At 45.0% G+C, this 121,814-nt stretch overlaps 4 protein-coding genes, 1 long non-coding RNA gene and 2 pseudogenes across 16 annotated transcripts; 4 read left to right on the top strand and 3 right to left on the bottom strand.

Moving 5' to 3' along the window:
- Positions 1-9,072: 9,072 nt before the first annotated feature.
- On the bottom strand, positions 9,073-30,905 carry LOC129833725 (SUN domain-containing protein 1-like; annotated as a pseudogene).
- A 4,085-nt stretch (positions 30,906-34,990) lies between these two features.
- On the top strand, positions 34,991-35,762 carry LOC129834549 (uncharacterized). Its single transcript, XR_008756280.1, has 3 exons — positions 34,991-35,076; positions 35,259-35,356; positions 35,452-35,762. It is a non-coding gene; the product is annotated as an uncharacterized LOC129834549 (long non-coding RNA).
- Positions 35,763-35,787: 25 nt separating this feature from the next.
- On the top strand, positions 35,788-37,623 carry LOC129840405 (HEAT repeat-containing protein 1-like; annotated as a pseudogene).
- Positions 37,624-38,042: 419 nt separating this feature from the next.
- On the top strand, positions 38,043-55,591 carry LOC129833978 (arginase-1-like). 11 transcript variants are annotated; one of them, XM_055899236.1, is made up of 23 exons: positions 38,043-38,472; positions 38,613-38,756; positions 38,911-39,150; positions 39,360-39,477; positions 39,549-39,611; positions 39,726-39,872; positions 40,016-40,130; positions 40,348-40,464; positions 41,888-42,035; positions 42,145-42,308; positions 42,445-42,574; positions 42,656-42,760; positions 42,910-43,067; positions 43,292-43,784; positions 45,981-46,086; positions 50,679-50,790; positions 50,950-51,022; positions 53,311-53,485; positions 53,615-53,774; positions 54,372-54,466; positions 54,569-54,673; positions 54,810-54,946; positions 55,034-55,591. In XM_055899236.1, exons 16-23 carry the CDS (start codon positions 50,683-50,685, stop codon positions 55,195-55,197), a joined length of 1,017 nt encoding a protein of 338 aa, XP_055755211.1. In that variant the 5' UTR covers positions 38,043-38,472; positions 38,613-38,756; positions 38,911-39,150; positions 39,360-39,477; positions 39,549-39,611; positions 39,726-39,872; positions 40,016-40,130; positions 40,348-40,464; positions 41,888-42,035; positions 42,145-42,308; positions 42,445-42,574; positions 42,656-42,760; positions 42,910-43,067; positions 43,292-43,784; positions 45,981-46,086; positions 50,679-50,682; the 3' UTR covers positions 55,198-55,591. The 11 variants fall into 11 exon arrangements, with proteins under 11 accessions (XP_055755211.1, XP_055755049.1, XP_055754885.1 ...); XM_055899074.1 differs by having other exon boundaries at positions 39,360-39,611; positions 43,292-43,446; positions 43,626-43,784; XM_055898910.1 differs by having other exon boundaries at positions 39,360-39,611; positions 43,292-43,446; positions 43,598-43,784.
- Positions 55,478-67,665, bottom strand: LOC129833808 (prolyl 4-hydroxylase subunit alpha-1-like). The gene is made up of 15 exons (XM_055898655.1): positions 67,498-67,665; positions 65,651-65,757; positions 65,323-65,419; positions 64,378-64,529; positions 63,729-63,866; positions 63,111-63,359; positions 62,547-62,758; positions 62,250-62,426; positions 61,584-61,654; positions 59,261-59,360; positions 58,655-58,708; positions 58,392-58,457; positions 58,121-58,189; positions 57,904-58,000; positions 55,478-57,733 (listed from the first exon to the last, which is right to left on the bottom strand). The coding sequence occupies exons 1-15, from the start codon at positions 67,512-67,514 to the stop codon at positions 57,663-57,665; spliced, it is 1,677 nt and encodes a 558-aa protein (XP_055754630.1). The 5' UTR covers positions 67,515-67,665; the 3' UTR covers positions 55,478-57,662.
- Positions 67,666-68,014: 349 nt separating this feature from the next.
- On the top strand, positions 68,015-73,499 carry c1h10orf88 (chromosome 1 C10orf88 homolog). Its single transcript, XM_055898747.1, has 6 exons — positions 68,015-68,883; positions 69,309-69,506; positions 71,389-71,458; positions 71,652-71,852; positions 72,105-72,469; positions 72,905-73,499. Exons 1-6 carry the CDS (start codon positions 68,723-68,725, stop codon positions 73,110-73,112), a joined length of 1,203 nt encoding a protein of 400 aa, XP_055754722.1. The 5' UTR covers positions 68,015-68,722; the 3' UTR covers positions 73,113-73,499.
- Positions 73,500-79,157: 5,658 nt separating this feature from the next.
- On the bottom strand, positions 79,158-113,017 carry htra1b (HtrA serine peptidase 1b). Of its 2 annotated transcripts, none has more exons than XM_055898340.1 (9): positions 112,338-113,017; positions 102,845-102,944; positions 100,449-100,653; positions 83,649-83,843; positions 82,086-82,118; positions 81,379-81,514; positions 80,743-80,800; positions 80,547-80,642; positions 79,158-79,790 (listed from the first exon to the last, which is right to left on the bottom strand). In XM_055898340.1, the coding sequence occupies exons 1-9, from the start codon at positions 112,792-112,794 to the stop codon at positions 79,622-79,624; spliced, it is 1,449 nt and encodes a 482-aa protein (XP_055754315.1). In that variant the 5' UTR covers positions 112,795-113,017; the 3' UTR covers positions 79,158-79,621. The 2 variants fall into 2 exon arrangements, with proteins under 2 accessions (XP_055754315.1, XP_055754399.1); XM_055898424.1 differs by having other exon boundaries at positions 81,400-81,514.
- Between the last annotated feature and the right edge of the window lie 8,797 nt (positions 113,018-121,814).

Raw genomic sequence — 121,814 nt, 5'->3', positions numbered from 1 at the left:
TAGTTAACCACCTAATCAATGATCTAAATTTAACCTTTTCGTAATACCCAGAACTGCCAGGACATAGGATTGTTTAATCCTGTATCTCTCAACACATTCACAAAAATATTAATGGCCTCTAAACCTTCCAGCTGCCTACTGGACCCTATTCCAACTAAACTACTGAAAGAGCTACTTCCTGTGCTTGACCCTCCTATGTTGAACATAATAAACATCTCCCTATCCTTTGGATGTATACCAAACTCCGTAGAGCCTCTCCTGCAAAAGCCAATTATTATTTATTTTTTTACTATCGGCCTATATCGAATCTCCATTTCCTCTCAAAAATGTGAGAAAAAGCTGTTGCCACTGCCTTCCTGAAGACAAATAATGTATACAAAACGCTCCTGTCTGGTTTTCGACCACATCATAGTACTGAGAATGCACTCATGAAGGTGGTAAATTACCTTTTAATGGCGTCAGACCAAGGCTCTGGATCTGTCCTCGTGCTCCTAGACCTTAGTGCCACTTTTGACACCATCGATCACATTCTTTTGGAGAGATTGGAAACCCTAATTGGTCCACACAGACAAGTTCTTGCCTGGTTTAGATTTTATCTGTCGGAAAGTTATCAGTTTGTCTCTGTGGATGGTTTGTCCTCTGACAAATCAATGGTAAGTTTTGGTGTTCCTCAAGGTTTTAGGACAACTGTTGTTTTCACCATATATTCTACCTCTTGGTGATGTCATTCGGAAACACAATGTCAACTTTCATTGCTATGCGGACGACACAAGCCTGTGTTTCAGACATGAGGAAGTGGATGGCGGAAAATTTTTCACTTTTAAACTTAGACAAAACAGAGATGCTTGTGCTAGGTCCTAAGATACAAAGAGATCTGCTGTTTGATCTGACAATTAAATTGGGTCGTCTCAAATAAAACTGTGAAGGTCCTCTGTGTTACTCTGGACCCTGATCTTTCTTTTGACGAACATATCAAGAATATTTCAAGGGCAGGATTTTTACATCTTCCTAATATTGCAAAAATCTGAAACTTTTTCTCAAAAATTAATCCATGCTTTTGTCTCTTCTAGATTAGACTACTGCAATGCTCTACTCTCCATCTATCTGGATAAAGCACTAAATTAACTTCACTAAATATGGCAGCTAGAATCTTGACTAGAACAAAAACATTATATCATATTACTCCAGTGCTAGCCTCTCTACACTGGTTTCCTGTTAAGTCTAGGGCTGATTTCAAGGTTTTACTGCTAACCTACAAAGCATTACAAGGACTTGTTCCTACCTATCTCTCCGATTTGGTCCTGCCGTACATACCTACACGTACGCTACGGTCACCATACACAGGCCTCCTTATTGTCCCTAGAATTTCTAAGCAAACAGCTGGAGGCAGGGCTTTCTCCTATAGAGCTCCATTTTTATGGAATGGTCTGCCTATCAATGTGAGAGACGCAGACTTGGTCTCTACCTTTAAGTTTTTACTCATCTCTTCTGTAGGTCTTATGATTGAGTGTAGTCCTGTCCGGTTTTCGCCCCCTCTGGCTCTTGTGGTGGACAAGAGTTTTGTGGGCTATACTCAGCCTTGTCTCAGTGTAGTAAGTTGGTGATCTGTTGATATCCCTTCAGTGGTGTGGGTGCTGTGCTTTGGCAAACTGGGTGGGATTATATCCTAACTGGTTGGCCCTGTTCACCAGATGTGCTACCTTGTCGTGCTGCTGCTCCAGTTTCAACTGTTCTGCGTGCGGCTATGGAATGCTGACCTGTTCACTGGACGTGATACGTTGTCCCCGACCTGCTGTTTTCGACCCTCTCTCGCCCTCGCTCTCTCCCTCTCTACCGCACCGGCTGTCTCGACCTCTGAGTATTCAGCTATGGAAAGCCAACTGAAATTTACTTCTGAGGTACTGACCTGTTACACCCTCGACAACTACTGTGTTTATTATTTGACCCTGCTGGTCATCTATGAACGTTTGAACATCTATCTGGCCTTTTAATGGCCATGTACTCTTATAATTTCCACCCGGCACGACCAAAAGAGGACGGGCTACCCCTCAGAGCCTGGGTTTTTTCCTAGGTTCATGTCTTTTGAAGGGAGTTTTTCCTAGCCACTGTACTTCTACATCTGCATTGCTTGCTGTTTGGGGTTTTAGGCTGGGTTTCTGTATAAGCAATTTGTGACATCTGCTCATGTAAAAAGGGCTTTATAAATACATTTGATTGATTGGTCAGCAAACATGAATACATACAGTACCAGTCAAAAGTTTGGACACACCTACTCATTCAAGGGTTTTTGTTTATTTTTACTATGTTCCACATTGTAGAATAATAGTGAAGACATCTAAACTATGAAATAACACAAATGGAATCATGTAATAACCAAAAAAGTGTTTTATAAAAAATACATTTTATATTCTTCAAAGTAGCCACCCTTTGACTTGATGACAGCTTTGCACACTCTTGGCATTCTCTGAACCAGCTTCACCTGGAATGCTTTTCCAACAGTCTTGAAGGAGTTCCCACATATGCTGAGCACTTGTTGGCTGCTTTTCCTTCACTCTGTGGTCCAACTCATCCCAAACCATCTCAAGGGACCATGATTATCCACAATAGTATTGAAGACATCTGCAAAAAGGCTGAAAGCTGAATCAGGTTCAGGGATAACGGAAATATAATCAAGATCACATGTAAAAAACCCTGTTCACTGAAGTTTTTAAATAGCCTCTTTGTGATGACACATGGCTCAGATTTTTGTATTCTCACATCTCTAACACAAACAACTGGGTAATGGTCTCTAGTTTCTTGCGTGAAGACACCAGTAGAAACACACTGAGTATACCAAACATTAGCAACAGCTTCTTAATATTGAGTTGCACCTCCCTTTTTACCCCAGAACAGCCTCAATTCGTCAGAACATGGACTCTACAAATTCTTGATACACACGAGAATCTGTTGAGCGTGACAAACCAAGCAGCGTTGCAGTTCTTGAAACAAACAGGCGCGCCTGGCACCTACTATAATACCTTGTTCAAATTCACTTAAATATTTTGTCTTGCCCACACATACACGATCCATGTCTCAATTGTTTCAAGGCTTAAAAATCATTCTTTAACCTGTCTCCTCTCCTTCATCTCCACTGATTGAAGTGGATTTAACATGTGGCATCAATGAGGGATCATAGCTTTCCCCTGGTCAGTCTATGTCATGGAAAGAGTAGGTGTTCTTAATGTTTTGTATACTATGTATATTTCTCTGGTGTATTTGTTAAAATAAGATCAATCAGAGTTGACTTTGAAGGATCTTTAGGGTTGGGCCGTGTAGGCTTAGTCACCAGCTGGTTTAGGTTTAGTCAGGTTTTTCATCATTATACGTCTTTTAGATTGTCTGAAGCCTGCATTTACCAATCATAATTTAGGTCACCCAGGATAATAACTTCTGATTTAGTAAAAGAAGACAACTAGTTAACTCCTCAAGTGCACAAAGGTTAGCCGAGGGAGGACGATAGACCCGTATAATAGTTATGGATACATTTTTCCCAAGACAAAGGCTTGAAGATAGTAGCAAAAAAAGTTGGCAGAGGTAAATGGATTTCAGTTAATAAGAAACAGAGAAAATATGTTTTATAAGAATGGCCACTCCACCACCTCTACCCTCTCTGTCAGCACTGAACACATTATAACCCTCAATATTAAAGCTGCAATATGTAACCTTTTGGGCGACCCAACCAAATGCACATGTTTATTATAGTTCTGTAATGCTCATTGAAAGCAAGTCTAAGAAGCGGTAGATCTGTTCCATGTTTTGTTTTTTGAGTCTTTTACTTTCGGTTTTGTACACCAGCTTCAAACAGCTAAAAATACAATATTTTTGTTTAAAAAAAATATACACTGCTCAAAAAAATAAAGGGAACACTTAAACAACACAATATAACTCCAAGTCAATCACACTTCTATGAAATCAAACTGTCCACTTAGGAAGCAACACTGATTGACAATACATTTCACATGCTGTTGTGCAAATGGAATAGACAAAAGGTGGAAATTATAGGCAATTAGCAAGACACCCCCAAAAAAGGAGTGATTCTGCAGGTGGTGACCACAGACCACTTCTCAGTTCCTATGCTTCCTGGCTGATGTTTTGGTCACTTTTGAATGCTGGCGGTGCTCTCACTCTAGTGGTAGCATGAGATGGAGTCTACAACCCACACAAGTGGCTCAGGTAGTGCAGTTCATCCAGGATGGCACATCAATGCGAGCTGTGGCAAAAAGGTTTGCTGTGTCTGTCAGCGTAGTGTCCAGAGCATGGAGGCGGTACCAGGAGACAGGCCAGTACATCAGGAGACGTAGAGGCGGCCGTAGGAGGGCAACAACCCAGCAGCAGGACCGCTACCTCCGCCTTTGTGCAAGGAGGTGCACTGCCAGAGCCCTGCAAAATGACCTCCAGCAGGCCACAAATGTGCATGTGTCTGCTCAAATGGTCAGAAACAGACTCCATGACGCGCCGAGCATGTGTCCCTGGTGCGCAGGGTGCTTGGTCGCCTGTTGGAGCATGATCTATATGTCAAGGCTGAGAAATGCTTGTTCTTCCAACAATCCATCTCCTTTCTAGGGCATCAGATTTCCACTTCAGGAGTGGAAATGGAGAGCGACCGCATTACAGCCGTGCGTAATTGGCCGACTCCAACCACGGTAAAGGAGGTGCAGCGTTTTTTAGGGTTTGCCAATTACTACCGGAGATTTATCCGGGGTTTTGGTCAGGTTGCAGCTCCCATTACCTCACTGCTAAAGGGGGGACCGGTGCGCTTGCAGTGGTCGGCCGAGGCGAATAGGGCTTTTGGACAACTGAAGGCTCTGTTTACCTCGGCGCCTGTGTTGGCTCATCCGGATCCCTCTTTGCCATTCATAGTAGAGGTGGACGCATCCGAAGCTGGGATAGGAGCAGTGCTCTCTCAGCGTTCGGGTGTGCCACTGAAGCTTCGCCCCTGTGCTTTCTTTTCGAAGAAGCTCAGCCCGGCGGAGCGAAACTATGATGTGGGGGACCGAGAGCTGTTAGCTGTCGTAAAAGCCTTGAAGGTGTGGAGGCATTGGCTTGAGGGGGCTAATCACCCTTTTCTCATCTGGACTGACCACCGCAATCTGGAGTACATCCGGCAGGCGAAGAGACTAAATCCTCACCAGGCAAGGTGGGCCATGTTTTTCACTCGTTTTGTGTTTACGCTTACTTACAGACCAGGCTCCCAGAACGTCAAGGCAGACGCATTGTCTCGGCTGTATGACACAGAGGAGCGGCCCATGGATCCCACTCCCAGAGTCGTGTTTGGTGGCGCCAGTAGTGTGGGAGCTGGACGCGGACATTGAGCGGGCGTCAGGTGCAGAGCCCTCTCCTCCTGAGTCTCCAGCTGGTCGTCTGTACATTCCGTCTGCTGTCCGCGACCGATTGATTTATTGGGCTCACACATCACCCTCCTCTGGTCATCCTGGGATAGGTCGGACGATGCGCTGTCTTGATGGCAGGTACTGGTGGCCCACTTTAGCTAAGGACGTGAGGATTTATGTTTCCTCCTGTTCGGTGTGCGCCCAGTGCAAGGCTCCTAGACACCTACCTAGAGGTAAGCTTCTACCTTTACCCGTTCCTCAACGGCCGTGGTCGCACCTGTCAGAGGATTTTTTGACTGATCTTCCACCTTCACAGGGTTACACCACGATCCTGGTCGTTGTGGATCGGTTCTCTAAGTCCTGTCGTCTTCTCCCTTTGCCCGGTCTCCCTACGGCCTTACAAACTGCAGAGGCCCTGTTTACACATGTTTTCCGGCACTATGGGGTGCCTGAGGATATAGTGTCTGATCGGGGTCCCCAGTTCACGTCAAGGGTCTGGAAGGCGTTCATGGAACGTCTGGGGATCTCGGTTAGTCTTACCTCAGGTTTTCACCCCGAGAGTAATGGGCAGGTGGAGAGAGTTAACCAGGATGTGGGCAGGTTTCTGCGGTCCTATTGCCAGGACCGGCCGGGGGAGTGGGCGAAGTTCGTGCCCTGGGCAGAGATGGCCCAGAACTCGCTACGTCACTCCTCCACTAACCTTACCCCTTTTCAATGTGTATTAGGGTATCAGCCGGTTCTGGCTCCTTGGCATCAGAGTCAGACCGAAGCTCCTGCGGTGGACAATTGGTTTCGGCACGCTGAGGAAACCTGGGAGGCAGCCCACGTCCACCTTCAGCGTGCCATAAGGCGCCAGAAAATTGGCGCAGACCGTCGCCGCAGTGAGGCCCCGGTGTTCGTACCAGGGGACAGGGTCTGGCTCTCGACCCGAAACCTGCCCCTCCGCCTGCTCTGCCGGAAGCTGTGTCCGCGGTTTGTGGGGCCGTTTAAAGTCCTGAGGAGAGTGAACGAGGTATGTTATAGGTTACAACTGCCCACTAATTACCGTATTAACCCCTCGTTCCATGTGTCTCTCCTCAGGCCGGTGGTGGCTGGCCCGCTCCAGGAGGCTGAAGTGCGTGAAGTTCCTCCGCCTCCTCTAGACATCGAGGGGGTCCCGGAGTACTCTGTTCGATCCATTTTGGATTCGAGACGTCGGGCGAGGGGCCTTCAGTACCTCGTGGACTGGGAGGGGTACGGGCCGGAGGAGAGATGCTGGGTTCCGGTGGAGGACGTTTTAGATCCTTCCATATTAAAAGAATTCCACCGCCTCCATCCGGATCGCCCTGCACCTCGCCCTCCGGGTCGTCCCCGAGGCCGGTGTCGGGGGGAAGTAATGTCACGACTTCTGCCGAAGTCTTTGCCTCTCCTTGTCCGGGCGGTGTTCGGTGGTCGACTTCACCGGCCTTCTAGCCATCATCGATCCATTTTTCATTTTCCATTGGTTTTGTCTTGTCTTCCCACACACCTGTTGTCAATCCCATTCATTACCTGTTGTCTATTTAACCCTCTGTTTCCCCTCATGTGTTTGTCAGAGATTGTTTTATGTCAAGTGTTGATTCTTGGTGTATAGGTGTGCGACGGGTCCTCGTACCCATGTTTATTTGATATATGTATATTCTCGTGTTTGGAGCATGTCATGTGGACATTTATTAAAAGTCTCCATTTACACTTCGTTTTACTCTCCTGCGCCTGACTTCCCTGCCACCTATACACACGACGTTGACATTCTGCATAGTGCATCTTTAATATCAGAGTCCAGAATATCCCAAGAGTTCAAAGGTTCAGTCAATACCAGAGTGTCTGGGTTCATCTGCATAGCCCAGTCAATATTATAAGAGTATAGAATATACAGTGTATATAATAGTATATTTTATCACCGCCTCAAAGATTATATCACAAAAAGCTTATTGTGGTTAAACTAGAATTTCTATGCTGTAGTTCATGAGTTCATCACCGGTCCACTGATGGCGCATTTCCAATGAGGATTTACCCGTAACAGATGATCTTATATACAGTATTGACTAGATGCTCAAGTGGCCAGTCTAACAATGAAATAAGCTTCTTAAAAAATGGATGGCTGTCTGGAGCCGGCAAGATCAGGTGGAACCATTCTAGTCAACGAGAGGGCAGACACGCTGTGAACAATCGGCACAACTCAGATATAAAGTGTTTTTTCTCAAAGTTGCCGGGATGTCACGTGTCCTACTTACATCAGTACACTCGTAAAAACCTAAACATTAAACTTCTATTTGATCAAATAAGCCACACATAGCAACTAAGCCATTCATTTTTTTGTTAACTAAATTCAACACTCTCATTGACCTCCATACAAAAACTCCTCGCTTGGTGAGCGGAAAAAACGTCAGCTGCTGGAGAACACAGATTTTGGGCCCAGTTATCCCTCTCGCTTCGCCTCTTCCTCTCTGCACCAATGTTTAACCCAGAAGGCTCAGACTTTTGTTTCCATGTATGCAGGCCATGTCTCAAATTCAAATTACTATCATGTTACCTTTGGTGTGGTTACATAAGACAGGTTACTTAAACGAAAGTAGGGTTGGTGGGTGTATGAAGAACGTCTAGCAACCCAATGTTTGCGAGTTAAAATCTCATAACAGACAACTTTAGCAACTACTCACTACTTTTTAGCTATTTTGCAACTACTTAGCTAACCCATCCACAACCTTAACCCTTTAACCTAACAATGCTAACATTAGCCAACATTGGGAACAACAAATTGTAATTCGTAACATAGCATACGCATTGCAAATTTGTAACATATTGTACAAATTGCAATACATAACATATAAATTATCATTCGTAACATATCATACGAAATGGACGGACATTACAAATTAATACCATTCCAAACGTAACATATACTAATTTCAGTGCCCAGTATTTTCGTTGACTATGTTATGTCTACCCCGGAGTCCAGGTTGCACTAGGCCATGGCTCCAGCAGACCTGCTCTGACTTGGAGCCAAGGTTAGGCCACTGGTACTTTTCAGCATGCTTTTACATAACAATGGCTTACTGTGAACATGGGTTTACATCTTCGACGGTTAACACCTTCCCAAAAAGCAACGGTCTTGATTATGCAGTTATTGATCCTGCTCTTCACAAGTCCTCATCTCTCAGCCCTAGATATGGAAACACCTCCCTAGTATAAAAATCAGGGTGTATACACTAGTGTAACACTGCTGTTACAGTCAAAAAGCAGCATGAGTCGCGTTCATTGAGCAGCTCATGTGAGAGAATATAGCTACTCTTTGCTATTGCTGCCCCTCCCTTATTGTTGAGTATAGCGACCCCTACTGGGCGAGAGATACTACCACCCCAGATGACAAGCTATGACTAGGGACTGCTGCATTTGAGAATTATGCACCGAGCATTTTCTCTGTTCAGTCTAGGATATAAAAACTGTCCATATAGCATTATTGCCATTTACTGGACTGGACATGATGGGTCAGAATCTGTGTGAATGGGGGCACACTTCAGGAAGATGGGTGGAGAATCAGACTTTAACCAAGCTGTGCCTGTGGGACATGATAAAACAAAACAGCCACATTTTTTTGAACTTCTCAGCCTAACATTTCCTTTCAAAGTTCTTTAAAAAAAGCAAAAATACTTTTTAAAATAAATGACCGTTACTTTACAACAACTGGAAATGAAGGTCTTTATTTGAACATTTCTTACAAGTTACAAAAGACAAAAATAAAATTATATTTAAAAAAAACACCTGTATAGTCCAAAGCCAATTTTACAAATAGTCTGAAAAGCCTTTACAAAATATATTACACAGATTGCTGAATCAGTAAATCGGGACAAACAAATAAATAATGAGATTTACAACTGGGCACTTTTAGATTATCGATAAAAGGTTAATGGTCAAAGCCTGATTTCTGTGGCTGAAGGGACCAGTGCAAGATATCCTTAACTTACTTGAGCAGTAATTCCCTTTAAAAACAAACTAAATCAACATTTTAATAACTGCAGGATATACATCTTTCAAAGCATTTGACATTAGTAGACTTAAAATGACATACTATTGACAAAATGTATACTATTGACAAAATGTACACGTTCACATTATTCGTAAGAGAACATGCTAAAACCTGGTTTAACCATGTGCGAGAAGGGGCTCAACACGCAATAATCCAGTTTGGTCTCAGAATACGTTTAGCTCATGTCTAAATAGACTGAGAAAAATGTACTTGAAACATTTTTCAACCAGTAGTAAAGCACTGATTGTCATCCAATACATTTTTGCATAATGTACCTCCAGTCATCTGCAGAACATTCAAATGTAGGCAGGGTGGTCTGCTCTGTGCCATCAGTTGATACTGGGCTGACCGTGCACTCTGATACGGTAGAGGCAGGTGTACTCCGTGTGTCCCCAGTTGGACAGCACCCGAACCTCAATGATCTGATAGGCTTTATCGTTCTCCTCCTGTGGATAGATAGCAAAGGACACTCAGTTTACACTCAAGTAGCAAGACCTATAACTTGCCAAGTCACCATCTCTAATAGTGCTAGAGATAAATGCCATGTGGACAGTGTCGGGAAAGCTACTCTGAAATCATAGTTTACCAAACTACCAATTACTTAAGATGCTAAAGCAAGCTAAATATACTGTAGTTGACTTAACTAAAGCTACTTTGAAACAGTAGTTCACTACATCCAAGCTACTTTGTGATATGATAATCTATCTAAATCTGAAATGTCATTGACGAACAATTGCAAGAACAGATCACTCTGGAATCAGATTTTAACACAATGTGTAATTGAGCCTATTAAACACAAAAATGTGTTTTCAAGTGAGAATTGGGAAGGTCTGATAGCGAAAAAGGACATTCTTGCATATTTCATTTTCTTTTTGCAAAGACAGTGTGTAGTTACAATAGTTAGTTCCTTTTTTGCTGTGTAGCAGTATAACTAACTCCTGAAAAAAAACACCAAGAATTGAATTAAGTTCATCTACCACCAAGCTACTGCAAAATGTAGTTAAACAACATGTAGTTCACTACTCCCGAACACTGCATGTGGACTACTTACATAACATCTACATCTGACCAATCAAGCCCGTTGAGGCAGTGTTGAAGTGTACTTACGGTGACGGGATAAGTCTGTAACGCGTCCCCATCCTCCTGGTAGGTATAGCTGCCAAGTAGCTTACCCTCCTCCTGGTATTCATCCTCCAGACCCTGGAAACCGACGACACGGTTAGAAAACAGCAGAGAGCCACAGCAGTAAGTGTGTCAATCAGTACTGCTTCACCAGAGCACATTCACAGTAAACGTGACTGACTTGAGCATCTGCTAGGTGTTCTTCTGAATGGCTTGTAAAGACAGTAATAACCAACATGTGAAATGTTAAATCGGGTAAGCAGTGTGGCTTACATAGACGTTAAACTGGCGCGGGGCGCTGTCGATGTTGCCTGTTGGCGACATGTCTTTGGGGATGTGCTCCAATGAGAAGGCAGAGGGCACGATCCTCATGGAAAGACGCATCACCAGGTAACCATGGGAACCCTGAAACGCCCAGCAGTTCCCTGGATGGACGTCAGGCTGCAGTAGAAGGGAGAGAGAGAGCATTGATCAGACCAGTGGATGAATGGGTTGGCTAGGCAGTATCAGGAATTAAAACGCTCCCAATATAATCCATTAATGTAATAAAAATCACCAAGCCATCAAAAAAAAGACTAGTCTCGTGTGGTGACTTGAGTCGTACCTGTATGACCACGCGAGGAGACTGTGAGAAGTACCAGAGTGGGAGGCCGAACAGACTCATCAGTGCCGTCTTTGTCTCATACGTCTCAGAGCAGCGAGTGCCCAGGATGTTGCCACCTGCACACACGTAGCCATGATGTCACTTTCACGACCGTACACAAATGTCAGCCACCCTCACAACGAGGGCATAGCTGAAGCCAGTCACAGCAGAAACAGTGTACTGTACAAAGCCAAAACAGATCATTCTAAATAATAGGCAGTAGACAAACAGTCAACGTAGGTCTCCACACCCCGCCACCACAACAGCTGTGAAACTTTACCTCCAGACTCCAGAGCGTAATCCACCAGGCCAGTCCGATCCTGGGAGTAGAGTTTCAGAGCATTCTTCACCATCAGCTGCACATGCTGGAGGAGCAAGAGGGGAACAGGGTTGTTGGGTGAGGAACTGGAATAACGCAGACAGACAAGAAATAAGTCATTTAGAACAACAAAACACTGAATCTAATTTAATTTAACAATATTAAAAAAGTATATATGGCCTCCCGAGTGGCGCAGCGGTCTAAGGCACTGCAACGCAGTGTTGCGGCGTCTCTTCCGGCTGTGACCTAGGCTGTGTCACAACCGGCTGTGACCGGGAGTCCGATTGGGCGGCGCTCAATTTTCCCAGCATCGTCCGGGTTAGGGGATGGTTTGGCTGGGGTAGGCTTTACTTGGCTCATCGCACTCTAGTGACTCCTTGTGGCGGGCCGGGCACCTGCAAGCTGACATCGGTTGTCAGTTGAACGGTGTTTCTTCCGACACATTGGTGCGGCTGGCTTCCGGGTTAAGCGAGCGGGTGTTAAAAAGCGCAGCTTGGCGGGTCGGGGGACGCATGACTCGACCTTCGCCTCTCCCGAGCCTGTTGGGGAGTTGCAGCGATGAGACAAGACCGCAACTGGATATCACAAAATTGTGGAGAAAAGGGGGATAAAACTACAAAAACAAATTATTCAACCAACAAAAACGACAAATGTTTTTTCTTCACAAAATCGCCAAAATCAAACAACCTACCTCCTCGGACATCCCGGCCCCAACAGTGTGCATCACGGTCTGAGAGACAGTCTCAGTGCTGAGCATCTCCTGCCTGGCCCTGCTCTCCTCAAGCTGCAGGCTCACGTTCTGCAGGATGCTGAGCTCCAGGGAGGCCAGAGAGGTCTGCAGGTCGGCCCCGCTCACATAACGCTCAGAAAGCCACTGCAGTAGCGACTCAGGGAGTTCCTTCTCCCCGGGTTCGGAATCTCCGGCCTGCTCACTGCCATAGAACAGGATCCGCAGTTCCCGCCTCACCTGGGGAGACACCTGCTCAGACACCTGTCACAACCACAGAGGTCAAGGGTCAACAGAGCGGATTTATATAAAAGATCTTCAGGAAAAAATATTATGCTGAGATTCAGTCAGATATAATATTGAGTGTCTATACAGGACCAGCTATTCAAAGGAATGGAAGAGGCCATCTGGAAAGGCACATACTGGAGCAATGCATGTATAGAACAGAGAGAGAGAGCGCAAGCAACTCACCATGTCATGGAGTTTGTCCAAGCGGTCACCCATGCCCTGGCATCCCATCACCCCCTGCAGGTCCTGCCTAATGCTCCCCAGTGCCGCCTCCAGGCGTTGCACCTCCGCCAGCAAGGCATCATGGGACTCACTGTCCACACCCACAATCGAAGGGCACACACAGGGAGCAATATTAAACACCACTCGTGATTTCATTCAACTATTACAATCCAAAGGCAAAGGGTTGTGTGCTGAACTCACCTGACTGGCGCAGGAACTGGCGTGGCACTGGCAGTCTCAACTTGCCTCCTCTGCACCTCCTGAAGACATCATCAACATAACATGGATATATGACAACAAATACATTTTATACAGGTTCTACAGTAAGTACAGTCTGTACATTTATATAAAATATTTAACCTCTATTTAACCAGGCAAGTCGATTAAGAACAAATTCTAATTTACAGTGAGGGCAAAAGGCCTTCTGTGGGGACGGGGGCTATACATAGAACGTAGTATAGGATCTATGGATGTGTACCTCTGTCTTGGCAGCCAGTGTCTGCAGTAGAAACTCTAGTTGAGCAAGACGAGACTCTTGGCCCTGCTGCTGCACCACAACCTGCTCCTGCACAACACAGGAAGAGATTAATGAGCACCACAACCTGCTCCTGCACAACACAGGAAGAGATTAATGAGCATCACATCCTGCTCCTGCACAACACAGGAAGAGATCAATGAGCACCACAACCTGCTCCTGCACAACACAGGAAGAGATTAATGAGCATCACATCCTGCTCCTGCACAACACAGGAAGAGATTAATGAGCACCACAACCTGCTCCTGTACAACACAGGAAGAGATTAATGAGCACCACAACCTGCTCCTGTACAACACAGGAAGAGATTAATGAGCAGAGGTAAAAAATAAAAAAAATAAAGTATATATATATATATATATTTTTTAAGTTACCCAAGTAAGCGGACCAAATGATATACTCATTTACTTTTCATTACAAGCACAATTACTATCTGCTCCCTGAAATGGACCCCTGACTATCCAACCTGGAGAATCACCTGTTCCCTCTGCAGTGCTGCATCCTTCTCCAGCTCTCTCCTCAGTAGGGTGAGTCTCTCCTCCAGCAGGCCAGACACCCACAGCCCCATGCCGTCCCTGTCCATCTGGGTGTCCAGCTGCTCTCGTAGAGAATGGTAGAGACCCAGCACTTCTCCGTGCTGCTGCTCCTGCCTCTGGCCCCTTCCCTCCACCTTCTCCCACAGTTGGGCCAGCCTCTGCTCCAACTGGGCCAGGTGCTCGGAGTCCACAGACACGGCCACACTGCCTGGCTGTTCACACACAGGGGAGGGGGATAGGGGTCAGGTCAGCTATACAGAGTATCCGGCCTTATCCATAGAATTGGAAGGTCTTAAGGAAGCTGACAATTATGTAATGGTTGATTGAATACGTGCATCAACACCCCTCCTACCTGTGAGACAGCTGGTGGTGGTGGTGGAGTCATGGTGGACTGCCCGTCTTTGGTCTGGACTTGGGCAGAGGTGAAACTGAGGGGGTAGGCCGTCCTCCACTCAGTGACGTTAACGGCAGGCAATACAGACAGCAGGCTGGACGGACCCCAGTGCCACAGAGCTGGGAGAACATCGAGAACGGAGGATTTAGGAGACGGAAGAGGTCACAGTGGGTGATTGTTCAGTACTATGGATAAGCAGCAGGAGAGCTTTGGGATGGACACCGAGAGCGGTGCTACTCACCCAGTAGGATGAGGAATGGGAGCAAAATCAACAGGAGTTTGAGGAGCTTGGCAGGGTAACTACGACAACAGAAAAACACTTGTTAGTGTGATCACATATTATGGAGCTCCATCCACTACCACATACAGGTCACTGGCAAAATAATGGAAACACTTGAGTACATTTTATGTTGGCGTTTCCTTTAGTTGGGCAGTTACCGGTTCCTTGAGTATTACTCTCAGGCCCAAGAGACTCACCGTGTCAAGACGAAGATGTTGAGCAGAGAGAGAAGGGTAACCAGATGGTACCATCCAGTCCCAAGCCACCAGAAGACCCCCGTCGCTGCCTTGCCTGTACACACAAAGACAGACAGGGAGCAGATTAGTGAGCGTTCTTCAGGGGGCGGGAGGGGTAGACGAGGCACGTAAACACAGCACTAAGGATTAGAGAATCAAGTACATTCACCAGATGAGATAAGAGGCAAGGACATAAATGCAGTGCAACAGGTTACGGGGTTAGTTAGTACAGACAGAGGCGATAAAGAAGGCTGAGCAAAAGTGTTCTCTGTCAGCGTAGATGCACAGTACAGCAGAGAGGAGCCTTTTTCAAGGAGAGCACAGCTTTAGCAAATCGCACCACTCCAATCAAACTCCTGTACAGTGTGACAAATCGCTCCCATTCTTGGCACCGACTTTAAAATGCCCAGAGACAGAAGCAGCAGGCAGAGGGGGGGATCACTTCTGCAGACAGTCTCTGCAGTTTCCTAGCCTAACGCATGGAGCAGTGAATTAGAAATGACGAAACGCAAAGGAAATGAGACAGGTAAGAATGTTAAACGGCAGTTAGTCATCTTAAATGGGAAAAGGTTAGAGAGATAGATATACTCCAAGCCACCATTCTAATGGGTTTCACGTTAGGTAGGCAGACACACAAACTAGCCATGGGGAGACTAGGACTAGGAGGTATCATGCAGGGGTGTATGTGGAGGCTGGTTACACACGGCAAAATTATGACCTGGGGACCTAACTGCCAACCAGGGAACCGACAGCATCCTCCTCATCACGGCCCAGACAGCTGAGCCTGCCTCCTGCCCAACCCACAACACACTTGAGCCTGGGGACCAAAACATAACTTTGTCTACTTACATACAACAGTAAAATAAGGACTAAATGTAGAACTCGTTTCAAGTATATCAGGATAGGCCAGAGTTTGCTGGATTAATAGGTAACCTGTGTAAACAGCGGCGAGCCACAGTGCTCCCAACACGTGGTGTGACCGGGAGGCCCATGTGGTGTTGGTTGCGTGTGTCTCTGCGTGCTGCTTCCGTTTGCAGTCATCACCTATTAGCATCAGCAGGGTGGATGAGCAGCAAAGGCAGAAATTAAACATGAAAATAAAAATGTTTTGAGAGAGAGAGGTAGGCTAAAAAGGCAGGTAGCCTAGCAGTTAAGAGCTCATGGCCAGTAACCAAAAGGTTGATGGTTCGAATCCCCGAGCCGGCAAAGGTTGAAAAAAACTGCCGTTCTTCCCTTGAGCAAGACAGTTAACCTCCCAACAACAACAACTATTCCCCGGCGCCGAAGACGTCGATTAAGGCAGCACCTCTCTGATTGAATGCATTCAGTTGTGCGACTGACATATCCTCTACCAAGAGTACACTAACAAAAAGTACGTGGCAGGTGTGTGTCGTCACAAAGGTTACATAGGCTTACATGACAAATCACACCAACTCACATTCTTCTATTATTCACAGAAAACACATCGCCTTGTAGTACATAGTCAAGGGTTCATGCACAAACAAAGATATCGGTGTGGAGGTCAGTTACTCACACAGAGAGCCAATCAGATTCATGCGCTTCCCGTCAGTCCCCAACTCCTTCACATGCATGCTTCCGCAGTAGCTGGAGAGAGCTGCAACCAATAAGAAAGAAAATCAGATAAAAACTAGCACAGCTACATATCGGTCGAGCATCCCTCTTTCCCTTTCTTCACCTGAACGCAGGCCGAGAGAGCGAATTTGCATGTCACCGGGGCAATAGCCAAAGCGAAGGTAGCCCATTTGTTTGGGAGATAGAGGGTGAAATCTGTGGGGTAAAAGTGCCATACAAACAGCCGAATAGGAAGGTGGAGTGATGTTAAAAGGAGTGAGAAAGCTGTAGGCAGGAAAAGCTGTGTTAGTGTCAGCCTCTGTCCCCCTGTTGAGAAAGATAGAGGACAGTCAGAACCTGTCCTGCAACCTCCAGTGTCAGTGCCGAGTCAGTACAGTGCAAGAGATTGGTGGACTGCAAGCAGGGGTATTCCTAACATCAAGTTTCAACCAGTGACAACTTAGTACAGTCCCATGCAAATCATGCAACACCTGACTTGTGGATGCCCAACCCCGATGAATAATCTTTCAGCCTTTAAAAAAGCAAAGTGGAATACCTCCATTAACACATTTCCTGCCCCCACTGCCCATCTTCAGCAGAGCAGCCTGTATGAGCCCAGTCACTACAGACACTGTGGAAGCAGCTGCCCTCCTGCTATGTTGCAGACTGGTGTCGAATACTGACCACAGCCCACCGAAAGAGACAGAGGATATTAAAAGGGAATAATCCGGCCTCCCGAGTGGCACAGCGGTCTAAGGCACTGCATTGCGGTGTTACTACAGCCTGGGGTTCGATCCCAGGCTGTGTCATTACCGGCCGTGACCGGGAGTCTCATTGGGCGGTTGACCTAGCGCCGTCCAGGTTAGGGGAGGGTTTCGCCGGTGGGGGCTTTCTTTGGCACTCTAGCGACTCCTTGTGGCGGGCCTGGGTGTCTGCAGGCTGACTACAGTCGTCAGTTGAACGGTGTTTCCTCCAACACGTTGGTGGGGCTGGCTTCCAGGTTAAGCGAGTGGGTGTTAAGAAGCACGGTTTGGCGGGTCATGTTTTCGGAGGACGCATGGCTCGACCGTCGCCTCTCCCAAGCCTGTTGGGGAGTTGCAGCGACGAGACAAGATCGTAATCACGAAATTAGGGAGAAAAAGGGGGCCAATAATCCAGATTGTATAATTATGTTGCACTTTAGCAAAGCATTGTCAGATTTCCTGACAGCCTATGCAAATCATGTGGTGGTAGCCTATCTCAGCACTACGCCGCTGTTAAGAATGCAGGAAAAAGTTGAGATCCAACTAAAACGTTGAATTATCCGCTATCATTATTATTTATGACACAAAAGTGGGACGCTGCAAGGCAGATATGAGAGAGAGAGTGAAAGGCAACGCTGGCGCTTTAAAGACAGCAAGAAGCCGAGCCGGCGCAGAAGCTGATACCTTCTCCATTCTTGTGTGTCCTCATCAGTACACTCTTTAAGAGCAGTGAGAAGACGTATGCCACAGAGGCTGCTGCCCTCCTGCTCACACGCACACAGGTGTCCGAGACGGACACCAGCAGACCTGAATCAAATCGATTCAACTTTATTGAAAATGCACAAAATCACAATGAATGTCAAATGTAAGAAAATGAAAATTGACATACTTGTGCATCAGCAATGACAACAACAACAAAAAAACACTGTGGATGATATGCCTTCAAATGGAATGGGAAGGAAAAACACTCCCAGATACAACACATGCAGTACTGAGCGCATTCATATTATAGTACTTGGCTCTCACCCGTTTTGTGCTTGCGGCTCTTGTCCCTGGCGTAGACCATGGAGGGAGGGGACGTAGAGGGGGCTGTCAGGTCCTGGTAGCTGGTGGCAGAGCAGGCACCAGTGGAGGACGAGGAGTAGGTGCTTAGAGCCTCATGTCTGTCCGAGGGGATAGGGAAGTCCTTACAGAAGCTACCATTCACCATGGAGGTCTGGGTCTGTACAGAGTTAATGTCTCCGTTGGTCCCACACATACTGTGGTCTACCTTCACGGTCCGCTCTGTAACGCACAGACAGATTTGATAATGAAACACAAAATTGGCCTTTTTTTAAAAGGAATCCATTCAAGACACTGATGTCTCAAGCATGACAAGTAATTGTGATCGATAAGGTCGAAAAAAAAAAAAAAAGACCTTTATCTTCAGAAGCTTCATCCAAACCCCAGAAGCTGCCGACCAGCGTGCGCTCCTGGATGCACGACTTGTCCAGCATGGAGGCGTCACTGGCGGTCACGCTGCTGTTGTGCTGCTGGGAGCCATGCTGGCTCTTACGGGGCGTGGTGCAGAGCAGAGACTGGGAGCAGGAGACAGAGTGCTGCTGAGACCTCCTGCTCTTCAACCCCCTGGGAGAGGGAGAAGTGAACAGTCAGATTAGACATGGAAGCCACACGCAGGCCCAAATCCATAGAAAGAATCCCAGGGCAGCAGCAGCATCACTTACTTGGACTCTCTGCGACTGGCTCCTCCTGCGCTGAAGGAGGCACCGTGGTACACGTTGTGGTTCAGATTAGAGTCTAGGCTGTCGTCGCCATAGAGACCAGTGATAGAGTGCAGACGCAGGCTCCGCCGAGACATCCTGGGAGACTCGAAAACACTGGAGTGATCCTGTGCTCCTTCTCAAAGTCCAGGGCTGTTGTTAAGAAGCTAGAGCTGGGAAAACAAGGACGAAAAGACAGGAACGCATTTAGATGAACATTCATATAATAAACATTTAATTTTCTAAGCAACAGTGAATCATTTGATTGGCAACATCAATGATTCTAATTCTAACATCATACGTCACGCAAAAATACCAAAATAGAGCCTAGTATTTAACTTCCTCTTCCTCTAGCATGCAGACAAAGCATGGAAGGCGCAATTGTTCCCCAATGGCAGCAAACATCTTAACGTAATGGCACTGTCACCCTCTGCTAGTAGTGCAAAGCTGAGAGGCTGCGGTTGTTCTATTCCCCTGTCACCACACAGGGCTGGTTTGACAGGAAATGAGCACTGATGCTCCCCCATCACAGTAAAGAACACAGGAAGAGAAATGAGGCCACATGTTGGGGCCTTCTCTAGACATGGTGATATTACAGCAAGAGTTGGGGACCTACATCTACTGGCAGCTGCTATAGACACACTTCTCCCATATTCCTTGCCCAGATTTCAACAGAGATGAGTTATGCTCAACATAGCCCTGCCAAGAAAAAGAAAAAAAAGAAAACTGTTGTTGCCATCTCTCAAGGAACAATCTCTGGCATTCATATTGTTCGCCTTTGAAACCGTTTCTAAATCTGTACACGCGACTGATACCAGAAACGATCATTGGGCTAACTGAAGTCCCAGTTGGGAATAGCACAACGGTAGTACAACGTAGCGGTAACTTTCCATATAACAATGCATGACAGGCTATTACAGCCTGAAACCTAATCTCTATAATAAAACACACACACACACACAGAGCAAACAGGAGTAACCCTGCCTGCTGTCTAAAAATAGGCAAGCGCACAGACAAAGAACATAATGAAAGAGGATGATACATACAGATCCCCCCCACATCACCCAGCTCTCCAGAGTCCACCTCTCGTCACCGTCGCTCATCCCAGGGAAAAGCAGACAAACATCACAGACACTCACGCGAGACAGGGGAGATCAGGCAACTTAACACTACTTAATACTGTATGTAGCCAACGCTTCGTGTTTACTTCCTGTTGCCAGCGATAGACAAGCCTATTAGAGATTAAACTCCCCCCTCCCTTATCCTCTCCTCCTGTCTCTACAAAACAATTACACCAATCTATGAATTATGCACTTTGACATGATGAGTGATGTCAGTCCTTAGGTACACAAAAAGGAGGAAGAGACTTGTTTAAAAAAAAAAATTATTGTGAAAAAAAACACAAAAAAGTTACATATTGGGATGTTCTTTTTTATGATATATTGTATTGCAATATTATTTTTGCACTAGTAGTGTGTACCTGCACCAAAACTCCATATTTTTTTCCTCCATAACTTTTTCAAAAATAGAGAGCCAATTTGTTTAACACTTATTTCCATGACTGATCAAAACTCATTTTCATGGCTGTCTCTTGTTGCTCTGCAGCAGACATGGTGAGCAATATGTTTGGAACATGATCGTATCGCAATACATATCGTATCGACACCTAAGTATCATATCTTGAGGCCCCTGGCAATTCCCAGTGTCCACATCAGTGTCCCAGAGCTTATCTAATATGATCTCATACACGAAAGGAGAAACTCTCCAGGGCCCTTGCCCATGTAAAAAACAACAACAAATCACCCTGCTCTCCGGTTCTTTCCCTCCATGTCTTTCTATTCATGTCCTAAATTAAGCTGAAAGGATTACAGAGGGCCTTGGCAGAGCCAATTATGTGCTTTCCGCTGCATTGTCTGTTGCCCCTCCTGCCCCCTGCTAGGGGCACTCTATGCCCCTCCGTGGGACAGCAGTGAGTACTCAGCAGTCTCACCCAAATCCCCAGTCTGGGGTCTGGGCCAGGGGAGCCAGGCCCAGGACAGCTGCAGTGAGACCAGGCTGATGGGTACAGCAGTCCCTCTTCCTCTCGCACTCAGGGAAAAAAGTACAAGACATAATTGTCACGGTTCTTACCCATCAGCTCCTGCACACACACCAAGTTGGTTATAGTTCAGACTAGAGGTTCTCAGCTCCAAAAAGTTGCACGCGGACAGACCCCAGGACAATCAGACCCGGACGGACCCGACGACAACAAGACCTAGACCCGATCTGTACCCTAATGGACCAGTGACAAAAACAAAACAAAAAAAATGCTCTCTGTTCAACGAATAGGTCTTTATATGTTGGCTAGGCCTTATATAAGTCAATTCATAGGCTATGCAGAGCAGTGGTCAGGTCCATTCGGCTGTAGTTACATAGACCCAATGACAAACAAACATGACCCGACCCTGAGGGAAAAGTTTGAAATTTGGACCTGGACCCGTGAACACCTCTGAAACAGACATTCAATCATGACATATGACGGTTACTTGATTCCAAAACATAGTGAGTATGTTTACATGCACACTAATAATAATTTGATATTAAACTGATTATGGCAGTAGTCATGTAAACTTAACTCTGCCTATTAAGGTTATAATCGAAATAAGCAGTTTAAATCGGAGTTCCAGCGTTGGCGCAAGCGTCCCTCTTCTCCGCGAGGGAAGGGAGTTCAGAAAAACTGAAATTATGCAATTTAGAAATAGTTTTCACGTATAGGCTTCCAAAAATAACATGGTGGCTGTTGTAGAACGTTTCTTTTGATTGGCAATTTCCTTAAACCAAACTATTATATTTCTGATGATTCACAATATTGATTGTGTGCATGTAACAGTACAAAACAGAATAACTCAATGCCATTCTCGTTGCCTGACACACTGAATTCTTCCGTTGCTCTATCATTCGCTACATACTTCAGTCTGCCATAATTTAAAATTGTTTGTGGTGACAAACAGGATTGTACAAAACAAAGTAATCAGCGATTGGACCAGTATCAAAAGGCAATGACATTTTCAAAACGTTGCTTTACCCACGTGTGTTCTGGCCCAACCCATCAGTTTCTGGACCCAATCAGACGGTTAGAATGGGTTTGCGTTCTATAAGGGTCAGGGGGGCGGAGTCAAATTGCGGTGAAGAAACAAACGAGCGTGGTGTGGCGTTCCGCCGGAGCAATGAGTCTGGGTAACCAGGCAACCATTCTTGGTCTATCACAAATTTTAGGGTTAATCGATGGTCCAACTCCCGAAAATGCTAAATAGATCATTAGGGCCGATACCAGTATCACGATACTTCTTAGGCAAGGAAACAAAACACGAAGCAGATTTTAACTTATTTAGGAAAGCAGCCCTCATGTTGGAAAGAAACATGTCACATTTATTTTCCAAGCTATAGCGCACAATATTTTACATACAGCAGTTTTTTTAAATGACCGAAGAGTTTACCTCATCTCACCACACAGATCTACATTTATTTCCAAAAACATGTCTATAATGAAGTATGCCCAACTGTTGTCTGAGAAGCTCTTAAAGCATATGAGGAGGTTGTATCAGGTCTTACTCTTCACATAAGAAAAAGACCAATAAAGAATGAGAAATACAATTACAGAATTCACGATTTAGAAAGAAAACGCAGATTAAATAGAGATGTAGACACCCTTACACAGTTGAACACTTTGAAGCTTGAACTATAGCTAGATTACAAAATGGGAAGTCTCCTGGTGATGATGGATTCCCAGTGAAATTTTACAGACAATTTAATCCCAAATCACTAAAGCCTGTTACATATGCTAACAGCAGCTCTAGAGAAAAATGTACTTACCCAATCACTGTTTGGCTACAATCACCCAATTTAAAAAAGATAGATAAGGATGGATTGTCATTGCAGAACCTTCCGCTCAGTTTAATTTTTGAATGTGGATTATAAATTAATTGCTAAGGTATTGGCTTTTCGCATAGAAATAGTACACTGAACAAAAATAAAACACGTAGTGTTGGTCCCATGTTTAATGATCTGAAATAAAATACATTTTTACACAAAGCTTATTTCGCTCAAATTTGTTTACATCCCTGTTAGTGAGCATTTCTCCTTTGCCAATATAATCCATCCATCTGACAGGTGTGGTATATCAAGAAGCTGATTAAACAGCATGATAATTACACAGGTGCACCTTGTGCTAGGGACAATAAAAGGCCACTAAAATGTGTAATTTTGTCACAACACAATGCCACAGATGTCTCAAGTTGAGGGAGCGTGCAATTGGCATGCTGACTGCAGGAATGTCCACCAGAGCTGTTGCCAGAGAATTGAATGTTCATTTCTCTACCATAAGCCGCCTCACGACCACAGACCATGTGTAACCACGCCAGCCCAGAACCTCCACAACCAGCTTCTTCACCTGCGGGTCTCGTCTGAGACCAGCCACACAGACAGCTGATGAAACTGGGTTCGCGCAACCAAATAATTTCTGCACAAACTGTCAGAAACAGTCTCAGGGAAGCTAACCTGCGTGCTCTTCATCCTCACCAGGGCCTTGACCCGACTATAGTTCGACGTTGTAACTGACTTCAGTGGGCAAATACTCACCTTCAAATGGCCACTGGCATGCTGGAGAAGTATGTTCTTCACGGATTAATTCCAGTTTCAACTGTACCTGGCAGATAGCATGTAAGGAGTCATGTGGGTGAGCGGTTTGCTGATTTAAATGTTGTGAACAGAGTGCCCCATGGTGGGGTTATGGTATGGGCAGGCATAAGCTACTGACAACGAACACAATTGCATTTTATCGATGGCAATTTTACTGCACAAAGATACCGTGACGAGATCCTGAGTGTCACGTTCTGACCTTAGTTCCTTTGTTTTGTCTTTTGTTTTAGTTGGTCAGGGCGTGAGTTGGGTGGGTAATCTATGTTTTCTATTTCTGTGTTGGTATTCTGTGTTTGGTCTGATATGGTTCTCAATCAGAGGCAGCTGTCATTCGTTGTCCCTGATTGGGAACCATATTTAGGTAGCCTGTTTTCTGTCGGGTTTTGTGGGTGGTTGTTTTCAGTCTTTGTGTGTCTGCACCAGATAGAACTGTTTCGGTTTTCACTTTGTTGTTTTTGTATTTTGAGTTGTTCACTTTCATTAAATAAGATGAACAATTACCACGCTGCGCATTGGTCCTCCGATCCTTCAAACTTCTCCTCCTTAGGAAGACGACAGCCGTTACACTGAGGCCCATTGTCGTATCATTTATCTGCTGCCATCACCTCATGTTTCAGCATAATGCACAGCTCCATTTCGCAAGGATCTGTACAGAATTCCTGGAAGCTGAAAATGTCCCAGTTTTTCCATGGCATGCACTCACCCATTGAGCATATTTGGGACGCTCTGGATCGACATGTAAGACAGCGTGTTCCAGTTCCCGTCAATATCCAGCAACTTCGCACAGCCATTGAAGAGGAGTGGTACAACATTCCACAGGCACAGCCTGATCAACTCTATGTGAAGGAGATGCATGAGGAAAATGGTGGTCACACCAGATTCTGACTGGTTTCCTGATCCACACCCCTACCTTTAAGGTATATGTGACCAGCAGATGCATATCTGTATTCCCAGTCATATGAAATCCATAGATTAGGGCCCAATGAATTTATTTCATTTGACTGATTTCCTGAAATGAACTCAGTAAAATCATTGAAATTATAGCATGTTGCATTAATGTTTGTTCAGTGTAATAAAAAAAACTTGATTCACTTAGATCAAACAGGGATCATAAGGAGTAGGATTTCTTCTTACCAGGAACTTGAACTTTCCAAAAGTGGCAGTATCATTGTATGCTGAAAAAGTATTCGAGAGTGGAATGGACATATTTGAGGGCAGTCTTTAAAAAAACACACACGTTCGGTCTGGTATTTATTTCCTGGATTGAGCTATTGTATAAATCCCCCAAAGCAGGTAGAAGTACAAATGGACTAATCTCAGCTCCATTTAAGTTAAGAGGAACAAGACAGGGATGCCCTCTGTCCAGTTATTTATTTTCTTTAGCCACGGAACTCCTAGCATCAATAAATCAGAACCCATTGCTCAATCCTGGGAATAGAGATTGGTGGATAACAACATGTGATATCATTGTATGCAGATTACATTTTACTGTATTTATCTGAACCAGAACATTATGTCATAATTTCTTTTGTAACTGTTGGACACGTATGGTACTGTGTCAGGATTCAAAGTAAATTGGGAGAAAATTAGAAAGTGGGAATAATTTCAGTTGACTTTTCAAACTTGGAAAGTAGATTTCAGTGGAATTGGACAAAGGCACATGCCATGGGTGTTTTGATACCAAGCAATTTGGAGGAGGCCTATAAAATCAACTACTCTCCTTTACTAGATAAGATTCAATCTGATGTTCAGAGATGGAGAACTCTTCCCATTTCTATGTTAGGTAGGGTGAACATATCACAACGGTTGATTCATTTAGTCCAAGCCTTACCAGTTTCAGTTCCATCCAACTTCTGTAAGAAAATAAATGGCCTACTCTCCAATTTTATTTGGAATGGTAAGAACAAGAGCCAAATTGAATGTTTTACACTTACATTAAAGCTGGAGGTCTTGGACTGCCTCCTATGAAAATGTATTACTGGGCCACACAACTGTCTTCACTTAAACAATGGACAGCAGACTATCCTTGTGCTTGGAGGAGTATTGAAGCCATAAATGTAATGCCATATAAATAAATAAATATTTATATATATTTATTTCACTACTTTGGGTTTGTCCAAGGCTTTAAAGAAAAAAGACAACCCAATGATTTTCATTCAAATTCGGGAAAACGTACATAAATTCATGAAACGGAATAAATCCATAGCGCCAGGCATTCCTTTTTGGACCAACCCAACATTATCTCCAGCATTTAAAGACAAATACCTTTAAGTCCTGTTCCCAAAGTGGCATCATACATTTTGAGCATATGTATTATAATGGCTCTCTTTCATTAAATAAATTACAAGAAAATGTGGGTATGTAAGAGCAATTTCTTAAAAAATTCTTACAACTAAATAAAATCTTGAAAAAAAATACAAAAAGAAGCTGCAATGCCAAAGTTGACTGCAAAGTTACAGTGCATTCGTAAAGTATTCAGACCCCTTGGCTTTTTCCACATTTTGTTACGTTACAGCCTTATTCTAAAATGGATTGAATTGGTCCCACACCCCTCAATCTACATACAATACCCCATAATGACAAAGCAAAAACAGGTTTAGACATTTTTGCAAATGTATAAAAAAATGTAAGGGAAATATATTTACATACTTATTTACATAAGTATTCTGACCCTTTACTTAGTAATTTGTTGAAGCACCTTTGATTACAGCCATGAGTCTTCTTGGGTATGATGCTACACACTTGGCACACCTGTATTTAGGGAGTTTCTCCTATTCTTCTCTGCAGATCCTCACGCTCTGTCAGGTTGGATCGGGAGCATCGCTGCAGCCATTTTCAGGTCTCTCCAGAGATGTTAGATCGAGTTCAAGTCCAGGTTCTCGCTGGACCACTCAAGGACATACAGAGACTGGTCCCGAAGCCACTCCTGCGTTGTTTCGGCTGTGTTCTTAGGGTCATTGCCCTGTTAGAAGGTGAACCTTCACCCCAGTCTGAGGTCCTGAGTGCTCTGCAGCAGGTTTTCATCAAGGATCTCTCTGTACTTTGCTCCGTTCATTTTTGCCTCAATCCCAACTAGTCTCTCAGTCCCTGCCGCTGAAAAACATCCCCACAGCATGATGCTACCACCACCATGCTTCCCCATAGGGATGGTGCCAGGTTTCCTCAAGACGTGACGCTTGGCATTCAGGCCAAGGACTTCAATTTTGGTTTCATCAGACCAGAGAATCTTGTTTCTCATGGTCTGAGAGTCCTTTAACTGGAGCTTCCGAGTGGCGCAGCGGTGTAAGGCACTGCATCTCAGTGCTAGAGGCATCATTACAGACCCTGGTTCAATCCTTGGTTGTATCACAAACGGCCGTGATCGGGAGTCCCATAGGGCGGCACACAATTGGCCCAGCATCGTCCAATTTAGGGGAGGGTTTGGCCTTCATTGTAAAATATGAATTTGTTCTTAACTGACTTGTCTAGTTAGGTAAAGGTTAAAACTCCAAGCGGGCTGTCATGTGCCTTTTACTGAGGAGTGGCTTCCGTCTGGCCACTCAACCATAAAAACCTGATTGGTGGAGTGCTGCAGAGATGTTTGTCCTTCTGGAAGGTTCTCCCATCTCCACAGATGAACTCTGGAGCTCTGTCAGAGTGACCATTGGGTTCTTGATCACCTCCCTAACCAAGGCCCTTCTCCCCCAATTGCTCAGTTTGACCAGGCAGCCAGCTCTAGGAAGAGTCTTGGTGGTTCCAAACTTCTTCCATTTAAGAATTATGGAGGCCACTGTGTTCTTGGGGACCTTCAATGCTGCAGAAATGTTTTGGTACCCTTCCCCAAGCCTGTGCACAATCCTGTCTCCAAGCTCTACGGACAATTCCGTCAACCTCATGACTTGGTTTTTGCTATTCCATGCACTGTCAACTGTGGGACCTTATATAGACAGGTGTGTGCCTTTCCAAATCATGTCCAATCAATTGAATTTACCACAGGTGGACTCCAATCAAGTTGTAGAAACATCTCAAGGATGATCAATGGAAACATGACACACCTGAGCTCAATTTCGAGTCTCATAGCAAAGGGTCTGAATACTTATAAAAAATAAAATAAAAACATTTACATACATTTGCAAAAATGTATAACCTGCTTCCACTTTGTTATTATGGGGTATTGTGTGCAGATTGAGTAAAACAAATATTTTCATAAATTTTAGAATAAGGCTTTAACGTAACAAAATGTGAAAAAGGGAAGGTGTCTCTATACTTTCCGAATGCACTGTAAATCATTTCAAATTCCTTATATTAAGCAAATGTGCACAATTTTCTTGTTTTATTTACAGAGTCACGGGCACACTCCAACACTCAGACATAATTTACAGATAAAGCATGCGTTTAGTGAGTCTGCCAGATCAGAGGAGGTAGGGATGTTCTCTTGATAAGTGTGTGAATTGGACCATTTTCTTTTTGGATGTCAAGGAAAATGTATAGAGTAAAAAGTAAATTATTTTCTTTAGGAATGTAGTGAAGTAGCTGTTCTGCCTGCGGTTATGGAACCGCCACCTGTCCCAGACCTGTTGTTTTTCAACTCTTAATGATCAGCTATGAAAAGCCAACTGAAAATTATTCATGATTATTATTTGACCATGCTTGTCACTTATGAACATTTTTGAACATCTTGGCATAGTTCTGTTATAATCTCCACCCGGCACAGCCAGAAGAGGACTGGCCACCCCTCATAGCCTGGTTCCTCTCTAGGTTTCTTCCTAGGTTTTGGCCTTTCTAGGGAGTTTTTCCTAGCCACCGTGCTTCTACACCTGCATTCTAGCTGTTTGGGGTTTTAGGCTGGGTTTCTGTACAGCACTTCGAGATATTATCTGATGTACGAAGGGCTATATAAAATAAAATTGATTGATTGATTGAAGTAAAAGTAAAAATTGTCAAAAATATAAATAGTAATGTAAAGTACAGATACTCCAAAAAACTACTTTCAAATTATTTTTACTTAAGTACTTTACACCACTGCTGCAAAGTAGGCTTACCTGGCAGAAGTATATCATGAGTAAGTATATAATTTGTATCTATTACTTGTAATTTGGTAACTTTGCCATAAAATGAGCAGCAGCTGTACAGAAAGAACCATTGCTAGACCGGCAAAGACAGCACATTCAGCACTCACTAGACTCGCAATTAAAAGGGCCAGATGCAAAATTAGAAGGGGATTATACAAAAAAAGGTCACATTTTCTTCCAGACCTAAAAAAAAAAAGACTTACGGGATTTAACCATTGACTTGGACACAAAACATCCAATTGCATTGTTTCTATGAACAATTGTACATTTGAGAGTGATTTATAAAAAATGAATGTTAACCTTAAAATAAAACTGAGAAAACAATTTACGGAAAAAAAATCCGATTGTTTTGGGCCCCCCTTAGAGCTGTTTTTTAAACATTATTTTAGCAGATATATTGACAGAACAGTGCACTATTTTCACTTGTACACCAAGGAATGGGGGAAGAGTTGCAGGGGATAAAAGAGAAGAATGTGCCTATTTGAAAGCTAAAAAAATAATAATAATTGTAGCTCCCGACATGTTTCATTTAAAAAAAAGTAGCGCTCATGCTAGGAAAGGTTGGAGACCGCTGGCCTAAAACTACCCAATCAAAATATTATCTATCCCTCAGGATTAAAAGTGGCCACAAGAGCTGGCAGTTATAAACTGTTAAAATTCCAGTCATTAAAAATCTTAATTCCAAAATGTCTAACCCCCAACAAAGTGTGAGAAATAGCTACTAGTGTTGCTTGTTCTTTCCTCCAGAGTTTGCAACTCATGAAGCTACACACAATTATCTTTGGTAAATTGTGAAGGGAGAATGTCAAATGTCACTTTAGTAGCCTTTTCAAACTTGAACCAATGAGCGAGGGAGTTCGATTAAGCTGAACCGCGGTGCACCAGTCTATGGGCAAAAGTGGAGCATCTCCCTTCTCAAATCGAAATCAAATGTGACTTGTCACATGCTTCATAAACAACAGGTGTAGGCTAACAGTGAAATCCTTACTAACATGTTATTTTTCAAAAATGTAGAGTGAAAGAAAATAGTGACAAGGAATAAATACACAGTGAATAACTAAAAACAGTGAGTGATGAACAGTAAATAATGAACAGTAATCTGCGAGCTCGGCCATGTTGTCAAGGCTGAATGGTGCATCATAAAGAAACATACACCTCTTTTCCATATAACATATTTTTGAATTCCAGACTAGTCTTAATTTGGGGAGACAGTTAAATCGTTTATATGAAAATAAACCCATTACTCCACGTTCTTAGCCTACATCACTTTTGTTTTGAGCCGACATCAACGTCGACCAGAGCAGGGCACCTGCGTCCAGTTCGCGTAAACATTTGCTATGTTGTAGAATGGTTAGTACTGAACGACACGTTTCACTAAAACGTCGTTGTACGTTTTTAAAGTGACTACGTTTGCTCTCGTTTTGTGGGTGTGGCTTGAAGCAATGCGTTGCCATAAAAGGGAGGTGGCCATGCTGCCAGGGTTTACCAACCCAACCCCTTCCAGTGTACAGTACCGTTTCCGTTCAATTGAACTATTAAGAAAGAAAAAATTACTGAACGCCGCCCTGGCCCACACCCGGAAGGCAGCCCGGTTCAAAAACGAATGCTATCAATTTTCACCCGATACAATCTCCTATACCGTGGCACCCCGGACAGATAATCGAAACCCCTCAATCAGCGCAATGTTCAAGGGAGGCTGAGAGCCTCACGCCCAATGGTAATTTGCCGTGGGCGGAATCCCGCGAAAAATGAACTGTCAAACAACAATATCGCTACTTACACACCCATCTTCTGCACATCTATCACTCCAGTGTTTAATTGCTATATTGTAATTATTTCGCCACTATGGCCTATTTATTGCAGTACCTCCCTTATCCTACCTCATTTGCACACACTGTATATAGACTATTGTATTAATGACTGCATGTTTGTTTATTCCATGTGTAACTCTGTTGTTTGTGTAGCACTGCTTTTCTATATCTTTGCCAGGTCGCAGTTGTAAATGAGAACTTGTTCTCAACTAGCCTAACGTTACACGGTTAATGAAGGTGAACATAAAAATTTAAAAAAGTCTGAATGTTTCCACCTACCTGGCTGGGCTGATGGGACAGGTGATGCGCAGTGATTTCTCAGAACAGTAGCATTTCTCCGTCATATACCTAGCGTGGAGGTGTACATTAGATAGATAACGTTAGTTTGACAAAGATGCGTGGCAGGCTCTCAAAATTAAACTAATCTCCGAATCCTTACAAACCAAAGTAACGTTACATTTACACGTGAGTCTCAATATAACCATGAAAAATTAATTAAAAATATCTCACAAGAGTAAGGTTATCGACATTTCTCTAATCTCTACTATTCCACGGACCACAGTGTCGGTGACTGACCAACATATATTCTTCTGATGTTTTATGGAGGCGGTAAATAAACTTCACTGGTGCTTTATCGCCACCCTGGACTGGAGTAAAACACGGTGCTTTTGTTTTCTTATCTCCACGGACAACAGCTTTTTATGTTATTTGAAGATTCTAAAATGACTGCTGTGTATTTTCACTACATTGAATATACACTGCTCAAAAAAATAAAGGGAACACTTAAACAACACAATGTAACTCCAAGTCAATCACACTTCTGTGAAATCAAACTGTCCACTTAGGAAGCAACACTGATTGACAATAAATTTCACATGCTGTTGTGCAAATGGAATAGACAAAAGGTGGAAATTATAGGCAATTAGCAAGACACCCCCAAAAAAGGAGTGATTCTGCAGGTGGTGACCACAGACCACTTCTCAGTTCCTATGCTTCCTGGCTGATGTTTTGGTCACTTTTGAATGCTGGTGGTGCTCTGACTCTAGTGGTAGCATGAGACGGAGTCTACAACCCACACAAGTGGCTCAGGTAGTGCAGTTCATCCAGGATGGCACATCAATGCGAGCTGTGGCAAAAAGGTTTGCTGTGTCTGTCAGCGTAGTGTCCAGAGCATGGAGGCGCTACCAGGAGACAGGCCAGTACATCAGGAGACGTGGAGGAGGCCGTAGGAGGGCAACAACCCAGTAGCAGGACAGCTACCTCCGCCTTTGTGCAAGGAGGTGCACTGCCAGCGCCCTGCAAAATGACCTCCAGCAGGCCACAAATGTGCATGTGTCAGCATATGGTCTCACAAGGGGTCTGAGGATCTCATCTCGGTACCTAATGGCAGTCAGGCTACCTCTCGCGAGCACATGGAGGGCTGTGCGGCCCCACAAAGAAATGCCACCCCACACCATGACTGACCCATCGCCAAACCGCTCATGCTGGAGGATGTTGCAGGCAGCAGAACGTTCTCCACGGCGTCTCCAGACTCTGCCACATCTGTCACGTGCTCATGTGCTCAGTGTGAACCTGCTTTCATCTATGAAGAGCACAGGGCGCCAGTGACGAATTTGCCAATATTGGTGTTCTCTGGCAAATGCCAAAAGTCCTGCACGATGTTGGGCTGTAAGCACAACCCCCACCTGTGGACGTCGGGCCCTCATACCAGCCTCATGGAGTCTGTTTCTGACCGTTTGAGCAGACACATGCACATGTGGCCTGCTGGAGGTCATTTTGCAGGGCTCTGGCAGTGCTCTTCCTTGCACAAAGGCGGAGGTAGCGGTCCTGCTGCTGGTTTGTTGCCCTCCTACGGCCTCCTCCACGTCTCCTGATGTACTGGCCTGTCTCCTGGTAGCGCCTCCATGCTCTGGACACTACGCTGACAGACACAGCAAACCTTTTTGCCACAGCTCGCATTGATGTGCCATCCTGGATGAGCTGCACTACCTGAGCCACTTGTGTGGGTTGTAGACTCCGTCTCATGCTACCACTAGAGTGAAAGCACCGCCAGCATTCAAAAGTGACCAAAACATCAGCCAGGAAGCATAGGAACTGAGAAGTGGTCTGTGGTCGCCACCTGCAGAATCACTCCTTTTTTGGGGGTGTCTTGCTAATTGCCTATAATTTCCACCTTTTGTCTATTCCATTTGCACAACAGCATGTGAAATGTATTGTCAATCAGTGTTGCTTCCTAAGTGGACAGTTTGATTTCACAGAAGTGTGATTGACTTGGAGTTACATTGTGTTGTTTAGGTGTTCCCTTTATTTTTTTGAGCAGTGTAGTATATATATATATTTTAACTTAAGAAATAGATAATGGTTGTGGTTTGGCCACTTTGATTTTGAAGTACATTTCGTGAATCGGAAATAAAATACCGTTAGAATTGGCCTGAGTAATGTAGTAGCGAATAACTACTGTTGTCAAAGCTGGAAGTTTATTAGCTAGCATAGGCTAGGCTGGCAGCCAGCTGAAAAGATGGCTGATGTGGAGCGTAAATATAATGGTGGGGAATCAAGGAGAATTTGAATATAAGAAACGGAGCAAAGTAGCATACAGTGATGGAAATGCCCCTTATCTTGTAGGAGTATGTTTTTGGAGCAGCAGGCTGGATTACCAATTTTGAAGAAACCATTTGAGATATCCAAACTGGTGGAGAGAGTGCTGGGTAAAGGATCAGAAGGAGATAGTTTTGCGTCTCGCCCGAAAAGCGCAACTGTTAAGGTCGTAATTTATGGCGTTTCGTGGGAAGTCGATGTTGCAGAGATTTAACATTTTCCTGGAGTGATTGATGCTTGTCGGATGAATCGTGTGGTGAATGAAGAAAAAGTTCTGTTCTTGTATTTTTTGATATGGTCTCCCCCTACTCCAGTGCAGTTGGGATATATAAACTACAAAGTCAGATTATAGGTTCCAAGAATAGTGTGACTGTAAAACTTTTGGACATGTTTCAAGTGTTTGCAGAAGGGTGAAGCCGAGATGTCCAAGTTGCTGAAAAGATAATATCATGTGTTTTAAAAGTTTTGAAAATGTGACATGTGCAAAGGGTTGCGTCAATCAAATCTGGTATCAGGATAAAATGTGATTCAGAGTCACCGAATATACTTTAAGTATTTTTATTAAACTCAAGCGATAAATGGTAAATGCAATTTTAGTATATACGGGTTCTCTGTATCACCACGCAGGGCAGAACAGAGAACTGACTTGTTTCCTGACAAAGTTCATCTAATATACTTCTGACAGAGTTAGTTCCCGCTTCGGAGCTGGCCTGTCAGAGTAGAGGCTAAGTGTGGTTTAGACTTTACTCAGCCTATCGCTGGCGCACAGGCTGGTCCCAGCCCCTGGCGCTCCAACTGTCCGACGCTGTTGCTGTGTAGATTACGCGCCCACACCCAAGACACTGAGGTCACACAAGCTTGGTTCCTGCTTTTCGTGTCCTCACTTAACACAGACGGTTCTGCAACATTGTTGAGCTATTTACACCTGCAAAGAAAACATACTGTTCCCGCTCAAGGTTAACCACAGCTTCTCAGCACACTATCTGGGGCAACATGTTACTTCCAGCACACACACACACAGACACCCCCATTATAGGCCAAGCATATTTTCAATCCTCACACATGTTGTAATTGCGGTGGGAACCATGAAGCCACGTCTTTGGAATGCCCCACAAGGGTGAAAGAGAATGAGGAGGCCAAAGTCAGGGCTGTCCAGAGTTTTTCATTTGCAGCAGCTGTTAAAAGGATTGAGAGTTTGAGTGGTGCTCCTGAGTCCATGGTGGTGGATAGGCCTTCACGGAAGGCTGGAGGGGTTGCCGTTCAACAGCAGGACCAAGAAATGTTAAAGATTAAGAAGGTGGACTTTGTGGCCTTTATAGCTATGGTGATTAATGCCATTGCGAAGGTGGAGAGGAAGTCCAGGAAAATAGATAAAATTGTGGATGAGGCAGAACGGTTCCTGGGACTCAGAGTTCTCGACGGAGGGGATGCATGGACTATTGACACAAGACGTACCACCCTCTCAGGTCATAGAAGGGAGATATGGAGATTTGAAAGGAAGGAAGAAGTGTGGGTTTTGGTTTTGTAAATGTTTTATTTTTATTGTTTTATTTTTGGTGGATTAAGTTAGGGAAAACCATCTCACATGGGTTTTATTTTAACCTTGTTTCCCCCCCCAATCCTGTCCAGTTGGTGGCGGCAATACACCTTTTGGGGTTGTAGTCTGCCATAAAATCCACAGAAGAAGAATGTTGTAAGTTGATGTGCCTACTGTTAATGTCTTGCTTTTCCTTACCTCTGCCTTTTCTCCTGCATGTTCCCAGGGTGCATAGGGCTTGAGGAACTCCTGAGCATCGAGCCTGCGTTCAGTGAGTTCCTCGTTGACCCTCTTCAGCCAAGCCTCGGTGTGCCTGGAGCGTGGTGTCCAGTCCAAGGAGGTCAACGAGAAACCGGACGCAGGCATCTTACTGTTTCTCACACGGCTGTCTCCATACTTCCTGCTCAAGCCTGCCCAGAAGTGCATAGAGTGGCTTATACACAGCCCCCCCAAAGATAACTTGTCAGAGGGGTTGTTTTTAGTACTTCTGAGAACTGAAGTTGTCTCACTGCTATGAAAGCTTAATGTAGACTGAAAATAGGTTGACATTTTGTCTACTGGTATTTCTTTCCTGTAGCCCTCACAGATTCCACATCCACCTGTATAATGGGGTGAGCCTGCTTTCCTGTGTTTTGCCCTTATTACGAGACTAAGGTGTTTGTCAGTCATTCAGTTAAAGGACCCCACTAACCTATGGAATTGGCTGGAGGGGCTTCAGGTAATTGTTATATGATTTATGAACATAACTATTGGAAGTTGACAGATTTGTTATTATTTTTCATTACATGATCAGCATGTCATCAATGGTCTTGTATGGCTCCGTTGATAGAGCATGACGCTTGTAACGTCAGGATTGTGGGCTCGTTTCCCGGGACCACCCAAACGTAAAAGGTATGCACTTATGACTATGTCCCTGTGGATAAAGGCGTCTGCTAAACGGCATATCATATATTATCAAAGATCAATAGATCTTAATTTCCTGACAGAAACCAGGAGTTCCCTTGGCCAGAGGAACCCTAATCACTGACTGTTACAAAGACTTGGGCTTCATGAGTTTCATCTACATCCTGGTCACTAAGTCAATCAAGGTAAACCCAATACACTGCTTTACATCTCCATGTTTCCTCAAGTATCAAGCACAGAGCCTCATCTTGACCTGCTAGTCATTTCTGCAGGCATTTTCAGAAAATTCTGGAAACTGCCCAACTTCACGTGATTTTCTCTTTCCATGCGTCCACCCTAACTGTGCTACCTGCTGCCTCACCTGGTTCACGCCGTTGTCACCTCCAGCACTGGTGAGTAGAGGGTTGTGCGGTATCCAGATGTTCATACCTTCATACCGTCTTTTGTACCATACCGGGGTATACAGTATTACCAAATGTGCACACAAGGGGAGCTATAAAAAAAACTGAGGCAACAGGGATCTTGATCCAAGAGGGGATTCAATGTCTCTGCTCTAACCAAGAAGATTGATCTTGAAATCTAGACACTTAGCTAGCAAGTTAGCAAACCAAATGCATAACCGAAGCCTGCACTGGATATAATTTATGACACATCTTAGATTTCTTATAGTTATACTTAACTTATAGTTATAAACAGTGGTGTAGCATGCAGCCCTCGCTAGGCGGGGGTGCCCCCAACCCAAAACATTTAAAATACTTAATTATTTTTACGGTATTAAAAAATCATTCCGTTGGTATTTCGAAATACCCCGGTATAAACGCTATATTGCCTAAGCCTAGTGAATAGCAGTGCTATACCTGCATCTGACTAACTATAGGATCAGTTCACCCTACTCAAAGCCATTATGTGATTCTTCCTTTTTCTTACCCTCTGCTGTCTTTTGACTGCAGATCCTCAGGGACTCGAGACAACTCCCTCCTGCTGAGCCTGAAGCACCCGCTCCCCTCCCTGAGGCACACGGCTGTGGAACAGCTATTGGGAATTGTCACCTTGAGACAGTAGGGCTTTGACCTGGCCTTCCTAAACGAGGCTCTGTTGGAGCGCATGAAGGAGGACGTCCCCGAGGTTGTGGCTGCAGCTTTGAAGGCTCTGGAGGTGAGTGGCTGGAACATCAGACTTTAAGGTACGTTCATATTGGAATCTACTAGGATTAAACCTAATTTATCCTATATATCCTCCTCAGCTCTTTCTTGATCCAGAGGACACTGTTTCATGTCTACTCACTGCTGCCATGCGTAGACCTCTCAAAGGCTGGGAACTGGTTAGTACTGTTCTCACCTTATTGAACTGTACATCGATTCCCCAGATATCTCCATATCAATAGTATGATAGTGAATGGGTTCCATGTGCTTCCTCATAGGTGTCCACAGTCGAAGGAGGCAGTGAGGGTTCTGGAGGAACCCAGACTGGTTGAGGGGATCTCTGACCTGAGGGCTCGTGTCGTAGGGGATCTGTTGCCCTTCCTTGTGGTCACCTCGGCCCTGCCCGACCCCCCAGACGGCCACTTGTGTGGCCCAGTCTCCACCCTCTTATACCAGCCCTACTGCACTCAGGGCTGGGCCCATGGTAAACACATAAGAACATGGAGTTTCACAATAAAGGTCATTTATTTTGTCTTTGATAACACTTGGAAATGGCTTACTGAGAATGCTATGGAGGAAACTTTTGTAAATAGAGGGATCAGGTGTACTCTAAACTTAATGCCACTAATATAAAGTTCTGCTTGTTAGGATTATTGACTTCCTGACACTAAGGTTGTCTGTGTACTAACTACGTCCTATATCTGCTCTCAGCACTCAACGACGTGATGGAGAGGATTACTCAGCCAACCAGCATCTCAACACTGACCAAGAACCTGTCTAACATGGACCCCTTCTCCAAACGCAATGCTATGAGTGATTAGTAAACATTTGTTGGCGTATCCAAAGTACCATTGAAACAAACCTGCCTTGCTTTCCTGAAACTGATATGATGATTTTTGGATCTCCGCGACCTAGCTTAGGTAATATCCCTTTTTGCGGCTCGAAATTTGGATTAACATGCTGGTTTCAAGAGGAAACTGTCATAAGTAACACAACTCACCCTTGACCTCATTTGCATGTCTTCTAGCTGGCTGGGATGGTAGCGGGACAGCCTGCGGGAGAGGGCAGTGTTCATGGTGCTGAGCCAGACCTTACTGCAGGGCCTGGGGGACATGAGTGAGACCCAGCACCTCCACACTGCCCAGTGTGTCTACTCCCTGCTGGAGCCTGCAATACTGGAACTTACCCAGAAAGACAAGCCTCAGGTGAGTGGGGTGGCAGTTTGTACAACTACATAAATCAGAAGTTTCCTTTAGGGATATTTACGTTACGTCTTTCTACGATTTTCATCCTCCAATTCCTTAACCCTTTGTATGCTTTTCTGTACTGTTGAAATTGGTCTGAAATGGTTTACCATCTTTTCCTCTTGTTGCCTGCAGCAGGAGGATATTCATGGAAGAGTACCTGTAGAGGGTAGGGCAGAGAGACGGCGTATGGGTTGCTGCTGGTGTCCCTGCTTAGAGGACTCCTATCCAGCCTCAAGTGCCACAACGCTTCCTTCAAAAATGTTCCTTTTTCGAAAGCAATTGGCTGCATATTGTTTTTCATCATGTTCAAGTAAAGGCCTGGATATCACCAGTTACTTTAGCCACTTGGTCACACACTGAGTAAGAAGGAAAGAGGCTGACAGACGGCTTGCTTCCTGTCTGGATTTCCTGTCAAGTGAGTCATGGTGGAACCCAGAGAAGCTGGACAGCAACACGTGCTGCTACCGCCATCTGCTGTGTCGTATGTTTGATGTCATCGTCACTGGGGCAAGCCAGGGGCCCATTGCAGCCAGCTTCAGGGCCCTGAGGACGCTACTCTTCTAGGTACTGAAACTTGATATGTTACACACTGGATTTCAGTGCACAGACGGATGCTTCACTCAACTCACTCGAAGGATAGTCCATCGTTCCTCTAGGTATGCTACAATGCTACCTTTCACCCCACCATCGACAGGCGGGTGAGGGTGAGACACAAGTAAATACTTAATTTGTATTCTCAATTAAGCATTGTTGGTACAAAGTATCAAAATAAATCCTAAACACACACCTCTTTTGTCTTATATTGACATGAAATGTTATTATACACACTCTTTCCAAATCAATGTGTTTCTGTAGGCCATGGGGAAGTTCTGTGAGGAGGCTGTAACTGGGACAGGCAAGGCCCGGGACAAGACCTGCTAGTGGGGTTGGAGGAGCTGCTGCTCGGTGGCCAGCTGCCCTGCCTACACCTCCAAAACCATACTGAGGGCTCTGGGAGAGGTGAGTGGACAGGGAGTGACAACAGACATTTAAGAAGTCCTTGCTGGAATATGAAAGATTGAAAAAACTCGGAGGGCTCTTTATATGGGAGCTCTTATCTGGGTGGTTTTTGTAAAGCCATATATTTTATATTCCTGTCTCCTTTTCTCCTCAGTCTGTGCCGTCTGTTCTAATGCCGGAGCCTGCTGGAGCAGAGCGGGCCGGAGAAACCCATCATTCTAAAGGACAAAGGCCCTGCTCACGCAGCTGGTCCTGGGGAAGTACAATGAACAGGCAGCCCCCCACCACCTGGTGAAGGACCAGGCCTGCATGGAGCTCTTCATCGAGGCCCTGGGCACGGTGTCTAAACCCTTACCCTGATATCCCCTGCTTCCAGATCATCGCCCTATAACAGGTACGCTACTGTAGCAGCATACTCTGTGATGCAATAGCTGTATTCTACTTATTTCCAATATTGTAGGAACAAAACAGAAAAATTGAATGAAACGTTCAGAAAATTCTCCAATGACAACCCTCTTTAAAAAAAAAAAAAAAATCTGTTTCAAAATGTTTTCTCCCATTTGCTCACACTGAACATGACCCTGTTGTTGTCACATCTCCAAGGCATTCTACTCAGCCCTGTGAGATGAGAAGGTCCAGCAGAGACTCCTGGGGGTTTGACCTGCTGGTGGAGAGCAGGAGTGCTGTCTGTGCCCAGACCGTTGTCAGTGTCTTCAAACGGGTGAGGAGGAACCTTTGCATACTGCATCTACTAGCACCGCACTAGATGCTAATGCTATCCTCTCACTGTAGAGTGCTGTGGATGGCATGCTAGTGGCTAACGAGCTAGACCCGCAGGAGCAAGATGCTGCAGAGGTGAGGAACATCTACTCTAACTGGGCCTACAATAAGACCTAGCTAGATACAATAACCTCAATGGTTGCAATGCAATTTGACTTGAGTCACTGTGTTTCTGTGCCTTTTATATAGGAAGGCCAGGACACTTCTCAGCCAGTGCCAGAAGAGGGCGCTGTGTCCTGGGAGAGGGTGACTCTCATCCTAGAGCTGCTACAGCACAAGAAGAAGTTGCAGAGGCCTCAGATGCTAGTTCCCGCTCTCTTCAGCATCCTCTCTTAGGTACAACCAGCCATGCTGTCTCTCAGTGCCTTGGCCTTAGCTAGGCCAGCCATGTGTCCAGTTACCTACACTAGCATACTATTTAGAATACTACAATGGATGTTGGGACATAGACCAAGTGATGTTTCTCTCTGGCCACTCAGGTGCCTGGAGACGTCAACCGTGGAGCAAGACAACCTAGAGTACGCCAAGCATGTAGGCCATGTCTGTTCAACGTCTGACAGAAGCTCTCCCCCGACGGAGGACCCGTCAGCAAAGGTGAAGAGACGGAGAGACCCTGCTTTAGCCCAGGAGCACCCCCGAGGCTTTTAGGGGTTGTGTGTGTGACTGACTATTTTGTCCTCCACACACAGATGTGCTGGATGAGTTCAACATGGAGCATCTCAGCCATCACAGAACCATTTCTCAGCTATTAGATAGCTTTTTCCAGTCAAGTGTGCCAATGACCTCTTGACTCCGCCCCATCCTTTTCCAGGAGAAAGTCCTGCACATCATTAAGGCCATCTTCACGTTCATGGGCGCCAACATCACATCTGGACGACGCCTAGCGCTTTCAGATCATCAACAACACCACTAAGTCAACGAACTAGCGGTCAGTGACGTTGGATAGCTACGACCTGTCCCATTGTCTCACTTCCACTCATCATCTAATAAGCTATGGATGTTAATTATATGGAGTTTTGGTAAGCATGATACAGTGCATTCGGAAAATATTCAGACCCCTTGACTTTTTCCACATTTGATTAATGTTACAGCCTTATTCTAAAATGTATTTAAATAAAATGTTTTCATCAATCGACACACAATACCCCATAATGACAAAGCGAAAACAGGTTATTTGACATTTTTTCAAATTTATAAAGAAATTAAAACATACCTTATTTACCTAAGTATTCAGACCCTTTGCTATGAGACTCGAACTTGAGCTCAGGTCCATCCTGTTTCCATTGATCATCCTTGAGATGTTTCTACAACTTGATTGGAGCACCTGATTTGGAAAGGCACACGCCTGTCTATATAAGGTCCCACAGTTGACAGTGCATGTCAGAGCAAAAACCAAGCCATGAGGTTGAAGGAATTGTCTGTAGATCATATATCTTACTGGCCAATAAAAAGACAAGATTAAGATGGGCAAAAGAACACAGACACTGGACAGAGGAACTCTGCCTAGAAGGCCAGCATCCCGGAGTCTCCTCTTCCCTGTTGACGTTGAGACTGGTGTTTTGCGGGTACTATTTCAATGACGCTGCCAGTTGAGGACTTGTGAGGTGTCTGTTTCTCAAACTAGACACTAGGGCCTCCCACTCCTCTTTCTATTCTGGTTAGAGACAGTTTGCGCTGTTCTGTGAAGGGAGAAGTACACCGCGTTGTACGAGATCTTCAGTTTCTTGGCAATTTCTCGCATGGAATAGCCTTAATTTCTCAGAATAAGAATAGACTGACAAGTTTCAGAAGAAAGTTTTCTAATGATCAATTAGCCTTTTAAAATGATGAACTTGTATTAGCTAACACAACGTGTCATTGGAACACAGGAGTGACGGTTGCTGATAATGGGCCTCTGTATGCCTATGTAGATATTCCATTAAAAATCAGCCGTTTCCAGCTACAATAGTCATTTACAACATTAGCAATGTCTACACTGCATTTCTGATCAATTTGATGTTATTTTAATGGACAAAAAATTTGCTTTTTTAAAAAACAAGGACATTTCTAAGTGACCCCAAACTTTTGAACGTGTGTGTATATATGAAGGAGGTGGCCAGCACTGTGAAGGCCCTCGCTATCCCACAACTACCCAGGTACACAGACTACATTTCTGTGTTTACAGTAGATACAGGCAGCACAGTTCAGACCAGTGCATTTGGCAGCTCAATTACTCATATTTCATATTTTCCTACAAACACTTGAATAGAACTTGTCAGGTTGTCCCCAAAAATGTTGACACATAATACACCATAGGTATACTAGTCACTGTTGGTGACCGTAGTCTCCTTCCCCTCCTCTTGTTTTGTCAGGCTGATGCCTGCAGTGCTGCAGACTCTAGACATCACCTCTTTCCTCTCTGCTAATGAGGTCTACATGCTGAGTGCCGTCACAGCCCTGCAACGCGTCACTGAGACCCTGCCTCACTTCATCAACCGGGACAAAAGGACACCGCTGCAGGTAACGTCTACTATTCCATATACAAACATCCTTCTGTTTAAATATATATTTTTTTACATAATACATCTAATGGAACGTGTTATACTGAAATTATGTGCCGGTGTAACAGCGTAATGTGGCTCGACTGAGGCGGGTGGCAGAGAAGGCCACCACCACCCCACAGCTGGCCGTGTGACTGGCCTCCCTCAGGACCACCGTGGCCACCAAGGTTCCCTCCCAGGGTCCTGCTGCCAACCCTCGAAAAAGTACTAGAATAAGATGGACTCCAAACAGGTATGTGGTGCCTAACCTGCAGTAGCCTGTGTGATATGTAAGGATGGAGTAAATACATAATGGATAACGTGTTCACACTGTGTGGTCATGTACGGTATTGATTTGGTACAATTATGAGTGTTTCATTTTCACACAGCCAGCTTGTTCCCCTGATGGGCATCTTGAAAGAGCAGGTTGGTCACATGGAGAAGGATCAGCTGACCTCCCACCAATCAGAGCTCACGACCTTCCTGATTTCTTTGGACTTCCGGGCCCAACACTGCCAGGTCTGTCTCTCTGTCCCATGAATTGATGACCGTTTGTCCGAAAGTCATCGCTTTGTTTTGACTGCTGTGTTTGGTTTGCAGGGTGATCTGGAGAAGACTAAGGAGATGGAGGGCTATCTGATTGACTGTCTCCTGGCCTTGGTCATGAAGCTGTCTGAAGTCTCCTTCAGGCCACTGTTCTTCAAAGTAAGAGTCCTTATGATCCCAACTACCAGTTATGTATGTTGTTGTTTTTTTTGACAGTAAGCTGATTCACAACAGCCATAGATCACAGTGTAACTGCAACTTTTATCTGCTAGAGACATGATTTTTAAAATCTGTTGGTCCCAATGCAGCTCTTCGATTGGGGCATGACTGAGAGCACAGCCAAGGACCGCCTGTCGGACAGCATGGCAGACAGGCTCTAACCCCTAGGTGCTCTCCATCCTGTTCGCCGGTCACCTGGTCAAGCCCTTCTCGGACTTGCTCCGCCAGACCAACATCACAAAGACAGGTGCGTCTCTGCTCTCTCTCCTGTGTGGTTACACACGGTCTGTTAATCTAAGAGGTATAAAAAAGGGTCTGGATTAGTTTGGCTTTGCTGTAAAACAAAAGTCATGCTTGATGGGGATTTTCCAGGTTCACCGCTGGTTCTCAATAACAAATGTGAAGGCTAAACGCAAGGCAATCTTTTTCGCTCATTTTTGTCTCTTATCATGCATTCCTTCCCTTGTTCAGACGAAGCCTTCTTCGACACAGAGGACAACATTGAGAAGAGCTGCCCGCTGCTGGAGTACATAGTGGACTGCCTCCATAAGATCTGCCTGTATGACACAAAGCGCTTCGTCAGCACGGAGAGAGCCAATGCCCTCATGACCCCTCTGGTCGATCAGGTCAGCCTCCCCTCTCCCTCACATTACTTTAATAAAGGACTCATCCACAAAAATGGCCACCATTACAACTGAGAGACTTCCTAATATGGATGCCTTACACATGTCCCAATGCTCTAATCTGTTGTTGTGATCCCCCATTACCCCCCTATAGCAGTGTCCCTATAACTGTCTGTGTATAGTTGGAGAACACCCAAGGTGGAGAAGAGGTTTACCAGACCAGAGTCACCAAGCACCTGGTGCTGTGCGTGGGCCACTTCTGCTTTGCCGTAATAGACGACACTCGGTGGTAGACCCTCAACTACAAGATCCTGCTGAAGACACGACACAGCTCGGCCAAGGTGAGATATCTGGGACATGAGAAGGCTGTACACACAGCTGATGTTGATCCTGAAGTTGGATTCTGGATATCTTTGATATTTGTTCTCTTCATCAATTCTCCACGTCTGGTCTTGAAGAGTGGCATGATGTTCTGGCTTTTTGTCCCAGTCTAGTGCCAACAGACATCTGATTCAACTAATCATTAAAGGCCCAGTGCAGTCAAATGTAATTTTCCTGTTTTATATATACACTGCTCAAAAAAATAAAGGGAACACTTAAACAACACAATGTAACTCCAAGTCAATCACACTTCTGTGAAATCAAACTGTCCACTTAGGAAGCAACACTGATTGACAATAAATTTCACATGCTGTTGTGCAAATGGAATAGACAAAAGGTGGAAATTATAGGCAATTAGCAAGACACACCCAATAAAGGAGTGGTTCTGCAGGTGGTAACCACAGAGCACTTCTCAGTTCCTATGCTTCCTGGCTGATGTTTTGGTCACTTTTGAATGCTGGTGGTGCTTTCACTCTAGTGGTAGCATGAGACGGAGTCTACAACCCACACAAGTGGCTCAGGTAGTGCAGCTCATCCAGGATGGCACATCAATGCGAGCTGTGGCAAGAAGGTTTGCTGTGTCTGTCAGCGTAGTGTCCAGAGCATGGAGGCGCTACCAGGAGACAGGCCAGTACATCAGGAGATGTGGAGGAGGCCGTAGGAGGGCAACAACCCAGCAGCAGGACCGCTACCTCCGCCTTTGTGCAAGGAGGAGCACTGCCAGAGCCCTGCAAAATGACCTCCAGCAGGCCACAAATGTGCATGTGTCTGCTCAAACGGTCAGAAACAGACTCCATGAGGGTGGTATGAGGGCCCGACGTCCACAGGTGGGGGTTGTGCTTACAGCCCAACACCGTGCAGGACGTTTGGCATTTGCCAGAGAACACCAAGATTGGCAAATTTGCCACTGGCGCCCTGTGCTCTTCACAGATGAAAGCAGGTTCACACGCACATGTGACAGACATGACAGAGTCTGGAGACGGCGTGGAGAACGTTCTGCTGCCTGCAACATCCTCCAGCATGACCGGTTTTGCGGTGGGTCAGTCATGGTGTGGGGTGGCATTTCTTTTGGGGGCCGCACAGCCCTCCATGTGCTTGCCAGAGGTAGCCTGACTGCCATTAGGTACCGAGATTAGATCCTCAGACCCCTTGTGAGACCATATGCTGGTGCGGTTGGCCCTGGGTTCCTCCTAATGCAAGACAATGCTAGACCTCATGTGGCTGGAGTGTGTCAGCAGTTCCTGCAAGAGGAAGGCATTGATGCTATGAACTGGCCCACCCGTTCCCCAGAGGATCCCTCAGGAGACCATCCGCCACATCAGGAGCATGCCCAGGCGTTGTAGGGAGGTCATACAGACACGTGGAGGCCACACACACTACTGAGCCTCATTTTGACTTGTTTTAAGGACATTACATCAAAGTTGGATCATCCTGTAGTGTGGTTTTCCACTTTAATTTTAAATGTGACTCCAAATACAGACCTCCATGGGTTGATAAATTTGATTTCCATTGATAATTTTTGTGTGATTTTGTTGTCAGCACATTCAACTATGTAAAGAAAAAAGTATTTAATAAGAATATTTCATTCATTTAGATCTAGGATGTGTTATTTTAGTGTTCCCTTTATTTTTTGGGGCAGTGTATTTCCACACTGAGGTAGGAATAATACTGTTAAATTGTGAAAATGATAATGCCCTTTTAGGGTAAGAGCTGTTTGAAAAGACCACCTATAATTTCGTCCTGTTTTGGTAGGTGGAGTTTTGGCCTTCCAGTGTGGCATCACCAGGTGGTAAATTAGTTAATAGACTAGAGTTCGAATCCTCACGGACAATAACAGCTAATTTTCAGTTTTCCCCTCCCCACTCAGACCACTCCCAGACAAGCCTTGCTAAATTATTGCTTAAGTAATTGCTCTTTGCGAAGAAGCTTTAAAAAAAATGTTTTCTAATAATATTTTTATTTATTTAAAATAATTGCAGTATGGTACTTAAATGTTACCCAGAAATTATTTGATATTGAGATACAAACATCTGCATTGGACCTTTAAGACCACGATTAGCTGGTTTGTTAGTGCTGGGTCGGCACAAAAACCCACCTGCAGCTCTCCAGGACCAGGAGTGATCATCCAGTGACTGTGTTGTCCCCTCTCCCGTCAGGTGTGTTTCTCTGCCCTGCTGATGCTGCTGGAGCTGCCTAACTAATCCGAGGGAGGACTACATGGTCCTCCTGCCAGAGACTGTCCCCTTCCTGAACTCATGAAGGGTAGGTTGACTGTGTCATAACTTGTACACAACCTGTTTTCTATCTCTGCTGTTGTAATGTTAGCATATGAAGACCTGTCCGCCTGTTTGTCCACCTTTTTTTCTGTGCAACATCGTTTCATTCCACTTCAACAGATGTGGAAAACCTCTTCAAATGGGCATGTTGTATTATGATCTATAGCTATAATTTGATAGCAAACTTTTACTCGCACATTTTTTTATTTTGCCTGTAGCGTAGCTAAAAAGGAGCGTTGTTCATAATGTATGGTTTGGCAGAATGCAAACCTCCCTCTAATGTGCCTCCAAGGTGGGTGAAGAAAGTGGTTAATACCAGGGTTGGGTAATGGAAGCTACGTATTGATGTGTTTAGGGTAGTTAGGTTTCTTGGTCGATGGCCACCATTTTGTGAAACAATGGCACTGGAGGAGATGGCGGACGTTTTAAAAGTTCCTAACCGATTGTGCTATTTGGTTTTTTTTCACGTTTAACTTATTTTGTACATAATGTTTCTGCCACCATCTCTTACTCCCGAAAAGAGCTGCTGGATATCAGAACAGCGACAACTCACCTCGAACTGGACAAATATTTGTTTTCTTTAACGAGTCGAATGTAAAGGATTTACTCCAGATACCCGACCAGGCCCAAATCCCCGTCATTCGTATTGTTGGGTTCTGAGAATATGAAAATATACTTATCCGTGTCACTGATGGAGTGCTGAGGTTTAGAGGGCCTACACCCGAAGTTAATGGTTATAGGAGGAAGGTATATAGTGTGCAATTAAGCTTGGAATGTGTTGAGTGCAGGGAAGCGATTACATGTGGCAGGCATTGATAAGGGGAGAAAGCCATGGATCAGTGATGGAGGGAGATTGAGGTCAGGTCACCTTAAGGGAGAAATAAAAGTTTATGGCCCGTATCACTTGTGTTCTGCCTAACAGTAAAGAATGATGTTTGTACAGATGGGTAGGAGGAGATTCAGCCTATGAGGAACGGTTAAATATCAGTGCTTATGTGAAAAATGTTTTTGTCTAATGCAGCTGTATTGATCCTCTGGGAAGAATAAACTTGGTTACGCTTTCATAATGTCTGAGTTTTTTACACTGAGAATTATAACCTAACGGTATGAAGAACAGATGCCAATATAGGGGATGTAGGCTCAGGTGCCTTGTGAGAATTTGTCGGCGAGTGGGTAACCCGCCTCATCCGTCCTATTGGCCAATGTACAATCAATCATTGGAGAATAAACTGGATGAGCTCCATTCAAGACTATCCTACCAACGGGACATTAAAAACTGTAATATCTTATGTTTCATCGAGTCTTGGCTGAACGACGATGCGGATAATATACAGTTGGCTGGTTTTTCCGTGCATCGGCAAGACAACAGCTGCCTCCGGTAAGTCTAAGGGTGGTGTCTATTTGCCAATAACAACTGGTGCACGAAATCAAATATTAAGGAAGTCTCAAGGCTTTGCTCACCTGATGTAGAGTATCTCATTATAAGCTGTAGACCACACTATTTAACAAGAGTTTATCTATATTTTTCGTAGCTGTCTATTTACCACCACAAACCGATGCTGGCACTCCAACTGTATAAAGCCATAAGCAATCAAGAAAATGCTCATCCAGAGGCGGTGCTCCTAGTGGCCGGGAACTTTAATGCAGGCAAACTCAGTTCTACCAGCATGTCACATGTGCCACCAGAGGGAAAACAAACTCTAGACCACCTTTACTCCACACACAGAGACGTGTACAAAGCTCTCACTCGCCATCCATTTGACAAATCTGACCATTCTATTTTACTGATTCCTGCTTACAAGCAAAAACTAAAGCATGAAGTATCAGTGACTCGCTCAATATGGAAGTGGTCAAATGACCAGGTTCTAAGCTACAGGACTGTTTTGCTAGCACAAACTGCAATATGTTCCAGGACTCATCCCGAGGATACCATATGTCACCGGCTTCATCAATAAGTGCATCCCCAACCAGAAGCCATGGATTACAGGCAACATCCACACTGAGCTAAAGGGTAGAACTGCCACTTTCAAGGAGCGGAACTCTAACCTGAATGCTTATAAGAAATCCTGCTATGCCCTCAGATGAGCCATCAAACAGGCAAAGCGTAAATACAGGACTAAGATTGAATCCTACTACACCGGCTCCTATGCTCGTCGGATGTGGCAGAACTTGCAAACTATTAGAATACAAAGGGAAGTCCAGCCACAAGCTGCCCAGTGACACAAGCCTACCAGATGAGCTAAAAGACTTCTATGCGCGCTTCGAGGCAAGCAACACTGAAGCATGCATGAGAGCACCAGCTGTTCCGGACAACTGTGATCACGCTCGCCGTAGCCAATGTGAGTAAGACCTTTTAAACAGGTCAACATTCTAAGAATATTTTGAAGATAAATACACAATGCAGAGGACGAGAGTACTGATGGTCAATAGGGAATTGTCACTGTAAATAGTTGGTCTTCAGTTGAACAGCTGTTTAGAATCTGTGGAATGTCAGTCCTGTACTCAGAGCTATGTGAGCCACGTTTTCATTGGTCTGTGCATTGAGTCTGGAGCAGGATACTTGTTATTTGGCCATTGGCCCAGTTGTACTGCAAGGACTTCTGATTGGTCAACCCCAGGCTAGGGTGGGGGGGGGGGGTAGAAATGTCGTCCTGTTCCTTTGTTCTGTGGAGAAAAGCTGAGGACAGGGGAGACTGAACATCTATCTCCCAGCATAACATCTACGATTTGTCCTTCTCAAATAAATCTATTTTTCTCTCATTTGCTTTGGGGTTTGTTATTGATGAATAACGTCAACTGCTAACCATTCACAAGGCCGCAGGGCCAGGCGGATTACCAGAACGTGTACATGTTTCAAGCAGACCACCATAGTCCCCGTGCCCAAGAACACCAAAGTAACCTGCCTAAATGACTACCAACCCGTAGCACTCACGTCTGTAGCCATGAAGTGCTTTGAAAGGCTGGTCATGGCTCACATCCACACCATCATCTCAGAAACCCTAGACCCACTCAAATTTGCATAACGCCCCAACAGATCCACAGATGATGCAATCTCTATTGCACTCAACACTGCCCTTTCTCACCTGGACAAAAGCAACACCTACCTGAGAATGCTGTTCATTGACTACAGCTCAGTGTTCAACACCATAGTGCCCTCAACTCATGACTGAGCTAAGGACCCTGGGACTAAATACCTCCCTGAACCTCAGCCCCTGTCCCCAGTTTAGCCATGATCTGTTTCCCAGAACCATGTGTCAACCCTGCCTCAATCATTCATATCGATATCTGGTACATGTAGGATGGATCTCAAGCAATAGGATAATAAACGGTTAGCCAAAGATGTATCATGTGGGAATGAGAATAGGAATATATTGATATTTTTTGTTATTTCTGTTTTCCCATAATGAAACGCTTTTTATGGCAACTATTTAACTCATGACATTTTCATACAATGTAACAAAACCATATGTATAGGGGTGAAAGGTGGTACAGTCAGGAATGCCGCCCCGGAAAAAATTGTGTGGTACGCCATACGGTTAAAACATGAGCCTATCGCAATTAATACAACATGCCCAAAAAATTATAGGCTATTACAGCATTTCAGCCGAATGAACATTTTGTGAATTGACTGGATGCCGGGTGGTATATACGCTCCAAATTGCGTTGTGGTTGGAGGAGAACACTTACATTTTGTCAAGGCGAACAAGGGTGGCCGAGACCGAGGCGAGTGCACTTTTCGGGTTTGGATGCTGAAATAATGAGTGGACGAACGTACGCGGGTAGCCTATAGGAGCGCATTTGTTAATAAGCGATTGTTTGACAATCAGATGAAAACGTTGACTGATTGGGTTTATACCACATTACAAAGCATAGGGGGCGTGTCCATAAGGTAAGCTAAGATTTCCCTAAAGTAAATTGAATTGCCAAAGTTATATAGCCTAATTAGCTTTATCCTGTCTATACAGACATAAATAAATTCGTTCTTACTTGGCCACTAAACCAGAAAGCATAATTTGGCCACAGAGGATCATTAGATCCTTTAAATATATATATACTATTTGTCACATGCGCCGAATTCAACTGGTGTGGATTGTTTTAAATCGCAAAGCCTACAGTCGGAAGGGTCCGCAATTTGGGCAGCGCGCGCAAATACCAAAAGAGTTGATTGTTGAGTTGCGACTGTATGTGAAAAGCAGAGATCCAGCCGGGCATATCGCAATATTTAAAAATTCAATCGCTGAAACACTGTTTGGAAAGCAAATGGCTATTGCTGTAAATAAGATCGGCCATATCCCCGGTGTGAAATACAAGGCGGAAGATTAGGTTATGCAATTTTTAATTCCGAGTGGAACAAAGCCGCTAACCCTTGAAGATGCTGGGGCGGTGCCGAAACTTTTACCTCTAGACCCGACCGTCACAGCTGACATGGCTCCCAATTGGGTTTAGTCTACTGTGCCACGCTCACGCCGGTGTGTCGTCACACTGGTGGTGCGCCTTTTGATTTCAGTGAACAATTTGATAGTATAAGCAACTCCTGTGCAGCTCTTTTGTGCTCATGTACAGTGTGTCCCGGCACAGGATAATGGTCCTTATAAAGAGCTCGAGAGGATTGCAACTCGCCTTCCGAATTTATAAGCGAAGTCATCATCACTCAGTTGGAATTATTGGAGCGCCTTTTTCAAAAGGACAGGTGTGTACTGTAATTTATTATAGGCTATTGATAGGTATACCATTCGATATGTTATCGAATAGGCTTAATATACTACCGTTCAGAAACAATAAACTATACATTTGTACTATATTATGTGTTGCTGTAATACACAGTCCTATTAATCTATCTCTATTGCAGCCGAGGGATGGTGTGGAGAAAGGACCAGACCTCATTCGCTCCGCCGGATTGGTGGAAAAGCTCAGAGCGCAAGGTGACGTCCTGATATTGCGTTTTACACTCATTCTGTAATATAGGCTATAGGTAGCTACAGTGCAGAAATGAAGACACTTGCGCTGAATAAAATTGTGAAAATAGATCATGTACAGTGAAGGGAATCTGTTTACAATCTGTTTTCTGTAAGCTATTGATTTGATCAAATGAGTAAGTGATCTCTCTAAGATCAGTCTCCAGATATCTAACATTTTGTTTTACTTGGCTTGGCAGAAGTGTTGAGATTAAATAATTTAACATATTGGGGATCAGTTTGAAACCTGGTGTCAAATGACAATACCATTTACACAAGCGAACAGCATGATTTACTTTCCATGGCCACATTCAATTCAGAGGATGCTGGTGGGAGGAACTATAGGAGGACGGGCTCATTGTAATGGCTGGAATGGAGCAAATGCGTCAAACAAATCAAATCAATAAAAAATGTCACATGTGCAACTTACTGTGAAATGCTTACTTACAAGTCTTTAACCAGTAATTAAGTTAAGAAAAATAAGAGTAAAGAAAATATTGACAAAATAAACAAAAGTTTTTTGTTAAAGTAACACGATTAAATAACAATAACGAGGCTATATACAGGGGTACCTGTATCGAGTCAATGTGGGGGTTTCCATATGTTTGATGTGTTTTCCATATGTTTGACGTATTTGATACAGATCCATAAATTCCATTCCAGCCATTACAATGAGCTCATCCTCCTATAGCTCCTCACACAAGCCTCCTATGCTTAAATTCCAGGGCAGTTCTGAACCATATGAATGAGTGACAAAACATAGGCTAGGGTACAAAGAGAATCCTTTTGGGGAAAAATACACCTGAACTTAAACTTGAGATCATGACCAGCGTATCACCGACAGGAGTGATGTCCTTTGGAAAGACTACCAGTGAGACTGACCTGTCCTCTGAAGTGTTTAGTCATAAGAAGTCTTCCTGGGAAGGCAGGAGAGCCTGGAGAGGGACTGAGGGATCTGTGTGATCCAAATGGATTAAGACGTGAGCAAGATCTGTCTGTCTGTGTCCCCGTGTCAGCTTCTGCCCATGTGTGTGATCACGTGAGATCAGAGACATCCTAGGCACCCTCTCTGTTTTATTCATGGCACACAGCACAAGGGATCTGATAGGCCTAGCTCTCCTGACCTTGCATAACACCCCCTTCCATGTGTGTCTGTGTGTTTGGGTTATGACAATGGTAGCCCCCTGCACACAGTATGCATGCCAGTGAAAGTGTGCTCACTCACTCACCCACCAGCAACAGTTGAGGGCACTTTGGGGGGGACAGGTGCTCTGTCAATGCTTAGCCTGTCTGTGTGCTCTATAGAGAGAATAGCAGACAGACATCTCAATCACTAACATAGTAACAAACACAGTAAAATAAGTAATTTATTTAAACTTCGAGAGAGCTCATTTGCATTGGCAAAATGGGGAGGATTCAACATTTTGCATCTAGGCAAAATGGAGGAGTTGTTTTACATTGCAAATAAGCTTAGAGGCAAGGACATTCAACTCTGACAGACCTGGGCAACTCCAGTCATCGGGGCCCTGATTGGTGTCACACTTGTGCCCCAGTCCCAGCTAACACACCTGACTCCAATAATCAACTAATCATGATCTTCAGTTTAGAATGCAATTATTTTAAATCAGCTGTGTTTGCATGGGTTGGGGGGAAAGTGTGACACCAATCAGGCCCCCGGGGACTGGAATTGCACAGGCCTGCCCGACGAGGTCCGGAGCCTGCTGGTTTTCTCTTCTACCTGCTAATTAATTGCACACTCCTGGTGTTCCAGATCTAAATCAGTTCCTGATTAGAGGGGAACAATGAAAACACAGTGGAACTGGCTTCGAGGTCCAGAGTTGAGTTTGAGGGGACTAGGTTATAACATGTACATGTCAAACTCATTCCACTGAGGGCCGAGTGGCTGCGGGTGTTTCGCTCCTCTCTTATACTTAATTGATGAATTAAGGTCACTAAATTAGTAAGGACCTCCCCTCATCTGGTTGCCTAGGTCTTACTTGTAAGGAAAAACCAAACCGGCAGACGCTAGGCCCTCCATGGAATGAGTTTGATACCCCTGATGTACATGGATGGTACATTGTAATTACTATGGTGATCCATTGATACCTTAATAATGAGAGTGTGTGGCTTTTCTTTTCAAAGTGATGCATTGAGAGCTTCTTCCTTGATTAATTTTGACACCAGATTACTGTAAGTGCATTGACTAATACATTTCCTTCGGTGACTGTTGTGTTGCCCAATCTCATCCTCCGCAGGCTGTGCAGTCAAAGACTATGGCAACGTGACGTTTGAGGAGGTGGCCAACGACGAGCCCATAGGCAATGTGAAGAGACCCAGAGCGGTGGGCAACGCCAACCAACGTCTGTCTGCTGCCGTCCACGCCGTGAAGAATGACGGACACACCTGTGTGATGCTGGGAGGAGACCACAGGTGTGTGTGTCATATCCACTCATATTAGAGCAAGAGCCCAGTGTCAACAACCAGCCAAAATTCGCAGGATTGCGGGCAGGGTGTTTTTCCTGACTATATGATATGGAATTCACTCATGATTGTGTCCAGTTTGGCGATAGGCTCGATCCAGGGGCATGCAGCAGCTAAGAAGGACCTCAGTGTGGTATGGGTGGACGCCCATGCAGACATCAACACACCCCTGACCTCCCCTACAGGCAATATCCACGGACAGCCCATGTCCTACCTCATCCATGAGCTGCATTCCAAGGTGATCTCTCTATCCTTCTCTCTCTCCTATTCCCCCCCAAAGGCATCCCCAAGTTTTAATATTTAAAATACTGTACCATACAAAATGTGGTTGTTTTGCCCTGCAACAGAGTTGAAAATGTTAGATCAGCCACACCTTGGTATTCGCAATACCAGTATTTACACAGTTGTGCAATGTCAGTTAATTTTGATGATTTACTGTAAGACTTCCTCTTCCTGTGCACGTCCTTGGTCATCATACATTTTTTAGGAATTGATTATAAAATGAAAAATGTTGATAGAGAATAGTCATATCAGTTATGTTTACGTTTTAGGTGGTGACAGTATATATTTAATTTAACCTTTTATTTAACTAGGCAAGTCAGTTAAGAACAAATTCTTATTTACAATGACGGCCTAACGGGGAACAGGTGGGTTAACTGTCTTGTTCAGGGGCAGAACGACACATTTCTACCTTGTCAGCTCGGGGATTCGATCCGGCGACCTTTTTGGTTACTGGCCCAACGCCCTAACCACGAGGCTACCTGCCTGCCCCAAAATTCTACATGGGTGTGAGCTACAGTTCTAGATGCGGACTTGTCTCCTTTTCTTTGATTAGATTCCAGTTCTGCCCAACTTCTCCTGGATAAAGCCATGTGTATCAGCCAAAGACATAGTCTACATTGGCTTGAGAGACGTGGACCCAGAAGAGCAGTATGTTTTTGCCTCTCATTCTGACTCATACATCGTATTATATAAGCTTGCACTACATCCATTTGTTTACTGAAGAATTAAAACAAACTCTTCTATTTATAGCCATATCCTGATGTTGCTGGGTATCAAAGGTTACTCCATGACCGAGGTGGATCGCCTTGGAATATCCAAAGTGATGGAGGAGACGTGTGACTACATCTTCTCAAAGTATAACCGCAACAATTTTGTTTTAATTTCTTGCTATTAATGGTAGACTACATCAAACACTGATAAATCAATGTGAATATTGGGCATTGATGTGTTCTGCTGGCAAAACACTGATTTGAATGAATTGATTTAACAGGGTGAAGAAGCCCATCCATCTGAGCTATGACATCGATGCCCTGGACCCATCCATCTCCCCGGCCACAGGAACCCCAGTAGTGGGAGGGCTGACCTACAGAGAGGGAATCTACATCACAGAGCACATCTGTCAGACAGGTGAGAGGTCTCTCACACACAGTAGAGGCTGCTCCAATGTGTCTGTGGTCAGTCAAGTGTGTGTTGAGCTGTGTTTCATCTCCACAGGGATGCTGTCTGCAGTGGACATGGTGGAGGTGAACCCAAAGAGAGGCAAGACAGAGGATGAGATCAGCTCCACGGTCAACACTGCAGTAGATCTGATACGTGGCTGCTTCGGAAAGCTCCGGGAGGGAAACCACCCTGCAGACTACAAGATGCCCCTGCCTTGAGCTGCCAACTACCACAGAGCCTTCTATTACAGTGAAGGGCTGTGGCCAGCACCACCTTTCTGCACTCCAAAATCATCTACTCCTTTTCTGTAATCTAGTTAACAAATTGCCTTTTGTATCAAATCATGGAGAGATTAAAATAGATACCATATTTTTTTCCCCAGAACTGCTTCAGGGTTTGGTTGGTATGAATATTGTACCCTAGGTAATATAGGAATACTTCTGCAGTTCCAGTCAATTGAGTCTGGTCTGGACAAATGTCACACTGACTCGCTCACACTGTAGTCTTCAGTGAACACTTATTTATTTAGAAAACATTAAATCTCACATGTACAATATCTGGCCACACATCCCATTATTACATTTCAAATAAAAATAAGGACTGCACCTTGGAGCAGAGGGGGCTGGTGGGAGGATAGGCTCACGTTGTTTCCATTCCAGACATCGTAATGAGCCGTCCTATCGCCTCCCACCAGCCTCTTCTGCTTTGGAGTGTATATAGCCACATTCTCTAACAGATTTCCCAGGGTCAGCATAGGCTTAAACTGTGGAGTGATGCATGGTATTAATAATCCTATTGATTCTTAGCACCATCTTTCATTCAGAGATGATGAAATCCTTTGATTATCAGACCAATGAATGATCAGGTAGGAGCTTTGCTTCAGTAACAAAACGGATGAGTCAGCACTTACAGACTGCTGTATTTCACCAAGGCAGAAAGAGGAGTTGGAGGAACAGACGGACTCAGACACAGTGGCTTTGAATGTCAGTGTTTATCTGTGCAGCAGTAATGTTTGCCCTGGAGTGAATGACCTCAGGGCTATTGCCCCGTGGCAGACATGGCATTGTAGATATATGCAGCATTTACCATGAATGCAAACATTGCCTTCCGCAATAGGGATCAAACACTGTATTAGATAGTCACTGTTCTGAGACCTGCCCCAAGTGTGATAATAGCCCAGACCCTGTGCATACTGTACTGTGTAAAACTCCAAGCATGTTAATGTTTTTTGATGGTAACATTAGAACAAGTCTTTGCCCTCACATTGATGCTTTCCTATCGAATACCTCAGGTAGTACTGCCACATTTTAAGGCGCATAAACAACTACAACGGTCATAATTTAGAAGCCTGGCCTGCATATAGTATCATCCTAATAACTAACCCTGATTGTCATAGTGCAACCAACCAATAAACCTCCATCCTTCCCATGAGCCCTCTATCTAGCCCCAGTCCAACCCGACACCAGTTAGAACATCCATTTTTGTGGCTCTGGCCAACATCAACCCCTGATTACAGGATCATTGGGTTGTCCCCCCATTGAAGTTGAAGGTCTGATATGTGGGGTCATCTGATTCTGACCTGTTGATGAGGAGGGAGAGGGGGACAGTGACAGTGCATTTATAACTGGTCTCGGTCATCTGTGTGCTGGGAAGCAGTGGGGGAGGAAGGGATTGGAGTGATGGTTAAAAGGAGTGGAGGAAGGGATTGGAGTGATGGTTAAAAGGAGTGGAGGAAGGGATTGGAGTGATGGTTAAAAGGAGTGGAGGAAGGGATTGGAGTGATGGTTAAAAGGAGTGGAGGAAGGAATTGGAGTGATGGTTAAAAGGAGTGGAGGAAGGGATTGGAGTGATGGTTAAAAGGAGTGGAGGAAGGAATTGGAGTGATGGTTAAAAGGAGTGGAGGAAGGGATTGGAGTGATGGTTAAAAGGAGTGGAGGAAGGAATTGGAGTGATGGTTAAAAGGAGTGGAGGAAGGGATTGGAGTGATGGTTAAAAGGAGTGGAGGAAGGGATTGGAGTGATGGTTAAAAGGAGTGGAGGAAGGAATTGGAGTGATGGTTAAAAGGAGTGGAGGAAGGAATTGGAGTGATGGTTAAAAGGAGTGGAGGAAGGAATTAGAGTGATGGTTAAAAGGAGCGGAGGAAGGGATTGAAGTGATGGCTCAAAGGAGTGGAGGAAGGGATTGAAGTGATGGTTAAAAGGAGTGGAGGAAGGGATTGGAGGGATGGTTAAAAGGAGTGGAGGGAGGGATGGTTAAAAGGAGTGTTTCAGGTAGAGGAAAAGAGTAGTGCACACCAAAACATGTAATGTGTAGGAAGTTGAAAGGGAGAAGCAGCTGTGTTGCTTGCTCTAATTAACTTAGTATCTTGTATCAAAGTCCCTGTTAAGGGTGAGAATGAAATAAAAAAAAGTTCCTCAGGTTAAGACAGCTGTGCAGTCGGAGTGTGCAAAACCCATGACGGAAGGCACAGACTGGGAGCGAAGCGCTTCGGACCCACTGGTGAACCACTCACACACACTTCAACTACAAACAAATGTGACATCACATGAGCAGCCAGAGCCTCAGTGAACACTGAGTTTTGGAGAGCAGGACGAGAGGTCAGAGGGCACTTCACAGCCCACAGAGCCAAGAGTCAGGAGGGTCCAGGAAGAGGGATGAGAGGAGAAAAGCGTATTCCGTTTGATCATTCTGACTCGTTCAGAGTGCAACGTCTTCTGAACTCCTGGCCTCGCTCGTGCATCCACTTGTTAGACACTGGAGAAGGAAGAGGAAACTAAGTCAGGAGGACATGACCAACAAGTACCCACTGTTAACTGCTGCAGCAAACCGTTAGCGGACCTGACAACCGTATCACTGCCCTCGGGGCAGACCTGAAGTTCTCAGGGTGTAGGAAATAGGATGTAATGAGAGACAGGTCGGCTCACCCCACTTGTTGCCCACTAGGACTGGGCAGGCCGCGTGCCGCGTGCTGTAGTCACCCTCTCCACTGGCAAACAGGTTATACCAGAACACTGCACTTCCCTGAAAAGTTTACACATACACAAAGCTCTTTATTTAGCATCAACATGACAAATAAATAAACCCCATCACGCACTTATCAGGACAATTATTCAAAGTGAACACCACAGCTGTGTGTTTCACCTTTTTGGGCCACACTGCAGCTCCCACATCAGTAAAGACAGTGGCTCCCCCTGAAGGCACGTCACTCATCTGCAACAGAGAGCCTCGTCAAGCCATCGCATCATACCACTTTAATACGAGTAAAAAAAAAAAAAAATCCAACCTAATCGAAACCCATTTCTTTTTAAATGGAACCTTTGAAATTAGATTTACACATGGGTAAAATGGAAGACCCAAAATTGTATCCACATCTATGAACTAGAGCTGAAATAGTGAATTGCTTAATACTAACGTAAATGAGCCAGGTGGCGATACGGTTCCCGGTGCCCAGCTCCTTAAATGCATCCGGTTCATCTTTCTACAAAGACATGGAACATACACAAAGGTTCAATAACACTAACAGTGAAGTCAAGGAAAAACTGCCATCCACATATGAACCCACTAGCAACAGTTGATGCACGTGTGCCAGCCATCAACAGTCACCCACTGGCTCTCAGTCATACAGCATAAAGGTCATAGTTCCCTGACCAGAATAGAAAGAGAAGCCTTATTTACCCGTCCAAAGTCAAAGTGGGGCTCGTATTGCCCGCCCACGCCGTAATTTGCCACCTGAGGAGAGATGAACAGAGGACAAACTCAGTGACAGATGCTGTGTTGTCATTAGTACACTCGTCTAGTACTTTGGTAGGCTCTTCCTAAGTAGAAAACAGCAGTAAAATTGATTCCTTTTGCATTCATTGCTTGCACTGAGTTTTTATACAGTTGCTATAATAGGCATACTGTATAAAGGGAAAGGGGGGATACCTAGTCAGTTGTACGATTGAATGCATTCAACTGAAATGTGTCTTCCACATTTAACCCAACCCCTTTGAATCAGACGGGTGCAGGGGGCTTCCATAATCGACATCCACGTCTTCAGCGCCCGGCGAACAGTGGGTTAACTGCCTTGCTCAGGCGTAGGACGACAGATTTTTACCTCGTCAGCTTGGGGATTCGATCCAGCAACCTTTCGGTTACTGGCCCTACGCTCCTCCTACCCGCCAATGTATATTCACATCATTGGTTGCTAAACTACACAGATGTACTGCCAGGGTATCCCCTCCTGCCAGTGCTCCAGTCCTACTAAAGTCCCTCAGCCACCCTGATATTCGGTTGTGTTACCTGTAGCTCCTCTGCAGTCTTGACATTCAAGCCGGTGATATCCTCAATGCGCTGGTTTATCTTGTCCACTACTGGATCTTCGTAGGCGGTTAGCCATGCACTGTGATAAGAGACAGAGAGTTTCAGAGTAGCAAAATACATCTTTATTTAGCATCAAAATTGCAGTCAGGCAGCTGTAAAATGTTATTCTAGATTGGTGTGTTAACAGTTAAGATAGCAGCATGGACAGCATGTGGTAGCAGTGTAGGTTAGAAGGGGTATACAGATGTAGGATCTTAATTTGATCACCCTGTTGCAGGAGAGCTTTCCTGCAATACAGGAAATGTAAAACGTGTAGTGCATTTGAGGTTTAAAAATGCTTCGGAAGACTTGATTTTCCCTTACGAAAAATGCATCGACCCCTACAATTATGATCCACATAATTCACATTTCCTGTTGCTGCAGAATTGTTTTCTTGCTGTAGCAAACTGGCTCAAATTAAGATTCTACGTCTGTAGGAGAAGGAAACAGGCTCGTTGAAACAGGTGAAAGAGAACTCCATATTTATCCAGTCTCAGGGCAAAAACATTAAAAACGAACCGTTTCTCACCAAGGAAGTTGGGGCATTTATGAGGAAGTGACAATTTATGAGTTTGGGCTATTCATTTAAACAAACAGAACCCAGTCCCTTCTGTCCCTCTGTTGCAGACCTTGCTGTTTGAAATGTATAAATATAGATTGAAAAGCTATGGAGTAACAGAAGATGCTGGTAAGTGTCCAGCAGGGAGCAGAGTTGACTGGGGAGACCAATATCTCATCCTTTCATTGGGTAGGGGCCAAGCCTCACTTCAAAACATGTTGAGTCAGACAGGCCCACGTCTCAGGCGCTGTTTACACTCCCTCATTTAACATGAATGTTAGATGAATAGGAAATGCCTTAAATTGCCTCAATCTATTCATTCTGAAGTATACATGTGCGAGTGTCCTCACTGGATGACAGGGTTATGTTGGAAGTGCTGTCATTAGAGTCCGGCCAGAATGCTGGCTCACATCCTTAGATATAAATACTCTATCAGCTGCTATATAAGCTGTATGGTTACAAAAACATTTTCTGTATCGGAGTGCTTCATTAAACCATTCATCTAACAAGAAGAAAAATCTAGAGCCTAACCGAGAACCCTGATAACTAAATGCCCATAAGATAATTCATAAACAACATTGAGCAGGTCAACTGCAGTTAATCTATTTCCACAAGGGGGCGCTCTATAGCCACACCACATTAATCAGGCTTGAAGGGAACAAATAGGCAGGAAGACCCCTTTCTACAAGAGGAGATTCCACCCGTACACTGAAACATCATTCTGTGAGATGCGCCAGAGCCTGCACCCAGATAACAGAAAAACTCCTGTTTTCAAAGAAAAAGAGTAGGAAAAACAGCCGTTTGCCACTGCATGGATTGTGTTGTCATGTCGACCTGATGGGTTGGAGAGGAGGGGAAGTGATGTCATTGCAGCAGGAGGAGAGAGGTGGAAAGGTAGGTGTATCCGTAAGTAAAGTTTCACAAAAGGGGGTGAGAGGTAGGGATGAGGAGGGCAGACAGGGCCTCATGCAGGCCCCTCTCCGTCACCTTTGACCCCTTACCTCTTGGAGACTAATGGGCTGTAGTGAGTTTCCCAGTTTGGGGGTCATGCACGGTGGTACGCCTTAGCTAGTATCCCGGATGGTTCACATTACAGTCACAGATCACAGTGAGGAGGACAGAGACACAGAGGAAGAGGAGAGACGGAGAGATAGAGACATCACTGAATGATCAAGCAACTGTATGAGAGACAGACTGACACTAGGCCAGGGCATGCGGACCATCAGGTCTAAAACCATTGCAGTACATGACTTGCAACTTGTAATGGTCACAGCCAAAACTTAAATGAGACGCTACCAAAGGTAGAATATATAAAACTGGCCTGGTCGCACCCCGACTACTGTTAATGGCATCATAACAACGGGTACTGGTCTCCTGTTCCTCCCTCTTGTTATGATCAAAGCAGTGGCGGGACATCTTGGCAAGAGCGCGGGCCCAGAGGGACTGAATTATACCTTCGAAATCAACCTAGCTTCCAATATACCCAAAGTGTCTACCATCTCGCAGGAATGTTACTTGTTCAGGCAATATTTCCCCAAACATACAAACTGTCAATTTAAAATCCGTTATAATCCCTCTACGCTTAAATTGCAGAGTTCCCGATTAGCTGTTGTGCTCTTGCCAAGGTTCCTGCCCAAGCGGAGAGAGAGGATGCGGTGTGCGGAGGGGTACAGCGCTGTGCCCATCCCTGTCTGCTGGTCTTACCTCTTGCTGATGCGATAGTGAGCGGTCTCCAGTACACCAGTAATGGGGTTGGAGATGGTGGCCCGGCGCAGCTGTGGAGCCAACAGCCAACCGGCAGAGAGGACACGGGTTACAGGGACAATCCCTGTTACACACTGACTGGCTGCTGGACCCACATACACTACGAGGCTACATTAAGTCTGTGCTGTGTGTCCCTGCTGGGCCCCCTTACCCTCTCCAAGAGCTGAACTCTAGCTTGAGTTAGGGATCTCTATCATTTACATTAATACACGATTCATGCAAAAGTCTGAGTTATGTGTTGATATGAAGCTATGACTTAGTTTTACCACTCGATTCAGTTATGACCTTTCGAGTTGATGTTCATTGCCGAGTCAAAACTCACTTCTAGTTCTAACTGCTATCAAATACTACTCTATGTACCAAACAAATGGGATGTTGCTCTTATCCAGCCAGTGTGTAACAAATAAACACACACGGGAACACAGTCAGGTCCTCGTGCAGGGTGGGCATCCCCAGTCTTCTTACGGCAGCATGCGTCTCAGACACATTCTAACATCTACCACACCTAAGGTTGCATCATTTCCCCCCCAAAATTATCCTTATTATAATTCTGGAAAACCACACGCCAGACCCAGTCTTCCCCCGGAGGTTGAACTTTGAACTCACCCTGGGTTTGGCAAGCTCTTTGACCTTCTCGATCTCGCTGTTGGAGAGGATGTCGTGGTAACGGATGATGCGTGGGCGGTCCCACTCGTCCTCCTGCTTGACGGGACCCAGCACGTACAGGGGGTGGCGGTTGTTGTCAGAGTAACGACAGAACATACGACTCTGGCGACGCGGGGTCTGACAGATGGAAGAGAGGGATACAGATCATACATGATCCATAGGGCCACCCGAGCTCCCCCCACACTCTAAAACATATTTCCCAATTAAGGTGCCTGTGGTACAGTTAGTGGCTCTCACCATCTTGATGCCTTCGCCACGACACAGCTGTTCATATTTCCTCCTCTCAGGCAGGTAGTCTGCAGGTCTGCCCTTCTTGTCAGATGCCTCTCTCTTCTCCCGCTCTCTCTTCTCCTTCTCCTTCTGGCCCTCCTCCGCCTCCACCTTGTTCTGCTTGGCCAGCTGGTACTCAAAGTACTTCAGGTTTCCGTTGGCTCGCTGGTGGGCAGAGTCTGAGAAACACAACAGACTCGGTTAGGACAGAAGATGAGTCTACTCAGTATTGTCCTGCGCAGTACAATCAAGACATGAAAAACAAATATCACACACATACTTGGGTGACAGTACTTAAAAATGTATTTCAGTAATCTGACTAGGTTGGACTGGTGAAAGCCATAGGGAGGTAACCCCGTTTTCAGTTATAGATTCAGACACAAAGTATCAATTTCAAAAGTATTCAAACAGGCCCTTGGCGTTACATAATGTACAAGTCATAAGGTGAATGCACCAATTTGTAAGTCGCTCTGGATAAGAGCGTCTGCTAAATGACTTAAATGTAAATGTACTACAGCAGTCTCCACTCACCCAATTTGAGTAGTCTCTTGGTGTAGTCCAAGGCTCTCTCTAGCTCCCCCTGCTGGTAGATGGAGTAGCTGAGGTAGTCTAGGATGGTTACCATGTCCACGCTGGACTCCTCTCCCCCGTCCAGCTGTTTCAGGGCCTGCTCCATCCACAGCTCTGTGTGGTAGTAGTCAGCATCAGAGTAGGCGATCTTCCCCAGCTCAAAGCAGTCCTCCACTGTCATAGGGCTCATAGCGACATCCTTATTGGTTCCTGTGTGTAGATGTTAACATGTGCAGAGTGACACACACATCTCCATCTCAGCAGCATTTGCATGCAGTTCACTTATATGGCATTTCAAGCATCCATGTGGACTAAATGGGGTGTTCCACTGCATGTAGTGAGCACGGTGCACGATTTCCCCCTGCAACAGTAGGAGCAGCCATCACTGAAGCTCTACCATAACCTCTGCCGGCAACACGTCCGCTGCTAATCCACTCTTGGTATGAAGCTCCCACCGCGTGCCCTAAACCCCTAGCCAGCCTCTCCCTGCCTGCCCCTCACTAGGCAGTTCCCCCATGGAGATGGTGAGCGTGTCTAGCCAGTAGATGCCCTAAGCCTCTACCTCCCAGCCCCACTCACCAGGAAGATCCCCTGAGGAGATGGTGTGTGTGTCCAGCCGGTAGGTGTCCTGAAGCCTCATCAGGGCCTTGGCTGCCCCCGTCTGGTCGTCATCATTGGGGAAGTACTGTCTCTGGATGGTCAGGTTAGAGATGAACCCTGGAGTATGGGAAGGAAAGATGGTTAGGAACATCAATTCTACCATCTTCACACAGGGTGGTATAGATGCTAAAAGACGCTTGGAGAACAATGGCATGACGTCATTGTTTTAGCACTATCCGCTGAGTTGTTAAACTACGGCACACTACATGGTTCAATGTGCCAATAAATCAGCACAATCTACTCTGAAGCTAAAATTGGGACTGTGTGTACTCTGCTAATGAACATGCATACAAAACAATAAATATTGGAGAGCAACGTACAATACGGTGAACTTAGCAAAACGAGGAATGTGGTAAGTGCATGGAGGCCGTCATCTATATGCACTTCAGTTATTTCATTCATCTCTGTAGAAACAGACCCTGTTCCATCACTTCAGTGATTGCTAAAAATGCAACATGACTGATTATATTGTTTTTTAAATTTTATTAAGTTACTTAGCAATAATTGAATCTTTATGTGGTAACATAGCATTTAGTCATTAGAATAGAGGCGTATGAGTAACCCTGACCATCAGACATGTCCTTGAGGACCAGGCTCTCCAGCTCTCCCCACTCTGTGTTGAGCCTCTTCATCAGCTTGAAGGCGTTGACCGGGTGGCCCAGGAAGCCTTCTGGGTCCTGAGTGGCTGTGGCCGACAACACATCCAGCTTCTCAGCCCACCTGGACACACCATGGAGGGAAAAGGCATTCAATATAGGCAACTCCTCTTGACCTGCACTGTTGGAACTTACGATTTTCACTGTACCCTGTGCACGTGACTAATAAAGAAAGAAAAACAAGTGACTCAGAAGCAAACCGTGAATCATTTTCAGATGCACGTTTACATATGACATGCAACTTCATATATGAACTCATGTATAAACTCCCACACACACATCCATCAGCAGCATTGAAAGGCAAAAAAAGAGAACAGTTACATCATGTCCTGCACGTGACACACCCTGTTGGTTTATTGTGTCATCTTCATAGCCAGAGAAACTAGGTCTCTGGTTAGCCAGGCCCATTGTAAGCTAGAGACATGGCAATATGACACCCTCTAAAGACATGTTACAGATACCGGTAGTGTCGTGAAGCAGGATATGTACACCACCGGAGGCTGGTGAGGGGAGGATAACTCAGCGTAATGGCCGGGACGGCGCAAATGGAACGGCACCAAACACCTGTAAACCATGCGATTGATGTACTTGACACCAGTCCACTGATTCCGCTCCAGCCATTACCACGAGCCCATCCTCCCCAATTAAGGTGCCACCAACCTCCTGTGACGTACATTCCTCTCTTTGACAGTCTTTATAGCATGGTGCCTTGTGGGAGAGAGCAACGTAACCAAGAGCGAGAGAGTAGCTATCTGGGTATTGGGGCTCTCACTTTATAACCTGCCAGAGCCTGTGACTGTGGGAGACAGATGGAGAGATATACAGAGACTGCCTGTGCATCGGGGCTCTCCTCTCACTTTTTGACCTGCTCTAGTTTGTCCTCCTCAGCTCTGATGTAATCCTTCAGAGAGGTGACCAGGTCCTTCTCTGTGTACAGCAGATCGGTCATCTGACCTAGGGAACACAGTGAAACACATAGGGGTCAGAAGTTCTACTAGTCCTTCTATGCGTTCAACATTGTAGACATGTTTGTAATGTTCATGTCGGTGATAAACAACGTCTTTCATAGGGAGCCAATGGCGTTCAAGCCAATGTTTGTGACCAAGACAGGCTGGAAGCGAGGAAACTACTGAATAAAGGGATCAATAGAGAGATGTTCATGAAACGAGAGGACATTTAACCTACCGATGGAAGTGAAGAAATCTTTGTCAGCGGAGGACGTGTAGAGTAGACAGGTCAACAACACATAACAGACTCCCCTCAACTCCATCTTTGCACTGCCGCACAGGGGTCTGTAAAACGAGGTAGATGAGTTGCTCGTCCGTTACATATCATATTAATACCTGTGAGATGTTCGGGCACTTGGACACACTATCCACTGATGATCTCATGACAGGAAACTTCTGAAAGACATATTTTTATGAAACTAACAGCTGCAATCAAAATACTTCTGCGAGTCTCGGCATGCTAAGTGGCTGAGCAGAAGCTTGTGAAAATGTGTTGCCCACACAGGGGATACAGCTTTGCCAGACTTGCCTTCAGAACCCACCGAGTCTGCACGCACCAAGTGAAGCCACTGCTGGCTCACGCACCCTGCATGGCCCTTTTCACTGCTCTCACAAGGCCTTTGTTCTTTACACAACTACTACTGTGTCAGCCACGCTGCTAAAAAACAACACTTCATAGACTCAAAGCGGGGATTTTAAATGACTTTGTCTATAAAAAACATATTTTAACTATATGTCTAGCTAAGAGGTCAGTACTCCATTTGACCAGAGGGCATTTGAGGCTTTAGGGTGACAGAGTACAAGCTGGACAGTGAGAGCAGCAGCTGCATCCCAAGGAGAGCAAGGGGCAGAGGGGGCGGGGGCCGAGGTAGAAGGGAAAGGCTTGATTTCCCTTTTGGGCTGCTATTTACAACGAGCAATCAAATACCTGGGAGAGTACACAAACGGCTGGCAGTAGGTGCTGTAAATAAATAGGCCAATGAGCTTAATTTCCTTTTATGATGGTCTGGATTTGATTTTGGATAGATAGGTACCCTTGAAACAGATGTGCAACAGGTGAACAGAGGCCCAGGGCAGATGACCTATCACCCAACCCTATCTAGGTAAATGAAAAGTAGGTCTTTCATCAAAAGGTCAGGAATGTGTGAGATGTGACCCAACAAGACTACAAAGAGCTATTAGATTAAGAAAACTGGTGAGGAGATGCAGAGGTGATGCATCTGTGCCTGCTATTACTGTTCACTAAAATAAAGTGTAATTGTTATATAATACATTTTAAATTCAATGGAGAGTATGGACGTCCCAAGGCCCCCAGACAGCAAGGACCCTACAATTGTGGAGAGGTTCAAACCAGGGAGTATAATTCAGGGAGACAAGACTGCCACGTACATGCCCCTCCCCCCATCGCAGGGATTTTTGGGAGCACCATCAAAATAGATTTCCTAGCCTTGGAGTAAACCATACTGCCAAAAACTAGAGTTGACTGCAAATTAATGTTTTAACATTTTTTATGGGCTTGCAGATATGTTTCTGTACATTCTAATTAGGCAATTATCTACTCTTGAAATGCCAACATTCTCGGCGTTGCAACATGTGAAGAAATCTTTGTCAGTGGAAGATGTGCAACAATGTATCTACCAATTGTTTCCAGCAACATGTTACTGTCACACGTAGCAAGTAAATAAATACTAAGGAGATTAAAAAATAATAAAATCTGCGCATAGCAAAATTTTACTCCAGCTGCGACACAAAACTTTTTTTTATACCTTAACACATTTTGTTCCTACTACAGCAGGCCAAATATCAGCTGCGATAAAATTAAAATAACTCAAATGTATTGTTAAATTTGCAACAACGATGTGACTGGCAATTTTACAATGTAAATTAGCGCTAAAATCAAGGTGTTATTTCAGAGAGGGATGCAGCAGACCAAAACGAATGGTCATAGTGACTGTAACGTTCATCTAATACTTCAGTGAGCAATATCATGCAGTAATTTAGAACATCAATTACATATTTCGGTACCTTATTCCGCTCAGCATTTCTGTCGGAAGAGGGTTCAAATCCCCACGTCGAATGCCACCGCTGTTTTCTCAAAATCCTCGGTATTTTGAACTGGGCTGCGGTTAACTGGTAGGTTTATGTACCGGTTTCCATTTTCTCTTTATTGCCATTATACAGGATAGGGAATGTCGCCACCTGGCGGTTGGATTTAAACAGTGAGTGAAATACAGTATTGCTGTGTAAATCTGTGCCCTGGTTTTAATGTCTATGGTAAATTCACTCAAAACTACTCCAGTCAGTCTTTCATGTTAAAAAAAACTAAAGAGGGAAAATAAATAACATGTTTAAGGCTAGTTGTTTTTCCATTGTTTTTAAATGTTGTTTTTAATATAAATGTTTTTGTTTTTCATCCACGAAATGTCACCATTAATTAATCATTAATATTTGTAATTGGATGGTTACTACCATCATTATTAATTTTTACAGTCTACTGGTTTGGACTCTTATTTTGAAGGAAGAAAGGCGTTACACAGAAGTAGAAGATCCACAGGGTCGTCGCTAGTCAACACAGCCACAAAGTCATACATTCTGACCTATTTCTACATTTTCTCTTCTAAAATCTAATTTTAAGCCTAAACTTAACCACACGGCTAACATTATGTCTAACCCTAATCTTAAATTAAGACCAAAAATGAATTTGTTGTTATGATTTTTGAACGATCGGCCTGAAGCCAATTTGAGTTAGTGGCTGTGCTATTTAGTAGAAACCGATCCACAGAAAGGAAAAAAGCGTAACCCAGAAGTGCTTCATTGGTGGTGTAACATCATAAACAAGCCGTGCTTTCATCGAAGTTGCTAGCTAGTTAGTCGTCTGGTCGCCATATATGCTTTCTAAAACGATTGGTTGATGTAAGGTATGAATTGTAGCGTTTTAACTGACGTTTCCATCCATTGACCCAAGAATGGACGGGCCGCCTGTATGCTAGCTAACATGCTAACGTTAGCTAGCATTTCCTTGAGAGTCGATAGGATTGCTTGATATGTTTTTTTACGGTTACCGGCTGGCATAGACAAACCAACAGTGTGACTGAAATAACTGTTTCTGCCCCAGCATTTGTTCATAACGTCACTGTGCTGTAGAAGAGGAATCTGTTTTGTATTTTACTAGTCCATTTGGCTAGCTAGTTAGCTACCCAAGGCCAGATAGGTATTACGTTTAGGGAAAGCGGCCATCATCATAATCATCATGGCCAGTATTGACGTGAGCACAAGCAAAGATGGACCTGTCAACGGGCACACGTCATGGGCTTGCAAATCACAGGAGCGCCAATTCTCTGACATCCTTCTCCCAGTAGAGTCAAGTAACAACACTGACATCAGTCAGATCGACAGAGACACACCAAACGGGTAAGACACCTTGTTTATCATCTTCTCCACTGACAGACATTCCCATACCGCAGTGACCTCGTCAACCTTTAAATGACCACACCTAAACGGTTTATGCATGCCTTAACTCAAATTGAAACGTTCCAGGAAGCCCCAGACTGTCATACACTGTGGTCCCGTGTGGCTCAGTTGGCGCTTGCAACGCCAGGGTTGTGGGTTCAATTCCCATGGGGGGACCAGGATGAATATGTATGAACTTTCCAATTTGTAAGTCGCTCTGGATAAGAGCGTCTGCTAAATGACTTAAATGTAATGTAAATGATAGCTAGCTATCTAGACTAACTTCCACTCTCTAGAATAGTTACAGCACTGATATTAAAATCCTTGATTTTCTTAATAAAAATACTACCCTTTGACATTTTGATCACTCTCTTGTTTGTCCTCAGGTGTGTTCCAGTGCTCCTGGAGCAGGTAGAGGAGGGGTCTCCGTGTGTCATCACCCTGTGCTGTGCACCCCACTGCCCTGCTCTCATCACCAGCCTGCTGGTGACCAGCGAAGCCCGCACAATCGAGGTCTACTCCCAGGCTGGGGACTACTGTGGCACCTGTCGCGGGGAAAGAGACCCCAACACACAGCCTGACAGGTGTGTATGTATGGATATATATATAATAGTCATTTACAACATTAACAATGTCTACACTGTATACAAGGACATTTCAAAGTGACACCAAACTTTTAACTAATAAATATTAGTTAAAAGTTTGGTGTCACTTAGAAATGTCCTTGTTTTTGAAAGAAAAGTCTTTTTTTTGTCCATTACAATAACATCAAATTGACCAGAAATAGTGTAGACATTGTTAATGTTGTAAATGACTATCGTAGCTGGAAATGACTGATTTCTAATGGAATATCTGAATAGGCATACAGAGGCCCATTATCAGCAACCATCACTCCTGTGTTCCAATGGCATGTTGGGTTAGCTAATCCAAGTTTATCATTTTAAAAGGCTAATTGTGAAGAGGTGACTCCGGGAGGCTGGCCTTCTAGGCAGAGTTGCAAAGAAAAAGCCATATCTCAGACTGGCCAATAAAAAGATTAAGATTAACACAGACACTGAACAGAGGAACTCTGCCTAGAAGGCCAGCATCTCGGAGTCACCTCTTCACTGTTGACGTTGAGACTGGTGTTTTGCGGGTACTATTTAATGAAGCTGCTAGTTGAGGACTTGTGAGGCGTCTGTTTCTCAAACTAGACACTCTAATGTACTTGTCCTCTTGCTCAGTTGTGCACCGGGGCCTCCCACTCTTTCTATTCTGGTTAGAGCCAGTTAGCTCTGTTTTGTGAAGGGAGTAGTACACAGCGTTGTATGAGATCTTCAGTTTCTTGGCAATTTCTCGCATGGAATAGCCATCATTTCTCAGAACAAGAATATCTTGACGAGTTTCAGAAGAAAGTTCTTTGTTTCTGGCCATTTTGAGCCTGTAATCGAACCCACAAATGCTGATGCTCCAGATACTCAACTAGCCTAAAGAAGGCCAGTTTTATTGCTTCTTTAATCAGAACAACAGTTTTCAGCTGTGCTAACATAATTGCAAAAGGGTTTTCTAATGATCAATTTGCCTTTTAAAATGATAAACTTGGATTAGCTGACAACATGCCATTGGAACACAGGAGTGATCGTTGCTAATAATGGGCCTCTGTACGCCTATGTAGATATTCCATTATAAATCAGTCGTTTCCAGCTACAATAGTCATTTACAACATTAACAATGTCTGCACTGTGTTTCTGAACAATTTGATATTTTAATGGACAAAAAATTTCAATTTCTTTCAAAAACAAGGACATTTCGAAGTGGCCTCAAACTTTTGAACGGTAGTGTGTGTATATATAATATATGTAGGGAATATATGTAAATAATAGCTAGTGTGTAGAATAATACCAAATATGAAAAGGAGAGTATTGCTTATTTCTACCTTTTGTGTACCTGTACATGACACATCACCATGAAGAGAATGACATTCTTATCCATAATTATGCATTTCTGTGTAGTATAGATCAGGGACCCATGATGAAATTCTATTACTGCAATTCTGTTACTGGGTGTAAATTTATTTCACTGTAGTTCAGTAACTCACTTTATTTTTTTTAAGTTAAGCTGTCATGTCATAGCTGACACACCATTCTTTCTGCAGACATTTTTTAAACTTAATCCAGAGCAGATATTTACGTTTTTGGGAAGCGTGGTCACATAAAAAAACGGACAGATTTGACAGAAATTCTGTTACCAAACTTTGCATCTGCACAGTTTGTCCAGTAAATGTTTTTTTTATAAACATTTCTGAGTAAATTATTAAAAGCATTCCTTGTGCATAGAGTTGTATGGTTTTGTTAAATTTAGAAATTCATGTTTTTTGTTTGGCATACATTTTAAAGCAAAAAATGGTTACAGTATCATAATTGGGTGTAATGTGGTACGTCTTTATTTAAAAAAAAATATATATATATATATATATATGCTTTTCAGTGCAGAGAGAGGACCCTTCTACAGGAAACACTTAATATTGGAGTCCCCTGCCGCATCATGTGAGGTGAAGGTATGCGTGTCAACCACAGCTTTCAAATCAACAGTAGTGTCTGTTACTACTTCAGTCCGTTCCTGTTTTTTCTCTACTAGCACATAGCAATGTCTCTGTCAACATGAAATCCATTGACTCATCCCCTTTACCTGTCTAGTTAGGATTATTATGGGTGGGGCCCTTTCTTGGGCTAACCTCTGCGTTTTCTCAGCTGCTGTCTCTTGGTGGGCGAGGGAGCGTGGCTGTGGCTCGGGTCGTGATGGGCCTACAGACACTGACACCTGTGGACTGCTCTCTGAGCCTGGGGCCCAGCATCGACATGCTCCGTGTGCAGTCCATGGTGGAGGAGATGGGTGCCAGCCTCTCACCGGGGGCCCAGAGCCTCATGAACATGGTCCAGTTTCAGCAGAAGGTGGGTTCTCCGCTGACGTCAAAGCATCACAGGCACCAATACAAGTCAATAGAAACCTCAGTGGAAAATTACGCAGTCCGAAATTACACAGGAGACACTGGCTCTATTGTATTGTGTTGTGTTGTATTGTTCATTCTTCTACCCACCAAGATGGCTGTCAGATAGCGAGAAGCTCAAGACTAGTGAACAGAGAACACAGAAGACAATCGCTGTATTGTATTGTAAATCAAGCTCTTTGGTATTTTTTTCCAGAACAAAGCTGACTCACTGAGTGGGTTTCTGCCCCTCCTCATGAGCAGTGGGGCTCTCTCTGCTCTTGCTAAAGTAACTAACGGACCCTCTTCAGCTCCAGCTGACATTCAACACCCCTCAGTCAACACTAGCCTCCAGCCAGACGAGATGTCTGACTCTGCCTCCTCAGATCCATGGCCCCAGTCTCGTGCAGCCTGCGATACTCACACCGGCCTGGCAGACATGATGTCACCCTTTCTTAACGGCCAGCCAGGAGGACGGAAACCATGCATCAGCCCAGACTTGCTCCCTATGCTGCAGAGTGTGTGTGGGCAGGTGACGCAGCTCCGCATCGAGGATGCCTCAAAGACATCCAACGGCCCGCGGTGAGTATGATGACTGGTGGTGGGTCTAACTACAATGTAAAAATCCCTCTGAATGTTTACATGGTGTGGTTGGAGTAGAATGGCGTCCAGATGTTGTGGTTAGGAGTCAAGTGGATGGAGGATGTCAGGGCTGACCATGTCTGTCTGGGTTTGGTAATGGGTTTGGTAATGGTTCTGGTAATGGGTTTGGTAATGGTTCTGGTAATGGTTCTGGTGGCATTGTGGTGTGTCTGTTTATGTTCCAGGAAATGTCTGAGTATGGTTTGTCTGTATGACCGTACAGGTCTTGTTGTCAGGGAAAACTCCCGGTCCAGTGAAACCTGTGAGGATAGCGAGGATATGTTCAAGGGCAATGTTATCATGGGAGGGCGACAGCACCAAAGGGAGGTACTTTAATTCTTATGAAAACCTATTCTGTGATGGATCGTCTTGCAGGCAGGAGCATGCATGCTGCAGAGGGCTGGAGCAGGTTTTGGAGAGATATCTGGGCGAGATGGAGAGGAGGCTGATGGAACACATGGACCAGAGACTGGATGCCATGCAGCTGCGCCTGGAAACGGCCTTACTGCAGACCCTGGCTCTTCCCCTTAACCACCTCAAGACCACAGCACCCACGCCTGACCAGCCTCAGGCCCTGCACTAACTCCGTCCCAACTCCGGCCTCTACCCAAGCCACAGCCCCTGCCTCATCCCCTACCCCAGCCCCCACTGACTCTAGCCCATTGCATTGGCTCCAGCCCCTACTTTATCCCCAGCCCTAGCCCCCACTGACTCCAGCCCCTACCTTATCCCCAGCCCCATGCACAGCCCCTACACTGGCTGCGACCAATAACCCGCACCCAATAACCCAACTCCCCAGAGACAAGCTGCTTATTTTACTGTAGTTTTACCACTTGTGCACGTTTTGTAAAATAATGTCTGACTGTTGTAAATTTGACTCCCTTTCATATTCTGTGTATTAACAGACTGGTTTAAATAACTGCACTGTATGATCAAGAGTGAAAATAAATCTATTTATACTGTAACAAAACTACAGAATACGTTTATTATTTTTTGTGCAAGGGTATAAAAAAAAAAGAATCTAACACAACCTGCTCTCCAGTCCACACCTGCTAAACATATTCATTCCTCTGTAATGTAAAACAGGAAATGTTTATGTTGGTAAAGGAGAAGCACTAGGTGGAGCCGTTGGTTTGGTGTCTTTGGTAGGACTCCATTACTACATTACAGAGGACTCCATTGCTGCATCCTTGAACAGGTCACCACACCCCGGGCTGATCTTTCTGGGAAAAGCTCAGCTGACTAAATATTTGAAGGATTATGTGAAACATGAATTTACCAGAATGATGTGCTGGATGTTTGGCGTGGATTACAGTACCAGCTAAATCAATAAATAACTATGTCTGAGAACAATCATCCTTTGTATAAATCATGATCATGCATCAAACTGGATGGCAACAGTCGAATCCCACTGGACACAGTAAAACATTTAGTGGCAGAGACACCATGTGACGGCTGCCACTGCCTGCTTTAACAACCCTGGATGATGTCTGTCTGTGTTGTCCTCACTCCTGATCATTCTACACTCATCCATTGGGCCAGGTTACAGAGTGGGCCAGTGTTTTCCTCCAGGATCTGTAGACTAGACATGTATACTTCAGACCGCTTCGAACTACAGCGCCGTAGGTCAGTGCTGGTTGACTGGACCCGGCCAGGCAGAAGTAGGGCACAGCTTCCTGTGAGCAAAGGGCAGGTCCTAGTACGCTCACTAAGAAAAGCATGTAGAGTGGTACTAACTGTATCAACGCTATCCAACTGCTGGTGCTGCTACTCTGCATGGCAATGAAGGGAACTAATCAAAACCTGTTGTATTAGGATCATTATGAAGTGTAAAGTAGTGGGAAAAAAACAACACAGCATTTCAGTACTGTAGCCTACTATGTCTGTGTGCTCTTGGAAATTAATACTCTATTTGTAACTCTGTATGTCACAGAATAGGAGTGTTGCTCTAGGATCAGTTTAGCCTTTTAGATGTGTGACCATGTTGCGGCATTGACAGGTGGGACCTGATCCTAGGTCAGTACTCTGAGAGGCTTTATGAATACAAGCCCAGAGCAATCAATATTTTAATGATTTGAATACAACAGTGAAGTATGGCCTCGGGCCTGTCAGTAAGAAGCCCTTCTCAGATCGACATAATTCAGATTTTTTGTACTCTTAGTTTTAATATTGCAGATAGATTGTATTGTTAGCACAACGTATTCTCATTTGGCCCCAGCCCGACACTGATATTAACCTGGATGGATGAGTCATCCAGTAAACTAGTCTCTATTATTAATACATGTTCATCACATCCTTAGCGTTCATCTACACTGTAACTGTAGCCTTTCAGGGGGTAGTCTACATCCCCACTAACACATGGGAATTACATTATCAGATCACTTAGTTTGACTAATGGGACATTTACAGTATTTCTAGAAACCTTGAGCTTATCCTTTACAGTACATTAACCAAACATTTCATCGATGAGGCCTCTGTAATTGATGTCACACGGTGTTTGCGTCCCAAATTGCACCCTGTTCCCTATATCGCGCACTACTTTTGACCATATCCCTAAGGGCCCTGGTCAAAAGCAGTGCACACTACATAGGAAATGGGGTGCCATTTGGGACATTTGAAGGTAAGAGTGAGGTCATGTTTTCTAACTAGGTTTCGAACCCAAAGAACATGTAACGGAAAGGATACTGTCGATTATTACGTATTATACAACGGGTGGGTCTAATCCTGAATGCTGACTGGTTGAAACTGCATTCCAGACGGTGTCTATTCCACAAGTTAACGTAATGGATCCTTCCCTATATATAAATCACCTCATACTGTGGCTAATTCACGTGATACTTAATGTCGCACCCTAAGCAGTTCGCTGAGGATATACTGTGAGGCAAAAAAGTATTGTGAGCCACCAATTGTGCAAGTTCTCCCACTTAAAAAGATGAGAGAGGCCTGTAATTTTCATCATAGGTACACTTCAACTATGACAGACATAATGAGAAAAAAAATCCAGAAAATCACATTGTAGGATTTTTAATGAATTTATTTGCAAATTATGGGGGAAAATAAGTATTTGGTCACCTACAAACAAGCAAGATTTCTGGCTCTCACAGACCTGTAACTTCTTCTTTAAGAGGCTCCTCTGTCCTCCACTCGTTACCTGTATTAATGGCACCTGTTGGAACTTGTTATCAGTATAAAAGACACCTGTCCACAACCTCAAACAATCACACTCCAAACTCCACTATGGCCAAGACCAAAGACCTGTCAAAGGACACCAGAAACAATATTGTAGACCTGCACCAGGCTGGGAAGACTGAATCTGTAATAGGTAAGCAGCTTGGTTTGAAGAAATCAACTGTGGGAGCAATTATTAGGAAATGGAAGACATACAAGACCACTGATAATCTCCCTCGATCTGGGGCTCTACGCAAGATCTCACCCCGTGGGGTCAAAATGATCACAAGAACGGTGAGCAAAAATCCCAGAACCACACGGGGGGACCTAGTGAATGACCTGCAGAGAGCTGGGACCAAAGTAACAAAGCCTACCATCAGCAAGGGCATTGAAGATGAAACGTGGCTGGGTCTTTCAGCATGACAATGATCCCAAACACACTGCCCGGGCAACGGAGTGGCTTCGTAAGAAGCATTTCAAGGTCCTGGAGTGGCCTAGCCAGTCTCCAGATCTCAACCCCATAGAAAATCTTTGGAGGGAGTTGAAAGTCCGTGTTGCCCAGCAACAGCCCCAAAACATCACTGCTCTAGAGGAGATCTGCATGGAGGAATGGGCCAAAATACCAGCAACAGTGTGTGAAAACCTTGTGAAGACTTACAGAAAACGTTTGACTTCTGTCATTGCCAACAAAGGGTATATAACAAAGTATTGAGAGAAACTTTTGTTATTGACCAAATACTTATTTTCCACCATAATGTGCAAATAAATTCATTAAAAATCCTACAATGTGATTTTCTGGATTTTTTTTACTCATTTTGTCTGTCATAGTTGAAGTGTACCTATGATAAATTACAGGCCTCATCTTTTTAAGTGGGAGAACTTGCACAATTGGTGGCTGACTAAATACTTTTTTGCCCCGCTGTATGGATGACCATAATAAAATGTAAGAGATGACCAATGGCTTGAGAGATGACCTAATTCTGTCTGTGTCTTTCCTTTACTGCAAATCAAATCAAATGTTATTGGTCGCGTACACAGATTTGCAGATGTTATCCCAGGTGCAGCTAAATGCTTGTGTTTTTAGCTTCAACAGTGCAGTAATACCTAGCAATACAAATACAATACACACATAATCCAGAAAAATGTAGAAATGAAGAAATATCAGAACGAGCAATGTCAGAGACTGAAATATATACAGTATATACACTGAGTGTACAAAACATTAGGGACATCTTCATAATATTGAGCTGCACCCACCCTTTTGTCCCCAGAACAGCCTCAATTTGTCAGGGCATGGACTCTACAAGGTGTTGAAAGCGTTCCACAAGGATGCTGGCCCATATTGACTCCAATGCTTCCCACAGTTGTCAATTTGGCTGGATGTCCTTTGGGTGGTGGACCCATTCTTGATACACACAGGAAACTGTTGAGCATGAAAAACCCAGCACTGTTGCAGTTCTTCACACACTCAAACCAGTGCGCCTGGCACCTACTACCAAACCCCGTTCAAAGGCACTTAAATATTTTGTCTTGCCCATTCACCCTCTGAATGGCAAACGTACACAATAACCCGTCTCCGCCCGTTAATTTACACTGATTGAAATGGATTTAACAAGTGACATCAATAAGGGATCATAGCTTTCCCCTGGATTCACCTGGTCAGTCTATGTTGTGGAAAGAGCAGGTGGTCTTAATGTTTAGTACACTCAGTGTATATATATATATATAAAGACCTACTCATTCAAGGGTTTTTCTTTATTTTTACTATTTTCAACATCGCAGAATAATAGTGAAGACATCATAACTATGAAATAACGCATATGGAATCATGTAGTAACCAAAAAAGTTTTAAACAAATTAAAATAGATTTTATATTTGAGATTATTCAAATAGTCACCCTTTGCCTTGATGACAACTTTGCACCCGCTTGGCATTCTCTCCACCAGCTTCACCTGGAATGCTTTTTCAACAGTCTTGAAGGAGTTCCCACATAAAACCTTTGACCGGTAGTGTGTATATATATACCTGCAAGTTCCTGGACATTTCTGGGGAGAATGGCCCTACCCCTCACCCTCAGATCCAACAGGTCCCAGACGTGCTCAATAGGATTGAGATCCGGGCTCTTCCCTGGCCATGGTAGAACACTGACATTCCTGTCTTGCAGGAAATCATGCACAAAATGAGTAGTATGGCTGGTGGCATTATCATGCTGGAGGGTCATGTCAGGATGAGCATGCAGGAATGGTACCACATGAGGGAGGAGTATGTCTCCCCTGTAACGCACAGCGTTGAGGTTGCCTGCAATGACAACAAGCTCTGACATGCTGTGACACACCACCCCAGACCCATGACAGACCATCCACCTCCAAATCGATCCCGCTCCAGAGTACAGGCCTCAGTGTAAAGCTAATTCTTTCGACGATAAACGCAAATCCGACCATCACCCCTGGTGAGACAAAACCACGACTCGTCAGTGAAATCACTTTTTGCCAGTACTGTCTGGTCCAGCAACGGTGGGTTTGTGCCCATAGGCAACGTTGTTGCCGGTGATGTCTGGTGAGGACCTGCCTGACAACAGGCCTACAAGCCCTCAGTCAAGCCTCTCTCAGCCTATTGCAGACAGTCTGAGCACTGATGGAGGAATTGTGCGTTCCTGGGGTAGTTATTGTTGCCATTCTGTACCTGTCCTGCAGGTGTGATGTTTGGATGTACCGATCCTGTGCAGGTGTTGTTACACGTGGTCTGCCACTGCGAGGACGATCAGCTGTCCGTCCTGTCTCCCTGTAACGCTGTCTTAGAAGTCTCACAGTACGGACATTGCAATTTATTGCCCTGCCACATCTGCAGTCCTCATGCCTCCTTGCAGCATGCCTAAGGCACGTTCACGCAGATGAGCAGGGACCCTGAGCATCTTTCTTTGAGCACATCTGGGATCTTTTGGATCGGAGGGTGAGGGCTAGGTCCATTCCCCCCAGAAATGTCCGGGAACTTGCAGGTGCCTTGGTGGAAGAGTGGGGTAACATCTCACAGCAAGAACTGGCAAATCTGGTGCAGTCCATGCACTGCAGTTCTTAATGCAGCTGATGGCCACACCAGATATTGACTGTTACTTTTGATTTTGACTCCCCCTTTGTTCAGGGACACATTATTCAATTTCTGTTAGTCACATGTCTATGGAACTTGTTCAGTGTACGTCTCAGTTGTTGAATCTTGTTATGTTCATACAAATATTTACACGTTAAGTTTGCTGAAAATAAACGCAGTTGACAGTGAGAGGACGCTTTTTTTGCTGAGTTTATGATCCAAACCATAACCATGCCATGGTCATAATCCCAGTCTGTGCATAGAGCAGCCAAGCTGGATGTGTACACTGGCCTTGACTAGATGTGTATAGTTCAACCATCAACATTCATGCAGTCAGCGTTAGGATTTTCATATCAGTAAGGAACACCACTTTTTTAAAAACCATTTTATTCCCTCTGTGAAATTGTGGTCAAAACATACAATTAAAAAACATCAACAATATCAACAACAAACCAGATTAAGGACACCCTTCACTTCTTCTCTCTGACTGAAGAGGGTTCTCTGTGCAAGGAACGTTACGTTACGTTAATAGAGTATAAAAACAAACGTGATGGCAATAATCAATTTCAATGAGTGTGGAAGTATCTTTTTGACTCATACATGAGGACAAATAATACAAAAAAAATTGGCAGGGGTGCTAAAATATGTCTTTATTAACCTGGACATATTTGAGCTCCCAGAGGGTTAGGTGTGGGCCAAACAGACCTCTGTAGTTTGAGGGTAGTGGAGGGGGGGAGACACTAGTAGTTATAGGTTCTAAGGTAGGGTGTGGCTCCAGACACACCCGGTTTAAGGTCCGTGATTTTCAACACTGAGAACCAGCTCGTGGTTGCTGAGAAGTCAAGGGTCAATCTCCTCTGGGACGACGGTGAGCATGATGTCCTCGTTCCCCCGCCGGACCACCATCCGCAGCGTGTCTTCCCTCTTGATGGAGCTGCTGACGTCACTGGCCGAGGTGATTCGCTGGCTGTTGATGGTGATTATGACATCACTCTCCTGCAGGCCACCTCTGTGGAGGAGAGAGGGGGGAATGTAGCAAAAAAGAAATGCGCTTTACTGATAAAGTACGTTAGGCTCTATAAGCAGTGTACCATTAGATCTCTCATTCCACAGAATATAAAAATAGCCTCTTTATTTGAGAGAAGGGAGTTTTCCCCATTCCAAAAAAAGCTAAATGAACTTACAGAGGCAGTAACATTCTTGTTAGACACTGTGAGAAACTAAATCTGACCATGGTCTCTGAAAAATCTAAGACCATTTTGCTAACCTTGGTACCACAAACCCCACCAGACAAAAATAAAGCTATTCATTTCCTTGAGTGGGAGACCACCGCCTCAGCACAAATGATTTTATGTGGCCACAAAAACTATACAGAGAGTGCATTCTGTAAGAATGAATAACCTTCTGTAGATAGACTGCTCTATCATGCTGTTTATGTGGTCATGAAATGCTAAATCATTGTGCTATGAGGCCAGTCTAATTTTAAGAGTAGACGACAATGAACTCTTAGCAACCTTTATGAGAGGGATGGAGACTTCGCCAACTACCAAATGAGTCATTAAATGCTCCTGTCCTCATCTAAGGTCGAGGACTTTAACTGTTCTGTTTTCAGTACACTCTTAGAAAAAAGGGTTCCAAAAGGGTTGTAGGAGAACCCTTTTTGGTCCAGGTAGAACCCTTTTGGGTTCCACGTAGAACCCATTCTTCAAAGGGCTCTCCTATGGGGACAGCCGAAGAACCCTTTCAGGTTCTAGATAGTACTTACGTCTCAGCTGGTGTTTTTGGGATGACCTCGATGACATATGCCCCTGAGGTAACATCGGGGAAGTCTGATTGTCTCTCCTTCAGCTCCTTTGCAAGCCTATGGGAAAGGAACCAATGAAAACAGAGATGTGTTTAATGTAACGCAGGTATTTGGAAGAATTTCATTCACAAGATGAACCAGGCTGGCTGAAACTTACATTGGTGTGAGAGTCATCATCCTCACGCCGATATATTTCTTACTTGTTGATAATTTCCCTAAAGAAAAGAGGATAAATGATGCATTAGCATGCACATGGTGATAAACATTGACAATTCAATATACAGTACCTGGTCAAAGCCATGAAACTTTAGATAGGTCTGGCACAATAATCGGGGGGGGGGCAGGACTGAGTTTGGGAAACCCTGGTCTAACCGACAATAACCGTAAACTTAAAAATAAATGGCCAAAATCGTCTTAATACATCCATTTTAAGAGGGGGAGATTATATATATATATATATTTTGAAACTTTATTTTCAAGTAGATAAAACTAACCCAATAGCAGTTTTGTTTATTTTATTTGTACTTATTTATTTTATACATGAAGAGGGTAAAGTTGGTTTTATGAGCAGAACGGCACAGTCAAAATATCTATATTTTTTAAACAGGGGTTTCACCAAACCTGCGTTATATTCATTAGGTATGTCATTGGTAATTTTCAAAGATGCATTCATTTATGATGCATCACAAGCTCAAAACAATTGTTGAAAAAAATGACAACTATGACAATAACCGTGGTCATTTGCGTGACAATTTATCGTTAGCCCAAAATTACATAATCGTCACAGCCCTACCTTTAGATTGGTAATCTGTACCTTTAGATTGCCTGTCATGGGACTCTGCCAGGAACTGACGGATCTTGTCTGAGGGGATGGCGAAGGAGATTCCTGCTGTCACCTTCAGTGTGTTGATCCCAATCACCTCTCCGTCCTGAAGACAGAAACAACACACATTATTCAAATACATCCTTCAGATTTGTCATAGATTTACAATGAAAGGCCCAGTGCAGTTAAAAACGTGATTTCCTGTGTTTTATATATATTTCCACACTATGAGGTTGGAATAACACTGTGAAATTGCGAAAATGATGATAATGCCCTTATGGTTTAAAAAGCTGTTTGAAAAGACCGCCTGAAATTTCAGCCTGTTTTGGTGGGATGGAGCTTTGGCCTGCCTTGTGACATCACCAGGTGGCAAATTAGTTAGCAGACCAATAAGAAAGAGACTTCCAAACCTCTCTGCCAATAGCAGTACATTTTCAGCTTTCCCCTCCCCACTCAGACCACTCCCAGACCGTTTTAGCTAAATTCTTGCTTGAGAAATTGCTAATTGCTAAGAAGCTATTTTAGTATATTTTTGACCATTTGAACTGAAAACAATCAGAGTAAGGTACTTCATTGTTACCCAGAAATGATTTGATACTGAGATAAAAATGGCTGAATAGGACCTTTAAGACCATTCTGAAAGATGTAATTCTTATCAATAAGAAATTATATCTTACCAGATTGACCAGGGGTCCGCCAGAGTTCCCATACTGAAAAGTAACAACATTCAGGTTAAAGGGGAAAATAAGGGGGAGCTACTGTTGTGTGTTCCACAACTAAATGTTCCACAACTAAATGTTCCACAACTAAATGCCTTGAACTGACAGCTGTGTTCCACAACAACATTTTCCACAACTAAATGATCCACAACTAAATGCCCTGCACTGACAGCTGTGTTCCACAACTAAATATCCACAACTAAATGTTCCACAACTAAATGCCCTGCACTGACAGCTGTGTTCCACAACTAAATATCCACAACTAAATGTTCCACAACTAAATGCCCTGCGCTGACAGCTGTGTTCCACAACTAAATATCCACAACTAAATGCCCTGCACTGACAGCTGTGTTCCACAACTAAATGTCCACAACTAAATGTTCCACAACTAAATGCCCTGCGCTGACAGCTGTGTTCCACAACTAAATATCCACAACTAAATGTTCCACAACTAAATGCCCTGCACTGACAGCTGTGTTCCACAACTAAATGTTCCACAACTAAATGCCCTGCACTGACAGTTGTGTTCCACAACTAAATATCCACAACTAAATGTTCCACAACTAAATGCCCTGCAATGACAGCTGTGTTCCACAACTAAATATCCACAACTAAATGCCCTGCACTGACAGCTGTGTTCCACAACGAAATATCCACAACTAAATGTTCCACAACTAAATGCCCTGCGCTGACAGCTGTGTTCCACAACTAAATATCCACAACTAAATGTTCCACAACTAAATGCCCTGCACTGACAGCTGTGTTCCACAACTAAATATCCACAACTAAATGCCCTGCACTGACAGCTGTGTTCCACAACTAAATGCCCTGCACTGACAGCTGTGTTCCACAACTAAATATCCACAACTAAATGTTCCACAACTAAATGCCCTGCACTGACAGCTGTGTTCCACAACTAAATATCCACAACTAAATGTTCCACAACTAAATATCCTGCACTGACAGCTGTGTTCCACAACTAAATATCCACAACTAATTGTTCCACAACTAAATGTTCCACAACTAAATGCCCTGCACTGACAGCTGTGTTCCACAACTAAATATCCACAACTAAATGTTCCACAACTAAATATCCACAACTAAATGTCCTGCACTGACAGCTGTGTTCCACAACTAAATATCCACAACTAAATGTTCCACAAATAAATATCCACAACTAAATGTTCCACAAATAAATGCCCTGCACTGACAGCTGTGTTTCACAACTAAATATCCACAACTAAATGTTCCACAACTAAATGCCCTGCACTGACAGCTGTGTTCCACAACTAAATATCCACAACTAAATGCCCTGCACTGACAGCTGTGTTCCACAACTAAATATCCACAACTAAATGTCCCACAACTAAATATCCACAACTAAATGTTCCACAAATAAATGCCCTGCACTGACAGCTGTGTTCCACAACTAAATGTTCCACAAATAACTGTTCCACAACTAAATAACCTGTGTGACAGCTGCTTGTGTGTGTGTGCTGATGATGTGGATGTATCACTCACGTTGATGATAGCGTCCGTCTGGATGTAGTCCATATCAGAGTTCCTCAGGCCCAGCTCCTTGCCTCCTCTCTGGGTGGTGCTGACGATACCTGTGGTGACCGTGTTCTGCAGGGAGAAGGGGCTGCCGATGGCCACCACAAACTCACCAGGCCTGAGGTCAGCTGAACGACCCAGCAGCAGCACCGGCAGCTTCATCTAAACACAGAGACACAGGACTCAGATCAGTCAAGATGTGTATTCTATGGAGTGCATTCTGAACAGAAACAGTTGGCATGAAGATACAGTACTAGCTGTAGCTACAGTACATTCAGTATCTACGGTAACAAGACCACCCCTCTTTTGAGACATGTCGGAAGTACCTCTGTTACATCCTGTTTGTTTATGCACGACGGGCGTCAGTTGAAAGGCAACAAACATATGGGGGTCAACATAGCGTTCCGTAAATCTACTGAGAGGAAGTGACGATATGGCCTGACGTCTGCATACTCTGCATGCTTTATGACACGATATCAAGGCAATGAATTCCCACTTCATCCATCTCACTGACACAATCTACAATAGACAAAATCCATCAACAATGACAGGAGAATGGATAAGAGCTATACAGTTGTCACTATGGCTGGGTTACACCAGACCTAGATATTAATAGGACGGGACAGGGCAGGGGGGGCAGGATGTGGCGATCGGTCATGGGGATACAGCCACAGGTATATGGGGAGAGGAACCATTGGCCCCCTACCCTGGGCTCAGTGCTCCAGGAATCCAGACCTGACATCCAGGCCATACACAGGAATAGCAGGCCGCTCCCTGGCTGACAGCCCTAAGCACTTCTACCAGATGGGCTGGAAATGGGATAAACTGACACATTCCAGGAAGGCGGTCAGGTGGATGGAATGGGACAGACTGGGAGGAAGGGCTTTTGGCACACAGTGTCAGTGTGTCTGTCTGCCATCCAGCAGTCAGCAGGTTATCTGTCACACTGGTCGCTCAAGATCCACTGCGAAATTAGACGTCTGTCCAGGTAAGGAGGAGATGACTTTAAAACTGGCCACTAAGGGCAACAGTGAGCGCTATTGCCATCAAGTAGGCTTGGGTTATGCTAGAGTGTTGCAGAACTTAACCATTCAGAATCAATGCCTAAACCTTCAAAACGTCTGATTCTGCAGTATGGGGTGTTGTGTGTAGATTGATGAGGGGGGAAAAAACAATTGAATCAATTTTAGAATAAGGCTGTAACGTAACAAAATGTGGAAAAAGGGGTCTGAATACTTTCTGCACTGTAGATCAGAACAATAGAACAGCCCAAGCTACTGAAAAGATTTCTCAAGTCAGGATTACTATACCTCTGGAGGAAAACAACTCCTGTACAGCACAGTACTCTGTATACTACTTCCAGCACCTGGAGCACATCACTCTAGTCTAGCGAGATAAGGACGTGTGCTTGAGTGACCCACTTTTCTCTGGGCAGTGAGAGGCAGGCAGTTTTTTGCATTCCATGGTATTGTACTCACAGATGCATTATCAGATCACCCATCTCCCAGTAACAACTCAGCCCCCTCTACCCTCTTCCACCCTCCTCTTCCATCCCCTCCAACCTCCTCTACCCTCCTCTTCCATCCCCCTCCAACCTCCTCTACCCTCCTCTTCCATCCACCTCCACCCTCCTCTTCCACCCCCTCCAACCTCCTCTACCATCTCCACCCTCCTCTTCCATCCCCCTCCAACCTCCTCTACCATCCTCTTCCATCCCCCTCCAACCTCCTCTATCCTCCTCTTCCATCCACCTCCACCCTTCTCTTCCATCCCCCTCCAACCTCCTCTACCCTCCTCTTCCATCCACCTCCACCCTCCTCTTCCATCCCCCTCCAACCTCCTCTACCCCTCCACCCTCCTCTTCCATCCACCTACACCCTCCTCTTCCATCCCCCTCCAACCTCCTCTACCCTCCTCTTCCATCCACCTCCACCCTCCTCTTCCATCCCCCTCCAACCTCCTCTACCCCTCCACCCTCCTCTTCCATCCACCTACACCCTCCTCTTCCATCCCCCTCCACCCTCCTCTTCCATCCACCTACACCCTCCTCTTCCATCCCCCTCCAACCTCCTCTACCCCTCCACCCTCCTCTTCCATCCACCTACACCCTCCTCTTCCATCCCCCTCTACCCTCCTCTTCCATCCACCTCCACCCTCCTCTTCCATCCCCCTCCAACCTCCTCTACCCTCCTCTTCCATCCACCTCCACCCTCCTCTTCCATCCCCCTCCAACCTCCTCTACCCCTCCACCCTCCTCTTCCATCCACCTACACCCTCCTCTTCCATCCACCTACACCCTCCTCTTCCATCCCCCTCCACCCTCCTCTTCCATCCACCTACACCCTCCTCTACCCCCTCCACCCTCCTCTTCCATCCACCTCCACCCTCCTCTTCCATCCACCTCCACCCTCCTCTACCCCCTCCACCCTCCTCTACCCCCTCCACCCTCCTCTACCCCTCCCACCCTCCTCTTCCATCCCCCTCCACCCTCCTCTTCCATCCACCTCCACCCTCCTCTTCCATCCACCTCCACCCTCCTCTACCCCCTCCACCCTCCTCTACCCCTCCACCCTCCTCTTCCATCCACCTCCACCCTCCTCTACCCCTCCACCCTCCTCTTCCATCCACCTCCACCCTTCTCTACCCCCTCCACCCTCCTCTTCCATCCACCTCCACCCTCCTCTTCCATCCACCTACACCCTTCTCTACCCCCTCCACCCTCCTCTTCCATCCACCTCCACCCTTCTCTACCCCTCCACCCTCCTCTTCCATCCACCTCCACCCTTCTCTACCCCCTCCACCCTCCTCTTCCATCCACCTCCACCCTTCTCTACCCCCTCCACCCTCCTCTTCCATCCTAAATACTAAATAAGCTAAAGTAAAAAATTAAAAGTAACAATAAAATGACATAGCAAAAACGAGGCTATATACAGGGGGTACAGGCACCGAGTCAATGTGTGGCGGTGCAGGTTAGTCGAGGTAGTTTGTACACGTGACTATGCATAGATAATAAACAGCGAGTATCAGCAGTGTAAAAAAAAGGGGGGGAAGGGGGTCAATGTAAATAGTCCAGGTGGCCATTTGATTAAAACAGAAGCTTCATCGGTGCTCGGTTTCTGCAAGGATGCAGGGCAGTGAAACTAGTCTCGCTTTGTCTGTCCTTGAGTGTGTCTCGATGTAACAGGATCTTAGACTTGATGCAATGATGCATCCTAACGTTTCCTTGACTTTCCAGTTTCCATTGCGCTCCTAAGCTAATAGGATACCTTGTCAGCTCTCAGTGACTGGGATGATATTTGCTGCTGAGCCCTCTGATACAGTGCCAGTGTGGAACGGTGAGAGACAGGCCTGTGTGTGCCAGTGGAAATGACCAGACTGTCAGAGAGGTAAACATCAAGGGGGAACGGGGGGGATAATGGGTGCAGAGGGGAGTGTCAGACCTGGCAGCCGTCTGCAGGAAGGATCCACTACTCAGGGCTGCTGTCTGTTGCTGCTAGAGTGATTGACGAGGCACCTGTTGGCACAGTGTGTGTGTGTGCCTGTCTGCTTGTGTGTGTGTCAGCTTGGTCTGTGTGTACCTGAGTCAATAGGGACTGAACAGTCAGATCACCAAGAGAGTTAGACTTGTTTGCTCAGTACTGATAAATGCTGAAGTATTATTAAAAAAATAAAATATACTGTATATCACACACAAGAGGACTGTGACTGCCAATAAAAGCAGTGTCTTATACACACACAATAAATCCAGAGCTAGATGAGAAATTATAATGTCCAGTGTCAAATTGTTTGCAGACATCCAAATTAGTCCATTTGAGAAGCAGCTTGTATTTCCATTTGGGATTAACAACACTGTAAAGGTATCAACAGATTCACCAGTCTGTATTCAAGGCCAATCACACATGCTTCTACTAATCTTCTACTGCTACGGTCTCCTGCCAGGAAAGAGGGCACCTTACTTTTTCTCCCTCACTTCTCATTATTAACCTTTAGCCGTGGGCGCACACACACACACACACACACACACACACACACACACACACACACACACACACACACACACACACACACAGACACACACATACAATATTCTGTCTCTGCTTCCATATGGACCGGCAGAGACCATCTGGCCTGCTGAGGAGTGACATACTCCATCCTAGCTGGAGGGGTGCTCTCATCTTATCTACGAACATAGACAGGGCTCTAACTCCCCTAGCTCCACGATGAGATAGGGTGCATGCCAGGCAGCAGGCTGTTAGCCAGCCAGCCTGCCAGCTTAGTGGAGTCTGCCACTAGCACAGTCAGTGTAGTCAGCTCAGCTATCCCCATTGAGACCATGTCTGTGCCTCGATCTAGGTTGGGCAAAACTAAACATGGCGCTGTTCACCTTAGCAATCTCACTGGAATAAAGACCTCCTCCATTCCTGTCATTATTGAAAGAGATTGTGATACCTCACATCTCAAAATAGGGCTACTTAATGTCAGATCCCTCACTTCCAAGGAAGTTAAAGTCAATGAACTAATCACTGATCATAATCTTGATGTGATTGGCCTGACTGAAACATGGCTTACACTAGTGACCACATTCCCCTCGCATCCCGCAAAGGCAGAGAGGTGTTGCTAACATTCACAATAGCAAATTTCAATTTTTGAGCTTCTAGTCATGAAATCTACGCAGCCTACTCAATCACTTTTTATAGTTACTGTTTACAGGCCTCCTGGGCCATATACAGTGTTTCTCACCGAGTTCCCTGAATTTCTATCGGACCTTGTAGCCATAGCAGATAATATTCACATTTTTGGTGACTTTAACATTCACATGGAAAAGTCCACAGTCCCACTCCAAAATGCTTTCGGAGCCATCATCCACTCAGTGGGTTTTGTCCAACATGTCTCACTGCCACAGTCATACTCTGGACCTAGTTCTTTCCCGTGGAATAAATGTTGTGGATCTTAATGTTTTTCCTCATAACCCTGGACTATGGGACCACCATTTTATTATGTTTGCAATAGCAACAAATAATCTGCTCAGACTCCAACCAAGGATCATCAAAAGCCGTGCTATAAATTCTTGGACAACCCAAAGATTCCTAGATGCCCTTCCAGACTCCCTCCACCTACCCAAGGACGTCAGAGTACAAAATCAGTTAATCACCTAACTGAGGAACTAAATTTAACCTTGCGCAATACCCCAAATGCAGTCGCACCCCTAAAATCAAAAAACATTTGTCATAAGAAACTAGCTCCCTGGTAAACAGAAAATACCCGAGCTCTGAAGCAAGCTTCCAGAAAATTGGAACGAAATGGCGCTACACCAAACTGGAAGTCTTCCGACTAGCTTGGAAAGACAGTACTGTGCAGTATCAAAGAGCACTCACTGCTGCGTGATCATCCTATTTTTCAACTTAATTGAGGAAAATAAGAACAATCCAACATGTATTTTTGATACTGTCGCAAAGCTAACTAAAAAGCAGCATTTCCCAGGAGAGGATGGCTTTCACTTCGGCAGTGATAAATTCATGGATTTCTTTGACGAAAAGATCATGATCATTAGAGAGCAAGTTACGGACTTTAAATCTGCGTATTCCTCCAAAGCTCAGCTGTCTTGAGTCTACAAAACACTGCCAGGACCTAGGATCAAGGGGGACACTCAAGTTTTTTAATACTATATCTCTTGACACATTGATGAAAATAATCATTGCCTCCAAACCTTCAAGCTGCATGCTGGACCATAATCCAACTAAACTACTGAAAGAGCTGCTTCTTGTGCTTGGCCCTTCTACGTTGAACATAATAAACAGCTCTCTATCCACCGGATGTGTACCAAACTCATTAAAAGTGGCAGTAATAAATCCTCTCTTGAAAAAGCCAAACCTTGACCCAGAAAATATAAAATAACTATCAGCCTATATCGAATCTCCCATTCCTCTCAACATTTAAAAAAAGCTGTTGCGCAGCAATTCACTGCCCTTCTGAAGACAAACAATGTATACGAAATGCTTCAGTCTGCACTTGTGAAGGTGGTAAATTACCTTTTAATGGCCTCAGACCGAGACTCTGCATCGGTCCTCGTGCTCCTTGACATTAGTGCTGCTTTTGATACCACTGATCACCACATTGTTTTGGAGATCGGAAACCCAAATTGGTCTACACGGACAAGTTCTTGCCTGGTTTAGATCTTATCTGTCGGAAAGATATCAGTTTGTCTCTGTAGATGGTTTGTCCTCTGACAAATCAACTGTAAATTTTGGTGTTCCTCAAGGCTCCGTTTTAGGACCACTATTGTTTTCACTATATATTTTACATCTTGGTGATGTCATTCGGAAACATAATGTTAACTTTCACTGCTATGCGGACAACACACAGCTGTACATTTCGATGAAACATGGTGAAGCCCCAAAATTGCCCTCCCTGGAAGCCTGTGATTCAGACATAAGGAAGTGGATGGCGGCAAATGTTCTACTTTTAAACAGAGATGCTAGTTCTAGGTCCCAAGAAACAACGAGATCTTCTGTTGAATCTGACAATTAATCTTGATGGTTGTACAGTCGTCTCAAATAAAACTGTGAAGGACCTCGGCGTTACTCTGGACCCTGATCTCTCTTTTGACGAACATATCAAGACTGTTTCAAGGACAACTTTTTTCCATCTACGTAACATTGCAAAAATCTGAAACTTTCTGTCCAAAAATGATGCAGAAAATGAATCCATGCTTTTGTCACTTCTAGGTTAGACTATTGCAATGCTCTACTTTCCGGCTACCCGGATAAAGCACCAAATAAACTTCAGCTAGTGCTAAACACGGCTGCTAGAATCTTGCCTAGAACCCCCCAAAATTATCATATTACTCCAGTGTTAGCCTCTCTACACTGGCTTCCTGTTAAGGCTAGGGCTTATTTCAAGGTTTTACTGCTAACCTACAAAGCATTACATGGGCTTGCTCCTACCTATCTTTCCGATTTGGTCCTGCCGTACATACCTACACGTACACTACTGTCACAAGACGCAGGCCTCCTTACTGTCCATAGAATTTCTAAGCAAACAGCTGGATGCAGGGCTTTCTCCTATAGAGCTCCATTTTTATGGAATGGTCTGCCTACCCATGTGAGAGACGCAGACTTGGTCTCGACCTTTAAGTCTTTATTTAAGACTCATCTCTTCTGTAGGTTCTATGATTGAGTGTAGTCTGGCCCAGGAGTGTGAAAGTGAACGGAAAGGCACTGGAGCAATGAACCGCCCTTGCTGTCTCTGCCTGGCTGGTTCCCCTCTCTCCACTGGGATTCTCAAACCCTATTACAGGGGCTGAGTCACTGGCTTATTGGTGCTCTTCCATGCCATCCCTAGGAGGGGTGCGCCACTTGAGTGGGTTGAGTTCATGACGTGATTTTCCTGTCAGGGTTGGCTCCCACCCCTTGCGTTCGTGCCGTGGGGGAGATCTTCGTGGGCTACACTCGGCCTTGTCTCAGGATGGTAAGTTGGTGGTTGAAGATATCCCTCTAGTGGTGTGGGGGCTGTGCTTTGGCAAAGTGGGTGGGGTTATATCCTGTCTGTTTGGCCCTGTCTGGGGGTATCGTCGGACAGGGCCACAGTGTCTCCCGACCCCTCCTGTCTCAGCCTCCAGTATTTATGCTGCAATAGTTTGTGTCTGGGGGATAGGGTCAGTCTGTTATATCTGGAGTATTTCTCCTGTCTTATCCGGTGTCCTGTGTGAATTTAAGTATGCTCTCTCTAATTCTCTCGCTCTCTTTTTTTTGTCTCTCTTTTTCTTCCTAGGTTCCGGCCCTTCTAGGGAGTTTTTCCGAGCCACCGTGCTTCTACACCTGCATTGCTTGCTGTTTGGGGGTTTTAGGTTGGGTTTCTGTACAGCTCTTTGTGACATCAGCTGATGTAAGAAGGGCTTTATAAATACATTTGATTGATTGATTGATTGTATCTGTTCAGGCCACAGCTGAGTGTACAGACCCACAAATACCTATTCTACTTCCTGTAGTGTAACAACCCTTCCTGTCCCCCAGGCCAGAGTTGCTCTTCACATTGAGATACTCTAGCATTCAAACATGGTGAGAAAATACGATCGAAGTCTCTCATAACTCTAAACCTATAAGTGTACGATATAATATTGGGAAAAGACTGATAACACCATAGCCAAGTTGGCTTTTCTGAAGGCAAGGAATTGCATTTGGTGACATTTTCCATGTCTCTACAATCGTTTGAGTCCACAGGATCCGTGACTGTGACTGACCTGGACATTCCTAAGGGGTCACCCTGGTTTGGCTATCTTCTGTCTGAGGAAAGACAAATGGGAAAATGGGCTAACTTTGAGAAATGGGGCCATTGGACTTGAGAATGTGTTTTCTTTGGCTGGTTCCTTTCTGGCACTGGCCATAGCAAGTATGAGCATCTGAAGTGATTCACCATTTCCCTCTCTGTTGATGTGGTCTTTCTGCACCAGCTTTAAACGGATGACAAATGCCCTCTGAGGCTGCTGAAAAGGGGAAAGGATGAGATAAAGACTAACACACACGTGAATATATATAAACCATTCCAATAAAGGCTAATCAAACCCAGATTTTGACAAGAATGTCAATGTTCAGTCCAGGCAGAAGGGGAAGCTTGTGACTGGCTGTTCTTAGATCAGGGACAAGCTCAGTAAACCATACTCAAACCCTCAGACTAATGGATTACGTTTTCAGGACCTGATTCTGGGCCAGTTAGCCAGCCCTGGGTCACGGGGCTCCTTCTCAGAGCTCTACTGGTTGTTACAGTGGACTTAACAGTTCTAGACAAACTTACCATGTCACTTTCTTTCCGGTTATTAAGAGATATAGCAAATCTATGCAGACAGAAGTAATGTCGCTTACTGAGAACGACACACATTGCCTCCTTCTTTCCAACCATTAGGAATTGGAAATACATCGTATCCCAGAGATTTATAATCGGGGATGTCCCTGAGGGAGCAAAAAGAACATAATTCAGAGCCAAGAAAGAAACACAAGCCTGGGAATGCCGGCGGAGACATATATTGTCTTTCATCTCTGTTCTGCACCACTAGAGTGTGACTCTCTTTTGTCTAACAGACTCCAGTCCAGTTTACTTTTCTCCAATTGAATAACACATATGTTGCAAATGTACTCTTAAGTAACAGAGTGCAGGCTTGGACCTAGTTTGGATATGTCTTACTGCACGTCATGAAAGAATGCAAGGATGAGTGATGACTTTGTTGATGCCAGGTAGCGTCTCTCCACTTAGAAAATTCCATCTCTCTTTGTAATCTTGTTTGATTGGCACAAATCGACTAGGTGGATCAAACCACAGGTATGAAGGGTCTACCTATGGGCTGGGATGGGCCGGCTCCTTCTCTGCTCTTTGGTTTTGGATTAGTCATGGAACATAAAAAATGCAACATCTGCGGGATGGAGAGAGAGCTGAATGGTAGAGTTTAAACATCTGTTTCGTTTACCTAACGCTTGTTTCCTCTATCCAAATGTTTGGATTGATTCACCTCCATCAGTGCGGGGGTGTTGAGACGACTCTGTCTCCGTCAAGAACATTCAACAACATTTCTCAATTGGGTGTTCAGACCGAATCCTAACTTGATGTCTGTCAAGTCTCATTGACACCAGTGAATGATTAATGTGAAAACTAGTTGCGTAACGCACGCAAATCCCAAGTTATAATTCAGGCTGTCATTGTCAACAGTAGCAGTGTAAAAGATGGTTAACTCGGACGACAGAGTTAGGCAGCATCTCTTTACTGATCAGTAGAAACAAGTTCTTCGTGACCTTATCTGACATTAATGCTTACAGTATCAAGCCTCCACCTGTGAACCAAATGGTGCCAGGACCTTCCTCTTTACAGTACATCTGACTACTCCAACAACCTTCATAAAAACAGGTCTTAAGAGGGGAATTGGACAGCGGTACTTTGATAGATTTGAAGAAGTTGTATACCACGTACTACTACTGTAAAATACATCTCAAGGCAGTTCATTCAGTATGACGGGGTAATGTGTAACGGATGTGAAATGGCTATCTAGTTAGCGGTGGTGCGCGCTAATAGCCTTTCAAATCGGTGACGTCACTTGCTCTGAGACCTTGAAGTAGTGGTTCCCCTTGCTCTGCAAGGGCCGCGGCTTTTGTGGAGCGATGGGTAACGATGCTTCGTGGGTGACTGTTGTTGATGTGTGCAGAGGGTCCCTGGTTCGCGCCCGGGTCGGGGCGAGGGGACGGACGTAAAGTTAAACTGTTACAAATGCCCTCCAGATTGTGGTTATAGCACAATTGGGGACCTTATCCTCCTGTATGCAGGAAGCATGGCTCCAGGAAAATGTTCTGTACTGTTCAGGTCCAGGAGAATAAAAAGGTCAGCTGAGGTCCCCTTCACTGACTTTTCAATGTAGATGCTTTATTAACGAGCATGTAAACAATGGATTCTTATGGATGCAGTAACAGCTCTTTTCCATCATCCACGCTTTGGCGGCATTGAGGGAATATAATCAATGGTCCTTTGTGCCCATAGAATCCATGTTGGATGACAACCAAATCTAGACTCCGCTGTGTTTCTGCTGAACAAACACACCGCACAGACTGGAATCTTTTAGAATAGCAAGAGAGCATAATATTGGTTTAGGTGTCTAGCATAAGACTGAGATACGACAGGTCTGTGTATGTGTAAACTGTCTTCCAATGGCACAGCACATCAGTTCACAACACGAACTACATAAAAACCCAGCCACCACAACACAGAGCCCCAGCCAGAAAAACAATGGCTTCTCTTGTTGTGTGCACTGTGATTAACTATGGCGCTCCTGTGGTTTGACAGAACTGTACATAGCGTTGGCATGTGACTCATCCATAGGTAGTCACTTAGTGACACTTCAAGATGGACACATTTCCCCAAGCAGTATCTATTTGTCCTCGATAGAGAACTTCAACAGCACAACAGGTGTCAAATCTATGGGCTCATTTTCTATTTTCGTCTGGTGTTAAGGCGGCGCTAGTGTCAAACGCACGTTAGTTTGCAATTTCGTCATGTAAAAACTGGCGCCCTAACACCAGATTCGGCAATTTACCTGTCTTATATCAGCTTGCTTGCGCTCAGATGGGTGGGTGGAAATATTTGAGATGTGTCCTTAAAAACATGATCCAATGTGCTAATTTCAGGCAGCGTTCATAGGGATATTTAAGACCAACCAAAAGCTGGTTTTAGCGGTAACGCAGTTGGTTATGTCATGGATTTTGACACCTGAAACGTAGCCTATCCAGCCGTGACGCACTTTGCCTTACACAAAGAACCAGAGTAGCCTGGCGTGCTTTTGGTGCCTGTATACTTCGCATTTAGAAACATAAAAGACTAACGTTTTCCCCCTTTTATTTGATTAAAAACCAAGCATAGCCTCCTCTCAATTAAGGCTTTTTTTGTCTGCCCAATGCAATCACGTAGTAGTCAAGACTGTCAATAAAGGGTTTGGCTCCTGAGACCGCTTGGAAATAAATCTTAATCACCAAAGCTTTAATGAAATATCAAGTTTAAGAGGAGTAAAACTTTGAGCTGACGTTCCCTTTTTATCTATGCATTGTAGGCAAGCACACATTATTTTAGCCATGCAGGTCCCGTTTTGGTGTGTGTAAAAGCTGTTTTAATAGTATATGCCCACGGGGAGAGATTATGGTGCCTGTAAGTGTGACATAGCCTATTTAAAACAAGTTGTTGTTTCGTTTTGTTTCGAATTTGATTATAAATATATGTTCTCTTTTTAGCCCTTATAATTAATTAATTAAATATTGTTTATTGACAACGTTTGGCATGTCCCTGCTCAGCCATAAATCAATTTACAGTAGGCCTAGCCCCTATATCAGTGGGAATTATATTGAAGCCACGCAATTACTTAGAACAATATGGTCTGCAAATGGGTTCAAGTTCATTTATTTAGCAAAGATGGGAAAGGTCTACATTTTGTTAATTTGTTTCTGTAAACCATTTGACTAACCTTGGAATTGATTCCAAGGCAATACATAAAATAACGTAAATACACAACCTGAAGCAACCACATATTTCGCCATGGAACACGTTCTGATTGGCCAGTGAGGGGCCAAGCCTCGACAAACTCACAACTTGTTTATTCATCAACCCATCCCTTTCGCGCCAATGCCAGCAAGTGCGCCGACAATGGTGACAGGGAAAATAGCAAAAATATTTCTGACACACCCCTGAACCTATGACCCTACCGCCTGAGCTTACCCTTCGAAAGCACCGACAGCATCATTGCATTTTAGAACACCAGAATTAGATTTATTTCCAATGAAAAATCCAACGTATGCACCACACCGAACCCACTGCAACTGCCTCTGCAATGCAATGCTGCAAGGCAAACGCAGCGTTTCATTGGAAATGAATGTAATTCTGGTGTGCCAAAATGCAATTACGCTGTCAGGTGTGTTCAAAGCGTTAGGTTTGTTAAAATAGAGCCCTATGCACTCTACAAGCCTTAAACATATTCCCCTCTGATATCAGCTTTAGCCCCTGCCGATCCAAGCATTACAATTAGTGAACTTCCTCAGCCAAGTCCTAAGGGCCATAATTATATAGTGTGCAGATAGCATCAGTGAAAATATTAATGCACTCCCGAAAACATGTTTGATCATTGTCAATAAGCTATGCAATGGAGGACTGTAATTCCTGTCACAGAGGATCAGTCATTTACCACTGATTTCCAGGCTTCCTCTAAAGTTCACGGAAACCTAGACATGTACAGGATATATCCCAAGCAATCCATATAATTATAATACAGTCATGTCAACATCTAGTACTTACTTTATCATCAACCATCTAGTATAGTCAATACAAGATCAAATCTTGAGATTTGATCAAATCAAGATCAAATCAAATCTTCTCTGGAGAGCCTTGCGGTTGAGGGCGGTGCAGTTGCCGTACCAGGCGGTGATACAGCCCGACAGGATGCTCTCGATTGTGCATCTGTAAAAGTTTTTCAGGGTTTTGGGTGACAAGCCAAATTTCTTCAGCCTCCTGAGGTTGAAGAGGCGCTGTTGCGCCTTCTTCACCACACTGTCTGTGTGGGTGGACCATTTCAGTTTGTCTGTGATGTGGACGCAGAGGAACTTAAAACTTTTCACCTTCTTCACTGCTGTCCCTTCAATGTGGATAGGGGGTGCTCCCTCTGCTGTTTCCTGAAGTCCATGATCCTCTGTTGATGTTGCGTGAAAGGTTGTTTTCCTGACACCACACTCCGAGTGCCCTCACTTCCTCCCTGTAGGCTGTCTCGTCATTGTTGGTAATCAAGCCCACTACTGTTGTGTCGTCTGCAAACTTGATGATTGAGTTGGAGGCGTGCATGGCCACACATTCATGGGTGAAAAGGGAGTACAGGAAGGGGCTGAGCATGCACTGTTGTAGGGCCCCAGTGTTGAGGGTCAGCGAAGTGGAGATGTTGTTTACTACCTTCACTACCTGGGGGCGGCCCGTCAGAAAGTCCAGGACCCAATTGCACAGGGCGGGGTTGAGACCCAGGGCCTCCAGCTTGATGATGAGCTTGGAAGGTACTATGGTGTTGAATGCTGAGCTGTAGTTAATGAACAGCATTCTTACATAGGTATTCCTTTTGTCCAGATGGGATAGGGCAGTGTGCAGTGTGATGGCGATTGCAGATCATTTAGATAAGTTATCTTTGCCTTCTTGGGTACAGGAACAATGGTAGCCATCTTGAAGCTTGTGGGGACAACAGACTGGGATAGGGAGCGATTGAATATGTCCGTAAACACACCAGTCAGCTGGTCTGAGCATGCTTTGAGAACGACGCTAGGGAAGCCGTCTGGGCAAGCAGCCTTGCGCGGGTTAACACGTTTAAATGTTTTACTCACGTCAGCCACGGAGAAGGAGGGGGGGGGGGGGGCGCAGTCCTTGTTAGTGGGCTGCGACGGTGGCACTGTATTATCCTCAAAGCGGGCAAAGAAGGTGTTTAGTTTGTCTGGAAGCATGACGTCGGTGTCCGTGACGTGGCTGGATTTCTTTTTGTAGTCCGTAATTTCCTGTAGACCCTGCCACATACGTTTCATGTCTGAGCTGATGAATTGCGACTCCACCTTGTCTCTGTACTGGCATTTCGCTTATTTGTTTGCCTTGTGGAGGGAATAGCTACACTGTTTATATTCAGACATTTTCCCAGACCTATTTCCATGGTTAAATGCGGTGGATTGCACTGTCAGTTTTGCGTGAATGCTGCCATCCATCCACGATTTCTGGTTAGGATAGGTTTTAATAGTCACAGTGGGTACAACATATCCAATGCACTTCTTTATAAACGCACTCACCGAGTCAACGTATAGGTTGATGTTGTTCTCTGAGGCTGACGGGAACATATTCCAGTCCGCGTGACCAAAACAATATTGAAGAGTAGCTTCCGATTGGTTGGTCCAGCGTTGAATGGTTCTCGTCAATGGTACATCATGTTTGAGTTTCTCCCTATAAGACGGAAGGAGCAAGATGGCGTCGTGTTCGGATTTGTGGATTTCCCCAGCTACAATAACTGCAGGCTCAGGATGTATGGTTTCCAGTTTGCATATAGTCCAGTGAAGTTCCTTGATGGCCGTCTTGGTGTCTGCTTGAGGGGGAATGTACACAGCTGTGACTATAACTGACGAAAATTCTCTTGGTAGGTCAAATGGCTGGCACTTGATTGTAAGCAATTCTGGATCGGGTGAGCAAAAGGACAAGAGTTCCTGTATGTTGTTATGATTACACCATGATTTGTTAATCATAAAGCATACACCCCCGCCCTTCCTGTTCCCAGAGAAGTGTTTATCTCTGTCGGCGCAATGCATGGAGAAGCCCAGTGGCTGAACCGATTCCAACAACATATCCCGAGAGTGCCATGTTTCCGTGAAACAAAGAATGTTACAATCTCAGATGTCTCTCTGGAAGGCAACCCTTGCTCAAATTTCGTCTACCTTGTTGTCAAGAGACTGGACATTGGCTAGTAGTATTCTCGGGAGCGGTGTGCGATGTGCACGTCTACGGAGCCTGACTAGATGACCGCTTCCTCTGCCCCTTCTGCGGCGTAGTTGTTTTGGATCGCCTACTGGAATTAGATCCATTGTCCTGGGTGGTGGTCCGAACAGAGGATCCACTTCGGACGTTGAACTTATATCCAATAGTTCTTCCCGGTTGTATGTAATAAGACTTAAGATTTCCTGGGCTCCAAGTCACTGAGCGGGGAGAGAAACAGAGAAACAGAGAAACAGAATCCTGTCCTTGTTGCCAACAGGAGACCATCTCTCTTCACTGTCTGTCAAAGCCTGTACAGACTCATCCTTTGACGCAATGGAAACAGAGCAGCGAGCGACAGCACATGCAGCTATATGCCTCGCAGGAGTACATCAGTGTTGCTCCCACTCCGCTTTGAGGACGGTCCTCCGCCATTACACCAACGCAGTGTAATCGTTCCACCTCACGCTCCAAGACAGGGTCAGGGAGTTTGACCACTCTGTCTGGAAGGGGTCCGTCAGTCCTTGGATTCCCTCCTAAGGGTTCTCTTTGTGTTTTTGGTGAGGTTATTACAGTGTAATTGTCGGTTAAATGACTTTCAACAATTTAGGTTTCTAACTTATAATGACTTGAAGTCATTATGGAGGTAAAAATACAATGTCTATGCTCAGAGACAAACAATAAAACCTTTCAGAAGTGGATTTATCATGTTGACACTTTCAGTTGCAAATCACATAAAACGTGACACGCTATTGAGCAGCATCCAGGAGTCAGCCAGAGGCTTGTCTGGGAGGACTCACAGTAACGTGGCACAGGAGCCGGCCAGTGTAGGGGAGTTAGACACCCTATGCTCTAGATACACCCCTTCAAACACACACGCACGCACGCACGCACGCACGCACGCACGCACGCACGCACGCACGCACGCACGCACGCACACACACACACACACACACACACACACACACACACACACACACACACACACACACACACACACACACACACACACACACACACTTCCTCCAGTCTTCAGTCTTCTGGGACTAGTTCATTGGAACTAAGCCTGGGACTGGTTCACACACACAGAGGAACATTTTCCTCCTTGACACCCAAACAGCTCTAACCCTCAACTGGGTGATGACTCTTTTGGTAATAGTAGGGAGAAGCAGCCATATAAAACATCATGTTGACCCCTAGTTATTAGAACAAACTGGACCAAAGATGAAAAACTGTTCATTCAATCTAAATCATACCAAAAAAAACGACCCTATTATCAAAGATACACATTCTCACAATTCATCATGTTTGTTGCTGAGGTGTCCTATTTCAACGATCTGACCTAGCTCAAATTAAACCTAGCCGGCACCAAGAATGATATGAAAAAGTATTTTCATGCAGGGATTTGTCAGCCATAAATTAATCCAGTCTGTGTGAGCAGATGAATGACAATCTGTGAAAGACTGATGTTATTTGTCTTGACCATTCAGAGCCACTGTTAAAATCTCCCCATCACATTCCTGTTCTCTGGCATCATCTCAGAGAGAAAGCGAGAGAGAGAGAGAGAGAGAGAGAGAGAGGGGGAGAGAGATAGTGAGGGCGAGAGAGGGAGAGAGAGAGAGAGAGGGAGAGAGAACAAGAGTGAAAGAGAGATAGGGAAGGAGGGAGTGAAAAAGAGAGAGAATAAAGGGAGGTTGAGGTAAACAGAAGCACCGGTGCATTCAGAGACTGCTGAAGAAGAGAGGCTTGGAGAGAGGTAACAGGGCTTACCGGGACGTCGATCTTGATGAGGGCGATGTCGGCCTTCTCGTCCACGTCTTTGATCTTGGCGTCGAAGGTAGCGCCACTCTTCAGCTCCACCTTCACCCGGTGCTTATTGGCCACCACGTGGGCGTTGGTCACGATCAGGCCGTCCTCTGACACTACAAAGCCAGAACCACTGGCCACCGCCACCTCCCGCTTAGAGAATACCATCCTGGGAAGAGGACAGAGACAGGAGACAGAGGACAGAGACAGGAGACAGAGGGTGAGACAGGGAGGCAGAGGGTGAGACAGAAAGACAGGGTGACAAAGGTGCGAGACAGAGAGACAGGGTGAAAGATAGCGAGACAGGGAAACGGGGAAACATCCTTCATTGGTTTTCACCTAAAACTGTTCCACCTAAGACTGTTTGAAGTGCCTGCAACCAAGCTCTGTGATGTCCTGTAGTAGAAGAATTTCAGAAAATCGGTCAAAGCATATGTTCTGCAATATCTGTAAATCCACGTCCATGAGCAGAAGACCAGATGGTACTGCAAAACATACTGTATACCATTTAGCTCAAAGCCCCTCTTAAAGATCCCTTGAATGAATAACCTGATGATGTGTTTATCAACAGTAGGGCGGGAGAATGTTTGTGTCCTCATAGCAACAGCAGGATCAACTTTGTAAACAATTTATACAAGGTCCTGAGTCAGGCAGACAACTATGTACACAGCTGTGACAGGCAGGAGATCTGGTGGGAGATCTACAGTGTTTAATATAGGTCTATAACGTTACTTGTCTAACACTCCATCCACTCCTATATACCTTAGAGTGAAATTGGTCACTTTCTTTAACTTTTACTGGGAAAAACCGCATGAGATACAGTACCTGCTCTACTGTGGTCAGTGTGAGTGTGTGAGTGTGTGTGTGCGTGTGTGTGTGTGTGTGTGTGTGTGTGTGTGTGTGTGTGTGTGTGTGTGTGTGTGTGTGTGTGTGTGTGTGTGTGTGTGTGTGTGTGTGTGTGTGTGTGTGTGTGTGTGTGTGTGTGTGTGTGTGTGTTTGGTCTGTCAAACCTGGCCATCCCACAAACAAAAATACAGTTTACTATAGAATACTACAGCACTTACTATAGAATTCTGTAGTAAACTGTAGTATACTGTAGAATAGTATACTACACACTGTTGTATCCCTCGATCATGTGTAGTACGTAATATAGCATTTGGTAGTATACTGTAGAGTACTATAGTAAATACTACAGTAGTATCCACAATAAAAAACACTGTAGTGAATACTACAGAAAAGTCAACAAAAACACTACAGTCGACAAAAACACAACCCTAATTTGTGCCATAAGTGAGAAACCTTTATGCCAAGTATACACCATATATTGTGTTCCCTAAAGGATATAGAAAAGAGCAGAAGCTCTTAGCTCTTTTAGTACTTCTCCAGTAGGAGAAAGACCACACCTCTATGTCAAAGATAATAAAACAAAACCATTTTAGCAAACAGTACAGTAATGTCCCCAAAAAGACTACAGTAAACACTACAGTAAACAACTGTCCGCAAAAACACTACAGTAAATACTACAGTATACCGTACTACAGTCCTCAAAAACACTACAGTAAATACTACAGTATACCATACTACAGTCCACAAAAACACTACAGTAAATACTACAGTATACCATACTACAGTCCACAAAAACACTACAGTAAATACTACAGTATACCGTACTACAGTCCTCAAAAACACTACAGTAAATACTACAGTATACCGTACTACAGTCCTCAAAAACACTACAGTAAATACTACAGTATACCATACTACAGTCCTCAAAAACACTACAGTAAATACTACAGTATACCGTACTACAGTCCGCAAAAACACTACAGTAAATACTACAGTATACCGTACTACAGTCCACATAAACACTACAGTAAATACTACAGTATACCATACTACAGTCCACAAAAACACTACAGTAAATACTACAGTATACCATACTACAGTCCTCAGAAACACTACAGTATATACTACAGTATACCGTACTACAGTCCGCAAAAACACTACAGTAAATACTACAGTATACCATACTACAGTCCACAAAAACACTACAGTAAATACTACAGTATACCATACTACAGTCCTCAGAAACACTACAGTAAATACTACAGTATACCATACTACAGTCTGCAAAAACATGACAGTAAAACTACAGTATATACTGCTATTTTTTTACTACAGTATGTATACTATAGTAAACTGGAAATACTACAGTATACTACAGTAAATATTACAGTATACACTGTAGTATTTTTTCATGTTCGATGTTTCTGTGTGTTGGTGTGTGTGTGTGTGTGTTGTTTTGTGTGTGTGTGTGTGTGCGTGTGTGTGAATGTGATGCAGAGAAGAGAGGTTCTTACTTGCGGTAGAGTTCAATATGAACCACAGCAGGAGCAATCTTCTCAACCACGTCAGCAATAAAGTTGTATCTGTGGCGCAGACTGTCTGGATTCTCCTGGCCTGGGAAACATCAAACACATACAGGGTTATATATTTGCCACAAGCCCCGAAATATTTCCAAATACTTCTGGGTAGGAAAAGGATTATTTTGGCTTGGACTGGAACAGTGGGCATATCTATCTGTATAAAATGTTTGCTCAAAGTCTAAGCACTATACTGTGCATGTACATATATATATATATATATATATATATTACACTCTGTAAAGTCCCAAACTCCCAGGGGTACGCGCAATGCAATCCATTTATATTTTCCAACTGGGGTATACATTTGGGTGAGTTTTTTTCTCTCGCCTGAGTAGCCTCGTTTCACTGCCAAAAATACAATTAAAGCATCTAGTGTTCAGCGAAATAACAACACAATGTCAAATACAGGTAGCCTAGTCAAATAATTAACATCCAATCACATTAACAGTTACTCTCTCGCGGGAATTCCACTAAGGGTCCGTATGTAGCCAAACGTAGCTGCTGCTCATGTTGGTATCTGTACTGATGGCGCAAAAGCCATGACAGGGAGACATAGTGGAGTGGTAACGCGCGTGCAAGCAGTTGCTCCCGACGCCACTTGGGTACACTACAGCATCCACGGAGAGGCTCTTGCTGCCAAGGGAATGCCTGGCAGCTTGAAAGATGTTTTGGACACTACAGTGAAAATGGTTAACTTTGTTAAAGCAAGGCCCCTGAACTCTTGTGTATTTTCTGCACTATGCAATGATATGGGCAGCGACCATGTAACGCTTTTACAACATAAAGAAGTACGCTGGTTATCAAGGGGTAATGTATTGATATGTTTTTTTAAATTGAGAGACGAGCTTAAAGTTTTCTTTACTGACCATCATTTTCACTTGTCTGACCGCTTGCATGATGACAAATTTCTCACACAACTGGCCTATCTGGGTGATGTTTTTTTCTTGCCTGAATGATCTGAATCTAGGATTACAGGGACTCTCCGCAACTATATTCAATGTGCGGGACAAAATTGAGGCTATGATTAAGAAGTTGGAGCTCTTCTCTGTCTGCATTAACAAGGAGAACACACAGGTCTTTCCATAATTGTATGATTGTTTTGTGTGGAAATGAACTCAAGCTTACAGACAATGTCAAATGTGATATAGAGAAGCACCTGAGTGAGTTGGGTGCACAATTATGCAGGTACTTTCCTGAAACGGACGACACAAACAACTGGATTCGTTATCCCTTTCATGCCCTGCCTCCAGTCCACTTACCGATATCTGAACAAGAGAGCCTCATCCAAATTGCAACAAGCGGTTCTGTGAAAATTGAATTTAATCAGAAGCCACTGCCAGGTTTCTGGATTAGGCTGCGCTCAGAGTATCCTGCCTTGGCAAATCACGCTGTTAAGACTGATGCCCTTTGCAACCACATACCTATGTGAGAGTGGATTCTCGGCCCTCACTAGCAGGAAAATTAAATACAGACACATTGTGTGTGGAAAATTATTCAAGACTGAGACTCTCTCCAACACAACCCAACATTGCAGAGTTATGTGCATCCTTTCAAGCACACCCTTCTCATTAACCTGTGGTGAGTTATTGTCACGTTCCTGACCTTATTATCCTTTGTTTAACTTTGTTTAGTTGGTCAGGACGTGAGCTGGGTGCGTAGTCTATGTTATGTGTTTCTATGTTGGGTTAAATGTGTTGCCTGATATGGTTCTCAATTAGGGGCAGGTGTTTGACGTTTCCTCTGATTGAGAACCATATTAAGGTAGGCTGTTCACACTGTTTGTTTGTGGGTGATTGTCTTCTGTGTTAGTGTTTGTTACCACACGGGACTGTATCGTTTGTGCTAGTCTGTACCTGTTCGTGCGTTCTTCGTGTTTATGTAGTTCCTATGTTCAGGTCGGTCTATGTCGTTTTTTGTTTTGTAATTTTCCAAGTGTTTTTTTCGTGTTCGTCTTCATTTAATAAATCATTATGTCTACATACCTCGCTGCGTGTTGGTCCGATCCATGCTCCTCCTCGTCTGAGGAGGAGAACGAATATGACAGCCGATACAGTTATTCACCGTTTTCAATGAAAAAAAGGTTTTATATGTAAGATGGTTAAATAAAGTTAAAATTATTGATTATTATTATATTATTACTTGTGCCCTGGTTCTATAAGAGCTCTTTGTCACTTCCCACAAGCCGGGTTATGACAAAAACTCACACTCATTCTTATGTTTAATAAATGTATCATATAGTGAGTGTGTGGCAGACTTACAATGATGGAAAAAAAAAACATTTGAGAGTGCACTGACCCTGGTGCTAGAGGGGGTACGCTGCTGGAGGTTGAATGTTTGAAGGAGTACGGGACTATAAAAAGTTTGGGAACCACTGCTCTACACTATACTCTTATAAAGGAGCTTTAAAGAGCGCAGGGGACCTCCTATCATCACTATACTGTATAAACATAAGCATATTCTCTATTGATAACATCCAGATCGGTAGTGCGAGGGACAGAACTCAGCTGAATCTAAAAAAGGGAAATTGGAACATCTGCTTTGAGGCTCCGTATTGTACTGCATGGTCAGTCCAGCTGAAGATCTTCTGATCTACTCACTGAGCTTATGAAACTCAGGAAGTGACTCATATCTGAAGTTTTATAACCATAACACTTGATCTTTACCTTGCGCAACCTTTGGTTATGGAACAGCTGCAGTGCGTGCAAAACATGTGCAATTACGCCTTCACCTCCTCCCTTTGGGTCTGTGTCGGTCCAGTCAAAGAATATCCCTAGGCCTATCCTCCATCTCCTCCCTCTATAAATAGCATCTTTCCAACCCACCTCGCAAACTGACAAAAGAGTTCTCATAGGTTGTGTGGTTTGGTCTCACACAACCTATGATAGGCAAAACAATAACTGGTGTTTCCCCCTTTTATCTTACATTCCAACAATAATGCACTGCAGATGGGCTGCTGAACTGGGCTGAGCACTCCCAATCACCCCAACCACAACATCATGGACATTCACAATGAGACCCGTGGAGGCTCCTCAGAGGAGGAAGGGGAGGACTATCCTCCTCAGTGAATTTCATACAAATAAAAATTGTAAAACATTTAAAAAGTTATCATTTTTAGATAAAACTATACTAAATATATTCATGTCACCAAATAATTGATTAAGACACACAATTTTGCAATGAAGGTCTACAGTAGTCTCAACAACACTCTGTAGGTTAGCACCATGGTGTAGCCGGAGGACAGCTAGCTTCCTTCCTCCTCTGGGTACATTGACTTCAATACAAAACCTAGGAGGCTCATGGTTCTCACCCCCTTCCATAGACTTACACAATAATTATGAGAACTTCCAGGGGACGTCCTCCAATCTATCAGAGCTCTTGCAGCATGAACTGCAATGTTGTCCACCCAATCAAAGGATCAGAGAATGAATCTAGTACTGAAAGCATAAACTACAGCTAGCTAGCACTGCAGTACATACAATGTGGTGAGTAGTTGATTCAAAGAGAAAGAAAGACAGTAGTTGAACAGTTTTGACGAAGTTAATTACTTCCAAAATGAAAGAGAAGCAAGAGAGAAATAGAGAGTGAGAGAGATTGTCATATTTTTTAAACTTTCATATTCACTTACTTAGCTAGAAAATGCAGCTAGCTAGTGTAGCCTAGTGAAACACCCTTCTCAAACAGAGGGATGCTATGTTAACTAGCTGGCTATGACTTTCCAACACAACACTGGAACTCTTCCAAGTCAAGGTAAGCTTTTGGTTAGACAAATGTATCGTCCCTGGGGCCCGCCAGGGTAACTGCTTACTGACTGTTCACTAACGTTACTGCATGATTGTAGCAGAGTTACTAACGCGTTAGTTCTATTAGCTATGCTGACTATGATCTTACTTTGGCTAATATGGTGACAACGATGTAGGCTGTGTGTAGTGGTTATGATATGGTTTGGCTTGGAAAGGTTTTTTCGCCTGGTCACATACAGCTGATGTATGTGCCTCGGCTTATGGTAGAGAAATTAACATTATATTCTCTGGCAAAAGATCTGGTGGACATTCCTGCAGTCAGCATGCCAATTGCACGCTCCCTCAAAACTTGAGACATCTGTGGCATTGTGTTGTGTGACAATTTTAGAGTGGTCTTTTATTGTGCCCAGCACAAGGTTGCACCTGTGTAATGATCATGCTGTTAAATCAGCTTCTTGATACGCCACACCTGTCAGGTGGACGGATTATCTTGGTGAAGAAGAAATGCTCACTAACAGGGATGTAAACAAATTTGTACAAATAATTGTTGCTAAATAAGCTTTTTGTGTGTATGGAAAATGTCTGGGATATTTTATTTCACCTTATGAAACATGGGACCAACACTTTACATGTTGCATTTATATTTTTGTTCAGTATAGATTGGCATATTAGATTCTGGCAACATCAATTCAACAGGTTATGACAGCCTAGTCTGTGTTTGTTTCATTAATATTATCTAAGGCTATATATGGACTTTCACAGACCTCAAACCACCCAGAGAAGTGGAATAGCAGTCTTTATATTTCCAGATCCAGCCTCCACCATCATGACTAGTCAACTTCTATGTAATAATTCTTTCATCATGTTGCCGAAAAGAGTAAGAGAGAGGAGAGAGTTCACTCGACCTGACCTGCATACAGAGACATGCACTCAGGCACGCCATGTAAAATGTCCTTCAATCAAATCACATACAAATACTTCTGCTTTGATAAAAGGTCAAAAGATCAGTTATAAATTGAGGACTCTCTATCTTTCTTAATCACTATCAGTCACACCATCTATTTTGTGCACTGAAAGCCTATAGCATGATTGAACAGATACAGGCACACACAGGCACACACACATGCACGCACAAATACACACACACACAAACAAAAACACACCCCAATTGAAATTGTATCACGTGGAGCGAGAAAATAATAGCCCTCTAACCTTACAGATGTGGGTTTCTCTGCCAAGTGGATCTCCTGATTATGGGGCATGCCAAGGCCTGTCTGTCTATTCTTACCCACTGATGGTTTCCTGATGAGTCCATCAGCTATATGACAAGGGGTGCTTGGCTTGACTGTCTGTCAGGCTGCTTTGGCCCCTCTCACAATCTGAAGTGAGTACATAGAGAGAGACACAGAGGCTGGCAGGAAGTGTTATGTCTTAATACTGTAAACATGGTCAAAGACAACTGTGGAATAGATCTTCCTCGATAGGTTCTTCTTTATTTGACTACAGCAACAGTTTTGCATGATTGAGGGGTTTCTTGCAGAATCTGTGAGTCCATTTAAATACTTGAGGATTTAGACCAGGCTACCACGTTTCAGAATAGACCACAACCTCTGGTGGGCTAGTGCCCTGGTCATAGCAACAATGTCTGTCAACCACCCAGCCCTCCCCACTCATGTGAGAAGTGTCCATGTTTGCCCATGGGTATTTTAATCAAGCATCCGCTGTTATTCCCATGGTGCTGTTGACATCAGTTACTTAGGAGCTTTTCCATGCTACCCCCTCTCCCGCTATTGAAGGCACTGGGTGGCAATGGGTTGCAGGCTGGACCCTCTGACTACCACACACCCACACCCACACCCCCCCCCCCCCACACACACACACACACATTGACTCAATATGATGTTGGACGTCTTGACGTTGCCAAAGCTCAACCCCAGACTTCAAGTGAGTTTATGTGAGTGTGTTTGTGCACCTTGGCTGCAATGCTCACCACTAAACTAATGTTTAACCTGCTGTGAGCTCCTTACATTTGAAAGGGTATGGAAAAAACAAGCTTTGAAGCAATGTTTGCACTTGTCTGAGCGATGGTCAAATCCAATCATGTAAACAACAGGTGTAGACTAACAGTGAAATGCCTACTTACAGGCATTTCAACAATACAGAGAGAAAATCTTAAAAATAATAGAACGATAATAACACAAGGAATGAGTAATGATAACTTGGGGGATACCAGTACCGAGTCTATGTGCAGGGGCACGAGGTAATTGAGGAAGATATATACATACAGGTATGAATAAAGTGACTGGGCAACAAGATAGATAATAAGCAGTAGCAGCAAGCGTATGTGATGAGTCAGAATAGTTAGTGCAAAGGGAGGGGTCAATGCAGATAGTCCGGGTAGCCATTTGATTAATTGTTCAGCAGTCTTATGGTTTGGGGGTAGAAGCTGTTAAGGAGCCTTTGGACCTAGACGGTGCTCTGGTATAGAGGTCCTGGATGGCAGGAAGCTTGGCCCCAATGATGTACTTGGCCGTATGGACTACCCTCCATATCGCCCTGTGGTCGGATGCCAATCAGTTGCCATACCAGGCGGTGATGCAGCCAGTCAAGATGCACTCAATTGTGCAGCAGTATAACTTTTTGAGGATCTGAGGGACAACGCCAAATCTTTTCAGCCTCCTGAGGGGAAAGAGGCGTTGGTGTGTATGGACCATGTTAATTCCTTAGTGACACCGAGGAACACCGAGCCCTGTTGATATGGATGGGGGCATGCTCGGCCCTCCATTTCCTGTACTCCACGATCAGTTGCTTTATCTTGCTAACGTTGAGGAAGAAGTTGTTGTCCTGGCACCACACTGCCCAGTCTCAGGCCTTCTCCCTGTACGCTGTCTCATCGTAGTCGGTGATCAGGCCTACCACCATCGTGTCGTCAGCAAATGGTGTTGGAGTCGTGCGCGGCCACACAAACGTGGGTGAACAGGGAGTACAGGAAGGGACTAAGCACACACCCCTGAGGGGCCCCCGTGTTGTGGGTCAGTGTGGTGGATGTTTTCTTGTCTACCCTCACCACCTGGTGGCGGCCCGTCAGGAAGTCCAGGATCCAATTGCAGAGGAAGTTGTGTTCAGTCCCAGGGTCCTGAGCTAAGTGGTGAGCTTGGACGGCACTATGGTGTTGAACTCTGAGCTGTAGTCAATGAACAGCATTCTCACATAAGTGTTCCTCTTATCCAGGTGGGAGAGGGCAGTGTGGAGTGCAATAGAGATTGTGTCATCTGTGGATCGGAGTGGGTCCAGAGTGTCTGGGATGATGGTGTCGACATGAGCCATGACCAGGCTTTCAAAGCATTTCATGGCCCCAGATGCGAGTGCTACGGGGTGATAGACATTTAGACAGGTTACCCTGGTGTTCTTGGGCACATGGAATATGGTGGTCTGCTTGAAACATGTAGGTGTTACAGACTAGGTCAGGGAGAGGTTGAAAATGTCAGTGAAAACACTTGCCCGCTGATAAACGCATGCTCTGAGTACACATCCTGGTAATCCATCTGGCCCTGTGGCCTTGCGAATGTTAACCTGCTCAATGGTCTTATGTTAACCTGTTTAAAGGTCTTACTCACATCGGCTACAGAGAGCGAGATCACACAGTCGTCTGGAACAGCTTGTGCTCTGTCACTGTCTGTCACTGTCAGCTGTGGAGCAGTTCGTCACAGCACTCTCCATCATGTCACTCATACAGAGAGCTGAGCATCATCAAGAGCAAATACATAAACAGGTATTAACATAGTATTAACTAACTTAGCTACCAATTAACTAAACATGTCTCAAATTTGATTTGAACCTCTCCAGCAACAAAACATCTTATTGTTAGAGATTCCATTCACACTTCTTTCCATTCAAAAGGTATTAAGACACCATTCCATTTACTTTCTACTGACAGAGTTTAGTTGATTTTATATCCATGCCTGTCAATCACACATATAGAGTACATATGGAACAAGTCACCTCTACAAAACATGGCTCAACGACTGTAGAATTTGACCTAGATCTTGATCTGTTTAGAAGTTATACAATCGACTGACTTCATGAGCTACAGATGCTATGCTATCATAGGTGGCAGCTCATGTAATGGCTTTATGACTGAGAGTTCTACCATATCTTTGGCTTGGCTGAAACTCCTGGAAACCTCCCTCAGTGCTGAACGATCCTGTCCTCAGTTATTGAGTGAAACAGCTATTTTTAAGGTATCAAGGTAAGCCAGTCCTCTGATCTGAAGGTGCTAAACAGAGCCCCAAAATCTGGAAGGGAGTTTTGTGTTCAAAAGTTGGGAGAGGGGGGAGGAGGAGGAGGAGGAGAAGAATGAGGGAGTGATGAGTGGGTAGCAGGAGTTGGATGCTCAAAAGGGTTCTACCTGGAACCAAAAGGGGTTATTCAATGGGTTCTCCTATTGGAACAGCCGATGGAACCCTTTTTGGTTCTAGATAGCACCTTATTTCCAAGAGTGTACTGTAGCAGAAAGCTGGCTGGCACAGAATGATCCAGGTGTGAATGGTGTGTTCATAGCTGTGTGAGAGTGTGTGAGTGTGTGTGTGTTTTCAATGTGTACCTCGAGGCCAAGCATCACAACTATACACATCCCAGAAGGAGAAAGACCGTATTTATTTAACACTGCATACACCAAGTTCTCAAGAAAGCCTTGAAAGCCTTGCACGCGCAAAAACTAAAGTAGGGCAGTTGGTTGGGGTGGATGGGTAGGCGTGTAACGTAAACGTCTTGCATCCCAAGGGTTCCGTGTTCAAATCTCGTAAGGACAATTTTAGCTAATTAGCAACTTTGCAACTACTTACTACTTTGCAACAAACATGTTGGCTAACCCTTAACCTAATTCCTAACCTAGTTAACGTTAACCAATAGATAGATAACGTTAGCCACTTAGCCACCTAGATAACGTTAGCTACAACAAGTTAGAAAGCCACTTAGCCACCTAGATAACGTTAGCTACAACAAGTTAGAATTAGCAACATATCCTACATTTTGCAAATGTGTAACATATTGTAAGAATTGCAATTCGTAACATATCATACGACATGGATGATGGACGTCCACATATTAATACGTACTATACGAAATGTAACATATCATACGAATTGGAGTGACCCAAATGTATGTTTACTATGTCCAGGTCGGCATGTGAAGCCCATACCGGTTGATTAGTCACAATAACATGGACAGGGAAGAAAACCTAAACAGCCACGAAGGCACACCATTGAAATGTCAATCAAACTGCAAGTAAAATGTGTTATTAACCAACAAATTAAGATATTTGTTAAATATGGTATCCTTGTGAAAAACATGTATGACACAAAATCTCTATCTGGTTTAACCGTAGGCTACTGGTAAATGTGTTGGGTGTGATTGTTATACATGTTGGGACATACTGGCTGTGCCACTGTGCTAGGCTACAGTAAAACCGATCCATTTGAACTCGGTAACATGTTATTTCGGGAGATGGGATGTTTTAATGACCAAACAATTATGACATTTCAACGCAGACCAATTCAATGGATAATATTATTTCTATTTGGTCTACACCTTTTATACATTATGGTTTTACGCACAATATTGCACTTGCTGAGGCTTTTAAACAAGACAACCAGTAATTTGTTATACATTGTGTTGAATTCCAATACCTTTACCACAGGTTCCTCTCTGTATGAAGATGATCGGTGGCTGCTGCAGCTTCAGAGCCCGATTACTCACTCTCTTCAGTTCGCAGATGTTTTGGTAGGACACCCCGTCACTGCCGCACACCGGGTCCGAACCTTTGCAGACGCACACACCGCTTTTGCCCCGACGCCTCACTGTGGCGGACACCCCAATTCCGTCCGTTATCGAGCATTCCATGCCCTCTCCGCACTCCGGGTCCCCTAATCTCCCTGTGCCGCCGCATGCCTCACCCTCTTCGGACGCACAGACCGGACAACAGTCGCATTGGTCAAGTATGTCGCCGGCCATGCAGTCCGCAGGGATCGGGGGACATAGAGATTTGTCACATTTATCTGGACAGCCGATGACATATCGCTTGGTTCTTGCCTCGCAAACTAAAGGAGCAAGGAGAAAAGTTGCGCAGATGACCGACCAAAACATTGTTAAATATTAAATTGAAAAAAAAATGCGATGTTGTCAAAAAACGAATTTTCAAACGTTTCTACAAAAATGTTTTATCTGCATAAATAATAAACGTTGCATAAATGTGAAAATAAATGTCAGTTGCTTTTCACTAAACTGTACTTCGTTAGTCTACTGCTGTCAGACAACAAAGCTGCTGTAACTCCCTCTGTGATGTTGCAGAGTTTATAAAGGCAACAACACGTTGTAGCAATATAAACAAGACAGGGGATGGGTGGGCTCTACTGACGTGCAGAGGGTTCAGTACATATGCCTCCTCCACCCGCCCTGTTACTGAGGCTATGTCAGAGCATCAGAATGTACCCTGAGTTCATTTCAAACTGATCATACATTGCTTCATTCAGTTGCTCAAAGAAAAAATGGAAATACACTTTTGCTCTTATAGTAGCATCGCCTACCCATTCATTTCCACTGCATATAACTGAGTTGTATAGATTTAAGTACTGCACTGGACTAGGCCTAATAATTGTTGTGGAAATTCAAAGATGCCCAAAGCAATTGCATGCTCTTTGATCATTGATTTTTCCTTTGCCAGACTATCAATGTTCAACAATCTGGTTACGTAAAACAAAAGCCACTATAGATGCTTGGTGCAGTGTCATTTTTTAAAATAGGATCCTCAGAAGTTGAATTTACAGCCGGGAAAGTTATGAAGTGAAAGCAAAGGTTATCATAGTTCAGTTTAAAGATTTGGGGTTGCAGTCCTTGATTTGTTGATGGTCTGGGTCTGGGTAAGGGCCAGGCACACGCCTACAGTATGTTATGTCCATTAATGTTATTGCATGATTCTGAGAACCCTAATGTCTACGTCAGTATTCTGGAATGCTCATCCATTCCATGGCATCGTACTGGAATCCAAAAGCAAATATAATCACTTCCATGTGCTGTTTGTAATGGATTGATCGAATACCCTAAAATCCTAATGCACTTTAAATGACAGATGCTTGCAATGGTCTTTGAAGAGTTTCTCTCCCACAATGCATCATTTCCAAGGGTGCTGTGAGCCTAACTCTGGTTTTGTGTTTGTTGCTATTACCACTCTCATTGCGACTAAATTGGATACAGCTTTTGTCAGATTACAATTTATGTAGCAGGTTAGAATAATTTACGCAGCAGGTTAGGATACTTATGGTAGCACGTTAGGAGAATTAGGTTAAGGTTAGGAAAAGGGTTAGGGTTAGCTAAAATGTTTCAACTTGTCACGACTCCTACCGAAGGTGGCTCCTCTTCCTGTTCGGGAGGTGCTTGCCGGTCGTAGTCACCGGTCTACTAGCTGCCACCATCCCTTTTCCCTTTTCTGTTGGTTTTGTCTTATTAGTTACACCTGTTCCTTGTTTACGTTTAGTGGGGCTATTTAAGCTGGTCGGCCCGCCTGCTCTTTGTGCGGGCTTATTCTTCTCACTGTGTTTGTGTGTGGTAGTGTGTTTTGTTGGGTATCGTGTTTGTTGCACCCGTGTGTGTTGGCGCGCACGATTTGTTCCCTGTGCCTATTAAAGCACTACTCAGTTCCTTCTACCTCCTGCGCCTGACTCCGCACCCACTACGCTTAAGTGCGTCACAGAAGCCTGCACCCTAACAATATATGGAGTCAGCAGGAGCCGCGGCCACCCCTCTTCCATCGATGGAGGAACGCGTCTTCCACCATACCACCATCCTCCATCGGATTGGGTCTGCAATGGATCAGATGATGGAGCGCATGGACCGATGGGAGAGGAGTGGTCTCCCCACCTCATCTCTGGCTCTTCCGGACGAGTCCACCTACTCCTCTGGCGGTGTCCGGTTCCAGCGCACTTCGTCTTGCTCCCCGAGGGAGTACGATGGAGCGGCGGCTGGGTGCCAGGGGTTTTTACTCCAGCTCGAGTTGTACCTGGCTACCGTGAGGCCGATTCCCTCGGGGGAGGAGAGTGTGAGCGTCCTCGTCTCCTGCCTGACGGGCCGAGCTCTGGAGTGGGCCCGACTCGGCGAGGGATCACTATCCCGAGTTCACCCGCCGTTTCCGGGCCGTGTTTGACCATCCTCCGGAGGGCAGAGCGGCGGGTGAGCGACTATTCCACCTTAGGCAGGAGACGAGGAGCGCGCAGGATTTTGTGTTGGAGCTCCGGACTTTGGCCGCTGGGGCCGGGTGGAATGACAGGGCCCTGATAGACCATTACTGGTGCAGCCTCCGGAAGGACGTCCACAGGGAGCTAGCCACTCTCTCCCTCGATGAACTGATAGACATGTCAATCCGGCTGGACAATCTGCTAGCTGCCCGCGGGCGTTCAGAAAGGGCCCTGTCAGTTCCACCTCCCAGCCCTCCTGCTCCTACTCCTATGGAATTAGGGGGGGGGGCTGCTTCGAGGGGTACCGGAGGAGGTGGTTCCTCCTGCACCAGCTGTGGTCGGAGAGGACACACGGCCGACCGGTGCTGGAGGAGCCTGTCTGGGAGTCGAGAGGGCAGGCAGAACACTTCTCGGTCACCCCAGGTGAGTCAGCATCAAACTCACCCAGAGCCCCTTGTTGGTCACATGTTTGTCTTAATTTTTTTTCTTGAATTTTCTCCCTCTTTCCAGCATAAGGCGCTAGTCAATTCAGGCGCAGCTGGGAACTTTATGGATCGCGGACTCGCCCGGAAGCTGGGTATTCCGCTGGTGCCGATAGATCCCCCCTTCCCCGTGCACTCCTTAGATAGCCGACCATTACGGTCAGGCCTAGTCAAGGAGGCCACGGTTCCAGTGGACATGGTAACGCAGGGGAATCATAAGGAGCGGATTAGTCACTTCCTTATCGATTCACCTGCGTTTCCAGTGGTGCTGGGGGTTCCCTGGCTGGCCAGTCACAATCCCAGGATTTCGTGGAGACAGGGGGTTCTCCAGGGGTTGTCAGAGGAGTGTTCAGGTAGGTGTATGGGAGTTTCCATCGGTGCCATGTCGGTGGATAGTCCAGACCAGGTGTCCACTGTGCTCATTCCCTCTGAGTATGCCGATTTGGCTATCGCCTTCTGTAAGAAGAGGGCGACTAAATTACCACCCCATCGACAGGGGGATTGTGCGATAAACCTCCAGGTAAACGCTGCGCTTCCCAAGAGTCACGTGTACCCATTGTCACAGGAGGAGACGTTGGTTATGGAGACATATGTCACGGAATCTCTGCGACAGGGATACATTCGGCCCTCCACGTCACCTGTCTCCTCGAGTTTCTTTTTCGTGAAGAAAAAGGAGGGAGGTCTGCGTCCGTGCATTGATTATTGAGGTCTCAATTCCATCACAGTGGGGTTTAGTTACCCGCTACCTCATCACCACAGCGGTGGAATCATTTCACTGGGAGAGGTTTTTCACGAAACTGGATCTCAAGAGCGGTATAATCTGGTGCGTATTCGGGGGGAGACGAGTGGAAAACCGCATTTAGTACTACATCTGGCCATTATGAGTACCTCATCATGCGTATGGGTTAAAGAATGCTCCAGCCGTCTTTCAATCGTTTGTAGACGAGATTCTCAGGGACCTGCACGGGCGGGGCGTGGTTGTATATATCGATGATATTCTGATCTATTCCGCCACACATGTGTCTCTGGTGCGCAAGGTGCTTGAGAGACTGCTGGAGCATGACCTATATGTTAAGGCTGAGAAGTGTGTGTTCTCCAAACGAGCCATCTCCTTCCTGGGTTCTCGCATTTCCACCTCAGGGGTGGTGATGGAGTGTGACCGAGTTAGGGACGTGCGTAATTGGCCGACTCCGACCACGGTGAAGGAGGTGCAGCAGTTTTTAGGGTTTGCCAATTACTACCGGAGGTTTATCCGGGTCTTGGTCAGGTGGTGGCCCCCATTACCTCACTGCTGAGGGGGGGGCCGGTGCGTTTACGGTGGTCGGCAGAGGCTGACGGAGCCTTCAATCGGTTGAAGGCTCTGTTCACTGATGCACCTGTGTTGGTGCACCCGGACCCCTCTTTGGCATTCATAGTGGAGGTAGACGCATCCGAGGCTGGGGTTGGGGCCGTGCTATCACAGCGCTCGGGTACGCCACCGAAACTCCGCCCCTGCGCTTTCTTTTCGAAGAAGCTCGGTCCGGCGGAGCGTAACTGTGATGTGGGGGACCGGGAGTTGTTAGCTGTAAAGGCCCTGAAGGTGTGGAGACACTGGCTTTAGGGGGCTAAGCACCCTTTCCTCATCTGGACTGACCACCGCAATCTGGCGTATATCCGGGCAGCGAGGAGACTGAATCCGCGTCAGGCAAGGTGGGCCATGTTTTTCACTTAGGTTTACTATCTCGTATAGACCGGGTTCCCTTAACACGAAGGCCAACGCGCTGTCCCGTCTCTATGACACGGAGGATCGGCCCATAGATCCCACTTCCATCCTTCCAGCTTCTAAGCTGGTGGCACCGGTTGTATGGGAGGTGGACGCGGACATTGAGCGGGCGTTACGGGTGGAACCTGCACCTCCTAAATGTCCTACAGGTCGTAAGTACGTGCCGCTTGGTGTCCGTGATCAATTGATTCGGTGGGCTCACACACTACCCTTTTCGGGTCATCCTGGGGTGGCGAGGACAGCGCGAGGTCTTAGGGGGAGGTACTGGTTGGTCCACCTTGGTTAGGGACGTGAGGTTCTATGTCTCTTCCTGTTCGGTGTGTGCCCAGAGTAAGGCTCCTAGGCACCTTCCTAGAGGAAAGTTACAGCCCCTCCCCGTTCCACAGCAGCCGTGGTCTCACCTGTCAGTGGACTTCCTGACCGATCTCCCCCCCCGTCTCAGGGGAATACTACGGTCCTGGTTGTTGTGGATCGGTTTTCTAAGTCCTGCCGTCTCCTCCCATTGCCCGGTCTCTCTGCGGCCCTACAGACTGCGGAGGCCCTATTTACCCACGTCTTCCGGCACTACGGGGTGCCGGAGGACATCGTCTCTGATCGGGGTCCCCAGTTCACGTCCCGAGTGTGGAGGGCGTTGATGGAGCGGCTGGGGGTCTCGGTCAGCTTGACCTCTGGTTATCAACCCGAGAGTAATGGGCAGGTGGAGAGAGTGAACCAGGAGGTGGGTAGGTTTCTGAGGTCGTATTGCCAGGACCGGCCAGGGGAGTGGTCTAGGTACGTCCCATGGGCGGAGTTGGCACAGAACTCACTCCGCCACTCCTCCACGAACATGTCACCATTCCAATGCGTGTTGGGCTACCAGCCGGTCCTGGCACCGTGGCATCAGAGTCAGACTGAGGCTCCTGCGGTGGAGGAGTGGGTGCAGCGCTCCAAGGAGACCTGGAGGGCCGTCCAGGAATCCCTCAAGCAGGCCGGTGAACGGCAGAAGAGGGGCGCTGACCGCCACCGCAGTGAGGCCCCCGTGTTTGTACCGGGGGACAGGGTCTGGCTCTCGACCCGAAACCTACCCCTCCGCTTGCCCTGCCGGAAGCTGGGGCCGCAGTGTGTGGGGCCCTTCAAAGTCCTGAGGAGGATAAACAAGGTGTGTTATCAATTACAACTCCCTTCCTATTATCGTATTAACCCCTCGTTTCATGTGTCTCTCCTCAGGCCGGTGGTGGCTGGTCCCCTGCAAGAAGGTGAGGTGCCGGAGGTCCCTCCACCCCCTCTGGACATCGAGGGGTCCCCGGCGTATACAGTACGTGCTGTTCTGGACTCAAGACGCCGGGTGAGGGGCCTGCAGTACCCCGTGGACTGGGAGGGGTACGGTCCGGAGGAGAGGTGCTGGGTATCGGTGGGGGACATCTTGGATCCGTCACTGTTGAGGGATTTCCATCGCCTCCATCCGGATAGCCCTGCGCCTCGCCCTCCGGGGGACGGGCTTATTGTGCGGGCTTATTCTTTTCACTGTGTTTGTGTGCGGTAGTGTATTTTGGTAGTGTGTTTTGTTGGGTATCGTGTTTGTTGCGCCCGTGTTTTGGCGCGCACGATTTGTTCCCTGTGCCTATTAAAGCACTACTCAGTTCCTTCTGCCTCCTGCGCCTGACTCTGCACCCACTACGCTTAAGTGCGTCACACAACTTTTGATATTCATTTGACAAAAGCTGTATTCTTTCTAGCCATGACGGAGGCCTTTAGTATGATTGACAACTTTTTTTGATTTTAACCTTTATTTAACTAGACAAGTCAGTTAAGAACTAATTCTTATTTACAATGACAGCCTAGGAACAGCCTTGTTCAGGGGCAGAACAGATTTTTAGATTCGATCTAGAAAGCTTTTGGTTACTGGCCCAACGCTCTAACCACTAGGCTACCTGCCGCCCCAAGGCAACAGGAACAACAGTGAACGGGAACAACAGTGAACGGGAACAACAGTGAACGGGAACAACAGTGAACGGGAACAACAGTGAACGGGAACAACACAACAGTGAACGGGAACAACAGTGAACGGGAACAAAAGTGAACGGGAACAACAGTGAACGGGAACAACAGTGAACGGGAACAGGAACACCAAGCGCTTGCTCATTTTGGTTTAAGTGTCGACAGCTACAGTGAATGTAACACTAACTCCCAGGCAGTTATGCTGGAGAAACCGCCCACTCTTCACTTTTCTCATAGCCACTGGGAGTGAGAGCGTTGGGAGTGTTTGGGAGCTGTGTTGATCACTTGTAGGATCTGAATAACTAAATTTGAAAAATATGAATTATAATTTTGTTACAAATCTATTCTGACAGATTGTGACAGGAAATTGTTATGTATGATCACAATTAGATTCTCGAGGATGCCACTACAGAAAACAACTAACATCAACGAGTGTCAGAGTTGACTGAATCGGAGCGTCCTAAAGGGCCTAGCTTAAGAGAACTCACACAGTGCTGCTGGTCTGAGAAAAGTGATTCTGACCCACTGGCATGTTCAGGGATCGTTTATGGGACCCTCGACATCTCATCACAGTTTACGATGTGAGTGATGCTGGAGGGGAGTCAAACAGAACTCCGGGAAACATCCTCCCCTCCACTCCTCTCCATCCCCTCATCCATGTCTTCCGAACCTGGCTGTTCCAGCACGTATGAGTCACACCCGCTCGCCTTTCACAGCCCCATCATCAACACAGAGACACACTCCAAATGGCCCACAAAACGAATGAGTCTCAACCCATTCCCATCAGCACAGCTCTGCTCATTTCGTGGTTTTGACTACCACCAGCAGAAACATTACTTTACTGTAGCTTATGTAATACTGTGGATGTTGATAAGTAAGAACGTTTGTGTTCTTTGGAGGGACAAGACACTATGAACGTCTTATATCAGCTAGGGGGAGGTCATTTCAGCATGGTTAAATTGCCATGCTCTATAATTAAGTAATAAGGCCAGAGGGGGTGTGGTATATGGCCAATATACCACAGCTTTCAGCCAATCAGCATTCAGGGCTCGAACCACCCAGTTTATAATGATATTTCTGCCAGCCGAGACACCACAAACAGGGTTTTGACTTGAAGTATTTTGTATTTTATTCGGATCCCCAATAGCTGTTGCAAAAGCAGCAGCTACTCTTCCTGAGGTCCACACAAAACATGAAACATAATACAGAACATCATTAGACAAGAACAGCTCAAGGACAGAACTACATACATTTTTTAAATGGCACACGTAGCCTACATGTCAACGCATACACACAAACTATCTAAGTCAATTAGGGGAGAGGTGTTGTGCCGTGAGGTGTTGCTTTATCTGTTATTTGAAACCAGGTTTGCTGATTATTTGAGCAATATGAGATGGAAGGAAGTTCCATGCAATAAGGGTTCTATATAATACAGTACGTTTTCTTGAATTTGTTCTGGATTTGGGGACTATGAAAAGACCCCTGGTGGCATGTCTGGTGGGATAAGTGTGTGTGTCAGAGCTGTGTGTAAGTTGACTATGCAAACAATTTTGGATTTTCAACACAATGTTTCTTATAAAAAGAAGAAGTGATGTAGTCAGCCTCTCCTCAACTCTTACCCAAGAGACACTGGCATGCATAGTATTTATTTCAGCCGTCTGGTTACAATGAAGAGCAAAACGTGCCGCTCTGTTCTGGGCCTGCTGCAGCTTAACTAGGTCTTTCCTTGCAGCACTGGACCACACGACTGGACAATAATCAAGATAAGACTAAACTTGAGCCTGCAGAACTTGCTCTTTGGAGTGTGGTGTCCAAAAAGGTTATCTTGTTCCCCACCCTTGTGCAGGACATATCCTGTTCACCCTCCATGTTCCTGGTGCATGCCATGCTGCTGCCAGTGCTAAAGCACATCCCCATTACAGCTGAGAAACAAGAACCACCAGCAGGTTGAGGGAGAAAGATCTACAGTGCAGTAATACTGCAGCCCACAGGTGCTGGATGTCAAAGAAAGCCACATTAGTCACAAGAGACAATGTTCTTTACTTGATTAAAATCTGACCACAACACTCCTAATCGTCATTGTCCTGTTCCCAAAATATATTGGCAGTGGTTGGTGGTGTTGGCTAACCACAGCTGGCTGTAGAGAGCCATCTTTCTGTGGGAACACATTGTCCTTTATCCTGAACCGTACTAGTGGGCAAAAGACCCAGCTGAGCTCTACCATTTATCTTATTAGGTGCTGAAGTGTTGCTGGTCCATTAAATTGACTAAGAAGCTTCTACCAAGTGAAGTTCTTTCTTATAGAAGTGAGTCTAAAGTTGCACAGGGAGACAGCAGTGCAGTTGGAACTTTATAGGTTTGTGTTGGTGCGTAGAGTAGACGGTTGGTTCCAAAGCTTGAGCCAGAGTTTCTTATGTTTTTTTTTGTCATTTAGCAGACACTCTTAGCCAGAGCAATTAGGGTTAAGTGCCTTGCTCATGGGCACAATTTTTTTTTTCATTTAGTTGATCGAACCAGTGACCTTTTGTTTACTGGCCCAAAGCTCTTAACCGCTAGGCTACCTGCTACACGCTAGGCTACCTGTCACCCGCTAGGCTACCTGACCGCCGCTAGGCTAACTACCCATCCGCTAGGCTAACTACCCACTCGCTAGGCTACCTGCCACCTGATAAGCTAACTACCCACCCGCTAGGCTACCTGCCACCCGCTAGGCTA

The sequence above is a fragment of the Salvelinus fontinalis genome, chromosome 1 (genome assembly GCF_029448725.1).
Source record: "Salvelinus fontinalis isolate EN_2023a chromosome 1, ASM2944872v1, whole genome shotgun sequence".
Classification (NCBI taxonomy): Eukaryota; Metazoa; Chordata; class Actinopteri; order Salmoniformes; family Salmonidae; genus Salvelinus; species Salvelinus fontinalis.
Note: the sequence above shows the minus strand (reverse complement) of the source record. Positions and strands in the feature narration are given on the sequence as shown.

Excerpts from the sequence above, each read along its gene's own strand:
- LOC129833978 (XM_055898832.1), top strand. The coding sequence starts at position 50,656 with ATGTACAGTGTGTCCCGGCACAGGATAATGGTCCTTATAAAGAGCTCG. Across the intron at positions 50,791-50,949 it reads CGCCTTTTTCAAAAGGACAG|CCGAGGGATGGTGTGGAGAA; the intron begins GTGTGTACTGTA and ends TCTCTATTGCAG. Across the intron at positions 54,467-54,568 it reads GACGTGGACCCAGAAGAGCA|CCATATCCTGATGTTGCTGG; the intron begins GTATGTTTTTGC and ends TTCTATTTATAG.
- htra1b (XM_055898340.1), bottom strand. The coding sequence starts at position 112,794 with ATGTTTTGGTCGGTCATCTGCGCAACTTTTCTCCTTGCTCCTTTAGTT. Across the intron at positions 102,945-112,337 it reads GAGAGGAACCTGTGGTAAAG|GCCAGGAGAATCCAGACAGT; the intron begins GTATTGGAATTC and ends GATGTTTCCCAG. Across the intron at positions 82,119-83,648 it reads AGACGGACGCTATCATCAAC|TATGGGAACTCTGGCGGACC; the intron begins GTGAGTGATACA and ends GTTACTTTTCAG.
- c1h10orf88 (XM_055898747.1), top strand. The coding sequence starts at position 68,723 with ATGGCCAGTATTGACGTGAGCACAAGCAAAGATGGACCTGTCAACGGG. Across the intron at positions 68,884-69,308 it reads GACAGAGACACACCAAACGG|GTGTGTTCCAGTGCTCCTGG; the intron begins GTAAGACACCTT and ends GTTTGTCCTCAG. Across the intron at positions 69,507-71,388 it reads CCCAACACACAGCCTGACAG|TGCAGAGAGAGGACCCTTCT; the intron begins GTGTGTATGTAT and ends TATGCTTTTCAG.
- LOC129833808 (XM_055898655.1), bottom strand. Across the intron at positions 62,427-62,546 it reads GTGGCGAAGGCATCAAGATG|ACCCCGCGTCGCCAGAGTCG; the intron begins GTGAGAGCCACT and ends TCCATCTGTCAG. Across the intron at positions 57,734-57,903 it reads CCTAGTGGGCAACAAGTGGG|TGTCTAACAAGTGGATGCAC; the intron begins GTGAGCCGACCT and ends TTCCTTCTCCAG.